The 144,179-nt window shown below is 43.2% G+C and overlaps 3 protein-coding genes across 3 annotated transcripts; all 3 read right to left on the bottom strand.

Annotated features, from left to right (window-relative positions):
* Nucleotides 1-27,392: 27,392 nt before the first annotated feature.
* LOC306789982 (potassium channel subfamily K member 17-like) lies at nt 27,393-32,975 on the bottom strand (the record flags this gene model as incomplete). Its single annotated transcript, XM_079286089.1, has 5 exons — nt 27,393-27,643; nt 27,781-27,949; nt 28,038-28,204; nt 28,892-29,006; nt 32,757-32,975. The coding sequence occupies 5 exons, from the start codon at nt 32,973-32,975 to the stop codon at nt 27,393-27,395; spliced, it is 921 nt and encodes a 306-aa protein (XP_079142215.1).
* Nucleotides 32,976-37,562: 4,587 nt separating this feature from the next.
* LOC306790709 (potassium channel, subfamily K, member 16-like) lies at nt 37,563-39,914 on the bottom strand (the record flags this gene model as incomplete). Its single annotated transcript, XM_079287160.1, has 5 exons — nt 37,563-37,777; nt 37,956-38,124; nt 39,100-39,266; nt 39,347-39,461; nt 39,702-39,914. The coding sequence occupies 5 exons, from the start codon at nt 39,912-39,914 to the stop codon at nt 37,563-37,565; spliced, it is 879 nt and encodes a 292-aa protein (XP_079143286.1).
* A 2,805-nt stretch (nt 39,915-42,719) lies between these two features.
* Nucleotides 42,720-141,258, bottom strand: kif6 (kinesin family member 6; the record flags this gene model as incomplete). The annotated part of the gene is made up of 21 exons (XM_079286088.1): nt 42,720-42,727; nt 44,766-44,881; nt 48,828-48,910; nt 51,697-51,832; nt 51,981-52,068; nt 52,784-52,834; nt 64,478-64,533; nt 83,051-83,153; nt 93,921-94,118; nt 100,755-100,902; nt 106,756-106,861; nt 108,623-108,726; nt 114,112-114,198; nt 114,751-114,894; nt 115,242-115,448; nt 123,679-123,808; nt 125,928-126,037; nt 126,568-126,715; nt 136,593-136,667; nt 139,351-139,460; nt 141,199-141,258. The coding sequence occupies 21 exons, from the start codon at nt 141,256-141,258 to the stop codon at nt 42,720-42,722; spliced, it is 2,268 nt and encodes a 755-aa protein (XP_079142214.1).
* Nucleotides 141,259-144,179: the final 2,921 nt, after the last annotated feature.

Here is a 144,179-nt window from a genome sequence, read left to right as displayed (position 1 = left end):
CTTAATTTAGCAGGAAGACAGCAACAAGGGGAAATCGTTAGCATGGGTCCGTCCAGAGGAAACAAAATCCACAGACCAGCACCTCTAAAGAAGCAGTGCTGTCTCGCTCTGTTGATAGACCTCTCTAGCCTTTGATACCGTTGATCACAATACTTTAATTAGATGTCTTAAAGCTGTTGTTTTTTTAAGAACGTGTAGTTGGCTGGTTTGCAAACTATCTCATCGACAAAACCCAGGCTATTTGAGTATCTTCACTTTGCATTTGATAGAGGGTAAGATCAGCTTTGTCACTTGTCCTTTAAGGCACACATCCGGTGGATTTCATACCTGCCATTGGTTTTATAAGTGAATTATTATGCTGAATGTACACACCGGCTCAGTCACTGGTATGTTTTTATTGACAAAGGTATTTTAGATTTTCTGTAACTGCCGCATGGAAAAAATATACAGACTGATCTTATGCTTAGAAAAAAATAACCCTGAACCAATTAAAAGCTATCGTCAAATCTTTTGAGTCCAGGATGTCTGTGCACAAATATTTCATGTGACAAGTTTTAATACTCAACTATATGTGCTTTAATTGTCTCTGTGTCTTCCTTGTAAAAGAGCTGTTGGGTCTCAATGGGACAAACCCAGTTAAATAAAGGCTAAATAAAATAATTAACATGTTATATCGTGTTGGTTTTATCTAAACAAAAAACTAATTGTAAAAATAATAATTCACTGGCATTATGTGCCACGAACATGGCTAGAACCTTCGTACAGAGCCAGTTCTGTTTCCATTTTTTGTTTTGCTAAGCTAACCAGTTGCTGGTTACAAACACATCTTCAGTCACATCAATCTTACCATCTCACTCTTGGCAAGAGAGCAAATAAGCCTTTTTTTCCAAAACTGCACATTATATAAATTTGACATGCCTTTTCAACACCAATGTGCAATGTAGCGTAAAATGCTGAAAAATGCCCTCATGGAGTTGTGCAAAAGCATGCACTTTTAAATCAGCTGACTCAGCTATGTGCAGGTCTGCTGGTATTACAGAGGTCATGTTAAACAAGGTCCTGCCATACCCAAGTTGTTACATAACACTCATTCATCCTTTGTACACCCAACAGAATACTTGAATTTCTTACCTATGGTGAAATCCCAACATATTAGCCTCTTTAAAATGCAACATGGGAAAGACATTAAATATATATCCTCCTCTACTACTTCACTTTATGGTCATATTTTATTCTTCTTTCCAAACAGTCCATTGTGGTATGGAGTTTTAGTAATGTGAATCAGATTAACATTACTTAACCATCTTGGCGAGTATAAATGTCACGTTTTCATGTGACTAAAAGGTGAAGTGAAAGAATGCAGCCCACTGATTTTGACGTCACAATTTTTTTATCCGTCTATCTTAAGAGATGTATCTTTTCCAAATGTTGTAACATTGATCCCTTTGGGCTGTCAATATACGCAAGTCAATATATGCAAGTAAAAAAAAAAATGCAAGTCTAAGGTCAAACGTGCAAATGTTTAGAGGTACGAAATACTGAGCTACAGAGCTGGTGATGGCCGTCATGGTGGCCTGGTGAAAAGTCCTTTGAGATTCATGGCGACTTCCGGAGTTTAAGGCAGGCCAGATAAGACAACCGGAAGAGCCAAATCAGATAACACAGTATCCACTGTGGATGCATTAACACATGTTTCATTTGGTGACCAAAAGTCTCAAGAGGACAGAATCTTTGTAGGGATCTTGAAAAGCCCAGAGCTTCTGCTGCACACTCAGACTATAATCTTGACATTCTGCAACCCGCATTAACAGACAAGAATGATTAAATGTTTAGATGTTGCGATGCTTGTTCGCTTCATGTACAAAAACCAAAGTCATCCCCAAAGTTTCTCATGGTCATTAAGTGTATCTCAACAAAAATAGCATGATCTAGTTCACAGTGCATTGAAGAGGCCTCAGTGAATTTAATTGGGACATTTGGAGAGCTGTGCATTTCACCTTAAAAAACAGATCTGCGCATTTCTAGGTCAGTGAGATGTGAAGTTTGTTTAACAGACCATTACTCAATGATGTTACTCACGTTCTACATGAAGAGCATCTGGCCTGCTGAAGTTTTCCTTCGATAAAGAGCCAATGCTGCATTTCCACTAAATGGTACGGCAAAGCTCTACTCAACTCAACTCCCTCTTTTTGGTTTTCCGTTAGCAAAAGTTGTCACTCTTTTTGGTACCACCTCAGTCGAGGTTGCAAGTGAGCTGAGCTGATACTAGAAGGTGGATTTAAAACAACCATGTTGAACTTTTACTGAAATAACATTTTGTGACTCCTCCATCTGTGCTTTTTCAAATAATAGAATAAAGCAAATTGCAATCACTTTCAAGGAAACCAGATTGCTCCATCAGACAAAAACAAATAAAATGTCCGATCACTTTGTTAGAACAATGCACATAAAGTTCAATCTGTGCAAAAAATAACTACTATTTGGCAAAAAAATAGCTTATTGTGGCTGCAATTCACCCGTTTTGCACTGAATATCTTTTCAAGATAATAACAGTAAAGTGCAACCTGTGCAAAACGAAACAAAACAAGTTCAAATATTTGGCAATAAAGAGTTTTACTGAGTTTTACACCACATATCTTTTCAAAACAACAATAACGTGCAACCTGTGCAAAACAAAACAGAATGAGTGCAGATATGTGTGAGCCATCAAGTATCAGTATTAGTGGCTGCAATGAGCCTGCTTTCCACTCCAACTCTTTTTAAAACGGGGTTGCAGACTTGATACGGCCACTCTCAATTCATGCTCAATGTTGAGCTTAGATCTGTATTTTGTTTTGAGAGAGGCAACAGCAGAAAAGTCGATCTCACAGAGGTAGGATGTGGCGAAGGGAAGCACACAAAGCTACACATGTGAGTTGCCAAGAATCTTTGCCATCGCGCAAGCGTAACATGTTAACGGCGTAACGTAAACATTTACACGAAAGTACAGGCATTTCCCCATGTATTTATTGACGACTTAGTTGTATGTCTGTGTACTTTGTACTTTTGTAATATGTGAAGTTCTCAATAAAGTTCTTGAAATAAAAAAGATTCTGCATTTCCCCCTGCTCCCCACCTGTAATACTACTGCGCCCCACAGTTTGAGAAATACTGCCTTAACCCTAACCAATTTCACTCCTCATGACTAAACCCAAACAACTAAGACAACAAGTACGAACAAATCATAGGCAGAGTAGGGCCGGTGCTGTTCAGTAGCTCGTGCTGCACCTCTGACCTCATAGGTAGCAATACAAATTCACAATCTCATTATTATTAAGGCGATGAATAATTTTAACTGAAGTACATTGCACTTAAAATGAAAGTCCGTTTCCATTGATAACACCCAGTATTTAAATAGCCATTTAGTTTTCCTCTCAATCCATGAAAAGTGTTTATAGTACGAGCTTCCTGTTTGGTAAGTAATATTGTATGCCATCCCTTTGTAAAGGATTATATTTAGCGTGTGTACAGTGATTTGACCATGTGGAATGACTGAAGAACTGCTTCCTAATTCCATTGTTTTATGTTTATGTTGTGATTTTTTTCACGAGCTTCTCGGCGGGAAGGAAACCTGCACAATCAGCCAGCTAATTTGCTTCTTGTCGGTGTGTGTTTCTTTTTAGCATGCAACAGTGTGTTCCCAAACGGCCAAAATCAGAGGACCAAAAGACAGAATCAGACTCATAATAAGTACTTTTCGAGTCTATGCTCTCTGTCAAAAATACATTTTCATAGGTTGGTTTATTTGAACACACACTAATATCATTTTCATGCTTTGAATCATAATGAATAACAGTTTATTTTGTGTCTCTCTTCAAAGTTAATTATTCACCAAGAATAGTAAAACAGAAACTAAGTTGTTTGAATACTTCATTGCCTCATATTCACCTTCAGGTTATTCAAACATCTACTAACTTAGGACAGTTATCTTTTCAATTTTTTTCACTGGTTTTAAAATGTCTATATTCCAATTCAAAATGAACCTAAACCTTTAAAAACCTGTGTTAGCAGGTGAATATGCATATTTCTGAAAATGCTAGAGGGCAGGTTACCATACCGTCAGGCATAAGTTACGGATAGCCTCAAAGCAAGGTGCCGCACTGCTGAGGATTCTGTAATTTATTAAACTATGTATATGTATCAACCTGTGCTCACCGAGCAAATTCTGAATCCTGAGAAAGATCCCACTCTGACTGAGACTTTATCAGCTCACGTGTGTTAAGCTCGTGGAGGACTGCGATTGTCGCAAGGAATTCATTTCATGCTGCAGGAATAGTGAAAATATTTGAATTCTGTGCAGTTAGAAATCGTTATCCTCGGTCCTGCAGAACAAGCGAGCTCTTTGCCAACTTGTTTTGTCTCTTGGCTCTGCTTTTGTGCAACCATGCAACACAATCCCTCTGCCATGTATTGAGGGCTTTTAATGTGACAATGGTGACGTATCAGGTTCACTTTCCATTAAACACCAACCAAAATGTCCCTTTTTAGGGAGAACTAACCATAGCGCTGTCTACAACTATAATACAGAATTCATGTTCAGTTATAGTTAAATGTGGTACGGCAATCTTATACATTATTGAGACAAACTAGTGCTGCTCACTAAAGCAAACACTGATGTCTGAAAACAACAGCATAATCAGGATGAAAGTGCTCGGTGGTAACACAAGAAAGGATGCCTATAGATATTCATGACCTTCTAGTCTACCAGAATTACATGCTGTTTAACAGATCTGAAAGCGGCACTCCACCGATTTTACACCTCAAGATCCATTTGTCATGGGGGTTACTACTAAGCATGTGAAAAAAGTTCTTCGGAGGTGTTGGGGTCATTTGGACCGAATTAAATGATTGGACGGACTTATTACAGCCCTGCAACAGGCGCAGATACGTGATTTTAATAAAGCAGCATATTGGTGCATGTGGGCGTGCCCCACTGGCTAGCCCGCGGATGCCGCTCTGCACTGCGCTCACACAGCGGTTACAGCTGGTAACGCCGTCCTGACCCACGTTGTTGCCCACCCTTTGGTTCCAACCCAGGTAAAAATACTGTGTCGGCACTGTTGCGGCTGTTTGCACCGTTAGCTGCTAGCACCTTCATTTCACAAAAGTGCGGAGAATTGGATATGGATAAGGCGCTGCTCTTGAGTATGCTTTACAAACATCAATATATTTAAAAAATATATATATTAATATCTAGGGGTGTAACAACACGCATATTCGTATTGAACCGTTCGGTATGAGGCTCACGGTTCGGGTTTTTTTTTTTAAGCCTTTATTGTCGGGATCCAGGATCCCTGTCTGACCCGTTGTGTGTTTCCCCTGATCTCCTCTACTCAGGTGTCCTGTCATTCCCCTGTTTGTTATGAATGAATGAATGAATTTTATTGATATAGCGCTTTTCACAGACAGTAGTATCACAAAGTGCTTAACAGAGCAGACATTTAAAAGCATAAAAAACAAAATGTGACCCAAGGGTCAATAAATTATCTACACAGAGAAAATAAAAAAATTAAATAAAAAATAATAAAAAATAAAATAAAAATGTAAAACATATTTTAAGAGCAGGTCTAGGACATGTGTTTACTTTTTACACAAACGCCAGCCTAAACAGGTGGGTTTTGAGCTGGTTTTTAAAAGTATTCACAGTATCTGCGAGGCGCAGAGTTGCAGGCAGAGCATTCCAGAGCCTCGGGGCCACTGCCTCAAAGGCTCGGTCACCACGGGTCTTAAAATCGTGTGCGTGGGACTGACAGAAGACCTAGAGCGTTTGACCTGAGAGTGCGGGCGGGTGAATAGGGGCGAAGTAGATCAGCTACATAAGCCGGAGCCTGACCGTGAAGTGCTCTGTAAGTGATGGTGAAAATTTTAAAGTGTATCCTAAATGCTACAGGAAGCCAGTGGAGAGATCGGAGTACGGGGGTGATGTGAGACCGTCGATTTGTCCTGGTGAGTAATCTGGCGGCAGCGTTTTGGATGACCTGCAGACGGTTAAGAGCAGATACACTGAGTGATGTGAAAAGTGAGTTGCAGTAGTCAATGCGTGAAGAGATAAATGTGTGTATGATCATCTCTAATTCAGGTGTTGATACCACAGATCTCAGTTTACTGATATTTCTTAGATGGAAGAAACATGACCTGGACAGCTGCTTTGTCAGGATCCAGGATCCCTGTCTGACCCGGTGTGTGTGTCCCCTGATCTCCTCTCCTCATGTGCTCTGTCATTCCCCTGTCTGTTATTGTGTGCCATGTGCTCTGTGTTTGTCCTCTGCCTCCAGACACCTCCCATGGCCGCACCCTTAATCGTGCACGGCTGAGGACACTCAAGCTGATCACCTCCTGCAGCCTGACACACCAGACTCAGGGCCCCTTAATGAGTATCCTGCCACTATATAAGCTCTGGCCCTGCAGTCTGGGAGTGTCAGGTCGTACCGTCTTTAACCGGCTGAAACCCCGTGGCATCCTCTGCCCTCCTTGTGTCTGTGGATTACACTCCGCCGCTCTGCCCTCCTTGTGTCTGTGGATTACACTCCGCCGCTCTGCCCTCCTTGTGTTTGTGGATGCGCTCCGCCGCTCTGCTCTCGTTGTGGTCTACGGATTACACTCTGTCGACTCCAGTATCGAGCCACGGGACTTCACGCCGTCAACTCACCAGCCCTCCAGTGTCGAGCCACGGGACTCACACCGTCGATCTGTCGCTCTACCCGCCTGGGGTTAAACGGACTACAATCGCCGTCAAGCTGCCAGGCCTCCGGTGTCGAGCCACGGGACTCACACCGTCGATCTGCCACTCGGGTGTCGGACCACGGGCTCCACACCTGCACCCACCTGTCTATAAATAAAACCTGTTGAACATTCACTTCTGTCTCCTGTGGTCTTGCTTTTGGGTCCTATCTGTGAACTCCCGTGACAGAACGACCTGACCATAATGGACCCAGCAACCACAGGAGCAGCTACGCTGGCCGGATATAGCACGCAGCTGGAGGCACACCAGCAGAGGCTCATGGAGATGCGTCAAGCCCTGCAATCCATGGAAGCTGAGGTCTCTGAGGGGGACCCAGCAACCACAGGAGCAGCTACGCTGTACAGCACTACCAGGCTGCTGGAGGAGACGAGACGTTCCCTGGAGGAGATGAGACGTTTCGCTGCTGAGGTTTCTCGGGTTGGCTGGTGCGGGCAGGAACTAGCCCGGACAGTCAAGTCTCCACCAGTTCCAGCACCCGCACTATTCCCGCCTGTCCTCGCTCCGCCGGTCTGGGAATCCCCCGTGCCGGCTCCGAGTCCCTATGATGGAACACTGGGGAAGTGTCAAGGCTTCCTGTTGCTATGCCAACGGGTGTTTGACCGACAGCCCCTGACTTTCACCTCAGACAGGTCCAAGGTGTCTTACGTGGTCTGCTTACTGCGGGGAAGGGCTTTGGACTGGGCCATGTACACAGTGAGCAGCGACCAGCCTAATACTGTGGGGTATGTGGACTTTGTGACTGCTCTGATGAGAGTTTTTGACCCTCTGGGGAACTCTGAGTATATGGTCAAGCGCCTTCTCAGCCGGAGACTGAGCCATGCAAGGGTAGCGGAACACTCAGTGGCCCGGTCGACTCCGGCTCCCCGTAGTCAGACTGCATTGCAGCCGGCTCCTGTTCCTGTCACCTCTTCGCCGCAGCTAGTTCCGGTTCCTACCGCCTCTGCGGCACAGCTTTCGCCAGTCCCGGCCGCCGCCGTCTCCGTACCGCGGCGACCTCCAGTCCCGGCCGCCGCTGTCTCCATACCGTGGCGACCTCCAGTCCCGGCCGCCGCAGTCGCAGTGCAGCAGCGACCTCCAGTTCCCGCCGCGGCCGTCCCGGAGCAGCAGCAACCTCCAGGTCCCGCCGCTGCCGTCGCAGTGCAGCAGCGACCTCCAGCTCCCGCGGCTGCCGTCCCAGAGCAGCAGCGACCTCCAGTTCCCGCCGCTGCCGTCCCAGATCAGCAGCGACCTCCAGCTCCCGCCGCTGCCGTCCCAGAGCAGCGACCGCCAGTTCCCGCCGCTGCCGTCCCGGAGCAGCAGCGACCTCCAGTTCCCGCCGCTGTCATCCCGGAGCAGCAGCGACCTCCAGTTCCCGCCGCTGCCGTCCCAGATCAGCAGCGACCTCCAGCTCCCGCCGCTGCCGTCCCAGAGCAGCGACCGCCAGTTCCCGCCGCTGCCGTCCCGGAGCAGCAGCGACCTCCAGTTCCCGCCGCTGTCATCCCGGAGCAGCAGCGACCTCCAGTTCCCGCCGCTGTCATCCCGGAGCAGCAGCAACCTCCAGTTCCCGCCGCTGTCGTCCCGGAGCAGCAGCGACCTCCAGGTCCCGCCGCTGCCGTCCCGGAGCAGCAGCGACCTCCAGTCCCAGCTGTGGTCTCGGAGCCGCAGCTATCCCCGGACCTCGCGGCCGCGGAGCCAGAGCCGCTCTCTGGTCCTGCCGCCGCAGGGCCAGCTCCAGTTCCTGCCGCCGCAGGGCCAGCTCCAGTTCCTGCCGCCGCAGGGCCAGCTCCAGTTCCTGCCGCTGCAGCTCCAGTTCCTGCCGCCGCAGCTCCAGTTCCTGCCGCCGCAGGGCCAGCTCCAGTTCCTGCCGCCGCAGCTCCAGTTCCTGCCGCCGCAGGGCCAGCGCCAGTTCCTGCCGCCGCAGCTCCAGTTCCTGCCGCCGCAGCTCCAGTTCCTGCCGCCGCAGCTCCAGTTCCTGCCGCCGCAGGGCCAGCTCCAGTTCCTGCCGCCGCAGCTCCAGTTCCTGCCGCCGCAGCTCCAGTTCCTGCCGCCGCAGCTCCAGTTCCTACCGCCGCAGCTCCAGTTCCTGCCGCCGCAGCTCCAGTTCCTACCGCCGCAGCTCCAGTTCCTACCGCCGCAGCTCCAGTTCCTGCCGCCGCAGCGCCAGTTCCTGCCGCCGCAGCTCCAGTTCCTACCGCCGCAGCTCCAGTTCCTGCCGCCGCAGCTCCAGTTCCTGCCGCCGCAGTCCCAGTTCCCGCCGCAGCGCCAGCTCCAGTTCCTGCCGCGGCCGCCTCTACGCCAGTTCCTGCCGCCGCAGCGCCAGCTCCAGTTGCTGCCGCCTCTACGCCACAGCCCGCTCCAGTTCCTGCCGCCGCAGCGCCAGCTCCAGTTCCTGCCGCTGCCACCTCTACGCCAGTTCCTGCCGCTGCCGCCTCTACGCCGCAGCCCGCTTCAGTTCCTGCCGCCTCAGCGCCGCAGCCCGCTCCAGTTCCTGCCGCCTCAGCGCCGCAGTCCGCTCCAGTTCCTGTCGCCGCCTCCGTGCCGCAGCCTCTCCCACACCCGGCCGCCGTCCCAGAGGCGCAACGACCTCCAGTTGCCGTCTCTGAGCGGCAGCGACCTCCAGTGCCCGCTGCCGTCTCTGAGCAGCAGCGACCTCCAGTGCCCGCTGCCGTCTCTGAGCAGCAGCGACCTCCAGTGCCCGCTGCCGTCGCGGAGCAGCAGAGACCTCCAGTACCTGCCACTGCGGCACCAGCATCCTATTCTCCAGAGCCCTTCCGCCCGCCCGGCCGTCCGCCGGAGCACCCGTGTCCGGAGCCCTTCCGCCCGCCCGGCCGTCCGCCGGAGCACCCGTGTCCGGAGCCCTTCCGCCCGCCCGGCCGTCCGCCGGAGCACCCGTGTCCGGAGCCCTTCTGCCCTCCCGGCCGTCCGCCGGAGCACCGGTGGCCGACGCTCTTCGGCGGCCCCGTGGCGGGTCAGATCCTGTCACCCCTCCTCCGGACCCCCGCCGCCCACCCTAGTCGGCCTTGTAGCTGTGGGGACATCCCTCCTCCGGACCCCCTCCACCCGCCCTGTGTTGTGTCTTGTGTTACGTCTGGAATCCGTTCCTTAAGGGGGGGGTACTGTCAGGATCCAGGATCCCTGTCTGACCCGGTGTGTGTGTCCCCTGATCTCCTCTCCTCATGTGCTCTGTCATTCCCCTGTCTGTTATTGTGTGCCATGTGCTCTGTGTTTGTCCTCTGCCTCCAGACACCTCCCATGGCCGCACCCTTAATCGTGCACGGCTGAGGACACTCAAGCTGATCACCTCCTGCAGCCTGACACACCAGACTCAGGGCCCCTTAATGAGTATCCTGCCACCTCTGGCCCTGCAGTCTGGGAGTGTCAGGTCGTACCGTCTTTAACCGGCTGAAACCCCGTGGCATCCTCTGCCCTCCTTGTGTCTGTGGATTACACTCCGCCGCTCTGCCCTCCTTGTGTCTGTGGATTACACTCCGCCGCTCTGCCCTCCTTGTGTTTGTGGATGCGCTCCGCCGCTCTGCTCTCGTTGTGGTCTACGGATTACACTCTGTCGACTCCAGTATCGAGCCACGGGACTTCACGCCGTCAACTCACCAGCCCTCCAGTGTCGAGCCACGGGACTCACACCGTCGATCTGTCGCTCTACCCGCCTGGGGTTAAACGGACTACAATCGCCGTCAAGCTGCCAGGCCTCCGGTGTCGAGCCACGGGACTCACACCGTCGATCTGCCACTCGGGTGTCGGACCACGGGCTCCACACCTGCACCCACCTGTCTATAAATAAAACCTGTTGAACATTCACTTCTGTCTCCTGTGGTCTTGCTTTTGGGTCCTATCTGTGAACTCCCGTGACATGCTTAACATGAGGGTCAAACGACATGGATCGATCAAAGAAAATCACAAGATTGCGCAGGTTGCAATGGGAAGCAGAGGAGAGTGGACTAATAATCTGCCTGATCATGGGGACAAACTCATCTGGAGCAATAACTAGGACCTCCGTCTTAGAGTCGTTGAGTTGTAAGCAGTTTTCTGCCGTCCAGTCTCTGATGGCATTGACACAATAACTGATGGTTATTGTGTGCCATGTGCTCTGTGTTTGTCCTCTGCCTCCAGACACCTCCCATGGCCACGCCCTTGATTGTGCACAGCTGAGGACACTCCAGCCGATCACCTCCTGCGGCCTGACACACCAGACTCAGGTCCCACTAATGATTCCCATGTCTCTATATAAACCCTGGTCCTGCAGTCTGGGGTTGTCAGGTCGTACCGTCTTTCACCCGCTTCAACCCCGTGGCATCTTCTGCCCTCCTTGTGTTCTACGGATTACACTCCGCCGCTCTGCCCTCCTTGTGTGACACGGACTACACACGCCGTCAAGCTGCCAGCCCTCCGGTGTCGAGCCACGGGACTCACACCGTCGATCTGCCACTCGGGTGTCGGACCACGGGCTCCACACCTTCCTGTCTTAGTCAGGCTAAATAAAACCTGTTTCCATTGACTTCTGTCTCCTGTGGTCTTGCGTTTGGGTCCTACCTGTGAACTCCCGTGACATTTATTTAACCAGGTAGTCCCATTGAGATGAAAAATCTCTTTTGCAAGATGTAAGTAACAATACAAGATGTAAGTAACAATACTACATAACATTAAGGAGCAGTTTTTGTTTTTTATGCTGATGTGTTGCTAAGAAGACACCCCAGAAGATGGGTCACTCAGGTATAGTTCCATCATTGTTCAAAGTCAAAGAATAACTTCATGATGTTAGTTGTAATGAATAAATATATTTAAAAATCAAGTACATTTCTCTGGCATTTATAGTTTTCTACTGTACTGGACCGTGGCTCCACTGTATCGTACCGTACCCAACCGTGAGTTTTGTGAACCGTTACACTCCTATTAATATCACAAGGTGATGAGTCTTGCCAAGTTCCTTTTGCATAGCTATTCTTAGATTGGGTCATTCAAGAATTTGTTGCCCCAGTTATGAGCATTCCAACGAAAAGGTTGAGACAGGCAAGCAGAACTGCTGAGTAAACGCTACAGGTTGTTTATGTTGCCACTCTCCTCTCGTGTGCCGGCTTGTCTGAGCTGCAGAGCGGGTTTAAGCCAGAGAGGAAATGCTGTGGGATGAGCGAGGGCATGCCATTGGCTGCTGGTTCAATCTCTGACTTCCTGGTGCATCAGTGACTTAAACACAACAGCGCTTCTCGAAACAAAGATTAGTGTCCCGGAACACTCTCGCAGAACCAAAACACACTTCACGTCATATCAGCGTTCAAAGTTTACCCCCACTGTCAGGATCATGTGCATCATTTGATAGAAAGATTACCACACTAATCATTTTAAGGTTTATCATCTTCGCTGTAGAGCAAGCAAAGTCTCTGAGCTCTTCTCATTGTACAATGCTAAAATGTTAATGTGACGGTAATTTAACACAGCAACTGTTTTATTACAGCATTATATGACAACAGTCACAAGTTTACAATCTTAGGAACAGTTACTGTAATCCAGCGTGTAGACGTGTCTTTGCCCTTTACTCTGTAATAGGCTTCACATGTAAGACAGCGGCCTCAGGAACACACCCTTTTATACCATATCTTGTATTTATATCTTAGTATTTTAGGCCTTGGTCTTTTGATTGGAGTGGTTTTGATGAAAATTTAAATTCGACATCATGTAAGGACATATCTGAGTTGTGACATGAGTTCAGTGAGAAGAGAGAAATGAGCTGCAGTTTTTGCATTGTATTGTAACACAACAGGACAAAACACTGTATCTTCTGTCACCCATTAGCGGCTCTTGTTGATTCAGTCGCTTTAACTTTTACCAGCAGGCCCAGTAAAACAGTTTGCAAGTGTTAAAACTATAAACTCTCACTCATAAAAAACCCCTTTAATCAATCGTATGGTGTTTTTGATTGTTTCTGGTAGCCAGGGTGGGGGTGGGTCCTCAATTTTGCTAGGGTTTACAACATTGTTTGACAATTGCATAAGGTTTTTGTCAGCTGGTGTGAAGTGGCTTTATGGTGCACACTGCAAGACGCCTGTACACAGAGTTCACACCATCCCAAGGTCATGTTTTCCTTGTGTTGTTTTGACCTTTCAAATGCATTCCCACTGAAGGGGCTTGTACTGTATCGTGTATTTTGCACCCTGGTGACCGACTTGTGTTTATAGCAGTTTTAGTGTAATACAGAGCAGCCCTGTCTTCTAAAAACGATACTACCGTACAACAAAACTGTCTGTCTGTTGGGCAATGTTGGCCCAATGGTCCGTCGATCCACTTTGGTCCTGACTAAAATATTGTTATGAGTTTTTGTACAGACATTGATGGTGCCCAGAGGATTCATTCTAATGACTTTGGTGATCCCTCGACATTTCTTCTAGCGCCATCATGAGGTTATCATTTGTGATTTTGAGTGCAATGTCTCAACAAGTATTGGATGTATTGACATGAAATTTGGTACACACGTTCCTGTCTCCCTCAAGAAGAATTGTAATAATATGGATCTGATCAGTGACTTTTCATCTTGCGCCATCATCATTTCATTCATTGTGAATTCCATTTTAAGGGAAACATATTTTGTTTTTGTGGATTACGTTTGCTTTTTCACAAGTAAGTTTCAAATGAGTCTGCGGAAGTCCGCGTCGGGAGGAGGTCGGAGTGGCGGATGGGTTAAAAAACCACAGGGATTTCATCCAGGAGCTTGCCCTTCGTGTCCCATGTCCTAAATATAACCAAGCAATAGTTTAACCATGCGTTTCAAACTGTTTCAAACTGTTTTAAACTGTTTAAAACTGAAACCGTAATCTGGGGAAAAATGTGTTTCCCTCTACACGTAATTGACAGTGCAGTTAAGTTGTATGGGAGGGTAATTTTGTAGGAGACACAGGGTTGATGTACAAACTCTATTTGAATACCTAACACCCTCCTCTTGAGCAACTTTCGGGTTTCAGGGGATTTCATCAAAAGATGAATCTCTTAATGTTCAACAGGAAAGAGGGCCCGGAAGTCAACGAATAGTTTGGACTCCACATCTATGCAGAGTGACAGATACCTCAGCTGTGTCGAACCTCAACAAGAAGACACACACTTGCGTGCACTCAGGATTGGTTAGTATCAGTTCATGGCCGCCCAGTTAACAGTTACATTGAAGCAAGTTAAGTATGTTTCAATTGAAAATGTTGACACTTCAAATTGTAATTGACTTAAATTATATTAACTCTATATTAATTACATAGGCTGCAGGTCCAACCAGATAACATTGCTATGTTTTTGTGTCTCTTATTGTGTTTATACTGTGGATTGCACTTCAGGTTATCACTAATCTGTCATCTGTTGTGCTCTATCGTCAAACACAGATATGCAAACATGCTCACATGTTCACTTAGACAAACTCAGACAGATGCACTAAAAACACAGGCTGAGACAAAAGTCATATTTTTGTGGCCACGGCGATATGTTGAAATGTATGGTGGTTGCCCAATAGGTTGGTCAAGGTCAACCTTTAAGTTCTGTAATCAACAAGTCATATTCTGTTGTGTGTCACACACACGTCTCTGCTCTGGAGTGTTCTGTTATAGGTGGGATTACTTGCAGTAGAACAAATGTTTCATCCACTACAAGACTTACAACTAGAAATGAAAACCAATGCAATTTTAACAAAGTTAAACTATGAGCACGCTGTGAGCACATAAAATAACTACAGCTCCCATAAACAGATGAAATAATGAATATAATTTAAGGGTAAATGATTGTTTTGTTTTGATCAATTATTAATTCACTCATCTGTTGTGTTAATCTGTGATTCATTTCTTGATTGATTGATGAGTTGCTGAAAAAAGTAAAATATAACCTGCCACATTAAGCCCAAGGTGGCTAACTGAAAATGTCAGATATTTAGTTTACAATAATATAACACAGAGAAAAGCCAAAATCCTAACAACTGATTTCATTACTTGATTGATGACTGATAAATTGTTTCAGCTTTAGTCCAATACTTTATGACCAAATATCTGCAAAACTACTTGACTTTCTTATCAGCCTCATCTGTTTTGTGCTAATGTTAGCATGCTAACACACATAGGCAGATTATGAGAGAAAGGGCCCCTGGGCCTCATCACCTCGCATACATAGTAGCAAGACACACAGACTTAATAGTTGTTTAGACTCTTTTTGTTGTTGTTTTGTGTCTCTTTGTAGTCGTTATACATCTCCCTATAGTCATGTGTCTTTTTGTGGTCATTTTGTGTCACTTCAAAATTGTTTTGGTGTTTTTGTGGCAATTTTTTGTCTTTTTGAGGTCATTTTAAGTCTCTCTGTAGTTGTTTTGTGTTTCTTTGTAGTCTTTTAGTGTCTCGATGTGGTCATTTTTATGTCTTTCTGTAGTTGTTTTGTGTACTCTATAGTTGTTTTATGTTTCTTTGTGGTCATTTAAATTGTCTCCCTGCTTGGTACGTGTCTCTTTGCGGGACATTTTGTTGATGAAGGCCAGGGGGGACCCTCACACCTTTGGCCCCTGGTCCTGTGCCAGGTAGACCCATTTAGTTATCTATCCATGCTAACACACTGAACTTAGATGGTGAATCTTGTAAACATTAGCATTAGCATTGTGAACATTAGCATGCTGATGTTAGAATTTAGCCCAAATATAGCCTCTCTGAGCCGCTAGCAGGGCTGGAGACTCTTCTTGTCAACATTCGGAAAACTTTGATTCATGCTCAGGTATTAAAGGCCTTCGAAGGTATCCTCGTGCTAAAAAGTTCCCTTACATTATACCACATATTTCCTACACAAAATACATGTAAACATCCAGACATGGCATGAGTGTGCCGTTAATGAGTACTTAGGGGTCGGCAACCTGCGCTCTTCAGCCCCTCTGTTGCGGCTCCCTGAGTCTACATCAGGGGTCCCCAACTGGCGGACCGGATCCGGACCCAGGACCTAAATCTGATAGATAATTCGGAATTATACATATTATGCACTGAGTTTATACTTTAAACGGCGCCTCTTATAAAGCCGTTACGGCACTTGTTCTGCGGTGCAGGAAACACACCGACCAATGCAGTGCAAATCACATCACGTGATGCAGCTCAGCCAATCAAATATGGGTATTCTGACAAGTTTCCTGACTCGAGCGAGGTTTACACACACGTGACACACGGGGCTGACACGAGGAAATAGAAAGAAGAGCAGGGATATTGCGCTGATCGAAGAAGTTATCTCGCATGACGTTCTCCAAAAAGAGAAACATGTTCAGAGAGAATATAATTTATAAGCCAGAATGAACAGAACCTTATATGTTAATTATTCTCACACAGGCAGTTAAATCCTCTACCCCTGTCAAGCGCTTTTCCCTGCGAACATGAATGGCTAATCATGATTTTCAGAACCCCGCCCTCGGTAAACTATCAATGGATAAATCCAAATAAATAAAAGTCACGGAGGAAAATAGAGTTTGACTCTGCGTGGACGTCTTCACTTGCTTTCACTGCCAACGATGCTGGCTTACCTGTATGCTTCCAGAACAAGCACACAGCATGTGCTGAAAAGTGTCACGCTGGAGATGAGCGACAAAGAGCGATTTCTCAGCTGCTGCAGCAAACTGAGCTCTTCATAAGAGTTTGATATTGTTATAACAGGTACAATTGCAGTAAAATGTCAAGAATTGTCTTTATTCTTGTTCTATATTTTCATAAAAACAACAAACTATAGTTTTTGTACATATAATATAACTATAACACTTTATAGGCTGTGATATCAAATAGCTTTTGCGGGCGGCTCCAGACGAATTTCATTTGGTGGAAAATAGAGCAAAATGGCTCTTTGGATAGTAAAGGTTGCCGATCCCCTGACTTAGGGAAAGGTGAACTCTCACAGTGTTTTGGGCAGGTCACGGTGGCCTGGGGTCATTATCTGTTTGCTCTGCCTTGTTGTTAGTGAAACCGTTTGAGGGTGGCCTTGCTGACAGACATTCTGCTCTTCAATGTTCAACATGAAACATTTTGCACATAGCCTTGTTTAGGCATTCTGACGTAAGGGTAAGGACAAGAATAAGGTGAACAAGGAGGGGGGGGCATCCGTCACCAGACAAACACATGCTGGTGGACGCACGTCGATCTTTTCAGTGACTCAGCAGACAGACGGTGTTTAGTCTGCCTCTTCTCAACCTCTCTAGATATGCACTCACGTGTCATAGTGTATCATAGCTATAGGTGACTTAACACTGGATGGTGGAGAAGGCTGGAAATTGTGTGGTGGAATAGTTCGGGATGATGCAAGTGGAAGAAATGTTCAACTTTATCTTTTAATTGTTCAGCTCATGAAAAGCCATCTGGTCGGTCTGGCCATCAGTTTATCTGCCTTAATGCTCTCCTCTCCAGCGACATCTTTCCAGATGTTTGTGGCAGCACTTGCCTACTGTTGTCAACTCAGCACAAGCCTATCTGTCCACTCTGTCCGATGACAGTGATGGCAGGGATTTGCGTGAAGTGCAGTTGATGCCTCCTAAGGGAAAGTAAACAAGGGCGGTCAATGAGTCAGGTTCAAAAATGTGCAAAAACACGGAGGTTAAGCAGAGTCATAGATGTGGGAGTTCAAGGAGGGTTAACTGTGTCACACAGAGACAGAGCCATGTTACGGAGGACTAAAACAAAATACACACAGAAGTGTGGAGGCAGGATGTGTATGTTGTCCTCCCATTGGCTCAGAATGGGGTGATCAGGTCCAATGAGTTGGATGGAGAGGGACACGCATAAGGCAAACATATCAGTTGGATAATACTGGAACCAAATGTTAAAGACAAATTTATATGGTAAAAATGGAGTAAAAATAGCAAGAAGTAGTGCAGTAAGCACCCCCTATTTGTTCTATATGGCTGTCGTATAAGAATTTGATTATAGATTATTTTTGCCCTCAAAAGATTTGGACACTGTATCTGGATATGCCTTTAATTATTAGATCAGTAACTTTTCTCTGGGCCATGTCAATAATGTATTTTCTGTCCTGGGTGATAAAAAAATGTATCACTCAGGACTTATTGCGAAAGATTTTACAGCAGTAATATTTTTGAATTGCCGTCCCAATTTAGCTTTATCATCCACAGCTATCTCAGTGTAGCTGGTTCTCTTTTGCCAGCACGATGAGAGCTGATGTTTTTCTGGTCAATGATTAATAACCACCGAAATGTGTTTATGAAACTGGGGGCTGCTGACGAGGCACATATGGGTCCAACTGAATATTTACAATATGCAGCATGGTAGAAAATAGTTCCGACATGAAACCATTTTATTCACTAGTAGGCAGATTGTTTACAGCAGATATCTGCAACACAAAACAATCTAGATCGATAAATAGCACTACAGCTAAGAGGAAATATACATATTTTTCATTTCAGTGTAGAGTGTCAGCAGTGCTGTTTTGCCATTCAAAACGGTCAGAAGCTCCAGAGCTACGTATAGCTTTAGCTTCCCTGCACTGTAAAACATGTCACTTCCTATCTGCCAGGAGACACATTCAGTGTACATTGTAGCCCAGATTAGAGAAACAAATTGTATCACTCGTTTTTCTTTTTATATCACGAACAACTTAATCCATGTCATGTTAATCCCATATGGTTGTAGTTTATAGTAACATGCGGCCTTGATGTCGCCAGTAGTGATTATGCATTGTCATTTACATTCTGTGGGGAACAATGGAGAGCAAATGAAGTGACTTATAAGTAAAGAAAGACTTGAGTCACTCATGCTTAAGCACACAGTATGATGTTTGTACAACATTAAAATGTCAATCAAATGTGAAACTGCATAATGTTTTAGCTGTCTGACAGGTTGCCTGTATAAACAAAGAAGTTATGCTGAAAGACTTTCTGGAAAGTTCACCGATCTTAAAATAAAGCAACAATTGAGAACGCTGCAGACGGCAGGCGCTAAAAGCGCTGCAATGTAATCGCTTGGGGAAACTCCTCATCATCATTGTACATCCACAAAAAGAGCCGACAGAGAAATAAAATGTCTTTCCTTGCCTTACACTTGAGCCGGTCTGTTTGTTATTGTGTCTTGCTCGGAGAAGTCTTGTTCTGAAATGTTGTCAGTGGCAAAAACAAGCACATCCGCATGTCGAAAAGGTCAGTTGAGATGCATTTCATGTGACATGCCTGCTACTCCCACATGTGCAGATGAGATAAAGAACATAGGCAGACCTTTGTGTATATGTGCATGTAGGGATTTGTGTTTCCTGTGTGCCCGCCGAACACGTGTTTGACATTAACATTAACAAAAGTGAATTGTTAGTGTGATAAATCGGGTTGAGCATCTTTTTGCTAAAAACGTGATCAGGAAATTTTGTGAGTGTGAGTGTATGTGTTTATGTGTATCCGCATGACTTAGCACTTAAGAGGTGTTCTTACTGTAGTTCTGTCTGGGTGAACCCAAGAAGAAACAATATATATTCATGTATATATTGATATACACACACACTCAGTTGCAGCTGTTGAGAGTGACAGCTGCACAGTTACGTAAAACCCGCACAGACAGCACGCAAGCAGACACACCTATATATTTCAAATATTTTCCATAGATTTTGCAATGTGTTTTAGATATGATTTATATATGAAAGTTGAAAATCACATTTAAAAAACTTTGTGGACAACAAATCGATGCTTTGCATCAACTTTTACTAAATGCCGCTGGTGTTGGAAAACAAAATCCCAGCAATGTACCTGAATTCACCTTGAGGATATAGAAGATCATCTACCATTCAGCAGTGGTGGGCCGTCAGGGCCAGCAAAGCCTTCTCTGCTGGCCCAAACAGAATCACAAAGTTATAGCTATTTTATAATTTAATATTTTTTTACAAATACACTACATGTATTCTAATTATTTCTCCCATTATCTTATTTTGTCATTGCACAGCTACTGTCTTCCTCAGTTGCTCTGCTTCCAGCACAGCTTGTTTTAAGTAGAGCTTTTATCCAATCAGATTTCACCCCTATGCTGTTTCTAGGTAAAGAAATCTGCCCGGAGGCCTTCAGAATTACAAGTGAATCCCTTTGCAGTTTAAGTGAATGGGGACGATTCGGTCTTTAACCAATCAGATCTTTAGTTTAACATGTTGGGCGTATTCTTTGACGTGCCAGATCCTGCTAGCTGGCCTACAAGTACGTCGTCATTAACGTGCAGCTCTGCAGTAACGTGCTCTGCAGTAACGACCTGTGATTGGTCAGTGGGTGAGCGCGTGACTATTGTGGTAGTTGTAAGAGTTCAAGTTGAAAGATATGGAAGAAATTATGCAATTTTTAGTGTTTTGCTTGGTGTAGATTATAATTTTTTTTTTTACCAAGCTTTGTTTTTTTTTAACACTCTATGGCTGAAGGAGGAGGAGAAACGGGATTTGTGAGTTACTGGCAACGCCTTTCTGGAGAAGGACAGTTCAGGAAAAAATGGACATCTTAAGAAAGGGTCGCCAACCCCACAGCTAGCAGCCCTGACTCAGCATGGAAGAGGATTTGTACTGTATTTCTTGCTGTCAGCGTCGGAGAAGCGTTGCACATTTTATGGCTTGGAATGCGTTTCATTTTTAACTGAGCGTCTTGTTGTTTGGAACTACGCTACGCTAACCTGAGGACACTATGCCACGGCAGGGTGCTTTACAAGCTACGGTGCTTTTGAAAACTTTTAGAGAGACCCGAGTGGATCTACAGATCAACGAATACATTCGCAGGAGGACCTCTGGCTGGAACTGAACCGATGTTCTGTACAACCGCGTCATTAAACTCTTTGTTCACAAAGAAAGGAGGATATACTTTGTCTTTAAGTGAACAGCAGCTTTAGTCCCAGTTTGAATCAGTAGGGAACAGCTAAACGCTGCAGTTCGTAGCTTGTTTGCTGCTGTTGGATTTCCTGCTAAGATAGTTTAGCTTAGCCTCCCAGAACACACGTGCGGTGCCTCAGCTATTTTTTGTTATTGTTCTGGGTTCAAAAGGTCACACAGCCCGTTGTTTGTTACGTGAGCGCAGTCCACCGAAAACATTATATTTCCCACAATTTAAGCGTCTGCATTTTCCAAATGCACTAGTATTATTCATATAACGTATTGTTCGGTTCGTAAGCCTCGTACCGAACGGTTTAATATGAATACGTGTATTGTTACACCCCTAGAAACAAGTAATAACCCGTAGCTGTGGCGTCATAATGAGGTTATTAGGAGGTGGTTCAACTGTAGTAGGACAGCACAGAAGGTCCAGGTATAAAATGCACGGCCCTCCACTGCCATTCAGTAATACCTTCCTCCTTTGTAACACGTGAAAGAGCATCTGTTATGAGTTTTTTTTTTACTTATTATCAACAAAGACTATGGGAAGACATTGATGAGACCATTAACAATGCTTGTTGGTAGAATCAGTTCACTGTTGGTTTTGATTTCATAAGGACTTTCATGGGACTTGTTCACAAGACAATATAGAATTTTGCTTAACATATCTTTTAAGATTAGGCAGGGCAGCTAAAACCATGTGGTCAAGGTTAGGGAAAAGGTTGAATGATGAAAATGTCAATAATGTCTAGAAACTGCAGGTAAATCCAGGGAGCTGCTCATGCACCCAAATGTAGCTCAAGCGCAAGTTCAGTCAGGAAGACACTCACTAGTAATCTCTGTCTTTCCTCTCCTTGTAATTACTCTGTCAGCTGATTGGGGGCGTGCACTTTTAAGTAACCAACCAGATTCGGCACACCGGTTCCTCAAGCCAATCATATCGTTGCTGTCAATTTTTAAATAGTGTTCTCCTCTCTGCTGCTGTCAGTTGTCATTTCAGCGAAGCAGATGCAACCCTCCTCCACCTCAGTCGCCTCCAGTCAGCATCACAGTCATGCTCCTGAGTCATCATCAGATTGCAGCGACTCCTTTCATCACCACCACCAGTGTCTGGACTCCAGGGGGGATTAGGCCTGTTGGACCTCAGTACCCCTACCCTCGGTGATAGTACTTCAGGATGGAGTCCAATCGCCAAAGACTTTGCACTTTTCATATTTGACGCTTGTATAATAAATCATTGTTAACTTATGAAACAAGTCTCTCCTGATTGAACTACCACTACAGCTTTGAGCTGGTGATATACTTGCTTTTATCGATGAGTTCCCGTGAGCATGATGGTGCCTCTTGTATCCTGCGACTGTTTGGACTGTTGGTTGTGTACTGATCTTGGAACCTATTGGCTATCAGACTGGCGACGGATAAGCTTTTGGAGGCAAGGAGATATATTGTACTTCTGGGGCTCTGATATAGGCGAATACCCGGGGCCAAATAATTGTTAGACATTAGCAGGTGGGTTCCCAGATTGCATTTCGGCCAATGGGTTCTGCCTCTTTTTCTCTCCACATGGACAGTTTATCTGTGGACCGTGTGCAGGCTAAACCACTGGTCGATTGGACAGAATAAGTACGAGGCACCAGTCTTCTCACACATGCTGAGTCCTCATTGAACCGTGGCCAAACAGGTATGTGGCGTTTTGTTGTAAAGCGATCACATTGCTGTCACTCTCACTCCATTTCCCCCTTCATACCTCCCACTATCCATACAGAGAAAAAGGAAAGCACAAATCCTGTTTAACATTTTTGCGCTTTCTTCATTAATTTAATTTTCCTTGTCTTGTTGTCCATCTCCCCAGCACTCTTTTCCACTCTCTGGGCCCTGCTGCTCACCGTCTGTCTTCATCATTCACTCCTCGTCAGTGTTGCCTGACTTGCTGTGTGATGTATATGCCCCGAGAGACTTTCGCTCCTCTATGTCCTACATTCTTCTATTCTAGTGTGTACCAAGAGAGGTATGCAGCAAAAAAACAACAACCACATAATGGAATCACAACTGTGCACTTTTATTTAATCATGCAATCAGGACAAGAAATTACATTTGATGGACATTGCTCTATAGATTGCATTTAGGTTAGTACATCCTTTATACTGGACTTGATATTATGAGGTGTAGGAATATATTGACTGTGAGCATGTGATTAATATGGCCAGTTTATGTGATTACAACATTATTCAATATACAGCGAGTACTTGCTGCTTTGCCTCTGGTTTGAATGGTTGATTTTAAATCCAGTGTTAGTACAGTACCACCATCTAGTGGATACAAAGCTAATTACTGCTTTCCTAAAGCAGTGGTTCTCAACTGGTGGGTCGCAGACCCTTTTTCAGTGGGTTGCGGGCCTTTGCATAAAAAAAAAATATATACATATATATATCTTTAAGCAGCGGAGTTATTCACACTCCTTAACAGTATTTGGCGTTAATGCCTTGAAATGCTATTAGACACCTGCCATTTCACAGTATAGAACAGGGGTCACTAACTGGCAGACCGTGGTTGTTTCCGGACCCAGGACCCAGGATTCGTCCTTTTGGAAGAAGAGAAAAATATGATATCGTGGCTTATTTATTGACATCACTTCACACCTGAATGAACTGAATTTAAAGCTGCAGGACAATTCAGAGAATGCAAGCTCCGAGAATTTCTATTTTAAATATGAGCTTTAAAATGTAGCATTCTGGTGTACTCTGAGAAGAACATTAAGTGATAAGACATTTACTTTAATTAAGCAAAAAACTAATTTATTATTCAGTTATTAATCAGTATTTCAGCTCTATTATTAATATTAACCTTTATTTAGACAAAATCCATTGAGACCGAGGTCTCATTTTCATAAGTTTTGGTCAAATAAAAACACAGATAGCAAGAGTAGCGAGAAGCATCGCCTGTACAAATAAAGTGATTAGTTTTCATTGAACCCTGTTACTGTATGGCTTCATATTAACTTCTACTGTTACTGTAAAGCTGTTAGAATTGTGGCCTATCTTCTTTTTGCAATTAATATGCATTCAATCCAGTTCAATTATTTAAATGAAAATGATAATCTACTCTGACTAAGGTAGTTTATCAAGAGTAAAATAATAGCTGTGATCTATACACACCTCTGCATTAGCAGCCTGCTGGAATGAAGGTACAGGCACCTTAACCCTCTCATTACTTCAGGGTTCTTGGGAGCAACGTGGGACTGTTGGGACTGTTAGTACACTGGCTGTGGTCATTACCAGTGGTGTATAGTAACAAAGTAGAAATACTTCGTTACTGTACTTAAGTCGTTTTTTTGGATATCTGTACTTTACTTTACTATTTATATTCCTGTTGACTTTTACTTTTACTTCGCTACATTTTGCAAAGAAAACTGATACTTTTACTCCGATACATTTCCCCTGAAACCTTCGTTACTCGCTACAAAATCAAATCTATCTTCAGAAAAAAATTAATCATGAGAGCAGCGTCGGGGACTGTGGTGGAACACAGACTGCACGCAAGCAGGTTTGGTGAATCAGTGGTCCTAGCAGCAAGTTAAATCATTGGTTCATCACGTTAATGCACAATTGCAAACAAGTGCTCTCAAAGCCGCGGCGTTTTGATTCCCAGGATGCTACATGCTATAAGCTAGCGGGCGACTACCTGAGTAGAATTCCACTCTACGATGACTGATTTCATGATGGAAGCAGAAATGGAAGCACCTGCTACTCCCGCAACAAACGACGGTGGTGACGAAGACCAACACCAGTGGATCGTTCACGAGTTAGTGAGCTGAGGAAGTGTTGACAGTTAGATTTTGTTGATTTGTCTGTGAAGCTGAACACACCTCTACCTGCCTCAGCAGCCTGTGAAAGGCTATTTAGCATCGCAGGACGAGTCTTCAAACTTATAAACGCACTGTTACAACTCCTTCATAGTGTCATATTGCTTTTCGGAGAATTATGATGATAAGTTCATAGTAGATGCAAAAGTATACTTATGTACAATATATTATGTTGAACATTGTTGCTCCTGGATGGATCACAGCCAACCCAATTATGTTCAACACAGCTCCATGTCCTTGGTCATGGTGCCACAGCACTTAAAAGAATAAATTTGATAATTCTCAAAATTCTGACCCTTTGCTTTTTTTATTAACAGCATTTACTTGTACTTTTACTTTCAATACTTAAGTACCTTTAATATCAGAAAATTACTTTTGAGACTTAAGTACAATAAATGTCAGATACTTTAAGACTTTTACTCAAGTAGTATTCTAATAGGTGACTTTTTACTTTTACTGGAGTCATTTTCCAGTAAGGTATCTTTACTTTTACTCAAGTATGGCTTTTGGGTACTTTATACACCACTGGTCATTACAGTGAACAGTGTGTACAGTGCTGCAGGACACGTGAGCCCTTGTTGCTGTAGTTCATGTCCTTGGAGCAGAGGCTGCATTTAGCATACCTTGCCTTATCAATGTATTTAAAACACTGTGACAGCAGGAAGCTGTACTCACGTCTGTTTAGACCTACACCTTTATCCAGACCCAGCTCCACTCACACCTCAGCCCTGCGTCTCGACGGATCTACACGATTCATGTGGATGATATATTTTTGATTCAAAACGGTGAATTTCACCAAAAAGTGACAAGTTTGCAGGTATGTTATGTATGTATGTATGTATGTATGTATGTATGTATATATATATATATATATATATATATATATATATATATATATGTATGTATGTATGTATGTGTGTGTGTGTGTGTGTGTGTGTGTGTGTGTGTGTGTGTGTATATGTATGTATATATATATATATATACATACATATATATACATATATATAAAACCAGGTTCTGGCACAAGAAAAGCATGAAGCTGTCAAAACTGAAGCAGCATTTGTTGGATCAATCCACAGCGAATAAACTGAAAACTATACCTCCGTCAATAAGTAAGCGAACTGAAGACATGTCGGATGACATCAAACAACAGACCACAGCTCGAATTTAGGCAAGTGGTCATTTTGCATTACAAATGGACAAATCTACAGACATGGCAAACAAAGCAGTTTTACTCGTTTACGTGAAACATGTGTGGGACGGGGAATTACAGGAACAATTTCAATCAAACTACACCATCTTTTCATGAAATACATTTGAGAAGTTGAAAATGTGGGTCGCGGCTTGTCATTAAGGGGTGATGGTGGGTCCCGCAGTAAGACCAGTTGAGAACCACCATCCTAAAGGATCCACATAGGACATAAATAAGTAAGTAAACATTTAAGAGAATAACTAAATATTACGGAATTTCTCTGGTATTAATATGCTAGTATAATAGTATTTGGTAGTTTTAGATATTACTTGTTTGCATTATAGAATTGTGTTTAGTGTGGTCAACAAATCATTTTTATAAAATAGAATGTATAGCATAAATACATTTGCCTCACCTAAAATTATTTGTATTATTTTGCCATTTAGGTTTCATTTAAATAAGCTGATCATAAATCTCTGATTCTCGTATTTTTTACCATTTGTTTCATAAAGTCACAGTAAACCAGAGAGACTTTTAGCAATAAAATGGGTCATTTAATGCTACTACGAGGAACTTTATTTTTGGGTTGATTGTGGCTGCCCCTGAGGACAAAAGCGATAGTGTTTCCAAGCATCAGAGTCTGCAGTGCCTCCCTTCTCTCCAGCAGGCCCAGCAATACGGCCTGGGTCTCCAGCATGGTGTTGTCGGTGTTGGCTCCCATCAGGGACCAACGGAGCAGCGAGGAGAAGCTCAGCTCATGGCTGCAAGAGGAGACACTGCCGCTGGGCGCGGAGCTCTCCTCCTCCCAATCGGAGCTTCAACTGCAGGTCAAAGGCTGCAGCGAAGCTGGATCTGGGTCCGTCTGTGGTGTGCTGGTCGCTGCCTGAGGCCCCGTCGGAGTCTGAGCTGAAGGAGGTTCTTGTGAACCTGCACGCTGTAAATTGTTCCGTCTGATCAGGGAATCAGACCCGATGATGGGTATAAAAATAACTATGCAGATACAGCCAAACCTCTAGCTGATGGTCTCGTTCACTTATGTAGGTCATATAGAGGCATCAGTATTAGATTGAGACGGGTTCACAACCAGTTAAAAGTTCCTCATAGTAGCTTTAAGTACTTCTATTATGCAAAAAGGAATCTCACTATTTACATGTATTTACATGTGTCAAGTGACTGTGGTTTTCATTGTGGACATCAACCATGTTTCAAAATTACCACAATGCATGGGCCATTCTGTTGCACAGACAGTCAAATGAATCACTATGTGTGAGGTGATCCTCACACATAGAGGCCAAAGAGCAACGGACAGACTGACTGCAGCTTTCTACTGACCACTAACCAGACAGATACACGGGGCAAAGGAAGTATTGACCCAGTATCCTTCCTATAGACTTTAATCAGTTATTTTCAACCAATTAGACCAACAAGCACTGGAGTGGAGGGTCACATGTTTTACAGTTACAGTAAGTGCTAACAGAACGAAACAGCATGTTGCATGCCGCCGAACAAACAATCCTGACTCAACAAAATTTGTCAATGTTCGAGTTAAGGAGAAAGGGATCAAAACTGACAAACCATTGCTCGGCCGCACATTGAATCATTGCAGACTCTCAACATTTTACATTCTCATAACGCACACATACATCCTACCGGGGCTCAGCCATACCCCGTACTTTACGCCTGTTTCCCATGTCCCGATCTACAGACAGATAATTCTATAACTTCAGCTCGCTGAAATCTTCACCTCGTTTTGCAGTCTACTGAGTTATCGGAGGCTTCTTGATCTCGTCTTCCTCCTCCACCTGTGTGTCTGGGTTGTTGACGTCTGCACCGCCAGACTCGCCCTCCTGCTTCTGTCCAACCCACCACTGTTTGAAGTGGGTGTTGAGCCGCTCCAGGATGTCGATGGAGTGGTTGATGAGGAGGGACAGCCAGGCCAGGCCGAAGAAGATCCACGAGGCCATGAAGACGCTGTACCACTCTGGGTTTACTTTGTCCGGATTGCTGTCTGGAAAGGAAAGACTCCGTTAATACAAAGCTGAGTACAGCGCGTTACCAAATACCTTTTTTTTAAATGCAGCTCAGAGGAACGTGAATGGTCCTGCCACTCGGGATCACAATGTGGCTGCGATCCGTTGGCCGTACCTGCCACGAAGTCTCCAAAGCCAATGGTGCTGAGGGTGATGAAGCAGTAGTAGATGGCCTGGGAGAAGGTCCAGCCCTCATGCAGTTGGAACACAATCATGGGCACGACAAAGAAGAGCACCGCTCCGGACAGGAAAGACACCAGGTGGACGAAAAAGCGGGTACACCTCTGTCGAGAGAAGTGTTCCAAAGAGTAACTCCTAGCGCAGTCTGAAACAGACTTAACCAATAGATTAGGTGATTAAAGACCTCCTCACCCTCCGCCCGGTCTTCCCCTCGAGGAAGTCAGAGATGTTCCTCTCTATGGCGAGCATGTACTTGCCCACCCTGTTGAGCACCACCAAGTTGAGCGGGATGCCAAAAAGCGCAAAGAACACGCAGAAGATCTGGCCAGCGGTGGAGCTGGGACTCATGTTCCCATAACCTGCAAAAAACTGAAAGCTGTTAGTGTGTTATCTCGCTGTGGTGGAGGTAGAATAACCGTGAGAGCCTTTCTTTTTATTGCTCAGTAAGAGGTTTACAAACTCAACTCTTTTTACCTACAGTCAGAAGGGCTCAGGCGGGAGCCTCTCAGGGGGCTCTTGGGCCAACGAAGTATCTCATCTTCACCGAGCTTCACCGACCAATTTATTGTTTTTGTTGATGATATTCAAAAGTATTATTATATCCAATGTGCTTATTGTTTATGGTTCGCTTCGTCCTCATTCAGGGTTCATGATTTATCATAATATATCCTGCCCCCTAACAAAAGTGGAGCCAAATGCAGGTCAATAGTTTTGATCATTTGAAAAAGAATTTCAACCTGAAAGTTCAAGTTGTGGTCTTGAACATTGAAAAATACAGCAATGTATTATATGAAACAGTCATTTTCCAAATTATTATTATTATTCCAATGGCTTAATTCGAAATTGCGGTCTAAAATGGGTCAATGGGTTGAACATTTAAACACAAGTGTAAAATCTAGTTTCAGTTATTCTAACATCAAATGAAAACTGGTTGACCAAGTGAAAAGCCTGACATCAAATCACAGGTATTTTTGCTGCATCAACAATTCTACTGTTTTGGGGGCCTGATTAAAAGAGCTCTTGGGTTTCATCCCGTGACGACTAACCTATAGTTGTGACCACGGTGGCAGCGAACACAGCCGAGCTGGTGAATTTCCAGAAGCCGTCCGACGTGTAGTTGCCTTTCAAACTTAGGCCCGCTTTGGACGCCTCTTGAACAACCTGAAACAGACAGAAAATTATAAACTCAAATGGTCAAACTCAATGTTAACAATGGCGTATTTCATGAACTTTATGACTCACAGTTATGCAACTCGTGTATGTATTGATCCAAAACCTTTAGGGTATTTTAGGTCAATATAGTACAGCTGTCTGCATGAGAAGACCCCTCTCAGCACTGTGTCAGGGAGAGCAGATATGTTGACACAGTCTGTTACGTAACAGTCTTGAGTTCATCACCAGTGTGGGAAATATTTCCAAAAGAAATAACAGTCTGAGATCTGTGTACTCACTGGGGATATATATTTTTTATTTTGGTTGTGTTAATGCATATGGTATACACAGTGGCGGCTGGTGGAACATGTTCTAGGTTGGGCCATCCTATCAATTTCAGCAAACATCCCAGTATGATTTAATGCAAACAAAATGTAAGTGTCAAACACGCATTATTACTTGGCAGTTAAATATTTAACATGTATTCCAACGCGAAAACAATCAGTAAATAACACTTATATAATATAATATAACATGTTTATTTATTGAGATGCCCCTATGGACCTTGTTATAGGAGGTAAAGATCAGGTGTGATGGGAAAATATGTCAGTCTACTGTTTTAGGGTTAAGAAATGTGAGTTTTAGAAGAGCAGGCACTAAACCTTGTGTCTTCTAAATGAGTCTTGTAAATTTCGGATCCAGGGGTCTTGTGATCTGTTATCTTGGTATCTGTTTTCCTGTGCATTATTTGTCTTCAAAGCATGACCCTCTTTAGGTATTTATGATGGGTGATGGTTCACCGGAGAAGTAAACATGAAGTGTAATTATGAATACTGATGTTAAATGAAGCTATGATGAGTTTTGACTGTTAATTTAACATCTCTATTACATGTTGATGCCTCCATGACCAAGTTAAGCAGATGAGACTGAGGACAACTATGTAGAAGAAAAGATGTTCACTTTGTCTAATATGTAGCTTGACAGAGTTCTCATGTGTGTCCTGGTGTTCTCATGTTTCCTTACCTCCTCATCCCTCACTCCCTACCCTGGTGTTCTCATGTTTCCTTACCTCCTCATCCCTCACTCCCTACCCTGGTGTTCTCATGTTTCCTTACCTCCTCATCCCTCACTCCCTAACTGTCCGTGCTGGATCTGTCCCCGTTGTTTTAAAAAGCTAAATAAGTTATTAGCATGACGTCATCCAGCTAGCCAAACCTGTCTGGTGTACAACTAGTACAGAAGCTTCATGTACTGCTTCCCTTTCCCGAGTCTGCTGTCTGATTGTGAGGTCAGGCTGATCTGATATCAGCTCTTTGGCTGCAGAATCTCCGCCAAAGTTCTCCTCTCAAACGGGGGTTGGAGGAGGAGTGCTCGCGCGGGCGCCTGTAGAGACTTCTCCTGACGAGAACGCGCAGCGAGAGGGCCTGATCGTTCTGGCCCCAAGCTGAATCTATTTGAGGGCGCTGATTGGCTAAATTGTATGTCACTCATTTATATCTTGAATCAGCAATTGGCTAAACTGCTTCATAGACCCGTCTCTTTTGGGCCAAAACGATCAGGCCCCCCAAGCTGCGCGTTCTCAGAGTGTCGTGCACACAGACAGAGAGCACGAGCAGAGAGCACACAGACAGAGAGGACGAGCAGAGAGCACACAGGCAGAGAGCACGAGCAGAGAGCACACAGGCAGAGAGCACGAGCAGACGAGCACACAGGCGGAGAGGACGAGCAGGAAAAGCATATATTTTGCGCAGATATCATATTTTACACACATTACTGGGTAAATTCCATAGTTCAAAAAGTCTATAATAAGCTGGGTAGCCAAAATACAGAGTTATACGTACTCTGAGATATGCTCAGACCCTTGAGGACCAAAATGTCCTGTCTTCTAAATCAGTGGTCCCCAACCACCGGGCCACGGACCGGTAACGGGCGTGGATCATTTGGTACCGGGCCGCACAGAAAGAATAAATATTATATTATTTCCGTATTATTGATTATCAGAGTCTGAAAGAAGTTTTATTTTGAAAAATGACCGGATTCTCTTGCAATTTCATCTGTCTGTGCCTCTTGACACACGTCAAGACACTTGTCTTGGTCACGTGATACGTCACATTAAAAATTAAGCCCGCAAACTTGCGGAAATGAGTAAATAACTTTCGGAGAGCTTCTTTGCAAAGGGGAAAGGCCACTAAGGAGACAGAAGAAGAGCCTACAAATTCCATGAAAATGAAAGCTTAATTTAACAGACAATATCAGGAGTCTGATAAAATATCAGGAGTAATTCTGATGCACCAAGCCCGCTCTGCAGAATATGTGGTGACAGGAAGATCAGATGCTGGGAGATTGTAAATGACGGTGGCCTTAAAAGTATGTTTGAGAGAACAACTCTGCTGGTGTTTGGATTAAAATCAAGGCTGAATATCCTGAGATCGCCACTAAAGCACTGAAAACCCTGCTTCCATTTCACACATCCTCTTTGTGAAGCGGGATATTCTGCTGTGACGGCAATCAAAACAAAATGACAGAGTAGACTGGACATGAGGAACAGACTTCGGGTGTCATTGTCTCCCATTACCCCCAGATGGGACCGTCTCGTTGCAGAGAAACAAGCTCAGGGCTGCCACTGATTCAGCGTTATTGTGAGTTGTATTTTTTATGCATTTTATATTTGTTTTCATGCCGATCGTATCATTTAATTTCTTCATGTTTTTCCACCACACCTTGAAGGCCGGTCCGTGAAAATATTGTCTTACATGAAACCGGTCCGTGGTGCAAGAAAGGTTGGGGACCTCTGTTCTAAATTGTAGTTTTCATAATTTTCCAGAAGGCTGAGTCATTTTCTAAAAGCCTATTTCCCTGGTGTCCGAAATCAATGGTGTTGCTATTCATTGACATATCCCAGACTGTAAAAAAATAAAAATGAAATGTCCCACTAGTATTATTTTGTTTTGTTTAGTCTTTTAGTGGCATTCTGTAAGCAAAGGCATTTAAAGGGTTAAAATCAGTACATAAGTTCATTAACTTTGATGCAACACTTCCTAATCGCAAAGAGATCTATCTCTGTAAGGATTGTCTTATGTCACTAAACAGTCTTTATTGGATTTAAAGTGGCTCTTCATGCCTTAATGTACAATGAGGATGCACTCATATGAATCTACAATGCAAATCGAATGGCTTTCTCTCATCGACTGGCAGAATTATCAACAATCTGTTGTTTTACTTCCTCTACGAACAGTGTGTGCACATGCTTTTTTTTCTTCTTCCAGAAACAGATATCAAGGTCTAAAGGCAATCTCATCAGTTTCCAAGGAAAAGCTTGCATAACTTTGCTGCTGTGTAAATCAAGTCAGCGGCGCTGGGAGGCTGGAGAAGCTGGTATTTGCATGGAGGAATTTGCCTCTTTGCTCATAATGGACCTCTAAGTGACTGCAAATAACCCTTCATTGCTTGGAACTAATTTGCTGGCAGATTAGTTTGTTGCTCTTGTACACTGTACTGCTGAATTGTCCCACTACTGTTGTATATCACCTGAATGATTTATTAGAAGGGAAAGTAAAAAAACATAGAAAACATGTGATCGGTCAATATGAGTTTTACATGTATTTTAGATCAGTAAAAGTGATTGTTTTGGTATCAACTGGCTGCTGCAAAGAGTAATGAAAAACATTTAAAACTACATTCTTCATGTCTCGTCCTCACCCTGGGAGAATAGGCTGAGGATTCATTAACCTGCCATCGTTTTGACGTCCCGTGCCTCACCTGAGCCACCGCCTCCAGGCCTTCTTGGTTCAGACAGCTGTACCTCGTGAGCAGCGTCTTTTTGTTCAACAGCAGGAGACCGATGTCCTTTTGATGACCGATGTCCCCCTCCAGCTTCCAGAAAACCACCCCGCCGATCAGCACGTAGATCACGTAGACCACCCCGAGCATGAGGATGGAGGGCACCCACACCAAATTGAACATTTCCTTGATCCTCATCGCGGAAGCCCTGGTAGAACTCGTGGGATCCAGGCAAGCTCGGTGTCTCGACCTCTGCAGCCGGGAACAGTGAGGAGTGAGGGTGTACCTACTTGGCTTCCCGTCTTTCCGTGCATTGCAGGCAAATGAACCTCCAACCGCGCTACTGTCTCAACCACTCCAGTGGCCTGTCATGCAAATCTAGCGGGGCGAAATGAGAAGAGGGAGAGACACCTGCACAATGTCGGGCTGTAGGTAGGGTTGGGTATCGTTTGGGTTTTTTTCGATACCGGTGTTTAAAACCGACTTTTAAAACGATACTGGTGCCAAAACGGTGCCTGAACCGATACTTAAAAAAAAAAAAAAAAGCACAAAACGACGATTGACGACATTAAAGAAAGGCTTTTTTTTTTATTGCCACGGCAAATTTTTTTCTTCAAGCTATGAACAATATATTAACTGTTAACAGTTTACAATATACTTAAATAAATACAAAACACACACACGCACTCTGTACACACACACACACACACACACACACACACACACACACTACAGCTTCAAACTTCAGCAATTCTTTTGCAGAAATATCAGCATATTTGCCTTCTCTGGCAAAATACGACACCTCTCCTGACTAATTGCGTGACCTGCACAGGAGAAAACCCTATCAGATGGTGTCGATGAGGCCTGTACACACAGGTATGTGTCTGAAAGTACAAACAATATGGGGAGGCTGTCCCGCTTTATCCACCACCAGGCTACAGGGTCTTGTCCTGATGGGATTGAAGGCAGACTTTTGTAGATCTCAATCTCTTTCTGGACCTGTTCAGCGATGGAGAGGGTACTGCCTTTCGTGATTGTTGCCTGAAGAAGCTCTCGGTCCTCATCCACGAACAGCTCCTCCAGGGCTGACTTCTCGGCACGCTTGGCACGAAAAATACATAAAAGTAGTGTTTAGACAAACATGCTTCCAACGAAATGCATTAATTTGAGATGTTTCATGATTAAGGACTTACATGTTTCTCTGCCTTGTCCTCCTCATGGTCATCCGATCCATCTTCCTCAATGTCCTGAAGGCCCTCCATTGGAAGCTGTAGACACAGTTTTGCACATATAAATAGCAATACTTCATCATATAAACTGTATGGCACACATGGGAAACAAGGATGAGCTTAAAATACCTGTTCTGTTGCACTGCCAACTGCTGCTTTCTCCAACCTGTCCCAGGCATCAGCAACAGCACACACAAGTCTGCCCTTGAAGCGAGGGTCCATCAAAGTGGCCTCCTGGAGGAAGTTCTGAATGTCTTCATCCTGTAATGAAAACAACTATTTATTGTCTAACTGTAAAAATGATATGGTTTGCCCTCTTTCTTTCTAAGCATAGGCTCTGAATGGAAATGGAAAATACCTGGTATCGTTTTTTCAGATCTCCCCAGACCTTCTCTTTCACAGCACTGGTAAACGGAGTGTCCTCTTCAGCCAACTTGAAATGCACCTCCAGCTTAGTCAGGATGGGGAGAATTTGGCCACATGTGGGGGACCTCACTGGATACACAGAGGGTTGAGGTGTACAACAACTTCATGATGTTGACAAACTCCTCTGCTTTCTGGAAGTCGTCATCAGTGAGCCTTTCCAGTCTGGGGTTAAAAAGAAGATATGAAGATAAGAATTAAATATCAACTATTATTATGTTGTTACTCATTGTTTAACAACTGATCTTCTTATCCATCAACTCACCTGTCTTTCTCCATTGGCTTCCTGATTGGTCAAGTGATGCTGCCTGGATGGCCGGTTGTGTCCTGGCAGATCTGAAACGCAAAGACACATTTTGATTTATAATCTACACTGCTGAATATGTTTGAAACAAACATATATATTTTTTGATTTATAAGGCTACGCTACTTAACTTACCGAGACGTCGCTGCTTCTCCTGTAGGACGGTTTTGGCCATGGTGGACTTCTTCAGCCACACCACGACATTATGGAGATTCCACAGCAGAAAAAGAATGCAGTCCTTTGACCACAAATTTGGTCACAGACCTGTGGAGTTCCTCCACCTTCTCTTTTGTAAAGGGAGCCTTCTTTGCCATGGTGAATGGGGTGAGCCAAAAATATAAACATAAATAATGTTAAATATTTTACAGGCAACAGAAGCATTACTCCACATGCCATCGCAAGTTTCATTAACATTACACTGACTTGCTGTGATGGCGGTAGGTAGCCTACCGTTTGCTAGTAGCTAGCTAGCTAATTTAAACATGGTTAATGCTAATTTATCATTTGTTATTCGGCCTACTTTTATAAATGCAAGATTTGCAATCAACGTTACATTACTAACCTGAGGTAAGGCTGCTGTTGTCATCATCATCATTGGTGTCCACTTTTTCAAAGGTGGGACCAGTCTCCCCATCGCCGGGGCCAGGGAGGCCCACACTGCCCGCTGATGTGCTTGGCTTGGGCTCACGCTCACGCAGGCAGTCGAATACGGTGCATGCCTCCGCTTTCAAGTGTATGTTATGCGTTGCCAGATGTTCCATGAGGTTTGATGTGTTCCCCGCTTTACACGCAATTGTTTTGTTGCATTTGCTGCATGTCGCATTGTTTACATCTTTTTTTGCAAAATACAGCCACACTTTTGACCGTTTACCTTTCGGCATTTTCTCTGTTAAAAGGTTGACTGCTAGCTACAGATAGCAGTCGACTCCGGGGCGGATCCGAGGGGGGCGGATCCGGAGTAGTGTAAACAAAGTATTTCAATCGGTTGAGGCACCGAAAGGAGGCACCGAAATCTGCGTTACGTTTCGGTCCGGTAGGTACCGGACGTATAGGAACCGGTTCCATACCGGCACCGTTTTTTCAGGCCCCAACCCTAGCTGTAGGTGACGACTAATATGGGTAAGGTCAAATTTTCTTGACAGTTTCTTGACAAAATGAGCTATAGTCTATGAGATCATGGAGTCATGGCAGGGGTCCATTCAAGACCGGTCACAGTAGTTGGCTTGTTGACCGGTCTTGTTGAGCAAAAAAATAACTACTGCACATTATATACGACGCTATATTGCAGTTGCGTTACATTCTTCAGGACGACAGTCGTCTTACTGACCGGTTTCAAGACAGAAAGGGACAGTTCTCGCTCTGCTAACAGATTTTTGAGTGAACATAATGACAAAGCATGACGGGCAAAAGGCCTCCTCCCGGCTTCCAGCTGCCTTTCTGGGATCAGTCCTGTGTGCTTTCAGGTCACCCTGACACCAACATCCTGATTAATGTGTTTGTTTTAGATAGCCCTCCGTGCTCGATTCACCAGAGTTTACCAACAGCACACAAATGCAGATGTGGACTGACGTGATCACACACAAAACATACATATACACATGGGCGCTCTGTAATTCTAATTGCTGTTGGGTAGCATACAAAAAAACCAGATTCCTAGCTCAGCAGAAATTCACAAGTCAAGATTTCTACCTGAAACAAAACACATGTTTTCATATTTCAAAACATTCATATTTCATAAATAAATGTATAATGAACAAAAAAATCTAACAAAAAAGGAAAATCTTATTATTAATCCCTGTTTATGTATTAGATGTATTTTAAGCTGTTATTTTGTTATAATTATACAATATTACAATATATATAATATGTATATATTGTATGTTATTTTCGAATACAAAAAATTTAAAGCACATTTTTGCAGAATTACATCTTCGTAAAAATCTGAGGATGTTTTACAGAATGAGCAATTAGGCAGACGTAGGTTAAATCCTTGTTTCTAATTGGCTAATCCTATTCTTGATCACCTGATCACTTGTGAGTTGTTCTCAAAGGTTACTCCCAGGTGCAGAGCCAGGCATTGTAAACATTCAGGGCTCAATCCAAACTTAGTAGGGGGGTCCCTTCAGCAGCCATATGCACTATTTTTCAGGCCATTTAATATTATAATGCTTTTAAATCTGTACATCATTTGGGGAAAACATGATAATCAACAAAGAAAAGAAAAAACATCTCGAGCCTCCATCCTATTTTGTATATAATTGTTCTTCAACTGTAATAAATTAAGAAATAAAGAAAATAAGAATAAAGACAATGAAAAGATTGAGAATAATAAGATAAAAATTAACAAAGTATTACTAATCTTGAAGCTTGAAATCTTGAAATTGTTGTTGTATGTAGAGTGAATACATACCATACTAGTCTGGGCTACTCTAAATGCAAAGCAAGGATCCCCAACAATGCCAAGTAGTCTTCAATATATACTTCAATACGAATTAAATATTAGGCCAACAGACGAAGATTTACACCTTTATGTTTGACTTCTTTAGAGAAAATCATCGTAGTAGTAGCAGTAGCAGTAGCAGTAGTAGTAGTAGCAGGAGTAGTAGTAGTAGTAGTAGTAGTAGCAGCAGGAGCAGTAGTAGTAGTAGTCGTAGTAGTAGTAGTAGTAGTAGTAGTAGTAGTAGCAGCATGACAATGTTAGGGCGGACACAGATAGCTATAGCAAATATCTTACAAAAGCAGTTTCTTCTAATAACTGCTACATCTGCTTTCTCACTGTACATGAAGAAGACAATATAGACAGGTAGATTTCCCATCTACAGTCCACCCTCAGATCTTTGATGCATCTTCTAGTTTACTGGATGACACCTCCTCCTCCTCCTCCTCCTCTTGTTTCTTGAAGCCTGGATGAGTCAGGCCAATCACATGCTCCATTATTCTGGCTCCCATGTTGAGGATAAGAGCAAGCCAAGCCAAGGCAAATATAATCCATATGCCTGCAAGGCTCCGGTACAGAGAGATGTACTCCTTGCCCGGGTCGGTCCCTACAGGAATTAACATTGTTAGAACATGTTAGATCATCCCAGATAAAAACAGCAGGTCAGAGTGTCGATTTTCTTCCTTTATACATTGAAATTACAACACAGTTAATGTCTCAAAGCATTAAAGGGCATCGACGTGATCTTTCCACCACATTAGTGTTTGTTTGCTCTCTCTACTCACCCACTACATAATCTCCAAAACCAATGGTGCTGAGGGTAATGAAGGAGAAATAGAAGCCCTCGCCGAACGTCCAGCCTTCCACAAAACTGAATAGCAGAGGAGGAATGACCAAAAACAGCAGGCTGCCTGCGATCAAGAACAAGCTCACGGCCAGGGCCTCAACCGTTTGCTAGGAAAGAAACAGGTGAGATCCAGAGGCATCAGTCAGGCATGACAAAGAGGACTTTTCTGGGCATATTGTATAGGTTTGATCTCCGCAGTGATGGCTAGCAAATGCAAAGCAAAAACTAGATAGGATGGGCTGACCAGGGGGGTAAAGTGGGGAGGGGGCAATCACTTCGGTCCAACTTCCTGCCCCCGTTTTCAGAGCCCTTGCTCGGACCACACCCATCTTGAAACTCAACCTTTATTATGATCTCAACTACACAAGTGACAGAAATATAAACGCCTGGAAAAGTATTCAAAACCAGCTCTGTAGTTAACCCGTTCTCACTTCAAACTTGTCAAACACAGACGCTTGGTCAGTGTCCCTCAGCGTCTGATATCAACGCACGGATGCACCCGTTATCGTCTGTATGAGACGCACAGGGCTTTCAGCCAACGTAAACCCAACCACGACATTATTTGACGGTCAGAGCAACCGACATAAAATTAAGACTGCTCAAGTCCGCTAGGTGGGAGGGGTGGTGTACCAAGAAGGCCCTTGAGTTGTCCCTTGTGAAACTCAAAATTAACGTATTTATCCGTGAGATGTTAGTGAGTCAAGTTAACGTCGTCCATGATCCTTTTCTCCCCTAACTGAGTGGGTTTGTTGCCTAAAACTTACTTCCTGTGAAGACGGAAGTTTATTTTGAAAATACACTATGCATGTAATGAATGGAAACTGACATGCCGTCCCTGGGTCCAAAACTGACGCTGGAGGGTAACCTAGAGCGTTGATGCCGAGAGGCACTGACCAAGCGTCGGGATCTGTCGAGTTGGGAGTAAGAATGTTGCTGTGGTAGTTCCCGCTACAGTAGGTGTCTCCAGGACCGCAGACTTAAAAGGCAAAAACAATACCAATATAGCTGGTAACGACTATAAAGATGTCTAGAAACCATATCCCAGATGTTTTAGTAGTGGCTAGTGGCTAATGCGTCCGTACCTTGTGTGGAACAACTGAGACCATTCCCCTCTCCAGTCGACCTAGGTGGATGGTGAGACACTTGCCCAGCTGTTTAAGGAAGGCCAGGTTCAGTGGGATTCCACACAGGGCGTAAAACACACAAAACACTTGCCCAGTTACAGTGCTGGGGGAGAGGTTTCCGTAGCCTGCGGACAAGGCAACGGTTTGTCATTACTTTTTCATCAAATCGGACCGTTAAAATGCTGAATAATGTAAAGCTGCTTACCTATAGTGGTGACCACTGTGCCTGCAAAAAAGAAGGAGCTACTGAAATCCCAGTTGCTGGGGTTTGTTGAGTTGCCTGAGGGATTCACTCCTTTTTCCCAGGCATCTAAAATTACCTGCGAACAAAGAAGTGTATAAGATCACACTAACCTCGTGCTGACGATATACTCTATTAATGCCTTCCGTAAATATCTTGGATCATGACCCACTTATTGATTTATCAGGTCAGGTTACTGTAACACCATTTATTGCTATGCACCTAATTATAAAATTGATCTCTCAATTTCGCTGTCACAACAACTCCCCATTGCAGTTATGTCACATGAATTCCTTGAAAAACTGCAAAGAAAGTCAACCTGAACAAACTTCTCCAAGGCCGGTCCGTCCAGGCAGGTGTAATTAGCCAAGAAGTTCAACTTCTCCACTTGGAAGTAGTTCCGGTTGTTGCTCTCAGCCTCCCGCTCTAGTATCTGGAAGATGATGGCCCCAACCAGCAGGTATGTAAAGTGGGCCACAATCAAAGATACTGTCCAGTTCACTCTGACCCGCACCAACTGGAACCTCGCCATCAACCTCCTCGAGCACCGGAATGGACCCAAACGATGCACGATCTCAAAGAGGTCAATCACTTCAGAAAGGACTAACAATCAAAGTCTTGATGAAATACACAGATCTCATGGGTAGCTCCCTAAAGATTGCTTCCTCTACTGCAGTGTGGCATTCTTCTCCAAAAGAGTGAGTAGGAAATAGTCAAAAATGGAAACAAAAATGTATTCAAATTGCTTTTACAGCCAGATTTAAATCACAGCAACAGCGAGAAAAAGTTGATGTTCGGCATCTTTGGGTGACGGCTCTAACTGGATAATCCTCGAAAGGTAAAAGATCTCGACTCAATGCTCTTACTCTGATTGGTCTGAGTATCATAGATGTCTGGGCTTTGATTTATGGGTTACTCGGGTAACGATCACACCCCTCTTCACCATTAGCACGACATCTGGACTCACACACATACACTTTCAACCGTTTCCACTAATAAAGAAGCGGTGGCAGCATCTTGTCAGCGGAACAAAAGTTAATATTTTACCCGGCTGCTGTTGGTTGTCTGAGCACCCACAGCGCTGATACCAGAGCCTTTCAATACAATACAACATTGCAGGGGAGTCATTTGATCGGGGGACTATTTCAACCACGAACTACTGGATTCCTGAATTTACTTTGCAGAAATTGCTTTTGAATTGTGGACTGTGGGCCATAAACCAAAGAGTTGAAAGATGTGTCACAAGAGAACCTAACGGAGTTTTATGGCTGCAGTGTTTAAGAAGCTGGCATATTAAAATAGCTTGAGAAGATGTAAGAAAATAATCGACTTCAGAGAAGATGCCAATAATGACAGCTATAACAACTTCCAGTCCTGCTGTTGGTGTCCCAAAGTCACTGCTTGTCTTCCTGAAAATAACTTTGCAAAGACAAAGATGCTACATTCATATCATGAGATTATCTCGCCTAATATGTTATCCCAATGTTACAACAGTTATTAAACACACCCTCTGGAGGCTGTATGTTCATTGGTCAACACACTGAGCATGTTTTCTTCATAGGAACATAACTTTGATTTGAATAAAAATCTTTTTCGTGGAGACGGACCTTCAGTTAGCTTCAGTAGCAACTCAAAATCAGCCAGTGCAAGACCAAGCCTCGGAGGTCTGATCCTGGACCGCCCCGGCTCCCAGCGGGATCAGCAAACTTTCTGTTGCCGCCCTTACACAGATGAGACCCACCAGCCCGCTGTGACCCCTGACGCTGGGGTTTTAATGAAGGTCCGTCTCAACAAAAGATGACAGACACAGTAGCTTAGAAAATAGCAATACAGCCACTGAATTTGATGAATTTACCGTTTATCAGAGCACATATGAAGACGTAGAAGAATTAGCAGGCCAGCGCACTCTGAGGTTCCTCAGCCACACCCCCTACCGCTAGAAGACTATACTTCACTGGGTGGAGAGCCGATGGCAGCTCTGTATACCTTCAGTTAGCGGCAACTCAAAATCAGCTAGCACAAACCCCAGCGCCGGCATCACAGCCGGTTTGGTGGCAGTGGAAACTTTTTTCATAATTCTGAGATAATCTTGTCAATTCAGAAAAACTGTGAAAACATTTTTTCAGGGTAAATGCATTTTTTGAGAGAATGTATGTATATTCCTGGCAGCTTCATACTTCAGACTTATAGCTGCATTTGTGCTGAGAAACAGAAACCATGCATGTGGTGTTTAAAAGATGCAAAACAAAGATGGAAAAAGAAATTAATGCATAGAAAGTCTGCAGAAATGAGCCAAAATCAACCAGAACTCCAGAGGGTTAAAAACAACTTTTACACTTGAAATGGAACAGCAGCCTGTGGGCTGGTGGAATTGGTGTAAAACCAAAACGCATTAATTAGCTAGCCCTGCTATTTAGTCTGAGGTGGAAATATTTCTTTAGAAAGTCACTGAAATCTGTGGCTCAGAGGTAAAGCGAATGGGTGAATGTTAACATGTAGTGTACAGCACTTTAAGTGGTCAGATATATAAAGTCTAAATCCATTACTGAAAGAAATAACAGATGACTTTATTAAAGAGGGCTCCTCCAGGCAACTGGATGCAAATTGTGCAGCTGCTTGTCATCTGCCAAACAAATCAAGGCAAAGCCATGCAAACAGGTTGCCTCCAATCTTCACAGGTTGTTTTCTGTCCGGGTAGGTGTGTCTGAACCCACGGGATGGGCCGATTTTGATTACCGCCGACGTTTACGGATACAGTGAATGTCAGGAGCTCCGGGGTGGTCGGATAGTTTGACTGCTATTTATCTGCACTGAACTATTCGATGAAATGTTGCCAAAATTGAATATAAGCATCTATTCAGCTCAATACATAACAATCAATACTCCATGCTACGAAATGTTCTGAACCTTATTTGAATTTCAAATACTGCATCTTAAGGAAGCCCTGCACAGATGCCTTTCTAGGGTGTTGCCCTGCGTTCTGCCCAGTGCATGCTGGGATAGGCGCCACCTCCCCACGTCCCTCAATAGAAGTGAGCACAGACAGATTTATTTTAAGGAACAGATTACCCATTAAATAACAGCTACACAAGAATTGATTATGCTCATATAATTTGCTTTTATCATCTCATGTACAGGCTTGTGTTTTAAGGAGAACTCTTGAATACTGCATTTGTAATGTATCTAAGGGGGGATTTCTATATACCAGTGTAATGTGGAATCAATTTTAGTATTTGAACTAAAGACTAATGAAACTAAACATCTATATCCTTCATGGCTGTAGTTTGTGAAGAAAATTTTAAGGGAGTCCATTCTGCTATTTCATCGATCAGAACGTTCACAAAACTGAACAGAACAGTCAGAAAGGCTGTCGTGGGGGAGCAAACAGCTGACATCATGCGTCAGTGCCAAGTCCACATGCTGAATAATCTCATAAACAGTGGAGGCTAGTAAAAGTATACTCTACTGCGTTGTAGCTTTATTTTTTTATTTTTTTATCTTTTCTGCAGATTTATATTTATCCGTAAACATTTGACATACCTCTGTTTACATTTTACACAAAATGTGTTACATGTGGAATAAAATGAAAGCAGACAGAAATGAAAAATGCATTTGTCATTGTGCATGTGGAAACTTCCTGTGACGATTTTCTTCTTTAAACAAATATTGGAGCCAACTGGCTTCCAGTTGCCCACTCCTTCCTCTGATATCTTGAGACAACATTTGTTCAGATCAAATGGCCGGCGCAGGCTGTGATTTATTCTGCTGCACATTATGCCAATGGCATACTCTCCAGTGTGTGTATGCAAATAAAGTCAGACAGGATGTGAGGCTTGTGCTGAATCTCTTACTTTAGGTGAAAGCTAGTATGTTTTGGATCCAGATGAGATGATTTGTTCACACATCTTGAGTCCATCTTTTCTCGATAGTGTTTTATACACGTTTTTAGGACAGATGTGGAGGTGGTACGAGCAGTCAGATGACGATAAATTCATGTCAGAACTTGTTATTACTGATGTTGACCTGAAATACATAAATAAAAATAAAAAAACACAAGACAGATTAGACATTCAGTTGAAATCAGGCGGTCACCTGTTCTGAAAAGTGAAGCCAACGCAGAAGTGCCTTAAAGTCAAATTCTCTCTACTGACCAGCAGGGGGCGACTCCTCTGGTTGTATAGAAGTCTATGAGAAAATGACTCTACTTCTCTCTTGATTTATTACCTCAGTAAACATTGTAAACATGAGTTTATGGTCTCAATCGTTAGTTTCAAGTCTTCTCCACTGGGGCTGCAAAAAACAAAGATGGCGACGGCCAAAACCCACAAGTTGCGAAAATTTGAAAAACACACTCGCAAGACTTGTCTCTTGCCGACCGAATATAACTCTCGCCAGAGTTTTGCAACTTGTGGACACAACCCTTCAAAACCGTGGGCCCGAGCCAACAGATGACGTCACAGCGACACTTCTTACATACAGTCTATGGTTGTAAGATGTACGAGAGAAATAAGCAAGAAAATGACCCAAAAGCCTTTCCTTTAGCCATCAAGAAATATGACAAGACAATGTGCTTTGCTTGGTCTTACAAACTCAAACGTTTTTGTATTGTGTTTGTTTTCTGTCTTTATTTTCAGAGTAACAATCCCTGAATGAAACACCCTTAAACTATGACTTACAGGAACAGCCAATCTGAACTTGTGCTGTCTGTTTTATTAATGCCAAGTTCCCTACACATCCCAGCATGCTCTAGTGCCTTTTAAAGCTGTTTTGATAGGAGGGATAGCGCCACACAGGGGTTACCAAACAATCAAAGAGAGGGGCTTTCCTGTCAAAGCACAGTCGCTGTCCAGCTTAGTAGTGGCAGGTTAAAGAGGCGTGAAATGAGTCGTCCTTGCCGCCAGAGGACTGTTTTTCTGTCTGGCCATCGCTCGGTCTGTTCACATGACCTCAGCCGTTCTGAATATCTAGTGGCAAACCACAAGACTGCTAAGTCCACTTTCCTGTGTGCCAAAGTAAGCAGCTACACCAGGGTCAAAGGAGAGACGAACCACGTCAGAGCTAAAGAGGAGTCGTCGTAGAGCTAGAAAGGGTGAGGCTGCTTGGTGGGTGAGGGAGTTCTGTGAGACCTGTTTGTGTCAAAATATGGGGTCTTCACCAAAAAAGGAATTCCCTACAGTCCAGCGCAGTATGGAACATATAGAATGTGATGTGTATTAATAAAAAAAACAACTTTCAAAAGCTCAAAAGTGTTGTGAGGCATCACGCCACCAGAGGGCAGCGTTGATTGCAGAATGCTTATTGTTTGAACGCTTAGTGAGTAGATTACTCTTGTGTGTGTGTGTGTGTGTGTGTGTGTGTGTGTGTGTGTGTGTGTGTGTATTACCTGTCCTGTTCAGGAGGTTTTGCCTGGCTTTGATAAAGGCCAGGATGTCAGCATCAGTCTGCTGGTCTCCAGTCAGGGGAATAGAGGAGGATGAGAGTTTGGTGGTGGAGAGGGCTCTGAAAATGTACATGCGTGTAATGTAGTATGATAACATCAGCAGAAGTTCTTCAGTTTTGTATCACAAATCAGGGCTTAGTATTCTCTAACTTGTAGCAAATCCTTTCTTTTGTAGTAAAATGTTTGTTAACTGTTCTTGTGTGAGACGCTTTAACCCTTGTGCCTCACTGGGAGTGTTTTCAAGTGTTTTCATTTCGAAAGTTTTGATCATGTTGGCATTACAGTATAATATCATGCATTCTATTACATGAGGCGTTCAATCCAGAGCCCTGGCTTCAGAAATTTAGTTTGTACTAGTTTCCAGCAGGTAGAGCCATTTTCTCACGTTTACACTGGTGGCATTGCTGTCGATACAACGGTAAATGGACTGTACTTGTACAGCGCTTTTCTAGTCTTTCCGAACACTCAAAGCGCTTTCACACTACCGGTACTTGTCATCATTCACCCATTCACACACTGATGACAGGGGCTAGGTACCACCTGCCTATCACACTATCTCATTCATACACCGTAGGCACAGCTACGGGAGCAATTTTGCGGTCTTGCTCAAGGACACATCGACATGGAGCCGGGGATCGAACCGCCGATCCTCTGAATGAAGGACGACCCTGCTCTCCACTTATCCACAGTCGCATCAGAATCAGTGTTGCTGCTAAAAACTAGATATATCCCAGACTGTGAAATAAAAGCATTTAGTGTACAGAAAATAATTACATTAAACAACAACAATAGTATCTCTGCGCTACAAGTGGTTGTTGGAGTGACGGACAAAGTGAGAGCGTTTTACTGTGGTTGTTCCAGCAGCAGTGCTCAAGCGAGACCCCTGGTCTTCGATTGGTTGGTAGCGTTTGGAGACATTACTTCACAAATGAATAAAAAGTTATGGCTATGTTCGTAAGTGCAGAGAAAACACACCGCGCGGCTATAAAACCTCCAGGTCCAGGCTGTATGTATAGACTTAAGAGCTAATTCAAACATGTGGGATATGCTAGTGCATTGACTGTGCATACACTATGTAAATATACACATAGTGGTGAACATACACGGTTCTATTTTTACTGTCTGTCATCTTTTCAGATGCCTTATCTAATGATGAGAGGCCCAATGAAGTCATCGATCTCTGAACAGCAAACCTCAATCACAAGCGTTTCCTTTAGTATGTTGAATGAGCTGGTTAGAAAAAGGCCCGGAGAGCCACAATTTTGGACAATATAGGTGCTAAAAACGAATATTTTCAAAGCCGTCATTTTCCAACACGCCCCTCCATGTACCTCCACTCAGAAGAAGGAGTGAAGTCAGTCGTCCTCCCATCCGGGGACTCGTCATGTCCTGCTGGGGCCGCAGAAGGAGGTATACTTTTGGGGACGAACCTTCTGAAATCCACGGAAACGCAACAACTTGCAATTTTATGATGACGAGGACAAAGTGTGACATGTTGTATTGATGTGTACAAGTGAAGCTAGGCTCACCTGAGGCCTTGAACGGCAGTAAAACAGTCCGGATTTGGTTCTGGGTCGGCTTGAGACTGTCTCTCAGTACTGCTCAGACCAGGTGCACTGTATATAACAAGTAAGGAGAGCAAATGAACCTCATCTAGTGGGTCTACAGTAGGAACTGACTGCGTCTCGCTGGTCTCTCTTCGTTTCTCAGTATCACCACATACATGTGCTCGTCTTAACCACAAGAGGGAGCAACAGTGCAACGTAACTGTCACTGTAACATTGTTTGCACACTGGGTTTATTCAGGTTCAAGTTCAATTTAGGACCTCTAGGACCTTTTAAAAATCAAACAGTAAACCTGTTGTAGTAGGAACAATATGGCCTAGGTGATTTATCATTAATACATCACATTTACTTATACGTATATTTACGTTTATAACAGTAATTTCAGATAATATAATTAACAGTATTAATGCAAGTTGGACCCGTATACTTGGAAGAAAATGGATCGATTAACTCATTTAAGATCAGTTAATCGACAACGAGCTTCCTAGCTACTGTAGCGACAGTGCTGACTGAATACCCAACAAAAAGGATGAAACGGCCTCCTTCATGAACATGCCACTATCACAACAATTTCACTGAGAGGTTTGTAACGTCTCCTCACAGCCCACAATGCTAAATGCTCTGGTTCAAAATGAGACCAAACTTATCTATTCATGTCAGTTTTTGAGCAACGACATGGGTCTGCAACAGACTATAATGCCGTGTTCACACCAAACGCACACATATTCGCGTCAATCGTGCCGCAGGTCTCGCCGGGGACCATTTGTGTACATTCGCGCGAATCAGCCGGTCATATCTGGTTCATAATATTGTTCAGAGGAGCTCCGTGGATTTTGTCGAGCTGTATTCACTGTGTCTAGCAAGCCACCGGTCGCTGTTTACTACAGCTGTAGGAACACAAAATAAACTGATTTGGCTGTGATTCAACGGCAATAAACCGACAAATCGGGACTCCGAAATAACTACGTAATGATGCCGATTTGTACTTGTCTTCTCCGACAAAAAGGGACTCCGAAATAACTACGTAATGATGCCGATTTGTACTTGTCTTCTCCGACAAAAAGGGACTCCGAAATAACTACGTAATGATGCCGATTTGTAGGCTTCTTGTCTTCTCAATGGAGCGGATGGAGCGGTGCTAGGCTATGCTAACATCGTAGCAGCTCCACCAACACTCAGACTAACGTCATCTCGACGTAAATACGGCAACGTCTATTTATTGTTTGTACCGTATGGTTTATACACACATTTATACACATAGTTTGGTCCGGTCTCTGTTGATATGAGGTATCGTAGAGCTCTACAGTATTTATTTCCTGATTCAACAACGGCAGGAAGTCAGTGATGACGGGGGGAGCAACTCAACGCTGATAGGCTATCGCGCCACAGCGTCACGCGAATATTACGCTGAAGTTGAAAAATTTCAACTCACGCGTTTGGGCCGATGGACGCGAATTCGCTTCCATCGCGCCATCGCAAATTCGCGGCGCGCCAGTCTCATCGCATCTGTGCATAGATTTTGTGTGTAATCTACTCGTTTGGTGTGAACGCAGCATAAGGCTGGTGTTTAGACTAGCTCATTGCTGGAAGTGCATTTTTGCTACGGAAAATATTAATAGTCGCTTTTAACCTGTCGGTTAAGAGCAGTGAGGAGTCAATGGGGGTATAAAACAGTCAATAAAATATGCTTTACAAAAGTGTGAATCACAGCAACCACGAGAGGTCCTTGAGCATACAGTTATTAATGAGCACAGAAAATATCAGGCTGATCAGCAGTATATGAGGTTAGCTGTGGACAGACAGACAGATACAACACGCACACATACACGACGAACCGTTACGCCTGGAAGAGATAACTAACTATAGCGGGATGTATAACCTTCTCAGGTTAAGGTTTTTGAAGAAACTGAATTCAGTGCTCTGCAGACAACCTGCTGCAGTGCGAGTACTGCAAATGGTCAACGTCTGGACAAATATTTTGGTCATTGTTTCTGGGAATGTGAAACAATATCTACGTCATAATGTTGTCATGGTAGACTTGTGGCAGACATGGGATGTCAAATAGCACATGAGTCTTGGCCAATCACCCCCTGGTAGGTGAAGCGAAATAAACACAATGACATTATCTTTCAACATTTGTTCAATATTTGTTCCATGGAAACAAGCAGTGAGGAGCAGCAGGTTGTTGGCCATTAATCAAGTGTTATTCAAGCACAGATGGGGAAAGAGTAAAAATAGCATGAAGGAATTGAGTGGAAATAAGTGAGCGAGGGGGAAGAGGTTTCTCCTTGTTACACTTTGCGTGTAATCAATCGGCTCAGCAGACACTCAAAATGAATGCTAGGTGAAACGACCACTACATCTATATTTACATCTGTTAAGGGCGGAGTCAAAGGACAGACAAAAAGACAAAGTCATCATCATCAAAATGTGTCTCACCGAAATCCTGGAGTGCTAGGCGAAGGCGGCTGCAAGGTTCCATGTGGCGACCCTGTGTGACATCTTGCTGTGGCCTCTGGCTCCTAGTCACAACCATTGAGAAACCATTGAACTATTTCAAAAACATCATTCCATACTGGTGACAGTTCAACACAATGGGGCCACATGTGACTTAGAGCTGGGGGGAACAGAAGACCTCCAGGTATTTTGTGTTGTCTTGCTCCATCTCTGACTCAAAGTTTGATCAATTGCATGTGTACTGGTTTCCAAAAACAGACCAATAAATGTACAAACACAGCTGTAAAAAGGGCCTGCTTCCTGCTTGGAAGATCCAAAACTGCACATGTGAAAGTCTGTCAAACTTCCTCTTCTTTCCAGTGAAAAATTGCCAAAACCTGGCGATATTGCTCTCCATTCATAAGAGAAGTGTAAAACGCCAGCAGTGTCTGCAGGTCATATGTTGCTGCTTAAAGGGCCAGTTTGGATTTTTAGAAGTGGGGTTGTATGAGGTACTTATCCATAGCTGGTGTATTACCTACAGTAGACGGCCGTTGGTACGCCCTCAGTTTGGAGAAACAAGACAGGAGCACCAGCACATGAGCAAAGCGATGTACTGCTGTGGACGGGGGCAGCAGCAACATGCATTTTAGACACCTAAAGCAATCAACATCAGTTTAAGCGTACGCTATTTTTAGAATATTTACCTTTCCCAGTCAGATAGCCCTTTCCTACGAGGAACTGAAGCCGTATCGATGCTCTCTTCAAAGCCACAAAATCGTCTCACAAAAACAGATATTTCATTTTACCTCGCAGAACACAGGAGTGTCTGGTCTACCGCTGCATCCATCAGTTAGGTAGTTTGTGTTGTGTGACTTAAATGAATCAGAATCATAGACTGTATATAATAAGTGGACGTAGTCATCGTGACAAAGCCTCAAGTTTGGCGTTTTGGCCGTTGCCATCTTGGCGTTTTTGCAACCAGTGAACATAAGTGACAATATTTGGATGGCGGAGGAGTGACGTAAAGACGTTGTATACGGCTCTGGTTGGGTAGCGACCTGTCAATCAGAAGGTAGCCCCGCCCTAAAGCATCCCCTGCTTTATGGTCTATTTCAGTGGTCCCCAACCCCCGGGCCGCGGACCGGTACCGGGTCGCGGGTCATTTGGTACCGGGCCGCACAGAAAGAATAAATAACTTTTTTTCATTTCATTGATTATCAGAGTCGGAAAGATATTTTATTTTGAAAAATGACCGGATTCTCTCCCAATTACATGCGCCTGTCTCTCTTGACACATGTCAACACGCTTGTCACGAGCGTTACTTCCCAACCACAAAAGACCCACGAACTGCGAAGGAATGGATCCGCGACCCATTTGTGAACAAACCAGGTGAATCGAGCTTATCCGTGCCAGAGGGAGATCAGCTGCTGGAGCTTGAAAAGGACGGCGGCCTTAAAAGTATGTTTGGGACAACAACTCTGCCGGTGTTAAATGTTAAATTACCAAGTACAAGTGGGAGTTTTGCTGGACAGAGTTCGAATCCAGGTTGTTGCGATCTTTCCATAAATGTATTTTCTTCCATGTATTTCTTCATACGTGGCTGTGATGCAGTGCTCACTCATACAATCATAATCCCTGCAATTGATATGAGATGTGTCTTTTAGATCTCCAGCAATATGTTTGTGAAAGTGTGACGAATCAGGCGACAGAGGCAGAAAACCGCTGCAGCTGTTAAGCGAACACAACACGCGCACAGAAGGAAAACCAGTAGGTCCAGAAACCAGTAGGGACGTAACACCGGTCCGTGGAAATATTTTATAACATGAAACCGGTCCGTGACGCAAAAAAGGTTGGGGACCCCTGGTCTATCTGACTCTAAATGGACCATAATTGACCGGAAACTAGTGATTGAGACCAAAAATACACGTTTTTAATGTTTACTGAGGTTGCCAGCTGATCAGATCTAACTGAAGTCACCCAATAACACAAACTAACTAACCGATAGAGGCAGCTGTAGACCAGCAACTCCCGTGTTCTGCGAGGTAAAATGACTTGTATGTTTTTGGCAAAGGAGTCTAGTGGCTTTGAAGAGCGCATAGATAGCAACTTCAGTTCCTGGACGAAACGGGACAAGGTAAAGCAGTGAAAATATTAGAAATATAGCGTACACTTACTGATTTTTGTCTAAAATACGTCCATAGCAGTACACACCTTTGCTCCCGTGCTGGTACTTCTTGTCTGTTGCTCCATCTTCAGTAGGTAATACACTGACCATGGAGAAGTACCTCATTCAACCCCACTTTAAAACGTCAGGACCATCCCAAGCATTTAAGCACAAACACTAAATTGTTATTTAGGACTGAAATAAACACTGACTCACTCCTTATCCCCCGCTGTGTTGCTGAGAAACCTGATGAACATGTTGTCCTTGTTAGAACTCTGCTGAGACTGTATTGATGCTGTTACTGTGTTGCCTTTCTAAACTGCGCTCCAGGCCCTTGTTTGGGGCCACATGGAATTCTGTAAAAAACAAATTCCCATGTATTTTTGCTCCTACACATCTTCCCACCAGGGCCCATTCAGCGTGATGCTCAACAGAGGCTGCAAGGGTCACACTGGTGCCGTAAAAGCCTCCGGAGTCAGAGAGACATGCAGATCAGCTTACACGCACACGCTAGCGTGTCCTCGGAGGCCAATATTGAGACAACGCACAAAAGAAAACAGTCATAGATACAGAGAGAAAGATGAACGGACACTGCCTTCCTGGCTAATTTCAGAAAACATATCTTTGGCACTCCAGCCGTCATGCTTACAGAAGCTTTATGTGGTGTTGTCACATAGATAGGTGGGGAAAAGTAAGGTCAGTCACCTGCATGCTGGACGCCTCCTGGCTCCACCACTTATGGAAGTCTCTCTGGAGCTTGACCTTCGCCCTCTCCAACAACAGCTGCAGGTGCTCAATCTCGGTCCTCAGCACTTTTAGACGGTCAATGGTGCTCTTGTAACTGACGGGGGGGTATTAGCAGCACCAGATTCATCTCGCGTCCACGTTACACAGCATCTGTTGTGTCTAATCAATCTGAGTAGTGTCTTGGGAGAAACTGTATAATGTTTGGTATGTAATACATTGAAATGCCCTTTCACTACACTCACGCCTTTTTCTCCTGCTCGATGTGTTTGCACAGGTTTTCTTCAACCGGGTCGACCTCCTCTTTGACCTTTGGGCGATTCTCCGTTACACCTATGGAAGAATTGGACACAAGACACGGCAAATGTTTTAAAGGCAGATAGAAATGTGGACATACTGTAGATCAAATAAAAAATACAGTCATAATGTTTTCTTCTCCTGTGGCAGTCCAGAAGCTAGTAAGCGTGCGTTTCCTTCAAAGACGATGCTTTAAGTACTTGGTCCTGGATAACAGAGGCCAAGTGTTCTCTGATGCGGGACTGGAAATAACAACAAAAGCCTGAACTGGAAGGGAGATGTTTGTGTGCTTTGCAAGCAGATTTCCTCATCAAAGCATTTATGTCACTGATCAAAATGGTCAGAAAAGAGCAACATGAGGGAGACTTAGAGCTGTGACGCCCAGTCTTTGGTCACTAAGCTTTCAGTCAGCGAGGACTACTGCAAAGGCTTTGAAGTGGGCACCACTGCACACACAGTGCAGGAGCACCCACGATGCCTTGGCAGTGTTTACAGCCCCACTCTGAAGGGAGCTCAATATCAAAAAGATGATAAACAGAGCTATTATTTGTGACAAACTTGTCTAAAAGAGATCTGTAAGAGTGCAGATGTGTGGAGATTGTTTGTATTACGATGCGTTTAATTGCTTCAAGCGTCCATGCATTGTTTAGCTGTCGATGTGGGTAGATGGAGTGGGGTAATGTGCTGCTCTTCTACAGACACATGGTTACATTTGTTGCCGTGGGAATATCCATTGTTGATTTGATCTTACCAAGAGCTGCCCTCTGCCCCCTCTGCAACGCTAACTGCTTCTTCAGCTCATCTGAGAAAGAGAGAGAGGAAAAACAACTTTGATTTTTGCAAACACTTTTTTTGACACACATCAGAGGACATGATTAAATGATTAATTGCAAAAAAACGAGTGTTCCTGACCAAATCGTAGTTCAGGACTCTGATCTCATACAGATCCCATATCACTAAGCTACTGAATATGTAAAAGCTCAGTGCAATAGGTGCCATTAAGAGTGTTATAATAAGAGATGGGCAATGTTGATTTCTGTGTCAATGGGGAATTGTTTGAACGTGGGAAATGAACTTCAATGTGCTGAAAGGGCAGTGTGACAGCAGTTCCTCTTTGAGTTCACAACAGACGATTGTCCTCTGATGGTACTGACTGCAACAATACTGACCTGTAAATATAACAGCCCTTCTCTTCACGCTGGTTTAATGTTGCGACTTAAGACTTGGGAAGTGAGTTCCACCAAAGAACAACCATCTTTGTTCCTGTTCATCAACATGTTGTATTTGACCCAAGATGTACAAGCAGTAAAAATGTGTTCTGTCAACTGATATTTCTAATTGTTGAAGGTAGGGTTGGTAATCTTCTTCTAGAACATTTTATTTGTTTTATCTGTTGAAATTGTCATTACATCCCGACGGCAATCAATAAATGAAATGGTCTGACCAAAAATAAATAAATAATTCATCCAAAAGCTGCTTACTTGACAGGGACTTGAGACAGCTTCTCAGTGTTCTCGACGTTCTCGCTTGATGTAGCGGCTTTTGAGCTCGTGCTGCTAGCTACTGTCATTGGAAAAGAGTTGGCGAAAGTGGCCTGGCTCTTCACATTATTAACTTTTTTTTGTTTTTACATAGGTTGTCTTGCCCAATAAAGTCCCTCCAACCTGATCAATATGAGGCCGGCGGCATTACCGATAATTGGGAGTCTAAAAAATCTGATAACCATCTATAACTGCCAATAGTTACCACTTTGAAAACAAACAAATCTTGATACAGATCCCTTAGATTTGTTTTGTAAAGAATTGTGATCAAGACACATTCATGGAAGCAGGATTTAGTATTGTACTTCCATAAAGGCAGCGAACTGACAAGAGATACTTTTAGTGTCTCGCATGGGTTAAGCTTCAAACACACTGGATCCGACAATCTTCTGAAAGCTCCCTTTAGAGCAGGGGTTCTTAACCTTTTTGACCTCGGGGCCCAACTTTTCAAGTACAAAGTGTCCCGGGGCCCACTCTGACTATATGCATCAAAAGTGTCAGACAACCTGTAGGTCATACAGCAACAGAGCAGTGGGCCTTTGGAGTCAGTAAAAATTTAAGATTTTTGTGCGCATAAAATAAAAAAGTATCTTTCAGTATAAATAACTGCCGGTGGCTGTATCTGTACAGGTAAAGGACAGTATAGGGCTGTAACTACACTATCAGTGAACAACTGCCTCAAATCTGAAGAAGATTGGACAAAGTATGACCATTCTACAGTGTTTCTTCCATGAAGAGATCCAGGCGGAGCTCTAAAAGGACATTTGGAGACCCAAATGGACACATGGTAACCACATGATATTCTGACACACTAAAGGTGTTTCTCCTTTTATATTTTGATATTATATTATTTTCCTTTTATTTTTAGCCTTTGCAAATTGCAAAAACTATGTATATATGGTGGAAGACGTGGTGTGTGAGTAGCGGACTTGCTGTGCTTAATGGCTGCGTCCGAGCGCACGAACGAGAATGAGAATAGCTCAGTTACGCAAACGTTGGTTGACGGCTTATGGAAGAGGAGGATAAGGTTTGTACTATAAGTACTAGCGTTTTCTGAAGCCAGTAGCTCCATGGTAACATCCGTTAGCACGTTGTCGGGTCTGTAATGTGTCTTTTTCAGTCGAAATGCTGCAAGATACGACTTGCAGCGGTTATGGCGACTTTGGACAGTGTGTGTGTGGGCTCCTTTTGTGGAGAAACCATAAGAAATGAAAGAAAATCGATGATTTCTTTGCAAAGATGAGGATTTTGGGCATGCTGGGATACCAAACACGGACATGTTTTGTGACGTATTTGCGCAAACAAGCCGTAGGAACGGAAGGGGAGGGGATCGAGGATGCCGGTGTTGAACAGGCAAAACCCTTGTTAAATAAATGAGATGATACAATGTGATGATCACAAAGACATTTATTATCATGTGTATGTAAACCTGCATACACAACAAGAAGCCCAACAGACTTTCCCACGAGCGTTGGATGTTTCGTTGCTACGTGTCGCTTTATTTTTGAAGGCTTCAGTGCTTCGTTTGATAGCATTAGCCCACATTCCACACACTGAGCCCTCGGCTCTGCCTCGTTGCCTCCGTTCACAAAGCCGTACTTAAGAAAGTCAGGATTGTACTTGCACACACACATTTAGACTTTTGGGGGGTATGGCACCACTGTCGTCTTCATTTTTTCTTTTTAATAACTTATCCATAACTTTCGCTACAGGCTAGCTGCTAGCTGAGTGTCTTCTTCTGCTTATTGCAGCTTGTTAAACAACTGACTGACGTATTACCGCCACCAGGTGGTGGGAAGCTATATTGTAACTGAGCGTCTCATGGATAACAGTAATATCTCTGGTGTCTTCAATTGATAACCTATGCGGTCCCGCGGCCCTCGCGGCCCACAGGTGCAAAACTGAAAGTTTTTCGCGGCCCTCTAGGTGGCGCTCGCATTTTTTTTTATTTTTGGAAAAATAATAAAAAGTTAGACTTGAAAATAAAAGTATCCCCAAGGTCGAAATTATGAGATAGAAAGTTGAAATTATGAGATAGCATGTTGTCTGTGTACCGACATTAAAACTATCACAACAGGTGGACAGGAGAGGCAACAGCCCGAAAAGAGGTTTTCCAACGATTGAAAAAGATCGACAAATAATCCCAAAATGTCCACGAAGAGAAAGATTGATGCAGAGGGAAGAAAATGTAATGAAAGATGGGAAAGCGAATACATGTTCGTGCTTCAAGGAGAACAACGGGTCTGTCTGCTGTGTTATGAGGCGTGTCGGTGATGAAGGATACAATTCACGTCGGCATTTTGACACCAAACACGGAGCTAAATTTAGCCTCCAAGAAAAACATCAAACTGTCCAAGAATTAAAAGGCAGACTGCAATCACAGCAGAATATATTTACACAGCTACAGCCCAGTGCATGCTGAAGGTATGTGAGCAGAGCTCCGACCAGATACAGACTTTTACAAATGTCAGTTTGTGAAGAAACACCATCGCAGACCGAGTTGATGAACTAGCAGCAATCTAACAACACAGCTAGCTAAGAGACGAGCAGGTACTTGTGTTTGTAATGAACTGTTGATGAAAGCACAGACAACACGGATACATCATCTATCATGTTCATCAGACCTGACTCTCAGTGAGCAGCTCTTGGATGTAGCTGCCATGCACAGGACGACGACAGGGAGGAACATTAGTGATGCAGAGAGGTGAACAAACAGCTTTGAACAAAGTTAATGTCATAACTTGTGTTTGATATTTGTCTTTGTTATTTTCTTTAATAGTTTGATCTTTGATAGAGTAATGTGGGTTTCTTAACCCTCAATTAAAATGATTTATGTTACAATAACAGAAATGTGTTTAAATATCATTTTTCATTTATATAACTGCATGTACAATATTTGTACACTTGAATAAACAATAATCAAATGCAGAGAGAGTTATTTAACAATATGTTAGGATAAGTTAGTTATACAGTCTTACAGTTACAACCGGCCCTTTGAGGGCGACCGTGATGCTGATGTGGCCCAGAGTGGAAATGAGTTTGACACCCCTGCTGTAGAGCCACAGAACACATCATACAACACAATGCAGTGATGGAACAGCTCACAGGCTTAGCTGTGATCTTTGTCTACAAGGGTGATGTTACGGCAAACACGTCCGCTGTCTTCGAGTCGTCTTTAAACAAACATTATTAACTCACACTTCTTGCATTGATGAACTTGTCGTTGAGTTGTTTGAGTAACACACTTCCACAGTCAAGAGTTGGGTTGGGTACCGAAAAGCGGTGCCAACATGGCATTCCTTTTCGTCCGGTATCTACCGGACCGAAACGCAACGCAGATTTCGGTGCTTCCTTTCGGTGCCTGAGCCGATTGAAATACTTTTTTGGCAGCAGGACTCGGTCCTCCGCTCCTCTCATAGTATTATTAAAACATACTTAGCGCTGTCGCTCATAAGCACAACACAGAATGACGAATTGGCGCATTACCGCCACCAACTGGTAAAATAAAATAAGTCATGAGACGTGTCGTATTTTGCCAGAGAAGGCAAATATGCTCATATTTCTGCTAAATAATTGCTGAAGTTTGAAGCTGTTGTGTGTGTACAGTGTGTGTGTGTTTTGTATTTATTTATATTTATTTAAGTATACTGTAAACTGTTAACAGTTAACATATTGTTCATAGTTTAAAAGTTTGAAGCTGTAGTTTGAAGCCAAGTGTTTTGTATTTATTTATATTTATAGTGTACTTTAAACAGTTAATATATTGTTCAATTTGAAGAAAAAAGTATTGGTTCAGGCACCGTTTAGGCACCGGTATCATTTTAAAAGTATCGTTTTAGCACCGGTATCGGAAAAAACCCAAACGATACCCAACTCTCGTCAAGAGTGAACTCTTGTGACTCCGGTGAGACAGAAAGCAACATGAGGGAGGCGTACCGGGTCAACATATGGCTAAGTCATTTGTGTCTGCTCTTCTGTTTTTGCTGCGTCTCTTCCCTCTAATAGATGTAGTTAATTGCCCCATTGACGATGTTGAATTTGTGAGGCGACGCTTCAGTGGCAAAGGACAACTGTAAAGTAAATGGATGGGAGATTATTGTACAGGTCATATTTGAGGCCAATTTTATCCACACTAAATCATACATTTACTGTAAGACAAAAAAGAATTCCTCATTGATAGTGTGTCAGATAGCGAGTTAAGTGAATGCCCAGGATAGCTATATGTGGCAGACTGAAAGATAAAAGAGACATTGAATGGCAGTTCGGCATGTGGTGAGTTTCCATTACAACCCCTCAGGTCTTATATACACACACATAGACGGTGCGGTGCCGTAGCTCCGTCTGAAACACGATCCTGTCGCCAATCTAAGAACTCGAGGTCCAAGCTCCGAAAACGAGAAATCCAGATGAAGCATCGTTTGGCAAAAAAAAAAGAAAAGAAAAGAAAGGGGGAGGGGGGGGTGGCTACCTTTTCATGCAACACCTCTCATAGTGCCATAAAACAGTTGGATGAGAGTTCTTGCTTTGACAAAGGGAAGATGAAGGCACAGAGCATTTCAGACTAACATCTGTCCTGCTGAAGAGACCTTGAGTAAAGCGCAGTCTCTTGGGATGAGTAAAGCGTAACGATGGAGTTGAGTTGAGTTTTACATCAACTCTCAGCAGTTCATTGATTCTGTAAATGGTTTGCAATCTGCCCATGCAGCACACAGACCGGCTCATCTTTGAAAACCTCTTGACACACTCTTTAAAAGTAGACTGGGGGGTTTCAGCAGACCAGAGATGTGAATGGATGATGTGAAATGTTACAAATGACGCGCAGGGACATATTGTGCCCACGATGACACCGCTTTTCCTTCTGGAGCATGAACCAGGGTTTGGGAACCCCTCACAAAGCCATGTGTTTTCACCCAAAGTCTGCAGTTGGTAGCAGGGAATGAGCTGAGACGCCCTGTGGCTTTTACGTTGTGGTCAGATGCCCCAGACACTACTTTCTCAAACATGGCCCATAACTAACGGATGCACAGGCCCATTCTTTCACAATATACAGTGCATAGAAGGATTAAGAAATATTCATGCCATGCTGACAGGGTGAAGGAGTGCAGGGAGCACACAACAGCATAGACTGTTCTCATTCACTGTTCTATAACACACCAGCGAATGCTACTGCGCCCGGGAGGCGTTTTCACATGTTTCAGGCAGGAAGAAATTATTTGTAACACAGGTTCACTATGTCACAGCAGTTACAGGACTACTGATTGAATGTGGGTACTCTCTGGCCGCACTTCGTCGGCAAAAGTTCAATCCATCAACAACTTTTAGTTTGGCCCCACACACACGGCGGTCAAGCAGGCTGTACTTCGCTGCTGTGTTTGTCGGCGTTATACCTACAAAAAGTAATGCACTGCAACATAAAAGAGCACATGGGCCTGGCTCTAACCATGTGGCTTCAACAAGTCTTGGCATGAACTGAAGCTTTTTCGAAAAGTCTTGGCCAAGCAATCACATCTATATTTGTTAGGTTCATTGTCACGGCTCCGCTGTGACCTCAGCTCGTGTCGGTGTCTCCTCTCTGTTCTCTCTGTCAGTGTGTGTGTGTGTGTGTGTGTGTATGGCATGGGCGCGGCTTCAATCATCCGGCACCTGGGCTCATCTCCAGACCTGCCAACAATCAGATCATCATCACAGACCCAGCTTCCTTCAGTCTCATCGCCAGATTGTTTCTTCAGCTCAGTGGTAGCTACAGCCTCGGCCCCTCTGAGTTTTACCTCGTCTCACCAGTTAGTTCGCTTTGTTTTCCCGATCTGGCAACTAACTTGTGTTTTTCTTGTGCTCTAAGATTCCTGTGCCACGTCACCGCCCAGCCGCCGCCACTCACACCGCCTCACCTTCCTACCTGCATGTTCCACCGGCTCCACGAACAAACGAAATAAAACCTTTTATTTCACCTACCCTGTTGTCCCGGTGTCTGCGCATGGGTCCAGAACAACTGACCGTAACATTCATGACACAATTAGATGTGCTAACAACGCAGGTATATAATATTCTGCTCAGGCAATCCTAAGTATGGTGTGAGAATAAACTCCTATTGGCCATACTATTCAAATATTGTAACTGAAGAGTCAAACATTACAGATTGTCACAGAACATCCTGTCGGAGCTCAAAGGTTTCAACAGTATTTCTGACCTCTATTCATTAAAAGATCAATTTGCATATGTGTCAAGTAAGGCAAGGCAAGGCAAGGCAAGTTTATTTGTATAGCACATTTCAACAACAAGGTAATTCAAATTCAAGTAATAGCAGTATGTAGTGTGCTGACTGCAATACGTCATTACATTTGAGTGCTCCTATCCCCCTTCCAGGACAAGACTGGCTCAACACCACAACCTCTTCCAAACCATGCAGGGTTTCCTCCCACACCGTTAGGAGACGTGCCGTCGTCTTTAAGGACCGGTGTCGAGCTACAAGCCTCAATAAATATTTGGTGATGTTTGTGGTCTGGAGGTTAAATGTGATATGCCGCACACTACCACAGCGAGCTCAAGATCCAAAGATCATACACACTATCCAGCTTCTCAATTTCTGGGTGGGCGTCGATTCAAGTCTGTACGAAGAACGAATGCACAAGGTAATTGCTGTCATTTTCGTTCATGCAGTTAGCAACCAGTCGTCGCCATGTTGAGAGCCACGTGGAGGCAATTCCTCAGTCATCGATTTCCTGTGAGTTTGGTATTCGGATATTTTAGTGCACGAATATAATTGGACTAATAAACGACCACAACAAGAGTTGCATATACAAAAGGAAACATAAAAATGTTTGTACTGAAACAGAACGATTGCATAAAGCACTTTGATGAGCAGCTGATCATTAGCACTGCAAGTAGTCAGGTAAAACCCCGTGGCCGCTGGTGGTTAAAGACCACATGCAATGCAGAAATCAAGTTGCATTCGTTCTGCTATATTCCTTCTCTAGTGCTTCGGTGGAACAATCTTCTTGGCAATGACGTTTCAAGCTCCAATAGATCTTCCTTGAACTCTATTGGAAAAGCCTTTAGGTGAGCAGAGCATGAAAGTGGGATTCCCAAAGCAGTTATCAGATGCTTCATCTTGGACTCTACTGCATAAATCCCCCCCCCCCCACACCACACACACACATCTGGCAGAGAAATCCAAAGATGTATGCTCATTTCCAGCTGCCCTACACCGTTCATGAAGTAGAAGATGTGCATGGCTGATCCCTCTGAATAAATATAGATCCTTGCACTTTTTGGACCTAAGGGCTTGGAACGCATATGCTCCTCCAAGTGTGATCGGATTCCAGAGTCATTTGCTGTGGCCAAGAACAATACTGTAAACCAGGGTAATGTTTAGACACTGATGTATCCATGGGCTCCCGCCTCTCTCCTTCTCCCCTGCTACTGACCCTCATGCCAGGTACATCCATCACAAGAACGCCGCACAAAGCTTTTGTCTATATTATGCTGAATGTTTCCATGTTTTGCATTAACCACGAGACGCAGGTAGTGTAAAATTTCCAAGAAGGGCTTCCAAGATGGCAAGGAAGCACACTGAGCTGAACATTATGGTACTACTTTCCATCCAGAAGATGCAACCACCTTCCACTATAAACACTGTCTCTCATCTAGGAAGAATGCAGCCCGTGCACCTAACAATGTAATAATATCTGACAGTGTCAAGATGTTTTTGTGGTATCTTTCAAAATGTGAATAGTTTGAAGGATTCAAATGTTAAATCCTATCCTAAAAACACACATTCATTCAGTAAATCCAATTTCTAAATACTACACCCACACAGCGATAATGTCTGCAGAACACATTTGAAGAGTTAATATGCAACATGATGTCTTAGCGTGATGTATGACATGTCTGATATATGGCTGTGTCAGCACCTCACAGACTGAATGATCAAAAATAATTTTTACTTCCAAGGATGATAAGTGTATGCTGGCATGAATGAGGGTAACAGCCGAATGCTACCAAACCACCAAGCGTGATCTGAGGCAGCAATGATGCCAGGCACTGGTGTGAAGCAAACCTATCCATTTCAATGGCATGTGAACTGGGCCACAAACACACACAGTCCGGGGAAATTCATAAATGTAGCTTGCAATAGTAAATGCGAACCAGATTGAGCCCTAACGGCACATTTTTAACTGCATTGACTTTACTGGAAAATTCAACCAAAGTGCAGAGAGATAATTTAAACGTATTGAAACCAGTGGCGACAGGAGTTGTCTTTAAGTAGCCCTGTGTAACTTTATGATACATTACTGAATAAAGTTATTTGTACTGTGACTTCATGTCCAACTATGATGAGGCATTTTCTTTTATCTTTTAAAAATTACTTAAGAATCAACAAAACAATAAACGGACACATACATTAGGGGTGGACGTAACGAATTGCATTTATTCTTGATACTTTAACAGCATATTATTTGTGTACTCAGTAATTCTTATTTTTTACAACATATGTATTTAGTAGGGGTGTAACGGTACGCGTATTCGTATTGAACCGTTCGGTACGAGGCTCACAGTTCGGTACGCATGACGAAAGTCAAAGAATAACTTCATGATGTTAGTTGTAATGAATAAATATATTTTAAAATCAAGTACATTTCTCTGGCATTTATAGTTTTCTACTGTACCGAAACGTACCGAACCGTGGCTCCACTGTATCGTACCCAACCCCACCGTGAGTTTTGTGAACCGTTACACCCCGAGTATTTATGTAGCCCAATATCACAAATTTGCCTTAAGGGGCTTTAAACCTACAGTGCAGAACTTTTTTCTCGCCCCTCTGGCAGTGAGAGTAAGTACACAAACTATTGACGCTTAAGGCTGACAACTTAAGGTAACCTGACAACAGTGTCTGCCCTTAGTCCCTTCACTTCCTTAAGCGCTATCCATCGCTCTCTTGTTTTTGCTCTAATTCTCCCACTGACTGAGTTTCATTTTTTACTGGACACTCCACTCCAGAAACTTTTCTTGAATGCTTTTAAGCTTCCGCCACACTCCAAGCGGCTGCTGCGTTACTATGGTCTGTCCCCCCTTCCCGTCCCCTTTAGCTTTTGCTGGTTGACGTTAAACCAGGGGTCACCAACCTTTTTGAAACGGAGAGCTACTTCAAGGGTTCTGAGTGGTACGAAGGGCTACTTGTTTGATACAAACTTCCTGAATAACAAAGTTGCACGGATCATCTTTTATTAATAATAATAATAATAATAATATATGTGAAGAGACTCTGATCACATGTTTCTCACAATATTTATTAACAATGATTGTGAATTTTGTTCAAAATCACACCTGTTATATTTTTGTACAAATGATCACTTCTAAAAATTTTAGGAAATCATTAATCATATCTTCAGTATCTTAAGTGTCAAAAAGAAAAATTACTGGCGAGTGGGCAGGTGAAAGTTTCGCGAGCAGAAGAGCAGTGAGCTGCCCCTGGTTTTTCCCTCTGCCAACCCCACACATATATACTCCCCTGCTTTCCCTGTTCTAGTTGCCAGATTGTCTTTGTTCTACCCCGTGTGTTCATCGCCTTCCAGCATTATTCCCTCGCGTTAGTTTCTATGGTTTGTGACTTTGCCTTGTTTTCGGTTTTTGGATTTTTGCCTGCTCCCTGTTGGATTTGTTTGCCTTTACAGACTTCCTGTGTATGATTGCTTTGTGCCTAGTAAAATAAATTGCCTTCTACCTCGCCTGGTCTCCTGTGTCTATCTCTGCTCTTGAGTATCTGCTCTGCCCCAGAATCGTTACACTGCAGGGGGGGAAGAGTTCCACAGAGCTCCATGTCTAGATCAGCAAGTACAAAAACACCAACGTTTTTTCGTGGCCCTCGGTGTCTGATACCGACACACAACTTTAGCGCCTGTATGAGACAAAACAAAGGTACTTATTTTAACCCAAACCACAATCTTTAACGAAACCTAACCAAGTACCGGTAGTTTAGTTGCCTAAACCTAATTGATGCCAAGGGATCTGACCATGATTTAGTGTGTGACGAGTTGGGAATGAGAGAGGTTCGTCTAGAAACGTGAAACTCTGCGAATACAAAATATACATCTTTCATTTTGTAATCGTTCTCTGGTGTTGTGCAAGGAGTTGCGAAGGGTGCAGTTGGTCCTGGGCCAGGCCTAACAGTTTGTGAACAGTATAAAATATGCACAACAATGCAAAAAAAGTATGAGCATGGGTTATGGTTAGCATTATTGTGCCTTGGGATAGGCAAACAAAAGTCACATCTACCTTAATTAATCAAAACTTTAATGCACCACCCGACATGCAAGCTATATGACCAAATAAAACATATCCACAATGTTATGTGACGAACGGTTGCATGCTGGGTCTCAACTTAGCCAGGTGTGTACAACAACACAGTATTTTTACTTGAGTCAAATATTCTAGTACTTTCCGTCCTTGCTGATGGGACTATCCATGGTGTCAAAGTGTTGACACACAGTAGTACATACATGTATGCATGTTTCACAACAGAAACTTAAACTCCATAATCACTCAGCATTGACAGAAGCTGGGGTTTAAGCCAGGTCTCATTGTGGCACGGTAAAGCTGCCTGTCAAAGACATTGCTGAGAAGAACCCAGGGGTGTGCTTACCAAGTCGTCATAAAACAGCCAGGCTAGTAAAGAGCACAGGTTGGAAGACTACAGTAGGTGGGTGGAAATCAGAACCCGGTCCTGGAAAAGTTCAGGAATGTGCTGAGCGAAATTTCTGATAAATGATTAGCGTTCTTTAGGACTTGCACCATAGCCTCAGTTTGCCATTTGGACAATGATAATGATGAAATGTAGAGTTTAATGTTTTCACAAGTCATAAATGTAATGTGATTTCCGGAGGGCGACATCTGTTGAGACGACTTACTTATTCGGTTTCTGGCCTCATTTAGTTTCTCCCCAAATCTTTTGGCCTCAGCTGACCTGTTCAAAAGAATGCAGGTGTTAATTGCCAATGGTAGCAAAAAAGTAATTTGATGAATTCAATGTGGTAAAGAAACTATAAGCATACCCAATGCAAAACTATTTATTTTCAATTTGCAGGCAATAAAGAATTCAGGAGCATTGGTAATAAAGTATTGTACATAACATATATTATATCTCTTTTGGCATGTCACTCAAAACACTTAAAACAGCCGCTCACTCGATTGAGGTCGTCAAAGGTTTGTCTCTGATTCCAGACAAAAGCAACACATTTTTAAAATGCACCTCTGGAGGTGCCAGTGCCAAAGTATGCTGCGTTGACGCATGTACAGTATGCTGCGTTGACGCATGTACAGTATGCTGCGTTGACGCATGTACAGTATGTTGCGTTGACGCATGTACAGTGTGCTGCGTTGACGCATGTACAGTATGTTGCGTTGACGCATGTACAGTATGTTGCGTTGACGCATGTACAGTATGTTGCGTTGACGCATGTACAGTATGTTGTGATGAATCATGTACAGTATGTTGCATTGACGCATGTACAGTATGCTGCGTTGACGCATGTACAGTATGCTGCGTTGACGCATGTACAGTATGCTGCGTTGACGCATGTACAGTATGTTGCATTGACGCATGTACAGTATGTTGTGATGAATCATGTACAGTATGTTGCATTGACGCATGTACAGTATGCTGCGTTGACGCATGTACAGTATGCTGCATTGACGCATGTACAGTATGTTGCGTTGACGCATGTACAGTATGCTGCGTTGACGCATGTACAGTATGCTGCGTTGACGCATGTATAGTATGCTGCATTAACGCATGTACAGTATGCTGTGTTGACGCATGTACAGTATGTTGCGTTGACGCATGTACAGTATGCTGCGTTGACGCATGTACAGTATGTTGCGTTGACGCATGTACAGTATTCTGCGTTGACGCATGTACAGTATTCTGCGTTGACGCATGTAGGAGTGGTCGGTCGATTAACGCGCATTCTCTCGTAGTGTCACTTCAAAACTTTCTTTTATTCCAGAACAGCATCAGAAGCATACATGGAAATAATCTTAAACAGAAAAGCCCGCTTTGTCTCCTAATGCGGTTTCGTAATGCGTAATGCTTAATGCGGTTGAAAATAGTTAGCCCTTCCGCTCTCTAGTCGAACGAACACACCTGCACGTCCTCAGGTGAGGTCTACATAAAGAGTTAACGCCCCCTGACGTCATCATTGTGTCATAATCAGTTCGGCAGTAACGTCTTAACAGGTTCAACAGTAAATCATAATTAGCATGGTCTGATGTACAATCAGTAGCATGACTATAATTTCCTTAAAAGTATAGAATGTACAGGTAAAACACAAATCAGAGTAATGGCTTCTACACTCCGGCCCCTAATTGACCGGTATAGGGCAATTCATACATTTATACATAGGAAGCCTATTCTTAAGAGTCCTTTGTTACAATATTCAAGACTATCACGTGTCCATGGAATTTCAAAAATAAGCCAAAAAATGTAATCCATTTAGTTTCCGCGAGTCCATTTCGCAAAACAAGTTCATAAGATTTCGGCAAAAGGTTCAACGAAAAAAAACAGTTCTTGAGAAAAGGATAAGACAAAAGAGAGAAAAGGTTCAACTAAAGTCTCTTCAGGTGTCAAAGACGAAAAAGGGCAAAGGGACTTGTCTCATCAGGTCATGTTCTGTAGAAGGCACAGCTTTGTGATGGGCCTTTCCAAGGTGCCATTTTGTGTCCTGATCTTAACGTACATGTCCTTTTTTGTCGGGGAAGATTTCCGTGATTCTGCCCATGGGCCAGGAGTGATGAGTGGTGAGCTCTCATCAATGATCAGCACTATGTCTCCATGCTTTAGATTCCTTTTAGTTTCATTCCATTTCTGCCTCTCCTGTAGCAATGGGAGGTACTCTCGTGTCCAGCGTTTCCAGAAGAGATCAGCTATATATTGGGTCTGTTTCCATCTTCTTCTGGAATAGGTGTCACTTTTGTCAAAGAGTCCAGGTGGAAGAGTCGGCCTTCGCTTCATTTGAAGCAGGTGGTTGTGTGTCAGGGGTTCTGGATCTTTCACATCCTGAGATAGGACTGTGATGGGCCGGTCATTCATGATTGCCTCTACTTCGCATAGAGCTGTTTGGAGACTTTCGTCATCCAGGGTCTGTTCCCTCGTGATGGAGTAGAGAATCTTTCTGATTATCCGGATGAGCCGCTCCCATACACCTCCATGATGAGGACCATAGGGTGGATTGAATGTCCATTTGATACCTACAGCGTGCATCGAATGCTGGATTTTGCTGAGGTCAAGGTGGGTAAATGCTTCGCGAAGCTCTCGTTCTGTCCCAACGAAATTTGTGCCGTTGTCAGAAACAATCTCCTTCACTTGGCCTCGTCTGCAGATAAAACGTCGGAGTGCAGAAATGCAGGAGTCTGTATCCATTGAGTAGGCCATCTCCAGGTGTACGGCTCTTGAGAGGCACGTAAACAAGGCTCCATATCTTTTTACTTTGCTGCGGCCACGCTTGACGTCTATGGGGCCAAAGTAGTCCAGTCCCGTATGGGTAAAGGGTGGCAAGTCAGGTGTTATCCTGTGAAGAGGTAGGTCAGACATCTTTTGTGTCATTGCGGTGCCATGCCATCTCCTGCAGAGTACACAATCCCGTGTTATCCTTCTCGCAGCGGAATTTGGTCTAAGGATCCAGTATTTTGTTCTGAGTTTTGCGATCATTTGATTTCTTCCACAATGACCCATTGAGGCGTGTGTGTGGTGTAGCAGTATCTTTGACAGGTGATTGTCCTTGGGCAAAATGGCAGCATGTTTGGTTTCCTCTGGCATTGCCAGCTTGCTTAGTCTGCTGCCAACTCTCAGGATTCCCTGTTGGAGGATGGGATCTAGTCTGTAGATCCTACTGTTTTTCTTTACGGGTAAGCCCTTTTGTAGAGAGGTCACCTCATCCTGGAAGGATTGTTGTTGAACGTAGGACACAAGTGCTTGTTCGGCCTTGCCTAAATCCTCCACAGACAGCCGTGACCTAGGTGGGTCCGAGTCACTCGTTTTTTTCTTTTTTAGGTTCAATTGTCTCAGACGTTCTTTGAATTTTAAGAGCCAGGCTGATGATCGAATCAATTTGTCCCATGATGAGAAGTGCTCAATAAGACGAGTCAGTGGACTTTCAATCTGCAGTGCACTTGTAGTGAAAGCTCCAGCCACCTTCCTGACCTCCGGGTCACCGTCGGACAGTGTGGGTGGTACCCGGATCACTGGCCCATCTGTTTCCGGTTGCATCAGAAAATTTGGACCCCTCAGCCAGTGTCCTTCTTGAAGGAACTTCTCAGCTTTCATGCCTCTTGATGCATTGTCTGCAGGGTTGAGTCCAGTCTTTATGTGGCGCCATTGGCCTTTGTGTGTCAGATCCCGAATAGTGGTCACTCTGTTAGCCACGTAGGTCTGAAACCTTCTGGCGTCATTTTGGATATATTTTAATACGGCGGTGCTGTCGGTCCAGAAAACTGAGTCTCCGAGGGTTGACTCGAGCTCTCTCCTTAACATCCTGTCCATCCTAGCAGCGAGGACTGCACTGGCAAGCTCCAGTCTTGGGATTGTCACCACCTTTAAAGGTGCAACTCTTGCCTTCCCGATCACAAACACCATGTGAGGTAGTCCGTTGTTACTGGTCAGCTTCAAATAGCTGACTGTCCCGTAACCTCTTTCACTTGCATCGCAGAAGTGGTGCATCTGTGCTCTAGTAACTTCAAAATCTGGTGGCTTAAAGCATCTCTTGATTCTTAGACTGGAAATCAGGTTAAGATCTTTAAGCCACTCCTTCCATCTCTCTGTGTAAGCAGTTGGTATCGATTCATCCCATCCACAATTCAGCTTGCACAGGTCCTGCAGTATTCCTTTCCCTGTCAGCATGACTGGTGCTATGAACCCAAGAGGATCGTATACTGAGTTCAACACAGACAAAATGCTTCTGCGGGTGACCGATTGTTGTTTCGGGGTGATCGAGAAGAAGAACGTGTCTGACTCAATGTCCCATCGCATGCCAAGAGCCCTTTCTATGGGCAGTTTGTCTTTGTCGAGGTCTAGATCTTTGACCTCTTTTGCCCTCTCTTCAGCTGCTACAGAGGCAAGGACTGCTCGACTGTTACTGGTCCATTTGGTGAGTCTAAATCCACCTGTGGTGCATACTGATCTGAGCTCTTTCACCAGACAGATTGCCTGGCTCTCGCTTCGGACCGATTTGAGGCAGTCGTCTACATAGAAGTTGTGACGAATGGTGTTGAGAACTTCAGCACTACACTTTCCTTCATTATCATCGGCTGTCCGCTTCAGTGCGAAATTGGTGCAGCTCGGGGATGAGACCGCTCCAAAGAGATGCACCGTCATCCGGTACTCTGCTAGCGGTTGGTTGGTGTCGCCGTCTGGCCACCACAGGAATCTGAGGAAGTCACTTGATGGAACATTCCTTCGATGTCCCCCATCACTGCTACTGGCTCCTGTCGGAATCTGAGGAGTACACCCAGCAAGGTGTTCGTAAGGTCAGGACCCTGTAGCAGCTCATGATTCAGCGAAGTTCCTTGGAATGAGGAGGTACAATCGAGCACCACCCAGATTGTCTTTTTCCTTTTGTGGTAGACACCATGGTGAGGGATGTACCACAGTCTTCCATCTTTCCGAGGGAGCTGTTCCTCTGGCACTCTTTCTGCGTGTCCTTTCCTCAAGACATCACTCATGAAGCCATTATAGTCTTTCCGAAAGGCTTCATCTTTCTGGAATCTGCGGGCAAGATTTAATACTCTTTGTTCCGCCATTTTCCTGTTGTTTGGCAGGCTGATGTTATCCTGGCGGAACGGAAGTCGTATTTCGTAGTGGCCTTCTTTCCTTTTGACCGAGTTGTTCATCACTTGTAGGAATTTCTTATCTTCAAATGAGTGTTCTTGTTTTTCATTGTAGGCCAATTCTGAGAAGTCCTGGTTATATTGGTGTATCAGGAGCTCTTCCAGCTTGGCCACTGATATTCTATTGGACGTTATCTGTGGTCGACCATGCTCATCCATAGGTGCAGTACTGCAGAGTGGTCCATTTATAGTCCAACCTAGGCTTGTTAGGACTGCGTAGGGCCCCTCCCCTTGGCTATTGATCACTCTCAGTGGCTCCATAGCCTTTGGGACATTTGCACCGATCAATAGGCCTACCTCAGCCTTGATGGTTCTTAGTTGGACCCCCTTTAGATAAGAGCATCCTTTTATGTCCATTTCTGTAGGAATGTTCTCTTGACTGACAGGAATGGCATCTTGTGTGAAGACTTCAGGAAGCTCTATGAAGCTGTTGCCATCCAGGCTGCATACTTCCAGTCCTCTTATTGCTTGGGTTTTCACAGGCTTTTCATGACCCATTGTTCGGAGTAAGATCTCTGTTTTCTTTCCTCGGACGGACAACTGTTCCATCAGGTTTTCCGTGACAAAGGTAGAAGTGCTTCCAGGGTCTAGAAATGCATAGGTTTCTATCAAACAGCTGCCTTTATGTGCCTTTATCTTTACAGGTACCACTGCTAACTTGTAGTCTGCATCAATCTCTGTAATGGTGTTTTAGGTATGGTTCCCATCCGTGCATACTCAAGCTGTGCTAGGCTTTCTTCCGTTTTGTCAGATGCATCTATCCGTTCTTGCCTTTCTTTTCCGGGTTCTGATGCTTCATCATTTTCAAATTCCTCCAGAGCCTTTAGCCTCGCATCAGCTGCAGCAATGTTTGCTTCCAAGTCGAGAGATTCCATTCTTAAACTTAGTTGATGCTTCTCCGTTTCCATTTTTAAACCCAGCTGGTGCATCTCCGTTTCCAGCTCATGTTTCTTTTTAAGAGCTTCAGCTCTGGCCTGCAGAACAGCTTTGTCTGCAGCTACCTTCATGCGTGCTGAAACCACAGATGAAGATTTGGAACTTTTGGAACCTTTAGAACTCCTTGAGCCAATCTGTGAGACACTGTCCCCAGCCTGCACAAGAGTCTGTGGGTCCGGCTGAGGTGTTAACCATTGATCCACTTTAGCCATAGAAGCTTGTAATCAGCCATTTTTGGCTCATACCAGTCCAAAGTTTCATTCATTCTCACATCCTCAGGCAGCAATAACTGAACAGATTCATGAGACACTTTAAATTCAACCAGCAGTCTTAGAAATTAATTTGCAGCTTCGTTAACATTCATCATTGTTTTTATCTCATTCATTTTCCGTGTACAGTGTGAGAGTTTCCCTCTACGTGTTGCGCTGAGTGATTTAAACGCTTTCCTTTGTTGTGCGGCGTCCATCTCAGTAACACCGGCTTCAGTGACTGCCCGTTCACTTCCTTCTGCCATCAGTTCGTTCTTAGCCTTTAATATTCGTTTGTAGGGTTTTTTTCCAAGTAATTCCGACACCTTTTGTTGGAATATTCGTTAGTTTTTCGGTTACTTCTTTATTTATTTATTTTCATGCGCACGGCCGTGCTTTGTTTCCGTTTCCGTGCAGCGCTATTGATCAGCGTCCTGCCATTTATAGTTTCAGTGGTTTCGTAATTTAAAGGCAGTTTGTGGATTTATTTGTCTGCTCATCAAACATTTCCTTCGTTTCCTTTGTCACTTTAATGTTTGATCGTAACCAGGTTCGGAAAACAGCGCATCCACTCGTTTACTCATGGTACCGGTGAAATGGCATCCTGGCCGCAGTCCAGATCAATCCAAGCGACCGTGACTCCGGGCCTCCTTCTCTCATGCCCACGTTGACTGGCGTTCTGATGGGTATTTTCAACTTATTGTAGGAGCGGTCGGTCGATTAACGCGCATTCTCTCGTAGTGTCACTTCAAAACTTTCTTTTATTCCAGAACAGCATCAGAAGCATACATGGAAATAATCTTAAACAGAAAAGCCCGCTTTGTCTCCTAATTAGTGATGTTACGAGATGTGCCGACGCTCCGAAGCGTGTGTCGAGTAATGGAGGGGGCGTTTCCTCGAAGCGCGTATCGAGGCTTGCTTCATTTAGGGGAGGAGCCAAAAATGATGACGTCCGAAGCCTCGCTGCCCGGCTGTACCACGTGACTGCTTCGGAAAGTGGTTCAGATTTTGCCTCTGGAGTACTGGGAGAGGCAAAAATTCCTGTATGAAAATTGATATAGACTTGCTCTTGCGTTTTTGTGCACGCCAGCATCTTCTGTACCCTGTGAAAGGGTGTTTTCATAGGCCGGAGAGGTCGTGTCAAAAAAAAGGAATCGTTTAAAACCAAAAACTGTTGAGAAACAGTTATTTCTGAATAAAAATGAATAAAATGTCCCCTGTCCTGTACATCACTGTCCAAGTTACACAAGCATATTCAGTCCCCTCTTCCTAGTTCCACAAGCACTTTCACTGTCCTCTGCCTGCTTAAGCCCATGCCATTTTCCTAAAGTGACATAATAACATTATTACACAACCTGCCATATCATATGATACTACCATTTTGGGAAAATTTACACACACAGAATACATTCAAAAAATATTTTATTATGCACATATGTGATAATTTATGTACAGAAATTATTTGGTCATACATTTTTGTAATTCATAGTCATTCCTAACAGCCATGACAGACACACCAATTCAATGCATCACATTATGTGGTTCAGATACAGCTGCCTGTGATTATACACTTGGCCAGTAGGTGGTTTCGTGTGCACATGAAGCTTCGAGAAATTAACCCTTTCTCGAACCAATTGGCTGAAGTGGTTCGATGCCTCATGAGGCTTCATCTCGCCATCACTACTCCTAATGCGGTTTCGTAATGCGTAATGCTTAATGCGGTTGAAAATAGTTAGCCCTTCCGCTCTCTAGTCGAACGAACACACCTGCACGTCCTCAGGTGAGGTCTACATAAAGAGTTAACGCCCCCTGACATCATCATTGTGTCATAATCAGTTCGGCAGTAACGTCTTAACAGGTTCAACAGTAAATCATAATTAGCATGGTCTGATGTACAATCAGTAGCATGACTATAATTTCCTTAAAAGTATAGAATGTACAGGTAAAACACAAATCAGAGTAATGGCTTCTACAACGCATGTACAGTATGCTGCGTTAACGCATGTACAGTATGCTGCGTTGACGCTAGGGTTGCACGGTGTATCGACACTAAAAAGGTACCGCGGTACCTGTACGTTAAAAACGATACGATTTTGCATATTTTTAGTATCGATACTTGATTAAAATAGAGCGCGATCAGAGCGCACTCGCTGCTCCGCTCCCTGTCATGCTGCCTGCAGCCATGCAAGGGGGCGGGGCTGCCCAGCGCTCACACAGCAACAGGCAGCGCGCACTCACAGCGAGTGCTGCAGGGGAGACATGGCAGGAGCTTTTACCGACCGTCCTCGGCTTGTTGGAAAAAAAGATGCCAGAAGTATCATCTGGAAGTACTTTGGCTATATTGCAGACAGTGAAGGAAAGCCCACTGACATACAGAGACCTGTTTGCAAAACGTGTTTCAAAGCCACACAGACAAAGGGAGGCAACACGTCTAACACGGCAAAGCACCTTTCAGACAGAGACCCCGAACTTTTTAAAGAGTTCAAAGAACGACGGGTAAGCAAATGTGATTATAAACATGAACACCCCCAAGCTCACCCATAGACAGCTAACACGAGGAGCCTTAGCCTAGTTTGACAACAAGCCGATGTGATCATGAGGTCACAATGCACACAAACGTGTACTAAATGAAACACAATTGATGCAAAATGGCTCCATGCTGGTGGAGCCTGAGGGTGGATCTTCAGCTATTCTTTTTATTTTTAGTTGAGGAAAAATAATTATTCCATGAATTAAGATAAAATATGAAGTGAAAATATCAAACTCACCATGCAAGTAAATTAAGCATTGTTTACCCCCCCCCCCCACTCCCACTCCCACAAACAGATGCCAGCAGAGTCAGCAGCAATCATGGCACCATATAGTTTTCATTAATATCTTGCTGTAGGCTAATACTAATATTCATGCCATTTGTTAAGTGTTGAAAAAGCTGGGCAGGAACAAGCTGGTAAAAAAAGGGAACCGTACAGATGTTTTATTTATTACTATTACAGATAAATATACCCGTATCGTATTTGTGGTATTGTATCGAATTCTGGTATCGTATCGTAAGTATCGGGTATCGTGATACCTATTGCAGGTATCGTATCGAAGTCATCATTTTGGTATCGTGACAACCCTAGTTGAATCATGTACAGTATGTTGTGTTGGTGCATGTACAGTATGTTGTGATGAATCATGTACAGTATGTTATGTTGGTGCATGTACAGTATGTTGTGATGAATCATGTACAGTATGTTGTGATGTCTCATGTACAGTATGTTGTGATGAATCATGTACAGTATGTTGTGATGAATCATGTACAGTATGTTGCGATGAATCATGTACAGTATGTTGCGATGAATCATGTACAGTATGTTGTGATGAATCATGTACAGTGTGTTGCGATGAATCATGTACAGTATGTTGTGATGAATCATGTACAGTATGTTGTGTTGGTGCATGTACAGTATGTTGTGATGAATCATGTACAGTGTGTTACGTTGAATCATGAACAGTATGTTATGATGAATCATGTACAGTATGTTGTGTTGGTGCATGTACAGTATGTTGCGATGAATCATGTACAGTATGTTGCGATGAATCATGTACAGTATGTTGCGATGAATCATGTACAGTGTGTTGTGTGAATCATGCACAGTATGTTGTGTTGAATCATGTACAGTATGTTGCGATGAATCATGTACAGTATGTTGTGTTGAATCATGAACAGTATGTTGTGATGAATCATGTACAGTATGTTGTGTTGAATCATGAACAGTGTGTTGTGATGACTCATGTACAGTATGTTGCGATGAATCATGTATAGTGTGTTGCGATGAATCATGTACAGTATGTTGTGATGAATCATGTACAGTATGTTGTGTTGAATCATGAACAGTATGTTGTGATGAATCATGTACAGTATGTTGTGTTGAATCATGTACAGTATGTTGTGTTGGTGCATGTACAGTATGTTGTGATGAATCATGTACAGTATGTTGTGATGAATCATGTACAGTATGTTATGTTGGTGCATGTACAGTATGTTGTGATGTCTCATGTACAGTATGTTGTGATGAATCATGTACAGTATGTTGTGATGAATCATGTACAGTATGTTGCGATGAATCATGTACAGTATGTTGTGATGAATCATGTACAGTATGTTGTGTTGAATCATGTACAGTATGTTGTGTTGGTGCATGTACAGTATGTTGTGATGAATCATGTACAGTATGTTGTGATGAATCATGTACAGTATGTTATGTTGGTGCATGTACAGTATGTTGTGATGAATCATGTACAGTATGTTGTGATGTCTCATGTACAGTATGTTGTGATGAATCATGTACAGTATGTTGTGATGAATCATGTACAGTATGTTGCGATGAATCATGTACAGTATGTTGTGTTGGTGCATGTACAGTATGTTGCGATGAATCATGTACAGTATGTTGTGATGAATCATGTACAGTGTGTTGCGATGAATCATGTACAGTATGTTGTGATGAATCATGTACAGTATGTTGTGTTAGTGCATGTACAGTATGTTGTGATGAATCATGTACAGTATGTTGTGTTAGTGCATGTACAGTATGTTGTGATGAATCATGTACAGTGTGTTGTGATGACTCATGTACAGTGTGTTGCGATGAATCATGTACAGTATGTTGTGATGAATCATGTACAGTATGTTATGTTGGTGCATGTACAGTATGTTGTGATGTCTCATGTACAGTATGTTGTGATGAATCATGTACAGTATGTTGTGATGAATCATGTACAGTATGTTGCGATGAATCATGTACAGTATGTTGTGATGAATCATGTACAGTATGTTGTGTTGAATCATGTACAGTATGTTGTGTTGGTGCATGTACAGTATGTTGTGATGAATCATGTACAGTATGTTGTGATGAATCATGTACAGTATGTTATGTTGGTGCATGTACAGTATGTTGTGATGAATCATGTACAGTATGTTGTGATGTCTCATGTACAGTATGTTGTGATGAATCATGTACAGTATGTTGTGATGAATCATGTACAGTATGTTGCGATGAATCATGTACAGTATGTTGTGTTGGTGCATGTACAGTATGTTGCGATGAATCATGTACAGTATGTTGTGATGAATCATGTACAGTGTGTTGCGATGAATCATGTACAGTATGTTGTGATGAATCATGTACAGTATGTTGTGTTGGTGCATGTACAGTATGTTGCGATGAATCATGTACAGTATGTTGCGATGAATCATGTACAGTATGTTGCGATGAATCATGTACAGTGTGTTGTGTGAATCATGCACAGTATGTTGTGTTGAATCATGTACAGTATGTTGTGTGAATCATGTACAGTATGTTATGTTGGTGCATGTACAGTATGTTGCGATGAATCATGTACAGTATGTTGTGTTGAATCATGAACAGTATGTTGTGATGAATCATGTACAGTGTGTTGTGATGTCTCATGTACAGTATGTTGTGTTGAATCATGAACAGTGTGTTGTGATGACTCATGTACAGTATGTTGCGATGAATCATGTATAGTGTGTTGCGATGAATCATGTACAGTATGTTGTGATGAATCATGTACAGTATGTTGTGTTGAATCATGAACAGTATGTTGTGATGAATCATGTACAGTGTGTTGTGATGACTCATGTACAGTATGTTGCGATGAATCATGTACAGTGTGTTGCGATGAATGATGTACAGTATGTTGTGATGAATCATGTACAGTATGTTGTGTTAGTGCATGTACAGTATGTTGTGATGAATCATGTACAGTGTGTTGTGATGACTCATGTACAGTGTGTTGCGATGAATCATGTACAGTGTGTTGTGTGAATCATGTACAGTATGTTGCGTTGAATCATGAACAGTATGTTGTGATGAATCATGTACAGTATGTTGTGTTGGTGCATGTACAGTATGTTGTGATGAATCATGTACAGTATGTTGCGATGAATCATGTACAGTATGTTGCGATGAATCATGTACAGTATGTTATGTTGGTGCATGTACAGTATGTTGCAATGAATCATGTACAGTATGTAGCGATGAATCATGTACAGTATGTTGCGATGAATCATGTACAGTGTGTTGTGTGAATCATGTACAGTATGTTGTGTTGAATCATGTACAGTATGTTGTGATGTCTCATGTACAGTATGTTGTGATGAATCATGTACAGTATGTTGTGTTGAATCATGTACAGTATGTTGTGATGAATCATGTACAGTATGTTGTGTTGAATCATGTACAGTATGTTGTGATGAATCATGTACAGTATGTTGTGTTGAATCATGTACAGTGTGTTGTGATGAATCATGTACAGTATGTTGTGTTGGTGCATGTACAGTATGTTGTGATGAATCATGTACAGTATGTTGTGATGAATCATGTACAGTATGTTGTGTTGGTGCATGTACAGTATGTTGTGATGAATCATGTACAGTATGGTGTGTTGGTGCATGTACAGTATGTTGCGATGAATCATGTACAGTATGTTGCGATGAATCATGTACAGTATGTTGTGTTGGTGCATGTACAGTATGTTGCGATGAATCATGTACAGTATGTTGCAATGAATCATGTACAGTATGTTGCGATGAATCATGTACAGTGTGTTGTGTGAATCATGTACAGTATGTTGTGTTGAATCATGTACAGTATGTTGTGTGAATCATGTACAGTATGTTATGTTGGTGCATGTACAGTATGTTGCAATGAATCATGTACAGTATGTTGCGATGAATCATGTACAGTATGTTGTGATGAATCATGTACAGTATGGTGTGTTGGTGCATGTACAGTATGTTGCGATGCATCATGTACAGGGTGTTGCGATGAATCATGTACAGTATGTTGTGATGAATCATGTACAGTATGTTGTGTTGGTGCATGTACAGTATGTTGCGATGAATCATGTACAGTATGTTGTGATGAATCATGTACAGTGTGTTGCGATGAATCATGTACAGTATGTTGTGATGAATCATGTACAGTATGTTGTGTTGGTGCATGTACAGTATGTTGCGATGAATCATGTACAGTATGTTGTGATGAATCATGTACAGTGTGTTGCGATGAATCATGTACAGTATGTTGTGATGAATCATGTACAGTATGTTGTGTTGGTGCATGTACAGTATGTTGTGATGAATCATGTACAGTGTGTTACGTTGAATCATGAACAGTATGTTGTGATGAATCATGTACAGTATGTTGTGTTGGTGCATGTACAGTATGTTGCGATGAATCATGTACAGTATGTTGCGATGAATCATGTACAGTATGTTGCGATGAATCATGTACAGTGTGTTGTGTGAATCATGCACAGTATGTTGTGTTGAATCATGTACAGTATGTTGTGTGAATCATGTTCAGTATGTTATGTTGGTGCATGTACAGTATGTTGCGATGAATCATGTACAGTATGTTGTGTTGAATCATGAACAGTATGTTGTGATGAATCATGTACAGTATGTTGTGTTGAATCATGAACAGTGTGTTGTGATGACTCATGTACAGTATGTTGCGATGAATCATGTACAGTATGTTGCGATGAATCATGTACAGTATGTTGTGATGAATCATGTACAGTATGTTGTGTTGAATCATGAACAGTATGTTGTGATGAATCATGTACAGTGTGTTGTGATGACTCATGTACAGTATGTTGCGATGAATCATGTACAGTGTGTTGCGATGAATGATGTACAGTATGTTGTGTTAGTGCATGTACAGTATGTTGTGATGAATCATGTACAGTGTGTTGTGATGACTCATGTACAGTGTGTTGCGATGAATCATGTACAGTGTGTTGTGTGAATCATGTACAGTATGTTGCGTTGAATCATGAACAGTATATTGTGATGAATCATGTACAGTATGTTGTGTTGGTGCATGTACAGTATGTTGTGATGAATCATGTACAGTATGTTGCGATGAATCATGTACAGTATGTTGCGATGAATCATGTACAGTATGTTATGTTGGTGCATGTACAGTATGTTGCAATGAATCATGTACAGTATGTTGCCATGAATCATGTACAGTATGTAGCGATGAATCATGTACAGTATGTTGCGATGAATCATGTACAGTGTGTTGTGTGAATCATGTACAGTATGTTGTGTTGAATCATGTACAGTATGTTGTGATGTCTCATGTACAGTATGTTGTGATGAATCATGTACAGTATGTTGTGTTGAATCATGTACAGTATGTTGTGATGAATCATGTACAGTATGTTGTGTTGAATCATGTACAGTATGTTGTGATGAATCATGTACAGTATGTTGTGTTGAATCATGTACAGTGTGTTGTGATGAATCATGTACAGTATGTAGCGATGAATCATGTACAGTATGTTGCGATGAATCATGTACAGTATGTTGCAATGAATCATGTACAGTGTGTTGTGTGAATCATGTACAGTATGTTGTGTTGAATCATGTACAGTATGTTGTGTTGAATCATGTACAGTATGTTGTGATGAATCATGTACAGTATGTTGTGTTGAATCATGTACAGTATGTTGTGATGCATCATGTACAGTGTGTTGTGATGAATCATGTACAGTATGTAGCAATGAATCATGTACAGTATGTTGCGATGAATCATGTACAGTATGTTGCGATGAATCATGTACAGTGTGTTGTGTGAATCATGTACAGTATGTTGTGTTGAATCATGTACAGTATGTTATGATGTCTCATGTACAGTATGTTGTGATGAATCATGTACAGTATGTTGTGTTGAATCATGTACAGTATGTTGTGATGAATCATGTACAGTATGTTGTGTTGAATCATGCACAGTATGTTGTGATGAATCATGTACAGTATGTTGTGATGAATCATGTACAGTATGTTGTGATGAATCATGTACAGTATGTTGCGATGAATCATGTACAGTATGTTGTGTTGGTGCATGTACAGTATGTTGCGATGAATCATGTACAGTATGTTGCGATGAATCATGTACAGTATGTTGTGTTGGTGCATGTACAGTATGTTGCGATGAATCATGTACAGTATGTTGTGTTGGTGCATGTACAGTGTGTTGCGATGAATCATGTACAGTATGCTGCGATGAATCATGTACAGTATGTTGTGATGAATCATGTACAGTATGTTGCGTTGGTGCATGTACAGTATGTTGCGATGAATCATGTACAGTATGTTGTGATGAATCATGTACAGTATGTTGTGTTGGTGCATGTACAGTATGTTGCGATGAATCATGTACAGTATGTTGCATTGGTGCATGTACAGTATGTTGTGATGAATCATGTACAGTATATTGCGATGAATCATGTACAGTATGCTGTGTTGGTGCATGTATAGTATGTTGTGTTGGTGCATGTGCAGTATGCTGTGTTGATGCATGTACAGTATGCTGTGTTGATGCATGTACAGTATGCATCAGTGGCAGCTGGTGGATTTTTTTTGGGTAGGGCCATCCAATCAATTTCAGCAAATAGTATAATTCAATGCAAAAAAAAAAAGGTATAAAAAATGCATTAGTAATTTGCAGTTACATTGTTATCATTTATTCCAACACTGACATAATAAGGACATCTTATTCATACAATTCAGTGTATTAATAGATATATATGTACATAGCATATAATAATAACATTCAGTATAATATGATATATAAATACCATATAATCATAAATATACAATATAAATATCATGAATATATTATAATAAAATATAAATATCATATATAATCTAATAGAACAAGTATATTTTAAGATGCCCCTATGAACCTTGTTTGTTGGAGAAACACCCAATCAGTGCGGTGAGGAAACCTGCATGTTTTTATGACAGTTATTTGTAAAGGAACTTTGCTCTTCTGAGTGGCAAACCTCTCAATGACCTTCTTATTGAAGTCAGGCATGTCCCTGACAAGCTCCTTCTCCATGGAGAGCATAGCCAGAGCATTAAAACGCTCTTGTACGTCACCGTTAGCATCGAGTGGGTGGAAATGTCCGTCGTCTCGTCTGCTTGAATGGCGATAAAATCAGCGTTCTTTACTTCCTCCAGAATGTAATCCCTTACAACTGACAGCATGCAGTCCAACAGCTCATTGTTGGAATGCTGTTCAGCTACAGACACCATTTCAACTTTCAAATGTTGAGAAAACCCTGAACTCAATTATTGTTGGAATGCTGTTAAGCATTTCTTCCGTCTCCCCCATTTTTCGTTGCAACTCTTCTTCTTCTTCATTTTTTAAGCTACAGAAACCGTTCAACTTTCAAATCCTTCAACTTCCTCATACTTTCAGCTGAAGACACCATTTCAACTTTCAAATATTGAGAAAACCCTGAACTGCTGCCGCATAATTCAGCTTTCCAATATCTTTTAAACTTTTTGAACTGCAGCAATTTAACTTTTATGATTTTTCAGCCCTTTTCTGACTTTATAATGGGTGTGTATTGCACAGCTTAGAGTGCGTGATGTCACCGCTAGAGTGAAGAGCAGCTTGAGATTCTTGTGAAAAAAACATTTGTGTTTTGCCACTGTGTCCACAATCTTCACTCTTCATGCATAATTTCTGGATGTAAAAGTAGCTCATCTTGTCCTTGTCGTAGAAAAATTACTGTGGAATCCCACAGATTTCCACATTTGACACAGAAGCCGTTAATTGAGAGGAAAACCAACTTTCTGCTCCATAGAGACCAATGTTAAATTTTGCTTCAAAAACATCTTCCACAGAACACGGTACCCCATTTCTAGATCGCCAGTTAAGCCACATTTTTTACACTACAGACACAATTCTTACAGGATCTGTTTCTCAAGTCATCCTTCCTCTCAATTATTAATATCGGAGCAATAGGAGCTACGGTTATGGGAGTTTTGATGATTTGTTTGAGAGGTGTTTCCCTGTTTTATCTCCATGAAATGGCTTCAGGCACACAGGTGTTTGCGATTGAGCCAATTAGTGATGTTGATAAACACACAGATTCACAGACACACATGCACATACACTCTTCTCCCTCTATCTCTCATACAGTCATTCAGGTCTTAGGGATCTTTAGAGGTCTTTCCACCCTCCTCCAACCACCACACACACACCATTTTAAAATAAAATCCTAACTGAAATGCTTGTGATGAGCCTGTCATTTAATAACCGGTTTGTGTTTCTCGAACATTATGATTCTGTCTCCTCTCCCCTTCTCCCCCACACCCCACACCCCATTTCAAAATAAAAGCCCCAGAATGTGAATTCTAACTGAACTGCTTGTGATGAAGCCTGTCATTTAATAACCTCTGTTTATGTGTCAAACATGATGATTATGTCTCCTCTCCCCCTCCCTCCCCCACCCAGTCCCACCCTTTCAAAATAAAAGCCTCATGGATTAACTGTATTTAAACGTTTAGCTCAAAATTTGGCTTTTTTGTTGAAATAATGAATGCTCTTACTAATACTGCGACAACTACTACTACTGCTGCTTATATTTCTAGTATTACTGCTACTATTACTACTACTGCTCCCATGAATATTATTACTACCACTACTGCTATTACTACCACTACCACTACTATTGTTACTTATACCAAAACTGCTACTACTGCTACTACCAGTACTAATACTACTACAGCTGCTGACTGCTACTAGTACTACTACTACTACTGCTACTGCAAAAACTGACTTTACTATTACTACTACTACTACTACTTATTCTACTACTACTGTTATATTAAATACTACGACCACTACTACAGCTATTACTACGACTACTGATACTACTACTTCTACTAATTCTTCTTCTAATTACTAATACTTCGACTACAACTTCTACTACTACTGCTACAACAAATATCACTACTGCTACAACTGGTACTTATTCAAATGCTACCAATACTTATACTGCTAATAATACTACTACTACAACTATACAACGTCTACTACTACTACAACAAATATCACTCCCGCTGGAATTCTTTTAAGCTACAGAAACCATTCGAATATCAAAATGTTCAGCTCTTTCAGGAGAGGTGTGATATGACTTCATATTTGTAATCTTTCAACTTTTTGAATGATTAAGCTTTTTGCAATTTTTTAAAAATTGGATATCTATATTCAGCAATGTTTTTGAGATTCATTTCAGCTTTCAGCATTCCAACGCATTTTCAGCAGGAAATGCATTTTCTAGTTTATTAATATTTAAAAAAAAAACAAATTAATAATATTATATATATCTATATATATCTATATTTTTTTTGGTGGCTCAAGGTGGGTGGGGCCAGGCCCCGTGGCCCTCTATTGGCCGGCCGCCACTGGTATGCAGATAAAAATAGCATTGAATGAGCTAAAAATAAAGTACCACTGCTCACATTACTCATAATTTCGGGCAACATAAGGAAGGGAATGTCTCAAAACTTTTGAACAACTTGTGTTATTGGTCACTAACCTCTGTTTGAGTAGCTCCTTGTTGTCCTCAATAGTCAGATGGTCCTCATGGTCCCTTATGAAGGTCTCAAAGGCCTCTTGCTTTCCCGTAGACAGCTGTGGACCTGAGAGAAAAAGATCCAGCACAAAGACATGAGCTGTATTTTGACAATCAGCAGCTGCTGTTTATATCACCAGGTCGATCCTAAAAATCTAAACCTACCGTAGATAGTACCATCCTAACAAGACTGCATGCTTGTCGTACTACTGAAATAAATGTACTAAGTAGGGGAAGTTGTGTCAGGTCCCGCTGTGTAGATTTGAACAGTCAGACCTGAGCTGTATGCTCAGTTCCCACATCCACAGGTACTCAACTCCAGTCTGGCAGCCAGATGCGAGCTAGAGCCCCACTGATACAGTTGACCTCCCACCTAGCACTAATCACACAACTGAAGGCCTATTAGCCAGTCAGTCACTGTTTAAAGAGAATATAAACACAAATATAAACAGCATACTCTAAGCATGTCAGCATTACAAGGCAGATGGCCCCCACATAACTTTGGCCACTTGCCACATGTAAGGAAACTACATAATTTTGGACGTAACATCCTGCTGATTGTTTATTATTTTTATAGGCTTGTAATATTATGTAATGAGCATTTTTCTTGAAGGGCCATACATCTGCTGGCAGGTGATTATTAAGAGATGCTACATATAGCGTAGCGTAATCAGTCTGTGTTGTCGTTTGTCACTTTTCACATTCTCGAAAACATGAAGTTGCTTTTGTGGTGATACACAAAGTGAATGACTCCAAGAAGTTTGGTTGTTCATTCTAGATCAAGCTATCAAAGTTCTCTCTCTCTTTCAACCCAACAAATCAAATTTACAGCAACGAGGACTGTTTCCAACAAACCAACATTTTTCCCTGTATCTAAGCCTGCACTGGATTGTGTATGGCCTAAAATGATAATAGAAAACATATAAACCAGCATTATTTAGCAAGATTACAGTGGAAAACCCAAAGCTTCACAATGATTTCCAAATTCCCCCCCTTGTTAAATTGTGTGGATCTTTGTGACGAAGCTGTTCTAACCAAAGAACGTACACAGGACAGTAACTCATGCAAGATTAATTGCAGGACAGTCAGGAATTTCTGTTTCTTTATTTTTGGAAAGTCCTGATTAAAACCAGCAGGCATCTCACGGTCATACAGTGTGCTGAAAGAGCCAAGCTCAACAAATCGGTTTAAGGGGTTTCTTGAGGGAAATGCACTCCAGTCGACTCTTGTAAAAAAAAAAGCAACATTCCAGGGATATCTATGAGTGATATGACATCATATTATGTTGTACTAACATCATCTGTGGGGTAATGAGATCTCACAGACCAAGGGCCAACTTTCCTGATTCCTCTTTTCCGTGCTTTGACTGCTGAAAAGCCGCAGAGGTTTTACAGGGAGGAATGTGTTGACTGTTGTTGCTGTTTCAACAATTTCTTTTAAATGAAATACCAGATGAATGACTGCACTGTTCCATCAGCTTATAAGAAAAATGTCTGACAGCAACTGTTATGCATTTGTAGAAAGTAGTAAACTTGACAGTAAAGTAACAATAGATCTGGTACATTGCGTGTTCCTACCGTGGCCTCCTTAGCGGGGACAACGGTGTTTGACTTGTTGAGGTGTCCTATGTCTTAGGCTTCTGCTCAGATCACAGAAACGTGTGGAGGGCCTGGTAGAACCATCAGCGTCTCATTACATGCTCGAAGGATTTACAGTAAGATCGAAATCTTCCTGTAAGTCTCAGGTCTCCTTCCTGAGTTTAAATACAAGTCCACACCAACCTGAACTAGAAAATGCATTTCCTGCTGAAAATGCGTTGGAATGCTGAAAGCTGAAATTATTAGTGAAAAAATTGCTGAAAATTAAGAAATGGGAGACTATCTGTTTAAGAGGATTTGAAAATATTCTCCATAGACATCCCATTCAAAAATAAAGTTGCTAAAAGCTTAATAATTCAAAAAGTTTAAAGGTTAGAAATAGAAAAAGTCATAGCAGAGATGAGCTGAAGGAGCTGAACATTTTGATAGTTGAACGGTTTCTGTAGCTTAAAAAATTAAGAAGAAGAGTTGCAACGAAAAATGGGGGGGACGGAAGAAATAGTGGAATAAAGAAACAGGATAACAATAGTTGGAAAGCTAAAGACATCATTTCAACTTTCAAATGTTGAGAAAACCCTGAAGTATTGCCGCATGATTCAGCTTTCCGATATCTTTTAAACTTTTTGAACTGCAGCAATTTAACTTTTATGATTTTTCAGCCCTTTTCTGACTTTATAATGGGTGTGTATTGCGCAGCTTAGAGTGCGTGATGTCACCGCTAGAGTGAAGAGCAGCTTGAGATTCTTGTGAAAAAAACATTTGTATTTTGCCACGGTGTCCACAATCTTCACTCTTCATGCATAATTTCTGGATGTAGGAGTAGCTAATCTTGTCCTTGTCGTAGAAACATTACTGTGGAATCCCACAGATTTCCACATTTGACACAGAAGCCGTTAACTGAGAGGAAAACCAACTTTCTGCTCCATAGAGACCAATGTTAAATTTTGCTTAAAAACATCTTCCACAGAACACGGTACCCCATTTCTAGATCGCCAATTAAGCCACATTTTTTATACTACAGACACAATTTTTATAGGATCTGTTCTTCAACTCATCCTTCCTCACACTTATTAATATCGGAGCAATAGGAGCTACGGTTATGGGAGTTTTGAGGATTTGTTTGAGAGGTGTTTCCCTGTTTTATCTTCAGGCACACAGGTGTTTGCGATTGAGCCAATTAGTGATGTTGATAAACACACAGACTCACATGCATCTCTCTCTCGCGCTCTCTCTCTCTCTCTCTCGCTCTCTCTCATACAGTCATTTCAGGTATTGGAGACTTTTAGAGGACCCCCCCACACACCCACCCCATTTTAAAATAAAAGCCGCACACACATGATTTGTTGCAGCTGTTACGTGTTGCAGCTTGGCCAATCAGATATGAGTATTCTGATAAGCTTCCTGATTCAAGTGACATTTACACACACCGCGACACAAGAGGGAGAGATGAGGAAAGACATGGTAGAGCAGGACAATCGTCATGTAAGCTGTAAAAGATAAAACATCGGACAATCTCCAAATGAGAAAGTTTGCCAGAGATATCAGAGTCTCTCTCTCTCACTAATTCTTTCCTCTCTCTCTTTATTCCTGTCTGTGTCTCTCTCATACAGTCATTCAGGTCTTAGAGACTTTTAGAGGACCCCCCCCCCACACACACACACACACACCCCATTTCAAAATAAAAGCCCCAAAGAGTGAATTCTAATTGAAATGCTTGTGATGAAGCCAGGCATTTAATAACCTCTGTTTATGTGTGTCAGACATTATGATTATGTCACTTCTCCCCCTCCCCCCCCCCCACCCAGCACCACCCTTTCAAAATAAAAGCCCCATGGATTAACTGTATTTAAACAAGCTCAAAATTAGGCTTTTTTGTTAAAATGCTCTTTATTAATGCTCTTACCAATGTTCCCTCTAAGCTGCGCGCTTGAGCAATCGCGCACTGCTCGCACATTCTCAGCGCACAAGAAAATCTATGCAGCGCATAAAATAAAATTCAACATAAACGTATTAATTAATATCTAATATTAGTCCTAATCTTATCTAATCAATTAAACCAATAATAATAATAATAATAATAATAATTTTGTTTTCTGTACTATTTTGCAACGTAACTCAGTGAGTGACAGGTGTCCAGCCAATGATACGATTCGGTTCACTTACGCTACGCAGCCAATCATAGCATTGACACTATTGCCCTGCCCATTCGCGCCGTGCAGGTTAGCTAGCTATCAACAGTGCGGCGGAGTTACGAGACGCAAATGCTAACCCCTTATCATGGCGAAACGAACGGGCAGCGACATAAAGTCAAAGCAAGAAGCAGACGAAGCCATCAACCTGGACAAAGTGTACAACCATTGGAGAAGTGAGAAGGACAGACGTGAAAAATAAGGTAAAATTTAAGTCAGATTTGTGCATATTCTAGTGACATTTATTAAGATTTTTTACTTATGGATATTAATCATTAAATTATGTTACTACTAGATAATTTATGGGTAGTAGAAATGATAATAAAAAACTGAGTAATTACATATTTTACAGACAGAGTTACAGGAATTTACACTGTATCACACAAGCTACAGCACACGTCATTGTGCAAAATGTGAATGTTTTAATGTGAACAAAATGTTATGTCTGAAAGGTGTATATGTATCATTTCTTCCAGAACAGGACCCTCACACAGGCCACAACAGGACCTCACACAGGCCAAAGCAAGACTCTTCCCATGGCCAAGCAGGACTCTCACATAAAACATACTACACATCTCATGAACAACAAGATTTTTGTCTTTTTCCTTTAAAGTTTGTCAAATCACTTATATTAAAAGTAAACTAGTGAAAATTGCTACTGTAATTTGATTATTTTAATAAGCCATGTAACTTGCTATGATCCAAGGTTTTGAACAGGTGTGATACTGGTGTGTGGCCACAGCGTGCACATCTGATGTTGCTCACAGTGGTCCTCAGTGTGCTCAGGGAGCTTGTGTGTATGCCCAGACACATGAAAAATTAGAGGGAACATTGGCTCTTACTAATACTGCGACAACTACTACTGCTGCTGCTAATATAGTATTACTACTACTGCTACTACTACTTCTACTATAACTTTTGCTGTTGCTACTATTACTACTACTGCTACTGCTATTACTGCTACCATCAATATTATTACTACCACTACTGCTATTCCTACCACTATTACTTATACGACAACTGCTACTACTGCTATTCATGCTACTAAAAGTAGTAATACTACTACAGCTATTAGTACGACTGCTGCTAGTACAACTACTACTGCTACATCTTCTACTGCCATTACTATTACTACTACTACTGTGATATTAAATACTACGACCAATACTACAGCTATTACCATGACTACTGATACTACGTCTTCTACTACTTCTTCTAATTACTAATACTTCTACTACTAATAATACTTCTACTACAACTACAACTTCTACTACAAATATCACTACTAATACTAGTAGTAGTTATTCTAATGCTACTAATACTTCTACTGATAATACTTCTACCACAACTTATACTACTACAAATATCACCACTGATGAATTTTTTTAAGCCACAGAAACTGTTCAAACATCAAAATGTTCAGCTCTTTCAGGAGAGGTGTGATATGACTTTTCAGATTTGTAATCTTTAAACTTTTTGAATTAGTAATTAATTATTAGTTTTCAGCATTCCAACGCATTTTCAGCAGGAAATGCTTTTTCTAGTTTGTCAATGTTTTCTTGTTCTCTTTTACTGAACCCCACTTGGGTCATTTTCCATTGATAAGTAATGTTTGTACTGTAAATGGTTCTGGATGAACAATTATTATGTCTTCAAAAATAAAATTATTCTATTGACCACAAAACATTTGTGTTTGAAATATTCCCAACCTAAGGCATGTTATGAGTTAAGATTAAGCAATAAGGTTGAGGAAATATGATACAACCTTGCAAACAAAATACTGTGGTCACAACCGAAACACTGCAGTCACTACCGAAACACTGGATGTTTTGTAAAAAATAAAGTATATTGAGTTGTCAACTAAAATGTTATGATACTGATTGGTTTAATGTATGTTCAATTGTATCAATCATCAACTCTGGAATCAATATGATCAGTATTATGCATTTTACAAAGAAATATTGCATTTACATTTTGACGAATTGTATAAATTGAACTTAGAAATTTTGTAAAAATCTCATTTTTATTGATTTAATTGTGAAAACCTTCAAGAAATATTTCTAAAAATACTCTTCAGAGAAGGGAAGGAAACACAATCTTAACAGGTTAATAATAATACCTTTTTACTATAGTGTATTACTATGTTTCGGTAGTGACAATTTTTGGGAAAGGAAAAACATTCCAACACAGTCTGAAAATACAACATAAAAATTGACAGTTATTTTACTAGACATGTGTACTTTAGATATGGTACAATATATATACGGACAAAGTTTTGGGAATAAAACTTACAAAATTTTAAAATATTTCCAACCTGACTTTGAACCAATTCGGTAGAATGGCCCATATATATTCAGGTCTTAAAGATTTTAAGAGGACCCCACCCCATTTTAAAATAAAAGCCCCAGAAAATGAAATATAACTGAAATGCTTGTGATGAAGCCTGTAATTTAATAACCTCTGTTTGTGTCAAACATTAAGATTATGTCTCCTCTCCCCCACTCGGTCCCACCCTTTCAAAATAAAAGCCTCATGGATTGACTGTATTTAAACGTTAAACTCAAAATTCGGCTTTTTTGTTGAAATAATGAATGCTCTTACTAATACTGCGACAACTACTACTACTACTGCTAATATTTCTCGTATTACCGCTACATCAATATCATTACTACTGCTATTACTACCTCTACTACTATTACTTATACTACAACTGCTACTACTACTGCTATTCCTGCTACTACCAGTACTACTACAGCTATTAGTATGACTGCTACTAGTACTACTACTACTGCTACTTCAAAAACTGACTTTACTACTACTACTACTACTACTACTACTACTAGTGTTATATTAAATACTACGACCACTACTACAGCTATTACTACGACTACTGATACTACTTCTTATTACTAATACTTCTCCTACTAATACTTCTACTACAACTTCTACTGCTACTACAAATATCACTACTGCTACAACTAGTACTTATTCTAATGCTACTAATACTTCTACTGCTAATAATACTTCTACTACAACTACAACTTCTACGACTACAAATATCACCACTGATGAAATTTTTTAAGCCACAGAAACCGTTCGAATATCAAAATGTTCAGCTCTTTCAGGAGAGGGGTGATATGACTTTTCATATTTGTAATCTTTAAACTTTTTGAATAATTAAGCTTTTAGCAAAAAAAAATTTAATTGGATATCTATTTTCAGCAATGTTTTTGCAATTAATTTAAACTTTCAGTATTCCAAGGCATTTTCAGCAGGAAATGCATTTTCTGGTTACATTCACAGTTAATCTTCAGGGGACAGTAATTGCAACGTAACCATAGAGGCTGTTGGCTATGGCGCCAGAGCTCTCTGATTAAACTTCAATTTAACCATGCATAACCATTCAGTGACTCATCGAGCACAAGGAAAGGAGAAGTATAGGGCATTTGTTTTGAATTAGGACAGTATAAAGAGCAATGATCTAATGCGCGCATATAGTTTGGTTAGGAGTCTCCAAGTGGGTCATAGAATATAGGCTCTCCAGATGTGAAGCACGTGATAAATAACACGGTCTACTGCTTAAAACAACTGTATCAATTGTGTGTTTCTAATGTTTTGTACTTTCTGTGTTAGTAAGGGGAATTCACTATGTAACAATGTAACGGCCTCTCAATCGTGGACGCTGTAGCATTACCTGGTGCTTTAAGAAATCCCTGAAACTACATCGACGAAGTCAGAAGCACTAAAGTGTGAGCGGTGTCCTCTCTGATGCTCCTGGATCCGCTCAGCGTGTTCTCAAAGCTTCTACTTCCCAATGTGCCCAAGGTCCTTTCTGGACCACATCAAGCCCTCCCTACTGGGTAACGGCTGATGGAGTTGGGAGTGTGTCCCGCTCGCAGCGTTGGCTGCACACAGAGCGGAAAGAGACGGACATTTCTCATTAAGTGTAAGAAAAGTGGACGGACAAAAAACAATGTAAAGACATACAGTGTACAAAAGCAACATTCCTTCTCAATCATCACTTTTGACCAACTGGAAGCGTGTGGCAGTGTCTGTATCTGCAGAGACTCGGTCCTCTGCCTGGATTTTTTATTTTGCCTTGTTCAGGGTGTTTCTGTGCGTCAACCTCTTTATAAACGTAGCGACCAGGTGCCAAATCGTAATCCAAGAGGGAGCTACGAAAGCAGCGTAGACAGTGCCGAAACAAACAAACAAATGTAGCGAGGTGAAGCACCGAGTGGACAAAGCTCGTTCCAAAAGGAGAGTGAATCTGGGATTGGCCGCTGGCGAGGACGGGCCAACTATGAATGTTGTGTTTACAAACCACAACTGACAAATCCTACTCATTGTGCCTTTAGAGCAGCCATGGCAAATGTGAGCACCCTCGGGTGATTCTCACTTTGCGGGTCAATGAGTCAGAATGAGTTTCCAAGATTTCAATTGTAAATTTATGGGAAAACAAATCTGATATTCTCTGATGTTAAACTCACAAATTTCGGAGAAAAACAAATCTGAAAAATAGTTATTATTTTTCAAGCAAACACATTGTTTCACTTTCCAAGGTTGGATCAACCTCATCCCACCACAGACTCTACCGTTACACATTGCTGTATCATGAGGCGCTGAGTGCTAAATTATTGTAGCGGACTCTCCATCCATCCATTCATTCTCTTCAGCTTATCCGGGGCCGGGTCGTGGGGGCAGCGGGTATTCCAGACGTCCCTCTCCCCAGCAAACTCTAAGGACATAATTCACTATAGTCTGTGATTCAACACAAGCAGTTATGTTGTGCTTGTCTGTGTTGTTTTCTCTTCACAATGACACAGTGACAGTTGGGAAAGTGTCAGCACTGCCAATGCTGTTAGTGGTTCATAAATGAAAGTGTGACAATGAATGCAAAGTCAAAATGAGGCTAAGTTGGTAGTGACAGAATTGCTTGAGAGCAGCACTACCTGGGTCTGTGGATCATGACAAGGACTTAGCAGTTACCTATAACAAGATCATCAAAAGCAGGGGTATTCAATTAATATTCAACGAGGTCAGTTGTATTAACGTCTGTATGTAGTCAAAAACTGACATTTAAAATATAGAAAGTTCAATTGAATAATATCTCAACAATATTCATTGTCAGTTTTCAAATTCAACTGGATGAATTATAAATAACAAATACTCTAATAATGAAGAAATTATCTCTTATTTCAAGTAAAATAAGGACTGCATTAAATAAATAAAATACATAACAGAAAGCTTTTTAAAAAATGCGCATCTTAAAATAAAGTACTTCCTTTTCGAAAAATTAACTGACCTGAATTGTCCTGCAGCTTTAAATTCAGTTCATTCAGGTGTGAAGTGATGTCACTCAAAAAAGCCACGATATTATATTCTCATCTTCATGCAGCATCACGTGAGATGATTTACAGCGCATGTAATTGGTCGATGTGTTTCCTGCACCGCTGAACAAGTACCGCAAAGGCTAGAAAAGCTGCGCCGGTTAAAATAGAGGCGCTCCGTCAAAATTCAACAATTCTCAATTATCTTTCGGTTTTAGGTCACGGTCCGGATACAACAGCGTCTGGGTCCGGCCGCGGTCCGCCTATTAGTGACCCCTGATCGAAAGGCATATTTTCCTCAAGGTCAGAGGTTTTTTTTATCTGTAGGCTTTGACATGTAACAACCTATCACTCAACATAAGAGGAACCAGCCATGAAAATGTCTTTTGAGGGCGGTATTGTTGAGTTTTTGGGGGTCCTGGATAAAAGTAACAACATTTATTTCGGAAAATCCAGAATTATGATGAGAGCCAGGATGATTCTTCACCATGTCTGAAATGAGCTGTGTCCTCTTTCATTTGATCATGAAACAGCTGGATTCTTTACATGTGATATTTTAATGCTTGGATCCAGTATGACTCTTGACTGACTGGCATTTATATTTCTGTTCATTATAGCCACCAGATGCTCATCGTAACAATCCAAACACTAAATCTGCAGTTAATATGAAGCGCACTTTTCTTTCAAGATCAAATACTACTCTACAATTATAGATGGATTACTGATACCTTCACCCACAAGATGTCACTCAAAGCGACACGTACCAACCAGGAAGAGACTCAAAATGGCCACAAAAAAAGACAAAGAGACACAAAACGACTAAGAAAAAAGGGGCAAAAGACCAACAACAACTACAAAACGTTCAAAACAATTACAGTGAGATAAAAGAACAACAAAAAGAGCCTATATAACCATCTCTCTCTCTCTGTGTCTTGCTTCTATGTAGGAGGGGTGGTGAGGCACTTTGCATGTCTGTGCCCAGGGGCCCATCGTCTCGTAATCTGCCCATGAAGTGTCTGCTACTTTACTCTGCCCTCTCGGAGTCTTTGTTACACTTTCAACCCTCTGAAGGCACACGCTGTGGCAAAGCTACATGGAGATAACCGTAATCAACTGCAACACTGTGATGACACTCAATTCAAGACCACATGTAGGAGTAATCTGCCTGTCACTGAGACAAACCTGCTTCTGTTTAATTCGATCACATTTGCGAGAGCTTAATATACCGTGCTGTCTAATGCTGCTCTGCAGACGCGATCACACTCGGCCACTTTAATGGCTTCTGAAGGCAAACTCCTAAATGCATGCAATCCCACTGATGACATTGTTTAGATAAAAGACAACGTAGGGAGACTCTTCAATTCACACAGTAAACTCCAGAAATCATGGGCACACAGAAAATCAGCATGACCACACAGAGCTGCCCACATTCCTATCAAGAGAGATCACCTGTCACCGCCTAGCGCCTCCTAGCGCCTAATTCATTACAAAGTCCTCGCTTCTTCCAGGTCACAAAGACTGACTGTCTCCTACAAGAATCCTATTTTGTTCCGGATTATGGTCGCAGTTTTAAACACATGGCTCAAAACAAAACTACTTGATTAAGTTTAGCAAACGACTTAAAATAAGTATGTTTGTTCTTGTATTTAAGTCATAGGCGTATATGTTTCTAAATTTTGCCTTGTAAAGAAGAGCAAAAAAAAGCTTCTTAAAGTACCTCTTCTCATGTACTGTATAGCTCGTCCTCCATAGTCGGCTGAGATAGTGGCCGTGCTTCCTTCCCTCGACAGTGGCGCTGCTGTCAGCCTCGAGGAACTCTGGGAAGCCGGGCTCTCGCCATTGGGGATGTTAGCAAGCTGAGCAGCAGCATCCAGGGCCTTTTTTTTCTCCTTCTTCAGCATCTTCACGAGAATACCTTGAGGCACCGAGTTAAGGATTCTACTGGATGGAAAGAAATGAATCTTTCACTTAGTAGCACCTCTTTCAACTGATGTAAAAAGAAAGAAACCATTTTTATTGTCATATACATTTACACGAAATTTGACTACTGCATTTGACCCATCCCTGTATATAGGGAGCAGTGGGCTGCCATTGATCGGCCCCCAGGGAGCCGGGGGTTCAGTGTATTGCTCAGGTACACTTCGACACGTCCCAGTCGGGGATTGAACCGTTGACCTTCCGGTTCCCAGACGACCCTCTTAATCCAGTGAGCCACGGTCGCCCCAAAAATAAACATGGAGACCAATTTCAGGATATGAGGATGGCAGTTGATTGACTGAATCGACAATATACAGTCAACCCGGGAGCATAAATTGTGATTTCCTGAAGGCTGTGAGCTTTTAATGATGGCGGAGGGCTGACATGCGCCCAGCGTCTGGCCCATAGAGTGTAATTCAAGGTCTTGCTCGCCCCCTGGTGGCTGGCTGCAGTATACGTCATATCAGTGTCAGCGCACACGCAGATGACGTTTCTAAAACACGAATCACACAGAGCAGGTGTCAATTTGATCATAAATGTATGGATGGAGATATTGTTTTTAGTTGTGTCTTTCCAACGACCACAATACTAACGTAGCAAAGAAGCTGTGGCCGCGCTCACTACTGCGCAGATTCTGGCTCCAAATGATGTCGCCAGCGCAACATGGCAGCGCTCGTATCCAGGATATTTTGGCTTCACTTTTGCACAGCGAGAGGAAGTGGAGACGTGTCGTCCATCTCCGGTCTGACCTTACAGCCTCGGGAAGATGTCATGGTCTGGGATGAATCAACGGAGAGGAGAGGAGCCAGAGAGGCAGCAGATACTCTACCAAGATTCCACTCAATCCTCTCCTACTGATGAGGTTGCACATGCGTTTGTCTGCTTGGATCCCAGTGTAGCTGTGTCCGCCTGGGTGCGCAGAGAGTAATTGAGTGGTTAAATGAGGAGGCTGAAAAAGGCAAGAATCGCCGCATAGATCCTGTTCACATTTTTATTGTCATGAGACGTTTCACTTCTCTGTGTGCACCGTCTCCATGCGTTAGGACCATTTACTGTAATCGTTTCCTCTGTTCCATGTACTGTCCTTTGCTTCTAACTCGACAGCGCTATTTTGCATTTGATCAACTGCCTCCTGCTCAGGCTCACAGACTTTTTTTAAATAATGCATACAGCAGAGCACAGATTCGTTCAGCACTTTCAAATCTGATTATCAAATTGACGCCTGCTTCACGACATGCAGCGCTGCTTTTACTGTATAACAGAAATCCACTATCGGTGAGAAAGAAGAAGACGGTGCCAGCAGAGGCTATTTTTTTTTTTTGCAATCAGAAGCGCTGATGGAGGGGAAGTTGTAATTGTGTGAACTAGAATTGCATTGGAAAAAAAAACATGATTAAGTCAATTTTACAGAACGTTGCCAAGATTGCTTTTTAAAATGTCAACAGAAAGCAAGAAATCAAAGCTTGTCACTGGCTAGCAGGTAAAAAAGCTTAGCTTGACTTAAACAAGAAGAAGTATTCCTTTACATTACCTGCATGAATAAAACTTTACAGTCTTATAAAATATGCATTCAGCTCCCTGTGTGCCTGTTTTTCCACTATAAATGGAAGTGTGCTTGATGGCCTAATCACAACCCATAATTTAGAGACAACACATTAGTCCATTCTTCAAGCACGGGCCTATCATGAGATTAGCAGACATCTACTTGTGGTCGGGCCGAAACCGTGGTGGTCAGCAGATACTTCGGGAAGTTCAAAGAAAAAAACAGAAAGAGTCAGAATGTCATTATTTTGGATGATGAATGGACGTAGTTTTGAAGGGGCTGGAGACGTTAATTCATACTCCTGTCAGCCAATACAAAGGGGATGTCAGGGGGAACAATAACACAAAGGAACAAAGTCTCCAATTGCACTTTCCAATGAAATGAACCATGCAGTATTCTCAAAACTGCCAAGATCTAAACCCCGGCACCATTCCAACTGACCTACAGAGGCCAAGTTTTACAGAGAAATATGACTGTTTCTGCACCTATGTCATTGTTTCATACAAGTCATTACTTCAGACTGCTGTTCACCAGGTTTTCCTATTATTTAGATCTCTGGCGTCGGATATCTTCATCTATGCTGAACACCACCAGGGACTTCTAGTATGGGATGAACATTTCTTTTCGGGGTTGCGCATTGGACCTGTGAGCGGCTTTACATGCCACGCACTCGAAATGTGGTCAAACTCAGCTCACGATGTGCATTCTCATCTTCCCTGTCATTCTCTATTTTGCCGTCCCATAAAGCAGACATCACAGGAAATAGAGAAAATGCTGTGCCGTGCCAATCTTGCGTGGTGCCACAAATTATTAAGTATGATAAATCTTTTAAGTAGCTAGATTACGATTACAGTATTGGAGGAAGGTTCGTGCAGTATGGGGGACTCAAAAATAAATACTATTAGTTATTGTAAAGAATTGGAACCAATTGAATTTAGATGAAGGAACATTTCACATCACAAAATTATATTTTCTCTGCACTAAAAGATCCACAATACACTTTAAATAATCATTGCATCCAATTCTCAAACTATGACACTCTAGGTTCACCTCTAGTGTTTATTTTCAAAATAAACTTCCCACGTAGGTTTACTTCATTTTTAGAAACAAAACTACGTTGTTAGGTTTAAGAAAAGGGTGTGGTTTGGGATCAAATAAGTATGTTTGTTGCGTACCAAGGTGAAAGAAGTCACGGTTGACATTTGATTTTACACGGGATACAAACAGCGGTCTGCTGGGTAAAAGTCCTGTGTTTGTTTGACCCGTCCAACCTCTCCTCTCGCCCGCCCTACGCCAACTTCGTTTTGTTCTCTTTATACTCAGTTGCTCTGATTGTCTAATGACGTGGATGGGTTTACATTGGAAGTTAGTTGAAAGCCCGGTGTGTCTCATGCAGACAGTGAAGGGTGCCTCGGTTGGCGTTACGCGTGAGCAACGGTACTTGAGGAGTTGAGAGTGAAAACTGGCTGGCTAAGGAGCCTTCAAAACCCTTGGTCCATAAAATAATACTCAGATATGTATATGTGACATATCTTATAGTCCTCAACTCTAGCACTCTAGCTCACGTGGTGAGCATCAATATGGTGATTATGAAATGTAACTAGAATACAGAACGCATTGACATCTGAACTGAATGAAAACTGAGGGATGAGTGGTCGATGAAGCTCAAATAAACTGCTTTTGTAAATCTTTCAAATGTGTATGTTTTATATTGCGTCCAAGACAAATCACCATGATTGCTGGAATATAAAACAGATCAGAGTTTGCGTGTCAGTTACTTATACAATGTGCAGTACACAGAGATTAACAAAAGAACCCACTAGACTGAAGCCAGTTGTCCAAACGACACCAAAGACTCGCCAATGCTGATGTAAACATCTGCGTGAACAGAGCACTGAGTGGTGAGTAGGTTTACAACTAAAGCAGTATCCTGTTCTACTGAGCCCTACCCTGCTTCAAACAATTCAAATAAAAGCTCATGTAGCTATAATCAGTTTAATCCAAGACCGGGCAAACATTTCCAATCTGCAAAAGGACTGATTGAGGTCACTTCATTCAATCAGCCCTCATTTGCATGTATGCTAAAACAGCACGCAGCTGGCAGCAAACCTAAACTCTTGGCTGCATTTCTGTTTGACAACTTTAAATTCTGTTCTTTTTGGGTACAGTGTTTGGGATGAGCTACACGGCTGACTCACAAAGGCACAATCAAACGACAACAAGTAATGATGATTACATATACACAGTAAGCATTAAAGAACAATTTAAAGCAATGTTCTTATCCCTGCTATCCCTTGTCTCCCCAGAATTGTTTTCCACTAATAACGCAGAAAAAGTCAAACTGCTGGTGGCACTGAATGTAAAGTCGGGGATCACCAAAGTCCTTTGGATGCATTGTCTGTCTGGGGACAAATGTCTGTGCCAATCCCTCAGGCAGTCCACATATTTCACTGGCTGACCAAAAGTCCCTAGAGCCATGCTACTTGTGTGGCTAAAAATAAGGAGCCAAACATCTCCAGGCCAGTTCATAAACTACTGCAGTTTTGATTTAGTATTAGCCAAATCTCTATTGAATACATGTGAGCCGAGAGAAAATCAAAACGGAATAATCTGATAATTGGGATTATTACCATTCATTCTTTTACTTGAAAACGTTGTCATTGCCAGAAGATAATATTTAGACCAGTAGACTCAAGAGACCAAGAGTTCAGAGTTTGCTTCTAATTTTTTTATTTTTTTATTTTTTTAATTCAACCTTTTTAAAGAATGTTACTAGCAAACTAATGACATTATTTTGACAACATGCGTGCCTATTAGTTGCCCTCCAGGTTCTATTTAAATGAAGATATCTAGTGAATGGGATACCGTTGGGGTGAGAGACTCTTTGAGCAGTGTGTAGGATTTAGGCAGCTAGTGGGTGAGGTTGCAGATTGCAACCAACTCAACACTCCTCCGCTCCCCCGTCCCTTTCCAGGCGTGTTGGAGAACGTTGGAGGCATTTGGACATTAAAACATAAGTACTTCAAAAAAAAATGAATGTTCTGCTTTGAATAATAAAGGAAAACCACTGTGAAGCTACAAAATGACATACATTGTCAAAAATGAAGTTACCTCATTCCATTCATAGAAAAGAGGTCATCAGTGATGTAATGAAAGTCATCTGTGGTATCTGTAGTAAAATAAAGATTTGTATTTGGGCAGATTTAGTATGGGTAGTATTTTGTAAGTCTAATTTTGAAGGTATGGATGTGTCTCTCCATTGCAGCTCCACTTTGGCATTTTCAGTAGAATGCTAGCACAGGTGTACAAGTACAGTTTCAAGACACACTGACTGTACAACAACATTTTACCACAGTGACAAAAATTTGGGAAATTCTGAGTGCTAGTTGGCATTTTTACGTGCAAATGCAGCGTTGCTCTTTAAAGTCAGCAGTGTCTGTTGGTTCTCCTTGTTGCTCTCTCATCATGTTAGCGGTGGATGTGTCATAACTCTAGCAGAGTCGACTAAGCACTACCAGGTGCCCCATTCCCATGCATGGGAACACGCAGGGCCAGCGGGTAGAGATACATTTTTGTTTTACAGGGAAATTGGCATAATTAACCCTGCGAGGACTCTGCCTCATTCTGGGAACAGTAAGCCTTTAGCAACAGGAACCTTTTGGCTCCTAGGAACGGTTTTAACAGAGTAGGGGGGTGGAACAGTTCTACAGACATGGAAAGCATGGTGATTAGCTAGCGGATGCACGCTGAAGTTGTAGAAATGGTCTGAATCTAGTTAGTTATTAGGACTCTGGCTGGAAATGATGTCACCCCTGCAGGGTCGGTCAACCCAGACTATGGCGATACTTGCTGCAGACAGACCACCCTGACTGAGGGATTGACAGTTTAGGCTACTGTAGCTTTATATACAAACTTCACACAGAAAGAATGTGGAATATGGTTGGTAGCGCATGTGCATTACTGGCCGAACTATGTGCTTTCAAACACGCACAATGGCAATTATGTTTGCATCATGTCAAAACCAGCGTATGGCATTTTGAGAGAGAAAAATCCACAAAGACGAGAGGATTTCACATTACACACGCTCGGTCCAAGAAATACTGCGGTGAAATATCTACATGACAATATTCTATTTAGTTTGGAGGGCTGAGGTTTTTGTGGCGAAACAATCAAGCAGACGTCTCAATTTTCCGACTAATGCGCTGTGATCTAATGACAAGCCGCAGCGAGCGGGGTTGAGGGGGAATAATCCCATAAAGCTATTAGAAATATCACATTCAAAATGCAAATACCATAATTATGATTAACAGACATTATGATGAACTGCAGGCGTTAGATGAGGATCTATCGGAACGTACAGATTAAAGCAACATTTGTGTGTGTTTTGGGGGCGCCGGTCATGAATGCAAGACTACTTGCATTTCTGAATTTTGTAGAAGCGCTGTAATCCAACCTTGCAATAACAAGAGGCAGATTTACTTCAGGATGAATACCTTTCTGCTAACGAGGATTTGACTTACAACAGTAGGTGTGATTAAACTGTGAGGCTGGACGCAGACAAAAATTTGGACTTAAAATCCGACTCTACTTCATTTATTTTTTGCAGATCTTTCCCCATTTTCTATCAATTTGGAATGCAAATTCCCGATATGCACTGGGGAGGGTGCAGACTGCAGCGCGCTTCCCTTCTGATACATGGTGTTGCCGGCTGCTCCTATTAACCTTTACCTTTTTACTTCCACGCCATCTGCTTCAGTTCCGCCTTACAACGTTCCACAGTCACAGGGGAAGTAAAAAGGGCGAGAAGTAACAGAGTCTTCAATTCGCACAAACAAGCCTGAGATGTTGCGACAGGGAATCGAACCTTGGGTCCCTCCAGGAGCGGTCAGGAACTTTACACTTGCATCTCTGCAAAATACTAGACACTTTTATAGGCCGGTGATCAATAACATACTTATTGTTTTTGTTAAACAAGTTATCTGAAAAAAACACAATAAATAAGCCATCAGCTGCATCACGTCAAAAGGATACTGATCTCTTCATCACGTTGCGTCATCATCTCCTTTAGTTTGGTCACTTCTGCTGCAGAGTGGGGGCTCTCTTGAATTATTGTTGCTGCTGGTGACGCTTGCCCATCACCATGTCTATGGCCTCCACTTTGCTTGTCCATGATCATTATCTGTAAGAAAAAACATAAAAGAAAGATTGTTGACGTTTAACGGAAGTGAAGAGAATGGCTTCGTTTTTGGGATATGGACATGGATAATGGACTGTACTTGTACAGCACTTTTCTAGTCTTTCCGGCCACTCAAAGTGCTTTCACACTACTTGTCATCATTCACCCATTCACACACCGATGGGAGGGGCTAAGTGACACCTGCCTATCAGACTAGGCCATGGCCATACTAGTCCAGTTTTGCTACGTTTACACTGAGCAGCCACACCACGCCGGAGTTTTGGAGCACCCTAAACAGAGGAACCTGAAAACTCCGCCGAGGTTGGAGGTATTTGAAAACTGGTTGAGTGTAGACGTCGGATACGGATGTGTGTTAGAAAAAATGAGCCCACACCCGTGTTCGCTACTGGATTGGTTATTACCAGCCATGATGTCTCCGTCCCTGATTCGTCACACTCGCTATCACGTGACCCGTACCCGGAAGAAAACAAACAGCCGGGCGACCAGCAGCGATTCATTTCAACATGGATAACGAATGGCAATCCTTGCTTGCTGTGTTGTCTGTACTAGCAGCTATTGTGGAGTTAAATTCGTCATTTTACAATGCTGCTATTGCCTACAGGCGGAGGAGGTGAGCTATTCTTCGAGCGATGAGCGACAATTCCCGAGTCCAGAGACGCTATCCGCCGTACATGGAGCGCCGGTTTTGTGCACGCTGTATTACTGTATTGCGTACTAGCAGCTGTTTTGCAGTAAAAAGTCTGCATTTATGTTGAGGAAGCAGCTGTTATTCTAGTGATTAGCGAGCTGCTTGACCATCGGTGATCAGCCCCCACGGAGCGGCTGTCTGAAGCTACAGTTAAAATTAGCTTAGAAGCTAGCTAGTCGGACCTCTGTTACATGATGTTCAGAGCGAGAGTTGTGCCCTAAAAGATGGAGCAATCCCCTCATGCCCTAAAGAATTGATAGAGGGCGAAGATGATGCCCCTGTTTTTCTGCTGGGTGACCCAGCTTATCCCCTGATGCCGTATCTCATGAAGGAATACCCCAATGGAGCTAACGTTACATTCATCAGCCCCCACGACAACAACAGACAACAACACAGAGGAAGCGAGTGATCGACGTGTGTTGACCACATTTATGGACCATAATCTAGTAAACGTTTACGTGTAAGTGTTGATTTTAAAGTAAATTTGATGTGAGAGAGAGAGAGACCCGCAGCGCTGTAACTACGTCTGAAAAATAAAACTTCTAAAACTTTCCACGAACTGTGTCTGTTTGAATTTATAGAGGAAGATTTTAGAGGAAGATCAAATACAACCTTTCAAATTCAACCTTTCATTATTAAAGACAACTTTGGTATTTTTTTTAACTAAGCGAGCAATCCACTTCCTGTTTACACCGTCACGCGCATGCCCAGTGCACGTTAATGGTCACGTGCTGTCCGCCTTCGAAGGCTGCCGTGTGGATGCAGATCAACTTGAGAATAATGCTGAAACTCCCGTGTGGACGGAGATCGTTTCTATTTGACAACTCTGCATCCAAGTAGACACGGAGTAGTGAGGACATGGCCTAACTCATTCAGACACCGTAGGCACAGCTACGGGAGCAATTTTGGGGTAAAGTTAAGTGTCTTGCTCAAGGACACATCGACGTGCGACCAGTGGAGCCGGGGATCAAACCGCCGATCCTCTGATTGAAGGACGACCCTGCTCTCCACTTAGCCACAGTCGCCCATATATATAAATATAGATGTAAAACTAATATTTTTAAGAATAAAATAATCTGGTTGATGAATTGCATCCCATCAAATGGTATTTTGAAGTGACAGCTTGAGTAAAAGATATGTAATGTTATGCCTTTAAACTGATATATTGTGCATTTTTATACTTTATATTTGTATTTTTTTACTCTGTTACTTTGATTGCTTAACTATATTTTTGCTGCTGTAGCAAACAAATGTCCCCTTGTGGGATAAATAAAGTGTCGACCTATCTATCTATCTAAAAATGCCATACCATGATTACAATGCAAGTCAGTGGGTTTCCATGGCACAACAATATTTTGTAGCTTAATAAACATCTACAAGTAAATGCAGCCTACTATCTACTACGCTTCGGTTTGCTGTCGAGAAAAAAGACAACCATCTAATGAATGTTAACGAGCTGGAAAACACATTTTAATATCATCCTGGAAAGTGGTGCTCTTCTTAGTCCTGTGATATTCCCAAACATGAATTAAATTCGCCCTCTTTTTCCTGTCTGTATTATAACTCATATTTCAATGATACACCAGGCTTAAAGACAGGTGGAAAACATGTTCAAGGATTAGAGTTTTTCCCACATGGGGAGAGACACAGTAGAAGAGAATGATACGGAGGACGGACGTACACAGGCCCACAGAAGAAGACAGTGGATTGCATCTATGCTCGCAGCGCTGCACGAGCAGAGTGTTGAGCATGAAAGAGCGTTGACAGCGTTGAGAACAAAAAAAAAAAAGACAGGAATAAAATTCAAACCAGATCCAAATTCCTTCAGAACCTCTGGGTGCTGCGCAGAGGAATGTAAACTGAACAGGAGATAGAGTTTGCGGATCATAACAAACTGAAGGAGAGATAAACAGACATTCGAGTGGGATCTGGAAGTGCTTCTGGTGGCCCGATCTGCTCCGACTCCAACCAAAGCGGAGCGCAGGAACAGTGTTTTCCCATACGCTCATTTAGCAGCAGTGAGCCTGCGGCTGCTGTTTGACTAATATTGAATGCGCTCTGTGACCGATCGGACTTTCTCCAAAATAAAAAGCTTCAAGAGTTTATGTTTTCTATCAACATTTGGCAAACAGCACGCAATTGTAAATTTCTTCCACAGCATGACAAATTGTCAGTAGATTGGGCATAGAGCCAAAAACAGAAAAATGCCCAGACTGTACTTCTATAAAACAACATGACATTAAATGACAGTCATCCAGGTGGTTTCAAATATTAGCGATTATTACAACACATACAGGGGTCAGGAAATATGTTTCCTGACCCCTTCATTAACGGGTCACGACATGAGTTTACCTTCAGCAACTGTGAGCACTTTCATTATTAAATGAATCACTGAATTAGTCTTTGCTACAGAATAATAACACCATAGATTGGTTCCCTATAAGCCTCGCTTTCATAATGCAGTGCTGTCTGCCACCGGGTACGATCTCCTGGTGTAAATTTACGGCACAAGTTTAGTGCGTTTCGAAACAGAGGAGGATAACGCTTTTGTTTTCCCGGTAGCTATCGGCAGGTAGGGGACATGGCGGACGGTGGGTGAACCGGAGTAACTGTGGAAAAAGAAAAGACCCCCGTTATCGCAGGAGGCAAAGACAAGGAAGAGTGATAAAAACAAGGGAGAACTTTGTAGGGGCATTCTCTCCATGGAGAGAGCTCCGGAACTAACCAACATCCAGTTCGCGTTTTTTCTCCCACATCAGTAAGTGACAAAACCTGTCCACTGATCAATACCACCAGGTGTTGCTTCTTGCTTTGCAAAATGACGATGAGGTAGAGGTTTAATTGTTGCTCAGTCTAGTGTTTTATATATAAAATATCAGAAAGTAGTTTTTTGAAAAAGTCCAGAAGAGAACCCAAAGGAGAGCTTCAAATGTTAAATTTTCATCCATCCATCCATTTTCTTCCGCTTATCTGGAATCGGGTCGCGGTGGCAGCAGGCCAAGCAGACTGACCCAGACTTCCCTCTCCCCCGCAACATTTTCCAGCTCATTCTGGGGAATCCCGAGGATTTCCCAGGTCAGCTGGGAGATGTAATCCCTCCAGCTTGTTCTGGGTTCTGTTCTGGGTCTCCTACCAGTGCCTGGAAAACCTCCAGTGGGAGGCGCCCAGGAGGCTTCTTGATTAGATGCCCGAACCACCTCAGTTGACTCCTTTCGACGCGAAGGGTAACGCCTCAACTCCAAGTTCCCTCCTGATGTCCGAGCTCCTTACCCTATCGCTAAGGCTGAGTCCGGCCACCCTACGGAGGAAACTAATTTCGGCCGCTTGAAGGCTTGTGGATCGACCTGTGGATCACCCTTGTCCTTTCGGTCATGACCCAGAGTTCGTGACCATATGTGAGGGTCGGAACGTAGTAAATTGAGAGCTTTGCCTTCCTGCTCAGCTCCCTCTTCACAAAGACGGTCCGGTGCAGCGCCTCCTTTACTGCTACAGCCGCACCGATCTGCCTGTCGATCTCCTGCTCCATCTTACCCTCACTCGTGGACAAGACCCCGAGATACTTGAACTCCTTCGCTTGCAGTAGGCACTCCGTCCCCACCTGGAGGGAGCAATCCACCGGTTTCCGGCAGAGCACCATGGCCTCAGATTTGGAGGTGCTAACTCTCATCCCCGCCGCTTCACACTCGGCTGCAAACCACCCCAGTGAATGCTGGAGGTCACGATCCGAGGAGGCCAACGGGACCACATAATCTGCAAACAGCAGACAGGCGATCCCGAGACCCCCAAACCTGACGTTCTCCACCCGCGGGCTGCGCCTAGATATCCTGTCCATGACAGTCACAATCAGGACCGGTGACAAAGAGGAACCCGGGACCCAGTCGAAAGCCTTCTCCAAGTCCACAATGCACATGTAGACTGGTTAGGCAAACTCCCAGGACCCCTACAGTAGTGAGGGTAAAGAGCTGGTCCACTGTTCCACGGCCGGGATGGAATCCGCACTGCTCCTCTTGAATCCGAGGTTCGACAAACGGTCGGAGCCTGCTTTCCAGCACCCTGGCATAAGCCTTCCCTGGGAGGCTGAGTAGTGTGATACCCCGATAGTTAAAGCACACTCTCTGGTCCCCCTTTTTGAAAATGGGAACCACCACCCCAGTCTGCCAGTCGATGGGCACTGATCCCACACCCCATGCGACATCGAAGAAACGTGTCAGCCAAGACAGCCCAACAGTGTCCAGCGCCTTCAGCATCTCAGGGCTGATCTCATCCACCCCCGGTGCCTTGCCACCAAGGAGCTTTTTGACTACCTTAGCGGCCTCAGCCAGGGATATGGGTGCGGTACTCAACACTCATTTATATTACTATTTCATAACAAAATACTGCACTGACATATATAGCATAACAAATTTGTTCAGACCAATGTTTTGTTCGTATGTCTTGGCTAAGTTTTTTAAGATGGCCTGCCAATTCTGAAGACATGGCATTGACGATTGCATGTCCCACACCTTGCCTCTAATTAGATGGCAAATAGCTGCTAAACAACAAAGCGTCTAGGCTTAAGGCAAGCTGTGGGAAAATCAACAGCACTGGATGAAATTGGGCATCAAAGAATCTTCAAATATTTTCACTTTCTAGCCTTAAGAATGAAGCATATGATTTACAGTTACAGGTTATGGTTAAGCCTAAGGATAAGAGCATGTTAATCACCAACTTTTTCTGGGAAGATAAAGTGAAACAATTCTAGCTGCTATTTGATGATACAGCAACCATCTGCAGTAGTATTAACTACGTTAAAAAAGGGAAGGACATTTTAGTTCATTGAAAAGTGAGGCAGTAGAGGGAGCTGTACATAGGAGGTGATTGGTCAGCTGGTTGCTGCTGAGCTGATGGATGTGCAGAGTTCTGACACCTCACTGATCAGATGTGCTCTATATCTTCCAGCCACTCACTGCTACAGTGAAGATAAACATCCAGCACCAACACTAACCAACAGAATACAAACGTCCGTTTCAATGACAAACTGGACAGAAGATATCTCCTGCTGCCATGCTGCATGGTGATGTTCCGTGGATCTATTCATGGACAGGGGGAGGAAAACAAACACCAGGTCACACAGGGAGACGTGCATGCAGATAGTGTAAATATATTACCTTCAGCAGGGAGAAACAGAGCTGGATCTTTCTCATGTCTGGTCCCAAAGACAGTGTCACGTCTGGATCAGGTTCCTCCAGGAAGGCCTTGACTAGCTCTTCCACCCTAAACACACAGACATACGCAGATGCTCTCTAATGATCCATCTACGCTTAAACCAGTGCCACATTCCAAGTTACAATCCCTCTCCATCACACTCAGCACACGCTCAGCAGCCACTCAAACAGTTAATATTTATACCCGATGTTTAAAATGTGGCTCTGGTCAAAAGAAAACTATTTACTTAAACGTGTGTTCCAGCTCCACTGGGCCAGACCATTGATAAACTATCACTGGATGATAGTCCAAACATTGGTTCTTGGAGCTCTGGAACGGGCCACTGGAAAAGGCCGACAGACGGCAGCTGTCCAGACGGATCCGGTGTAGGCACGACAATGTGCTGTTTTTATTTTCCACTGCAAACTTGTTCGGCGCAAAAACACACCGGGTTTACATGACGAAGGACTTAAAACAAACGTAGCGGCCATTCTTTCAGGAACCCACGAGACACCGGTGGTTTTGTGATACAAAGCTGGCTTCTGGAGAATGCCCTTCAGTGCCATGTACAATATTTTGGATGAGAAAAAGCTTCATCTTTCAAACGCCAGAATTTGACAATTTCCAAATAGTTTTTTTCCGAAGGGGTGAGGTGATATGTTAAGTAGAAAAAAAAGCAAACTAATAGAATATTTGGAAGGAAAAAATTGATGACAGCGCTTATGGGAATGGAACAAAAACACTGAACCTCCTGTGAAGGTAAAAAATCTGTATGCCTGAGGACAACAAATAAGCCAAGATGTGTGCAATCACTCAGTGCTGGGGATGACTCGATGCATAAACCTGAGAGGAAACGGCATCAACAAAGTCAGCATGATCAGTGAATGTGGTCACAACAGACATCATCAAAGGCTCCCTGTGTGAGTTTGACCTCAAACAGTGGCAAATCAAGGATAACCACTTGGGAGGAGAGAGAGGACATTTTAAAAAGGCGGACTGATGGGATTATGGTGCGGTAAATACATCAGCATGGGGGGAGTGATGTTGCAAGTGGTCCATAGAACCTCTGGCCTGAACTCTGGCCCTGACTGACTGGGTCCCTCTGCTATTTGAGTATAGGTGCAGAAATAAAGCCGTCCTGGCTGAAGCGGAGCCCTGGGGAACTCCATTAGATATGGTTAAGCTTCAGTGAATGAGGTTTCAACTTGAGCATCGGTGCATGGCCAACAGCATAAATTATGTATGCACTTGAGGCAAACCATGGCACATATTTGCTCAGGAATCTCAGGGTTTTGAGCATTACAAATACAAATTAGAGATCTAAAAAAGACCATCTGCTCTCGTCCCCGGGTCTGAGGCACACTGTAAACATCCTAGAAGGCTGACGGGGCCAACGCAGCACTATACACGTCTGCACTGTCCTGAGATGACTGGCTCAGAGGTACACACACACAGACACACACACGGAGAGAGAGAGCTGCAAGCCACAAACAGATGTTTGCTCAAAATATATTTAGTGCTCTGATAGTGGTAGGTTCTCTGATTAATAAATGTGTTCTTTGATTTTGAACCAGTAGCCTTATGTTGTTGCTGCTGTTTTGCCTGTCCAAGATTATTGCATGGTTAAATCAATACATTTTATTTTATGAAAAAAAGTTGCCCCTCCGGATTTTTAGCAGCCCCCTCAGTCACTTCATTATTGTGCCTAGCCTAGGTGTGTATAATCATACATCAGTAATATAGGCCACGTCTGTTTCAATGCTAGGTTATGCAGAGAGACTGACTGGATTGAAGGGATGAGGAATCAGGGAGCAAGAGGAGGTGACATACCTCTGGATCTCCTCCACAGTTAGCTGCTCATCTCTCTGTTCTCCTGTCTTCATGGCCAGCTCGTCCTTCAGAGACTGGATCTCCCTCTTCAAACTGGCTATTAGCTGAAATACACACACAAAAAAGGCAGGGTTAAAGATGGTGACTACATGTGCTCTCAATAACACACACACACACAGACACACATAATATGAAGCACATTTGGCACACACACTACATGCAAAGACATGCGCTCATGCACGAGCAGACAGAGGCTGTTTCACCGCTGCCAACTGATGAGACAATCCTTCTGAAAATGATCTTGCGGCTTATCTTGCCGATGTATTTTGAGGACAAACTTAAGTGATTCCAGACAACTGGATGCTCCAATGGAGGAAGAAAAACATAAATTAGCATTAAAAAGCTACGGTAGCGAAAGAAAAAATTGTACACTTAAAACCCTCTTCTGCTGTCTGTCTGCACGTGTTCGGTTAAAGACTTGCACACTGAGCCAACCGGGTGGTTGCTGTTAGTAACCGCTGTCCGGGTCTGGTTACGGTATATACCCTATGTGCATAAGAGAAAAATATCTCACCGAGAACAGACATAGCTTCGTAAATAAGTACTAAGATAGCAATCTTTGTTTAAAAAAAAAGGGAAAAAAAGAAGCAAGAATGTCTATTGATGTTAAAGAACCATGACCAGGATATTGTTTTCATTAACAGCCTAAAGCATAATTCCACTGATTGATACTGACAGCAACATGTTTTGTAATCTGTGTAACCCAGATCGTGTTCTCCACCTGCAGAGGCCGCCATTTAATTTAAACACTATAAAACAAAGAAATCTATTTGAGGCATGAAATAGAGAATCCTCCAAATACAGATGAGTCCTGGCCCCGGCCCTGTTGACATTATAATCTTTAATCTTTGGAGATAAGCCTGTGGCGCTCTGCTTCTCCTTGCTGAAAGGGTCCATGTCTACAGAGGTCAGTTGAAGATTCCTCGTGTCAGTCTAGGCAGGGATTAGCAGGCGTCTAGCTACCTAGCACCTAGAGGATCAGTGAGTTCAGATCTGAAGTTAAGTTACATGTAAGTACGAGTAGCCAAAAATAATTGATTCTGACAAGCTGTTCTGATGAGACAACCATTTCAGGTTGGTGTATCAGCTGTCCTGTGTGTTTTAATGCCCAAATGGGTGTTTTTTAGCTCCTTTTTCAGAGTAGGTATACAGCACAAGAGCACTCAGGTCTCTGCATTTAGTGCTTTTCATATTGAATTCTTTGTCGTTCGTGCAACAGAGCTGTTAAATGGGATTAGATCCTAAATCTCCTGGTCCACAACAGGAGCAAGAGGTTAGAGGTGAGCCCACTTGACATGTGCCCCTATTCTGAAGCTGAGTATGTTATAACTTATTAGCAGTGTGCCGTTACTTGAACTTGAGGCGCTATGATTAAATGTGAAAGGGGCCACATCCACAACAAACGACACATGAGGACTGATTAGCCTGATAAAACCTATAGCTCCTTTTCTCTCTAGCTAATAGTACGAGATGTTAACTGGCCATTTATTCATTTGGTAAGTCTCCTGAAAAAAGGAGGAATCAGTGCAATAAGCAGATGACCTTTCTACATTACATTTAAACACAGACGTGTAATTACATGCTAATGGCGTGAAGATAGGCCAACACCAGAATCAATGGATGGTGTAGTTATTGAAACGAAGCCAGACCAGTTGTAATAAAAATTCTGCACGAATCCCACCACAAAACAACACAGTGAAACACCTAAAAATACAAGTGGCGATTGTGCTTTTTCTCACATGACCCACTTATCTCTTTAGTATAAATCCCACTTAACTATCACCGCTGAATTTCACCACACTGCGAAATACTAAAGCAGACTGAAAGGATGGAATGGTCTCGGTGAAAGAGAGCAAATACAACAGAAAGTGGTGACTCCTGTCACAAAGTTGCTAGGGAGCTTGGAAGTTCAGTGAACACTTAAATCAAGGTCAATAGGTCAGACTGAGTCATCCATTTCAGCAAAGCGTCGCCACTCCTAGCAAACACATCTTTTGGCTGTAAAGACAGTCAGACATTGACAATTCAAGATGCTCTTGACAAGAAACAGACTTGCAAGTGTGGTTCTGGGTAGGTGCCACTTAGTGAAACAAAGATGTCACCCCAAATCCACTCCATTTCATATTTTTTAACATCAGAGCTGACCAGCCCTCATCAGAGCCGCTCCCTGCATCTCTTTTTTGGAGCCCTTGGTCTGATGTAATTCTCCCAGCTGCATCCTGAAATGCTGACCGCCAGTTCTTGGTCAGCAGAATCGCGCAGTCTATTTCAGAGTGCCGAGCCCACACTGGTACCACAGCACCATGGCAGGCTTCCATACACTCAGAATAAAAACTGACTCAGGCCATGTAACTGATGATGCCAGCATGTCCTATGGAAACCCATGTCATTGCAATATGCAACATGCAACACTACATGTTTATCTGCATTACTTTCTATGTGCTGAGACAAACCTGCCACATAATTGACCTTTGTCAAGCCCCGCCTCACGCTGCTACTCCGTCAAGCTGACAGAGCTACCATGGAGCCCACACTAACTACACAACCTCAAGAAATGTGTTCTAACAAAAATCGATTTCAGACTGAAGAAGACAGAAAGGTCTACAATATGCGTTGAAGGATATATCCAGGATGTCAAGATGATTGAGCAGTGAAAACAGGTTGAAAAGATAAAGATAGACGCTAAAGCTACAGATCACAGTGTGAAAGTGAACCAACACATCACTTGGAGATCCAGACAGAAGACAATGAAATTAAGGAACGAAACAGTTCCTGTGAAGTTCTGTATGTCTTTTTTCACTGTTACGATCATTAAAAAGCAAAAGCAGCATGTGTACATTCAGTATACCTTCTCTAGCTAGCATAGCATAGACGTTCTAACGCTAGTTGACGTAACGCACTCTGCTATTGTTAGCCCCACCGTTTTTACGTAGAAATGTTTGAGACGTATATCGCCTTCCAACCCCTCCAGGTAACTAGTATCACTATTACACAACGTTTAACCATGACAAGCTACAAATCCACTAAACCAGTCTGACAATGAGGGACATCTTAAATGATTGCTTGGAAGTCTATGGAGCAGAGCCAAAGGGTCAATTCAGTTTGAAACATTAAACTAACTTCTATAAATAGACCTAACTTTAAATCGTAAATCCTCTCTTTGAATATATACTATCCATCCTCTGCAAAAACCCACTCACAGTAAACAGCACTACATTATTATTGGCTCCATTATGGGGGCCTCTTTCATGAAGGAAGAGGTGTCAGAGCCCACTACACCTTAATATGGATATTACATCCGCCACAACAAAATGATAACACATGGGCTGTGTTCCATGCATGGCACCATTCATTTTAGGCATTTTGGACTAAGGTGTGGAGCACAGGACTGAACAGCACACCACTACACTTACAAACTCTTCTGTCCTAACAAAGGCCAGGCTCTGAGACTAGACGAATGAGGGATCCAGGGGGAGCAACCCCTCAGGAATTTCCACACCCGCTTCTCAAACATGTCTCTCTGGTGGGCTATGGGCAGGGTTCTGTTTGACTCACAGGTATGCGCTAATCAGAGCTGTCTGCTCAAGCAACATGTTGTGTGTCTCTTTAAGTAAATGGAGAGTCCAGGTATGGGGGAGTCACCCGGCCTCCTATTACCCTACGCTGAGCTGCATAACAACACCTTAAGATCAACTTTTTTGACCCTTTAGGAATTACCTAGAAGTTTGATGGCGATTCAGCTCAACTCAAACAGCCCCTGCACACAATGCTCAAGTGTCCCTTAAGTACACACCAAAAAGATGGTGGAAGCATCTTGGAAGATCCGATAACTGTTGACAATTTCCTCTTCCTGTAGACCAGGATCAGCCTGGCCTAAATGGAGGCTTAAGACAGACTTTAGTGCTCTTAGAGAGACCAACAGAGCCAACCTTATGGGGAGCTCCTGTGGCTGACTTCATTATGATCACGGGTCACTTTCAACACCTCATTCTTACCCTGTCCATAAGAGACGTGTTAAATGTTTTGTCTGGTCTGGCAGGTTTCCTGCTGTTCAGGCTTTGAAGAAGTGCATTCTGGAGCCTGTCAGTATAAGACCATTGAGGCAGCGCGTTGCCTAAGCGATGAACCAAACACTCACTGCAAGATTGGGAAAAAGCAACCTACATGTTTCAAATCAATTATTATTAGCCAGCATGTCCAATAGACAGTGCGCCTTCAGATGGGGGCAGGCCAAAAATGGGAGTCTGAGTGTCACCCCAAACCACAATAAATTACATAATTTTAATCTGCAAACTCCACTGCTGGCTCAACTTTTTTTTTCCCATGCAGAGAGATAGAGGGAGAGACAGAGAGACTGGAGCAACGGACAAAATGAGAAACATACTAAAAAGACATAAACGGAGACAAGAAATTTGCCCGCGGAGGTTTGGGTTTGCCTGGAGCTGAAACTGTGCCGGAGCCAAATGGGAGCAGCCAGACACTGTCACAATTACTGCGCCCAGCCGCAGACTCTCTTAAAAATACCTCTGTAGGGTTTGCAAGTGGCCAGCCAAGTCTCACCAGCAGTAATACAGTAGCAGTTGATCCTCGGGCAGATCTGGGTGGGAGGGGAGGAAGCGAAAGTAGCTGTGAAGACTTACTACTACTGTATTATCCCCTTGAGTGGCCTTCATAACAGCTACCAGGTCTGCTTCCTGGCATACTACAATACAGGAAGGTGTGAGTGTTGTGAAAGGAGCGAGTGGAGGAGGGAAACCATCGTCAAGGGTTAACTTAGCAAAGCTGCTCAGGCCACCTCTCATTATATAACGTAAAACAATAATAAAAAGGCAGATATGGACATTTGTGTGTAAAAAATGCAGAGGCCTGTTACAAATATATGTTGTAACAATCCAATGATATATTCTCACCAAAACCTTCTCTGCTTTCCAGCTCACTCTGGCCTCTTCCTCAACTTACCAAAATATAGCATGCATTCACAATATATATAGGTACTAAACAAAATGACTGAAAGCAAATAGGCTCTCATTGCTGCATTACGTCCTCAGATTGACAACATTGTGCGATTTTTGCTTGCTTGCATTTAAAGACATTTATACACACCAGTCTCCAGCTGGATGCTTTCTCAAGAGGCTGTAAGTTATTGGGATAAAAATATGCCTGAACAGAATTGGAGGCATGTAAACGAGACTGAGAAAGAATGCAAATAGGAGCCTGTGATCAGTCTAAATAACGCGAAGACGGACAGGCGTCCACATGTTGACGCTGGAAAACTGCTGCTTTCACAATGACATGTGACACTGGAAGAAATTATTTGGTATTGGAAACCGAAAGCATGATGAAGCAGCGCATTAAGTCGTGCTTCCGTGATGCGATTGTGTGGCTAAACTATGGTATTTGTAGTTGCTGCGAGTGTCTGGCTGGCTCACCAGGGCAGGATCCAGTTCTTCGTTCAGTATCGCCTCATTCTTGATGAGAGCCACGCGCTGAGCAAAGTGACATGTAGAGATGGACTCCTGTAGAACAGTTTCAAAAATATATGTTTAAATGTTTGCTTTCGTGCCTGAGGAAGAATATCACTCCTGATAAAAGCATCTGGTACATTTACTTAAAGTGAATGCATGCAAGGACTAAAACAAAGAGGACAAAATGTAATAGTGTTGAGCTATACTTTTAATACTTTGTTTTGTTTTAAAAATGTCACAAAATATTCAACTTGGTTTTTAACACCCAGAGAATCCTACATATTTTTGAAGGTGAAAAATAATGATGTAGCCGGGAGAGGGGGGATATGTTCCCAGAAAAACAAATTTAATTTCTGATATTACACCAGTAAAGTTACATCAGATAACTCAGATATCCTCTGAGATTTAAGTATTACATTTATTTTCTTTTTAAATTCATAAGGCATGTCTTCTTGTGAATATAATCCAATTAATTGTATTTCCACATACTGTATGTATATACGTATGTTAACACCTTATTTTGAAAACCGGACGTAGTCACAAGTGTATCCTTCTGCTTAATTTGGCAATCTACCAGAATAGTCTGTCTGAACATGTCCTTACATCAAGGTTCCTCTTGTCCACTGCTATTGTGGCAATCATAGTAGTCATGCAGTTGCCCCTAAGGCTGTCTCTCAGCACCGAAGTCAACATGGAGTTCCTGTAGGGGATATGGGAGCGGTTCTTCTCTGACAAAGCTATGATCACCTGAAGAAAACAGCAGTTGAAAGGGCTACATTGTAAATCAATACAGAGATAGAGGGTTACTCCATCCATTGCTGTTGTGTGTTTATACAGTAGCTGCAAGATGCCAGTTGTCAAATCAATCAATGTCAAATGTCTCAAATAAAATAAATTAAAATGAAACGTATAGCAATCCAAATGAAGTCGCCTTAATCAGCAAAATATTGTTTTTACTCATGCGGAAAGCTTTAAACTTCACACACAGGGTAAATTAAGCAAAGTTATTATTGATACAAAACATATTTTGAATACTAAATTGTTTGCACAATATATTATTCCAAGTGAAAAAACAATGTCTCAGAAACGGCTACCTGCTCCAAGTAGTGGAGGGAGAGGTTGATGTACTTGGCCTCAGTGAGCAGCTGCCCATTCAAGCCAGTCTTGCTAACTCTATCCGATCCAGCCAGGTCCACCAGATGGAGCTTGGAGCGTCGCAGGGTGGCCGAGCCCGGCTCACGACTGCACACGTGCACGGTGAAAATACAGTGGGACCGCGTGGATGCCTGGTTCATCGGAGTCTGCAGAAGAGAGAAGACAGACCATTTTGAATATGCTGTAATATTCCAAGGTCTGCGTGAGAGTATTCTCAATCCTCTCACCAAAATTGGTACACATGGTGGACACCAAAAAGAAAAAGGGAATTTCATTCACCATCTGCCCTACTTTCCATATTGAAACAACAAAAAATCCTTTGATTCTTATTTCGTCTCGCTCCCCGCTGGTTTGAAGATCAAAGCCACACCATGTGTAACCCAAGAGCAGTAAACACATGGTGGTAGCTTTACAAAAGTTGAGGTTGCTTTTCAGATGGTCACTGGAACAGCAGAAGTCAGGTTGAGACCGAAATAGAGTGGGAGTCACTCCGCACAAACAAACTTTATTAACTAGAGGAGGATGGTTACTCATGGGGTCCTTGATGAGAGGATAAATAGAGGAAATTGATATTCACTGACATAGTGCTGTTCATTGACTTCTTTCTGTCTTCTTGTCGGCAGCTTGGACATATGATGGTGGATTAAAATAACGTATTTTAATTAGAACAAAGGGTTCTACGATACAAAGATTATCCCTTATGTCCGGCTGATACAGCACATCTCTTTGCCTTTTGTGAATTGGTCATTGACTGAAGACATGGACATGACTTTCTTTTACTCTCTGCTCGACAAATCATCATCATAGACATACCAGGTCATTCATTCTAAAAAGGTGCTCTGATGCCGACTTGTTGTTGGCATACATGTGCCAACATCTCCCTGTTAGGGTCGTGACGGCTCACGACAGATCTTTCACCATCTTAACCCACCGCTGTCAGCACTTTCCACAGTCCAAAAGTCCCTTCACTCTGTACACGTCCAAGTGTGCTCCTCAGGGTATCCCTTAAAGAAATATCAAACAGCCCTTCAATGTTGACAAGGGATCACATACATAATAGGATTGAATAAAAGGACATGGATAAGGACAGCTAACCAACCAAATGCTGGTGAAACTTGATAGTCAACCTGACCAGCCAGATGTTTTTGTAGTCATTGGTCATTGGAAACTGTTCAGAAAAGTGCAGGCACTCTAAAAAAATGCACGTCAGGTAATTGGATGATCTATCAATCAAACAGGGTCACCATGCACCAACCTCAAACATCATCAAGAGTCCGCTAATCCTTCTGCCTTGGAGTCTACAAACGAGGCAGAAAGTGAGAACCAGCTCCGGGTGTTTACTACCCTGCTGACGGTGAGAGTGATGAACAAGCACCCTCCAGAACCTGAACCAGGAGTGGGTCTACCACATTAAGAGACTGGTAAACCAGACGATGGAGGGGCTCCCTATCACTGAGGACTTCTGCCCGGACGTGAAGAGTGCCAAGAAAGTGTGCAAGGCTGTAGTGAAAGTACAAATCAAAGATTTATCTGCTAGGCTTGCAAAGGATGCCGCCTCCCACTGTTGGTGCAGAGATGTGCTCCAAGTCGTGGCTTTTTCCACAGGTACATCGGCTGCCTTCATTCGAATCGTTCTCATCCCATAAAGCACCACACCAACAGCTGCAGGTCGACAAAGTGTGCAGCAATGCCACTGAGAGAAGTCTATAGGGCCTCATGGTGGCTCAGTGGTTGACACTGTGGCTAGGGGTGGGGGAAAAAATCGATACAGCATAGTACCGCAATATTTTGCGTGACGATATTGTATCGATACACAAGGATCGATCTTTTATTATATAAACTATTTAAAAAATTCAAAAAATTCAAAAAGAAATTACTAGAAAAATCAAATCAATTGCTTTTTCAGTCCACTAGATGGTGCTGAGTTGTTTTCTGGTGAGGTCAGGAAAGGTCCCGGGTCAGCATGATTGGTAGGAAGTTGGTCAAAACAACGGTGTTAAATCTGCCAACAGTAGCCGGCTAATGGGGAGAGTGCAGCGCATAACTGTCTCTCTGCCCTTGACGCATCGCAAGTTATACTGAGTTATATAACTCTTATATCCTACTCATATAAGTTATAGTTCATGTACTGAATCCACACGTTTGCATTTAGTTCAGTTGGACTATGTAGTAATACAAACAGTTCAGTTTGTCAGGTTCATGCAACATTTATGACATTGCTGGTCAGTCTGTCTGCTTGACAATCCTATTTTGGTGCAATAAAAATGATTGAAGTGAGATGAACAGACTGAAAGCTTAATTTTATTGGATAAAATGTTGACACAGTTTTCCTTTGGGGAAACAATTTAAAGTTGAAAAAAGTAATAAATCGCAATATAGGGCTATGTTGTCGCAATACTCAGAATATCGCAGTATCGTGATAATATCGCAGTTTCGTGATAATATCGTATCCTAAGTATCGTGACAATATCGTATCGCGGGATCTCTGGTGATTCCCACCCCTAACTGTGGCCTAAGGGCAACAAGGTCAAAGTCACACCAACCTTGACTCTTGTTTCTATGAGGAGTTTCTCTGTGTCGGCATGGGTTTAGTCCGGGTGCTCCAGTTTCCTCCCACGCTCCGAATTTAGACAATAAAATTGTTGAATTGTATTTTTGATGTCTGAAGCACCTCTTAAATTAGAAAATGCATTATGCATTTCCTGCTTAAAATGCATTGGAATGCTGAAAGCTCAAATGAATCGCAAATAAATTGTTGAAAATACAGAAATGGGTGAAATGAATGGGAGAAATGACTACATGTCTGAAAAATGTTGAAGCCCGAAAGCATTAAACTGCACCGTTGAAAACCCTTTGAAGAAAGAAGCTGAATTACAATGCAGGAAAAGCTTGAAGCTAAATGATTTTACTGTCAAAGTAATAGTAGTAAAAGTAGTAGGAGTAGTAATAGGAATAGAACTAATAGGAGTAGTAGTAATAGCAGTCGAAATAGTAGTAGAAGCAGAAGAACTATTTGTAGGAGTAGCAGTAATAGTAGTAATAGCAGTAGTAGTGATCATAGTAGTAGTTGAAATAACAGTAGTATTAGTAGAAGTATTAGTAGTAGCAGTAATAACAGCAGTAGCAGTAGTAGTAGTAGTTATGGTAGTAATAGCTGTAGTAATGGTCGTAGTAGTAGTTGGTATAGAATTAGTATTTGTAGAAGTATTATTAATAATAGCATTTGTAGTAGTAGTATTGTAGTAGTTGCAGTAATAGTAGTTGCAATGCAGTTGTAGTAGAAGTGGTAGTTGTACTATAAATATTAGTAGTAGTAAAAGTATTAGTAACATTAGAGATATTTATAGTAGTAGTTGTAGTAGTAGAAGTGGTAGTCATAGTAGAAGTAATATTAGTAGTAGCAGTATTAGTAATTAGAAGTAGTAGAAGTAGTAGTATCAGTAGTCGTAGTAATAGCTGTAGTAGTGGTTGTAGTTAAAATAACAGTAGTAGTAGTAGAAGAAGAAGTAGTAGGTGTAATAGCAGTAGTACTAGTAGTAGTCATACTAATAGCTATAGTAGTATTAGTATTGGTAGTAGCATGAATAGCTATAGTAGTAGTAGTATAAGTAATAGTAGTATTGGTAGTAATAGCAGTAGTGATAATATTGGTGGTAGCAGTATTTCATTTTGAGCTTAATGTTTAAATACAGTTAATCCATGGGGCTTTTATTTTGAAAGGGTGGGGCTGGGTGGGGGAGGGAGGAGGAGAGGAGACAGAATCAGAATGTTTGAAACACACAAACAGAGGTTATTAAATGACAGGCTTCATCACAAGCATTTCAGTTAGAATTCACTCTGTAGGGCTTTTATTTTGAAAGGGTGGGCTGAGTGGGGGAGAGGAGACAGAATCATAATGTTTGACACACATATACTGAGGTTGTTAAATGACAGGCTTAATCGCAAGCATTCCAGTTAGAATTCACTCTGTGGGGCTTTTATTTTGAAATGCGGGGTGGGTGGTGAAAGGGGAAAAGTCCTCTAAAAATCTCTAAGACCTGAGTGACTGTATGAGAGAGACACAGAGAGAGAGAGAGAGAGAGAGAGAGAGCGAGAGAGAGAGAGAGAGAGAGAGAGAGAGAGACACAGACAGAAAGAGAGAGCGAGAGAGAGAGGAGAGAGAGACATAGTGAGTAAGAGAGAGGGAGGGAGAGGGAGAAGGAGAAAGAGAGACACGCAGACAGATATAGACAGAAAGAAAGAAAAAGAGAGAGAGAAAGAGAGCCTGAGACAGACAGAGAGAGAAAGATTGAGTGAGTGTGCGAGAGGGAGAAAGACAGACAGGCAGACAGAGAGTTAGATGGACTGAGTGAGTGAGTGGGAGAGAGAGACAGGCAGACAGACAGTTATGTGGACTGAGTGAGTGAGTGGGAGAGAGAGACAGGCAGACAGACAGTTAGATGGACTGAGTGAGTGGGAGAGAGACAGACAGGTAGACAGAGTTAGATGGACTTAGTGAGTGACTGGGAGAGAGAGGGAGGCAGACAGTTAGATGGAGTGAGTGAGTGGGAGAGAGACAGACAGGTAGACAGAGTTAGATGGACTTAGTGAGTGACTGGGAGAGAGAGGGAGGCAGACAGTTAGATGGAGTGAGTGAGACAGAGACAGGAGGTCTCATGATCTTTCCCTGAATATCTCCAAGTCATGTGTGTCTGTGCGTGTGTCAGTGTGTGCGTGTGTGTCAATGTGTTGATCAACTTCACTAATTAGCTCAATCAAAAACACCTGTGTGCCTGCAGCCTTTACATGGAGATAAAACTGTGAAACACCTGTCAAACAAATCCTCAAAACCCCCATAACCGTAGCTCCTATTGCTCCGATATTAGAACTGGAGAGGAAGGATGACTTGACGAACAGACCATGTGAAAATTGTGTCTGTAGTCTAAAAAATGTGGCTTCACTGGCGATCTAGAAATGTTGTACGGTTGTCTGAGCAAGATTCTTTTGAAGTAAGAATTAACATTGGTCTCTATGGAGCAGATAGTTGGTTTTCCTCTCAATTAGAGACTCTTGTGCCAAATGTGTAAATCTGTTGGATTCCACAGTCATTTGTCTACGACAAGGACACGATTAGCTACTTTTCTACCAAAAATGATGCATGAAGAGTGAAAATTGTGGAGTCTGTGCCAATATAGAAATTTTTTTCACAAGATTCTGAAGCTCCTCTTCCTTCTAGCGATGACACTCTGAACTGCGCAATACACACCCATCATAAAAGCAGAAAATTACGGGAAAAATCATGAAAGTTCAAATGTAACAGTTCAAAAAGTGTAAAAGATATCAAAACGCTTATAACATACAATAATAGCTCAGGGATTTCTCAACATTTTAAAGTAGAAATGGTGTCTGTAGCTGAAAGTATGAGGAAGAAGAAGGATTTGAAAGTTGAAGATGTTTAAGAGGATTTAAAGAATCTCTCCATAGAGATCGAATTCAGAAAAGAATGTGCAAAAAGCTTAATAATTCAAAAATGTTTACAGGTTAGAAACATGAAAAGTCATAACAGGCATGTCCTTAAACAGCTGAACATTTTAAAATTCAAACTGTTTCTGTAGCTTAAAAAATGTGGAAGGAGGTGCATGCCAAAAAACGTACGGAAGAAGTTGAATAAAGATTCGAAGAACAATACTTGGAATGCTGAATCCGCATTCCGACAATAAAGATTCAAAGAACAATACTTGGAATGCTGAACCAGCAATTTCTAAAATGTCCATTTAAAAAACATCAGTCGTAGTGTGACATATGCAGTAAGTGACTGTTATTGCAAGTCCTACAGTGGAAATTGATAGCAGCATTTATGGATGACAGTTAAAAGTATTCAAATATACAGGCAGCAGTCCATTGATAAGAAGTGACTGTTGGCTCTCATCTCTGAGCGGTATTGTGTCCATACTGAGAGACAGTTTGGGTAAGCTTTGACGTGTGTGAATTGTGCGTGATAATAACTTAATTTTGATATCACCAGATATAATATAAACATTTCTTTAGGAGTCCTATACAAACTCAAAAGTATAAAATAGTACGGACGAGAGCACACTGAGCACAGCATGTCTATTGAAATGGTTACAAAATGTGTGTATCATGTCTACAGAGGAAATAGTGTCCACACAGGGACATTTAGGTATGCCTTAGCTGTGAAAATATACCAGCAGGACAGTTCAAGCTCTTTGAAGTCACTTCCTGTATTCTCCTGTGTTCTCAATTAACCGCATGTCGATCTTACATGCACCACATGCTAACCACACACATAAAGGTTCACTGTGGTGCTACAAACCCTGAAACACTAAGAGATTGCTGAGTCAAAAGATTAAAAGTGAAGTTTCATTCAGACCACCTGCTATGGACTGTACAAGTTCAGCAGGCAGTTAGGATGTAGAAAGAGGAAAAGATCCAGGCCTACATGTGAAACGGGGACGGAGAGAGAAAAACAGAGCAGATGAGAGGAAACGTTTCCTGGTGAGGTTGAAGGAAGGGTGAGGAGTTTAGAAGGTGTACTTTATTTCCTGTCCAATAAAAGTGGAGAGGGGATTGCCAAGTCTCAAAGCGAGTGAGTTCATGATCTGTCGAGTGCAGCTTCAACGGATGTGTCATCTTTTATCCACATGGCTGGGAGCAAGAGAAGAAAGAAAGCACAAGTGTTAACTTCATTCGACGTCTATGTGGAGCAAGGACTTCTGGGATGACTCTGGCGGTGACAAATTGAGTTTGTTGATGGTTCTTTGTTTGCTTGTGACTCAAGAGTATCCTTCTGGTGAAGAAGTCCCAGAGAGGATGAGTTCACCGTGTGGGTGGACTGTAGTGAACTGTGAGACGCCTCGATTGTCTGATCAACAGAATGTGTTTCCACTGAAATATCCCCCCAGGTTTTACAACAGTGTGTCCTCAAGGTGAACGAAAAACAAATTAGTTATTGTTTTGGCAAAACCTTACGTGACTGTACTACCTCCAAAACCCATTTCCATGTTCTGGAGAAATTCCATCTTGGAGCCCACAACGATGTCCTCTGGATTGGTTTTGCTCCATGCACGACTCCCAGCCACATCAAAAACTGACATTGGAATACTCGTCAGAAATGCAAAAGCAAGTATCTGATTGAAACCCGACCATGCAGTTCACTTTTACTGTCTGTTATTTACTTACAAACTAGCAACAAGAGTAAACAAGGTGAGATCAGCCCTTTGCTCCAAACCTCAGGTTGCAAAGCAAAAGCTGACCCACCACATGTCTCATCAGCCTGGGGAGTCTGGGTGTCTGTGTGAAGAAAAGAACCACCGCAACATAAACAGAAATTACAGAGAGAATGCTTAGTTTTACTGGGGGGGGGGGGGGGGGACCACAGGGGACCAAAACACTATTTCAGAAGGGTCTTAAGGTAGCCTTTAGAGTGCATATTGAATTTGTGGACAAAAAATAACATTCATGTCACTTATCCTGGAAGTGGTCAGGGATTTTTGCATACTGACTACAATCCTTACTACTGTATGGTGTGTGAATTGTGTAAGGTCATTGGAAAAACAAGAGCCTCAAATCCAAATCATATTTTTAGCTATAACATGTGATGGTAGTTATTTTCTGTAAAATAGATAGAATTAAATACTTGGGCCTATGGCTCAACTCAGATATTGGACTTGGTGTTCTATAAAGATGTTAGATATTGTTTTATACTGTTTGTACACAACTTATATCACCAATTTTGGATTACACTGATGTTGTTTGTCAAAATGCTTCTAAAACGAATCTTTGCCGTCAAGTTACTGTGAGGACCTTTTAACTGCTTATGATATAGTCTCATTTTAAAACGGATGCCTCTATATGACCTACACCTGAGTAAACGAGACCATCAACGAGAATATTGGCGCAGAAGCAGAGCTTTGACATACAGACACCACGCTGCTGGAGGCCCAGGCCGTATTGCTGGGCCCGCTGGAGGGAAGGGAGGCGGGTAGGAGATCTAGAACCCGGACTGCAGTAAAATTAGAAGTTTTCGAAAGGGACTTTGGTGCTCTGAAACATCAGCCCTTTTGTCCACAGGGACCGACAAAATCAACACAAATTTAGCAGCTTAATTGTACATGTTTAAGTAATGTCAATTGATGAATATGTCCTTGGCTACTTTGTAGCTAGTTAACTGTTGTATTTTTTTTGTGTAGTCCGTTTGTGTTGTTTGTATGTGCAACAGTTTTCATCTGTTGCTTTGATTGTTAGTATTTTGTGTATGACCCACTCGAAAAATGAGATGACCCATCTCAAGGGGCTTATCCTGAATATATACAGTCTGTGTGCATTAATACATAGAATTAAAAAGTGGATGTCCCATCATACATTCCTCTTTCTCACCTCTGCAATCATGCGATTGGTGTCACCCAGGAAGAGCAGGTTCAGAGCTTCCTCCTCATTGGCTGACTGCTGCAGGGACAGGTTCCTCAGATGGATCTTCTGGTCTGGATCTTCCATGATCAGTACCTTACTGCAAAAGAAAAAGAAATGTTTTAAGGACATTTCATGTATAATAAATCTACTTGAAAACATGAATTAAAAAAATGACAAAGCAGGACAAATCTGAGCCAAACCCAAATAATCCCAACACTAAAGCAATTATGAAAAAGCAATTATGTCAGTTATGTCATCCACTTCCCTTCCATCGCCTTGCTCTGCTCTAAATCCAAACAAACCACATCTGCGAGTCAGTGTGGGCTGCGACCCAGTTTGACACGTGTGCTTTATCTTTCCGGGGGTTCATAACTTGATAACTGCCAGGCCCTGCAGCTCAAAACAAACAGGTGATTGGTTCTTGGCCACATCAAGCCTTCTAAAACACAGTGTGCTTGGACAGATGGGGCTGAAAGGTGTCACGGCTCCGCTGTGACCTCAGCTCGTGTCGGTGTCTCCCCTCTGTACTCTCTGTCAGTGTGTGTGTGTGTGTGTGCGTGCGTGTGTATGGCATGGGCGCGGCTTCAATCATCGGCACCTGGGCTCATCTCCACACCTGCCAACAATCAGATCATCATCACAGACCCAGCTTCCTTCAGTCTCATCGCCAGATTGTTTCTTCAGCTCAGTGGTAGCTACAGCCTCGGCCCCTCTGAGTTTTACCTCGTCTCACCAGTTAGTTCGCTTTGTTTTCCCGATCTGGCAACTAACTTGTGTTTTTCTTGTGCTCTAAGATTCCTGTGCCACGTCACCGCCCAGCCGCCGCCACTCACACCGCCTCACCTTCCGACCTGCATGTTCCACCGGCTCCACGAACAAACGAAATAAAACCTTTTATTTCACCTACCCTGTTGTCCCGGTGTCTGCGCATGGGTCCAGAACAACTGACCGTAACAGAAAGGACTCCTATGATCTCACCATATCATTTCCTTCATGCCACCAGGGTTTTGACAGTATGGCTACTGGATTGAGATGTCAAAGAGGGTGGAATGACTGGCGAACACATGTGGACAATTATGTTATGATGGAAATAATGCATAGATGAGACGAGAATAAGTAAAACAGGAACAAAAATGAGTCCAAGAATGTAAGAAAAAAGAGAAGGGGAATGTAGGGAAAGGCAAGAAGATTGAAATTTGTCAGTGCCACAGCTTCTTCTTGAATCAGCAAGTGTGGCCACAGCATGGTTAACATGGGGCACTGTCTATTTCCAGAAGACTGTGATTTGTGGGTATCTAAACCTTGAGCTGGATCCTCTGCTTCAACTTAAATGGAACTGGTACAAGAAAATACAAGACAAACACCAAAATGATGTACTGAGACGATGTTGTGCCTGGAGGGCCAAAGTCTCGTTTGAAATAAGTAAGTATTGAGTTTGACAAAAAAAAAAGAAAGAATCATACACAGACAAACCTCCAGAGAGATGGAATTGATAATGACAAAGAAAGATGGACACAAACTAATTAAAAATGTAAAAAATAAAATCTGACCAGCGGCAGAGACTAGCTATGAAAAGCAATTTCTCCACATGACCCTCCTGCTCTCCACTCCAGTGGCAGAGTCTGCCACCAGGTCGACCGCATCCATTGCTGTCCCACAGTCTCATTATGTCAGTTGGCAGTTCGTAGTGAGGTGGTAAATACTTCAAGATTTCACCGCACCACGACTCTAGGCCAGGCTGACAAACGGCTGTTTAGGAGAATAATGGAGGGGGTGATTGCTCTTTTCTATCTATCACTCCACAAGGTTAGATATATGGCTCTAACGGTTTTGACTTTTTCAAATATAACTGGATGTCTGTACAGTAGCATCCACGTAGTAAAAGTTACAGTATTAAACAGTGGCGGGCCGTGCATTTTATACCTGGGCCTTCACTGCTGTCCTGCACAGACAGCAGAGGTGAGATCTGATTGGATAAAAGCTCTACTTAAAACAAGCTGCACTGGAAGCAGAGCAACTGAGGAAGACAGTAGCTGTGCAATGAGAAAATAAGATGATGGGAAAAATATTTTTATAAATTATAATACATGTATATACGTGTATTTAAGAAAAATTATTAAATTATAAAATCGATAACTTTGTGATTCTGTTTCGGCCAGCAGAGAAGGCCTTGCAGGCCCTGACGGCCCACCACTGGTATTAAAAAGAACACTAACGGTAGGTCCTCCAGTCGAGATGCTTCATGTCGGGAATCCAGAAGGTCATATCCCATCTCGTTGTAGATCTCCAAGTAGGAAATGTGTGTGGTGTAAACCATACTGCTGTCCTGTGGAGCATACAATACAGAATGTTAAACTGGACTGGGTGCATACAGAGGTTTTAAATTGAGATGCTTTGCAGCACAGGGAAAAGAAGGATGGCTGAGAGAGACAGTATAGTACTATTTTACATGTTGCTTGTATTCAGTAGCTGTGTTTCCATTCAATTGTCAAGTGAATTTTAAGCAAACTTTTGAAATGTCGGGAAAAAAACGTAATGCTAATTATAGGCGCGGTGCCATCAACTAGTTTGGAGCCGCTATACTTGGCTACAGAGTACCGTAGTTCGGTCAGAAGTTGGCGCTGTAGGCTACGCCTGGCTGTATACAAAGTAGAAGAAGTAGAGGATGGAACTGGAAATAAAACAAGGCAGCTTTGTCATCAATCTCATCGACTATAGAATACAGTCGATGAGATCGATGACAAGGTCTGCAGGAATATGTCTCCATTGGGCAAGTGTTGATTATTATTTCATGTCAGCTAGTATTGGCCATGGCCTTATTGTGCCAGTGAAACTTATCTTAAATGCCGTGCTGACCTGGGAGAAGCGTTCGAACAGGTAGGAGATGGTGCGGGGAATAATGCCACGGTCGCTGTAGCGCTCGGCCCCTCCTGAGATGGTGAAGGTCTTCCCACTTCCCGTCTGGCCATAGGCAAATATAGTGCCATTATACCCAGCCAACACACTGCATGCATACGCACACACACACACACACACACAGATAAAGAGATTTAATACACAATTTTATGAATATTGCTTTCTGCCATATCCATTTTTGGGTTTTAAAGATTTATGAGGGCATTTCGACCTTCAGTGGATAGTGATAGAGAAGCGGTGGGAGAGAGAGAAGGGTATGACATGCAAAAAAGGTCGCTGGCTGGAATTGAATCAGAAATTCTCTAGAAATACAGTCTCACTGAGGTGAACATGTAATGACTTGCAAAAAGCTTAGTCTGTAAATAATTTACACCGTGTGCCTCCAATATCGTCACTATGTTAATTTGTAAGAGTGCAAGGGACAGTCAAGTATATCCCCAAGCAGACGCCGAAAGTCTGAGTAAATTGAATCTGACACTTTAAATCCACAGGAAAGGATAGCAGTGACTGGAGAACGAAAGTTACGAACGTAACTACGGTTCTATGAATCCTGGATGACCGCCAGAGGCAGTGCTTAACACTGGATGTATTCCGTCTCGCGCATGCGCAGGTCGAATATTTATATCAACAAAGTCACTCGTGACCTCAGGTGACTCCCGTCGTCTATAAGTTCCGGTGTCATCCTGAGTTCAGTCCTATGGAATCTTCTCGCGAGTTCACGGGATTCCGAGTGACCAAGAACTCTGGCGGTCATCCAGGATTCATAGAACCGTAGTTACGTTCGTAACTTTCGTTCTATTTCATCCTTACTGACCGCCAGAGGCAGTGCTTAACACTGGATGACTTATACCAAAAGAGTCACGAGGAATCACAAGTACCCACCTTGTATAGTTCAGGCAGAGGAAGCTGGCCAAAGAACCCTCCCCAGTGGGTGAGGGGTGGCAACGTTCACTCTGTAGTGTCTGGTGAATGTGCTCGGTGAGGCCCATGAGGCCGCAGCACATATATCCTCCACTGGCACACCTCTCAGGGCTGCCCATGACGTGGAGACACTCCTGGTAGAGTGGCCCCTCACTCCGGATGGTAGCGGACGGTCGCTCGCCTTGTATGCCTGGGCAATGGCTTCCACTATCCAGTGGGACAGGCGCTGTTTCGAAAGAGCACAGCCCTTCTTAGGCCCACCATAACTGACAAAGAGCTGCTCCGACCGCCGTATGCAAGCGGTGGCCTCCACATAAGCTCGGAGGGCCCGCACCGGGCACAGCAGCCTTGACCTCTCCTCTCCCGATGGGGGGTCAAACTCCGCAAGCTGGATAGGCTGGTTGATATGAGAGCGTGTCAGCACCTTTGGGAGAAACGCTGCATTAGGCCACAAAGTAACCCCCGATCCATCTGAGTTCCACCTCAGACACGATTCACTCACCGACAGGGCATGCAGCTCGCCTACGCGTTTAGCCGAAGTGATGGCGAGGAGAAACACCGTTTTGGTTGCCAGCCATCTCGGCTCTGCCCGTGCCAGGGGTTCAAAAGGAGGCAAGCACAGGGTGTCCAATACCAAATGTAGGTCCCATGCCGGGGCCTTCGGGGCGTTTGGGGGACGCAACCGCCGAGCTCCCTTTAGGAAGAGGGACACCAGTCTGTGGCTCCCTACTGTGCCATTGTCGACCCTAGCATGGTGCCATGAAAGAGCGGCCACGTACACCCTCAGGGTAGCGGGAGACCGGCCCTTATCTAACAGGGACTGCAGAAACTCAAGTACAACAGGTACGGGGCACTGCACCGGGTCCTTGTTCCGAACCACACACCAGTCAGAAAACAGTCCCCACCTGTTTTCGTACTGCAGCCGGGTAGATGGTGCCCTGGCATTCAGGATAGTTCTTCTGACTGGCTCTATGCAGCCAGTCAGCAGCTGGTCGGGCCCTCCAGCGGCCAGACCCATAGTTGGAGGCGGCTGGGATTGGGATGCCAAATCTGACCCCCTAGTTGCGACAGGAGATCCCTCCTGTCGGGGAGGTGCCAGGGTGTCCTGCAGCAGAGTCTGTGCAGTAGGGAGAACCAGATCCTGGCTGGCCATAAGGGGGCCACTAACAAGAGTATGTGGCCCTCTTGAAGGACTCTGAGAAGTGTTGGCAAGATCAGAGGGACCGGTGGAAAGGCATAAAGAAGCCCCTGTGGCCACGTGTGAGCCAGGGCATCCTGACCCAGAGGACTGGTCCTCTCCGTCAGGGAGAACCAATGGGGACAGTGGGTCGACCTCTCCGAGGCAAAGAGATCCACCTCTGCTCTGCCGAAGAGACCCCAAATGCTCTGCACCACCTCTGGATGGAGCCGCCACTCCCCCGGTGGAGGCTTGTGACGGGACAGAAAATCTGCGACCTGGTTCCGTTCCCCTGGTAGGTACATTGCCCGAAGGCTGGTAAGACGAGGGGCAGCCCAGGTGAGAAGGGCACGGGCTACCCATAGCAATTCTGCAGATCTGGTGCCCCCTTGATGGTTGATGTGAAACACCGCCGAGGTGTTGTCCGACCGGACAAGCACATGCTTGCCCCTCAAGTATGGCAGAAAATGCTTGAGCGCTAGGTGCACAGCCCGTAGCTCTAGAACATTGACATGCTCTATGTGGTCTTGAGCAGACCACTGCCCCTGAGCAGTCCTGTTCTGCCACACTGCACCCCATCCTGAGAGGCAGGCATCTGTTGTGACCACCTCTCTGCGGAATGGGACCGAACCCATGGGGACACCCTTCGTCAGGTATGCCCTCTCCCTCCATGGGGATAGGGCGAGTAGGCACTGCTCCGATACTACTATTGCCCTGTGTTTGTGCCACCTGGCATCCAAGTGAAAGCTGTTCAGCCATCTCTGCAGGGGTCGCAGTGACAGTAACCCTAATGGAACGACCGCCGAGGCAGCTGTCAGTTTGCCCAATAGGCGGAGAAAAAGAATGTAGGGCACCCGCCTGCCCCCTTGGAAGGGAGAGAGGCTGTGGAGGATATCGTCCACCCTTCGGGGTGACGGACAGGCACTCATAGTGACTGTATCCAGAGCCACACCAATGAAGGTGATGCTCTGAGAAGGGCTCAGGGAGCTCTTCTCCATGTTTACCCTGAGGCCCGACCGGGCCGCGTGAGAAAGAAGGCGAGCAGTGTCCTGCGCCGCCTGAAGCTGGGATGGCGCACAGATCAGCCAATCGTCCAAGTACGGCAGTATTCTCATGCCCTGTGATTGCAGGGGGGAGAGGGCAGCAGCGACACACCTTGTGAACACCCGTGGGGAGAGGGAGAGCCCGAATGGGAGCACCCTGAACTGGAAGTGACCGCCTTGAAAGGCGAAGCGAAGAAACCGCCTGTGGTGAGGTACGATGGGAACATGGAAATAGGCATCCTCCAGGTCGACAGACGTGAACCAGTCTCCCCTGGAAACCGCCCGAAGGACGTCTGCTGTGGTCAGCATGTGAAATGGCAAGACCCTCAGGAACTTGTTTAGTCCCCTCAGGTCCAGGATTGGGCGCAGTCCACCGCCTCTCTTTTCCACCAGAAAGTAAGTTGAGTAGAACCCCCCGGGCTATGACCGGGGGTCCACCCTCTCGATTGCACCCTTGACCAGGAGCGTGGCTAACTCCTGGTTCAGGGCTAGGGATTTTACCGGATCGGAGATACTGGTCATTTTGACCCGGCTGGAGGTTGGTGGCCGGCGTCGGAACTGAAGCTTGTACCCCCGGGTTAGGGTGGACACCACCCAGGGGTCTAAAGCATGAGCTGCCCAGTAGCTGATGTGCTGCTGGGAGAAATAACCGACAGCCGGCCGGGAGACATCATCTCCTGTACCCCCTGCCTCTCGAGGCTCGGGGGGGGGGCCTGGTAGTCCCCAAGTCCGGAGGTTGTCTAGGGGCAACGTAGGTAGGGTTTTGTGGGTAGCGGTCCGGCCTCCCAGCGGTACGCTGAGGCCTGTGGCGACTACTGGGGTGAGCCGGGGGCTGAAAATGGCCCCGGGTGGATAGAGTAGGACCCCTACGTCTGCGGGGTGCGGGCATGTCCCTGCGAAGACCAGAAAACTGCCGCCTGGTCTGGCTAGCTTCAACAGTCTGCTGAAGCGCCTGTATAGCAGCTGACCCAAACAGCTCACCCGGTTCCACTGGGAGAGTACGGAGGGTCCTCCTACATGCCTCAGAGAGGGGTGACTGCGCCAGCCAAACCTGGCGGCGAGTCTGGACCAGGGTGGACATCAGCCGTCCAAGTTCCCTCGACATGAGCGCAAACGCCTGCAGTGAGGCATCACTGAGGCTGGTTGCGGAGGCATCGGAAGTAGACTGCTGCAGAGAAGCTGAGAGGGCAAGCATGAGGTGGGAGAGGGAGTTGCCAATACGACCCATGCGTGCTGCTGTGTCATAAGCCCTGGATAACATGTCATCCGTGACCCGACATTGGGGTCGAGGGCACCTGGCATCGGGCCTCAGGGTCTCCTCAGGGGAAACTATGAGGGACGCAATAGTCGGCTCAACAGCTGGCATACGGGTGAGGCCAAACTTTGCCGCGTCCTGCATGGCCGCCAGGGTTCGGCCCTCTGATGTAAGATGGGACAGAGCCCCGGTGTCCCTCCAGCATGCATGTAGCTCCCTCAGATATTCCTCGGAGGGCGGAACAGCAAAGGTGGTAGGGGCGAGAACACGCCTGAAGAAGGCACTCGCAGGCTGGGGTTCCGGCTGCTGCGTATCTAAATGCAGGCGTGCCAGTGCCATGCGAATGACAGACCCCATGGAGCTATCGACTGCACCCTCCGAAGAGCCCTGAGCTGAGGAACGGGAGGCAGGTCCAGAAGCCTGGGAGGGCTGCTCTTCACTGTACTCAGTAAAGAGCGTGGCTGACGCCGCCAGTGACATCACGTCCTCCTCTGAGCAAAGCTCAGCCGCGGGTGGATCTGGCGCTTCAGCCCCCCCTACACTGGGTTGGAGGGCCAGTAGAAGCGACTTCATCTGAGCTAGCTCGGAGGTCAGCAGATCCACTCTAGAAGACAGCCCGCTGGGTTTAGCCCTCTTGGAGGGAGCCCCTGCAGTTTCTGCGGCCCTGCGCTTGGAACGGGTAGGTAGGGCTGGATTCAACTGACCCGACAGGGGGAGGTCGACCATACCAGTCAGGTGCTCCGCCTCGGCGAGCCTAGCAGTCCTTACTGCTCGAGGCATGATGCCACAGTTCATGCATGGGTTCTCAGAGAGGCCCTCCCTCAGATGCTCGATGCCAAGGCAAGCGGGGCAGAGGCCATGGCCATCATCAGGCTGCAGAGGAGCCATACAGGTCCTACAGCCGGGAAAGTCAAACATGGCCGACTCTCTAGGCCAGTCTGAGCGGATGCTCTGCTGAATGTTTGAGAGCGGCCGGGGACAGTCAGTGAGAGGGGAGCGAGGACACTCTCTTAACTCAGATAGTTGCTGGCGATATTGGTGTCCCACCAGTTAGCCTGAGCGAGAGCACTCTGCCACTGTGAAAACAGGTCAGGAGAACAGTCCTTCTAGCGAGAGGGGAGCGAGGACACTCTTCACTTGGAGAATTGCTGTAGATATTGGTGTCCCACCAGTTAGCCTGAGCGAGAGCAGTCTGCCACTGTGAAAACAGGTCAGGAGAACAGTCCTTCTAGCAAGAGGGGAGCGAGGACACTCCTCACTTGGATAATTGCTGTAGATATCGGTGTCCCACCAGTTAGCCTGAGCGAGAGCACTCTGCCACTGTGAAAACAGGTCAGGAGAACAGTCCTTCTAGCAAGAGGGGAGCGAGGACACTCCTCACTTGGATAACTGCTGTAGATATTGGTGTCCCACCAGTTAGCATGAGCGAGAGCACCCTGCCACTGTGAAAATAGGTAAATAACACCGTCCTTCTAGTGAGAGGGGAGCGAGGACACTTTCTTCACTAGGATAGTTGCTGCAGATAATAGTAGATACGATAGATAGTTGCTGGAACTCCTGGTGTGCTACCAGTTAGCCTGAGCGAGGGCACTCCGCTAACTGTGATATCCGCTAACTGATATGGCCGTAATGTTCTCACAACAATTAATGGACACAATCAGAGTATTTAGCTTAGACACCCCCGAGTATCAGCTCAGTCTAATAAGCCGGTGAACGCTCCTGATCCGGCCGCTTATGTTTACTGTGACGGGCGGCCCGACAGCGTACCCCGCTCACGTTAGCCCGCCACTCGATTAGCTAGAGCGGAACGCTCTGCAAACCGAGGAACAACAACGAACAATGGTTTCAACAATGTCAGTCGATCTCACCGATTGCTGCCCATTTGGGTCCGCCAGACCCAGACTCGGGCTCGATGGTCCGTACGGCGCCGACGCCGCTCCCTCCCGAGAGGGACCGCTTGTCGCAGCCTTTGGAGGGCGAAGATCCGCAACCCCGACCGGTGGTCACAAGGCTACCGCGACAAACTTTAACATATCTTGCTCTTAGACAAAATATATATTTTTTCGACTACCATGGTAGTCAACCTGCGTAGCGAGAAGAAAAAAAGGACTGAACTCAGGATGACACCGGAACTTATAGACGACGGGAGTCACCTGAGGTCACGAGTGACTTTGTTGATATAAATATTCGACCTGCGCATGCGCGAGACGGAATACATCCAGTGTTAAGCACTGCCTCTGGCGGTCAGTAAGGATGAAATAGAACTGCAATGGCGACAGACATCTGCTGGTGAGGGAGGAATGTATCGAAGTATGAGCGAAGGAAAAAGGCCCAAAACACCACTCAACTAGGCAGGGCCTGGTAAATTTTAGTTTGGCACTGAACTGCCCCTTCTGCACGTGCACAGGGCCATGGAAACCAATGGTATCTAGCTTTGTTTGAATGAAAGAAAACCCAAAATAGTGGTGGTCAAATGAGGTAGGATAAATTTGCTAAAAAAAATGTCATTAAAAAAAACTTCTGTTCTATAGTCCTGGAAATAAACCAGGAAGAAAAAGCCAAATGACAGAGGGGCCTGACACACAAGCATGGATCAAATGTGAGGATAAATGGTGCTCAAGACTTGCCAATTGTAAGGAAAAGGATATTTTGACACTATATTTTTTTAGATGAATTATAAACAAATCTAAGCCTCTCGCTTATTCTAATGGAATTGCCAACCTAGTATTAGAGCAGTGTGTGGGTTTAGCAGTGTGTGGGTTTACCTTTCTATGTACTGTACAATTCCACACCCTGCATGAGACTGGTGAGGGGGAAAAACTGCATGTCAGTTTATATAAAACACCGCGTCCACTTATGAGAATGGTGGTTGGTTGGACGGTCATTGGGCGTCCATTTAATCTTAGGGTGAGTCATGGTCATTGATTGGCAGCGGGGAGAAAAGACACAGGCTTTGTGTTTAGTTTAATGTCAGTGCTAATGTTGCGGCCTCGACCCTGCCACTAAAGCTTGGGCGTTTCCCAATGCTTGTTCATGTTTACACCTCAGCTTTCCTGGAGATTGGCAACTCGCCTTCCAGAAGATCCTTTTTCTTCCTGTTATTTTTCTTATGAGAAGTCCAATCTTTTGAGGTAGCAGGGTTGAGGATAAAACTCAACAGAGCCCCGTTCTTCTTTGAACTTGGGCTACAGGTTTCACAGCCTTGTGAAATGGGATTACAACACAGACAGAGGGTTTGCCTTGCCAGCCCGACATCATTACGGTGGTTGTTCCTCTACTGGAGCTATTAATGCTGGTTTGTTTTTAAACTGGGGCTGAAATTACTGGTTTGGGCAAGTAAACGGGTTAGAGTTTTCGGCGAAACTTGATGTGCGCCGAGTATGACAAAGTACCGACCAAAACAACAACAACCTGACAGTTATTGCTCGTTGAGAGGATTGGCGCCTGCCTGCATGAGTTTTGGTGCGGTGATGGCCGAAACTCCTGACTAAACCTGAATAAATGTTTCAAGACTACGGGGGCTTTAGGAAAAACATTCAGTCAGTCAAAATTAGATTTCGTTTGTGATTACTGTAACCAGACGTGCTTCTGTAACTGGGACCATGTCAATATCAACATCAGCTTCACAAGTTATCAGCACACCAGCTGGGCTTCACATAACTTGGTCTACGTCAGTCCCAGATGAAGTTCCTTTCAGAATCTCTTTCAATACTTTTTGTGGCAAGGATACAAGTCTTGGCCTATTCCTGTGATTGTGTTTGAAGGCAACTTATTTCAATTCCAAATGGGGGCTGACCAGGCTGAATTACTCCTTCCATTCCCTTCTTTCTTTTAGTCACTGTGGTGAGACTGGATTTAAAAGGTTAAAACTCTGTGGAATTCAGAACATTCAGTGTATAAACAGACATCCTGCAGAAGAGGGCAAGGAACTGACAGTGGACTTATAAATTTCTGATTGGAGAGACAGATTGGTCATGGCTAGACAGGGTGACTAGTGTCCTCTAGGCTAGACGTTACAGTCATACCAACGGCGAAAAGACGCCAATCTCAAGTTGATATGGCAAGACAGACATGGTTGTGACTGAAACTTTTTAACCTGATGTTTACCATCTGCCACAACAAAGGGGGGACTGTTAAAGGGTTGGCTGGGGAGCGGAACCCAATACCCAAGTCTGTGAACCTGTGTGAGTCAGGTCAAATACATCCAAATCCTTAGTCAGCCAATCCAGACGTCTCGCCATGTTGTTTATGCGTCTTCTAATAGCAAAGATAACGCAAAGCACTTGTGGGGTTCCACAAATAGCCCCTATTATGACTAAGAAGCCTGGAGAGCAATGGAAGTGGTAGGGCTGAATTAAGACAAGACGACAGAGGAGGAACCTTGTTCACATAACAACAACAACAGCACAAGCAACATTTGATCACAGGAAATTCCAAGTGAAATTCCTCCAGGAGTAAAGCTCTGACAGACGCCTGTTTGTTGAGATGGAGTGAAAATTGTGTGGGGAGGAATCTTAGAGGTCAAGAAGCAAGGAAAGTTTGGGGAGTTTCATTTAGTTTTTGGCAAGATTGTATGAAATGTCTCATACAACAGCTTCGAGCCGATTGCCCGCATTCATTGCAGCTCGTTTTTGAGTTTGATTGAAGAGTGTTATAGGATCATCAATCCCGGATTAACTCTAGTTTTTGAACGCGCTGTCTCCGCCTGTTGGTTCGTCTCGCGATATCTGTGTTAGTTATTTTTGCAGCTTCCCCGTGGATGTGTGCTTGTGATCTGACACCTGGTCACTACATTTTTAAGGGCAGACGGCCAGAAACGTGCCGCACACGGTAAAATAAGGCAGGCAGAGGGCAGGGTCTCTCTGCAGATACACACACTTCTGGTGGGTCATAAGTGATGACGGAGAGGGATTAATTATCTTATTTGTTTTTAGCAAAAACTTTCTCATTCTGCCTTTTACAAATAAAGTCGTCCAGATATATTTGGCATATCAGTATCTAAAATATATTTTACATTTTTACATTTAAAAACAGGCCCAAGTGAACCCCTATTTCCCTAAATTGAACAGTACTAACAAAATACTTGTAGTGTTTATCTTGAGGGCCAGAGTTTTCTGCAGGTTACTCTAATGAATGTGATCCTCATGCATGACTGATGAAACAACAGCTCAAAATGAGTGAGCAGCTACAACATAGCATTGTGTTGTGGCTTGGAAATGTTCTCACACTCACGATGGCACAGTGTGCCATCTCGCCTGCCAGTTCGGTCCACTTAGTGGTTAAAGTATGCAAAGCAAGCCAAAAATCACAGACACCCTCCATTTCCATCTTAAAAGAAAGCTGAGCTTTACTGACTTCCTGTCAACAAGGACGCTTAAAGCCTGTGTGGCCCTGAGCTTAGCATGGAGAGCTGAGCGCTGCTGGCCACAGGTGGGTGAATGGGATAATCAAAGTAGGTCGTTTTAAGGGTTGACAAGGAGTTTAAAGACATCAACTTTCACAATGTACATGGCATTAATATAAACCTGTATTTACATTTGTCATTTTGAGAAGTACAATAAGATTGTACCTGTCGGCAACTGGTTTGGCAATGTTATTAAATATCTCTTCTTGTTGGACAGCTTGATCAAACACCTTTAGGAACCTGGACAAAAGTGAGAAGCACAGAAGAGGTCAGAACATCTATTATTGTTGGAATGCTGTTAAGCTCATCTCTGCTATGACTTTTTCTATTTCTAACCTTTCAACTTTTTGAATTATTAAGCTTTTAGCAACTTTATTTTTGAATGGGATCTCTATGGAGAAGGTTTTCAAATCCTCTTAAACTTCTTCAACTTTCAAATCCTTCAACTTCCTCATACTTTCAGCTAAAGACACCATTTCAACTTTAAAATGTTGCCGCGTAATTCAGCTTTCCGATATCTTTTAAACTTTTTGAACTGCAGCAATTTAACTTTTATGATTTTTCAGCCCTTTTCTGACTTTATAATGGGTGTGTATTGCACAGCTTAGAGTGCGTGATGTCACCGCTAGAGTGAAGAGCAGCTTGAGATTCTTGTGAAAAAAACATTTGTGTTTTGCCACTGTGTCCACAATCTTCACTCTTCATGCATAATTTCTGGATGTAAAAGTAGCTAATATTGTCCTTGTCGTAGAAAAATTACTGTGGAATCCCACAGATTTCCACATTTGACACGGAAGCCGTTAATTGAGAGGAAAACCAACTTTCTGCTCCATAGAGACCAATGTTAAATTTTGCTTAAAAAACATCTTCCACAGAACACGGTACCCCATTTCTATATCTTTCCCCCCTCCTCCACCCCCCCCCCCCCACACACACGCCATTTTAAAATAAAAGCCCCACAGAATGAATCCTAACTGAAATGCTTGTGATGAGCCTGTCATTTAATAACAGGTTTGTGTTTATCTAACATTATGATTCTGTCTCCTCTCCCCTTCTCCCCCACACCCCATTTCAAAATAAAAGCCCCAGAGAGTGAATTCTAACTGAACTGCTTGTGATGAAGCCTGTCATTTAATAACCTCTGTTTATGTGTGTCAAACATGATTATGTCTCCCCTCCCCCACCCCCCACCCTTTCAAAATAAAAGCCCCATGGATTAACTATGTAAACATTTAGCTCAAAATTAGGCTTTTTTGTTGAAATGAATGCTCTTACTAATACTGCGACAACTACTACTGCTGCTAATATTTCGAGTATTACTACTACTACTGCTGCTACTACTTATACTACAACTTTTTCTGTTGCTACTATTACTAGTGCTATTACTGCTACCATCAACATTATTACTACCACTACTACTATTACTTATACTACAACTGCTACTACTGCTATTCATGCTACTACCAGTACTAATACTACTACAGCTATTAGTACGACTGCTACTAGTACTACTGCTACTTCAAATACTGCCATTACTTTTACTACTACTACTACTACTGTTATATTAAATACTACGACCACTACTACAGATATTACTACTACTACTACTGATACTAGGCTACTACTTCTTCTAAATACTAATACTTCTTCTAAATACTAATACTTCTACTACTAATGATACTTCTACTCCAACTGCGACTTCTACTACTACTTATTCTTATACTTTCAAAGCCTTCTTCTTCCTCATACTTTCAGCTACAGACACCATAGTTAGACATTTCAACGAGAAGGTTTTTCAGCAGTGCAGTTTAAATGCTTTCGGGCTTTTTCAGACAGATAGTCTCCCATTTCTTAATTTTCAGCAATTTTTTCACAATTAATTTCAGCTTTCAGCATTCCAACGCATTTTCAGCAGGAAATGCTTTTTCTAGTAATTTACTACCATAACATACAGAACGTATACATTCATGGATTATCTCACACGTCTGCTTAATTTCCCATGTGGATGAGGAGGAATTTGATCATTCCGTCTTCTAAAGCTGTCTCAGCCCGTCATGTTTTTATCCCACAGAAAGATGAGAGCGATGTGAGAGGAGTCCGCCCAGGAAGATTGTTAAATGTGGACATTTTATTTCTATAAGGGCACAAGGGAACCTCCGCAGGCTATTATAAAACTGTGTGGTTTCCAACAGGCTCTTGGTGTCCGCTGCTGTCTGACTGTGGATTTAGGGCTTGGTAGCGTGGCATGGGCCCTGCCCGGAGGGTACAGTCTATAAGGCTGCAGCTTTCACTACCAGTGTTAAACATGTTGTATGATATCTTTATTCGTCATAAACTACACAGTTGCTCCACTCTTACTGATTTTATTGCTCATCTACAATATTCTTGTTTTGCCCAACTGGTGGCCGTTGCTGGTGTTCTGCACCCACTTAAGACTGAAGCTGATTATACTTATATTATAAAGACACTGCATGTTGACTGCATGCAGTTTTATTTATTATTTATCAAATTTATATTTCTATAAAGAAACTCCTGATTTTTTTTACGTAGAAGATGAAACTGATCAGCTTGGTCACAGGAAATGAGAGAACCTTTCTCAGGTATTTAAAGCTGCAAATATCAAAGCTTTCACTGGCTATCAGTCCAATAGTATTTCACTAACACTACGGTAAATACAGTGTTAGTGATACTGAGTATTACAGTACAGCCAGGCAGGTATTTTAGATTATTGTAGTGGACTTCAAAGACCGCTGCAATTGAATTTACTTTGACCAAATTAGGCGGCCAATTTCAGAAATTTAGCAAATGGAATCATGTCATACGATGAATCTTTATTGTTGCCAAGGTGGAAATTTGTCTTTTGCTCACCAGACACAACATCTCTATACAAACACAGGCTTTACAGACACAAATACAGCTCTACCTGAACTTGTAGCACTCCCTCTTGTTGTTAACAAAGCCCTCAGCCACATCCCTGGGCACCAGAAACTCCAAAGAAGCACCTGTTGGCTCCTCGTTGTCCACCGAGTACACCTGAGGGAGCCAGAGACAACAGCAGTCAGTCCTCTGGTGGGACAAGACTTACGGACTCCTGTTCATCATCGCAGGGCAAGGCAGGGCGCTAGTTTACCAGAATATTTGGACAGCACTTTAGAGTAGCCATAGGCATTCATTACCCTTTTAAAAGCGTTGTCTCCTATATGTTCTTTGACCGTTATGGTACGGGGTATCATGCAGTGCATGCAGCCCAACTTAAACACAAAAACTGTCGAAAATATAAGTTTGGCCACTTGTGGTTTGGATAATGCAAGCCTTCAAATGAAAAAGCTGGAGTTTATGAAGCATGCATCCTGTGGAAAGCAATAGAACGAAAACAAGCAATTATGATCGGTGTACAGTGTACCGGTCAAGCTCTGCAATATCACCTCCGCTCAGCGTCACCCCAGGGGAGAGGAGAAAAGCTGTGGAACATTAAACCGATATAGATTGAGCTCTAGCAGCGGAGCACATTCAAAGCGAGGGCCGGCTGGGTCAATCCAAACACCCGCAGCCCATATGTTTCGGACGGACACTGATGCAATTACAGGTCCCCAGGGGTTTCGAGAATAAAAAGATAAGACCTAAATGATTGGATTGTTTTCCACCCTTAAGTCTGGCAGCGTCACCTCCTCCTGACCACCACTGCTCTGCTCAGAAACCTTTAAAAAAAAGCCCCCAAGGAGGAAGCTGTGCTTATTTCATTTTTGCTGGATATTGTCAAGCTCACGCTGAAGTGCCACAGAAACCCTCAAAGTAATTTAATCATTTCGTCCATCAGCTGTTGCGCTCAGACAATAAACAGGGTTCCAGGGAGAATAGTGAGAGTGCTACCAGGGATGTTTGTCAATAATATTATTATTTATATTTTTTTACATCTGTATCCAATATAGAGGCCACTCATCTGATAGTAGGTGAACATTTATATGGATGTGTGGGGGAAAAAAAGAAAAAGAAAAACACCGGTAGGTTAGTCGATATTATTGTACAAGCTCGCCAGTTTGACACCTAAATTAAGAAATCTGACTCTGGCTCAGTAAGAGTATGATGCAGTTTAAAGAATACATATTTATTGTGTGTATAAAACCTGCATTGGTTGTCACTGGGAACATCTTTACCTGAACTGATTCAAATACAACAACTTGAATATCTAATGTGGTGGGGGGGAAAGGAGTCTCCATTAATCCAGAAATGAAATGAATGGAGCAACAAGGAAAACTTGTAAACATACTGAACATCAGCACAAAATACTAGCTGTTGGCATATTCTGCTCCAATAGACCGATTTAGCAGGAGGTTTACAATGTATGGTCACTTTACCTTCTGATTGTTTTTAGGCTGCTAGTCATATGCACTTTCACATATTTTGCCATGTCACAGCAAGAAAAGCACAGGTGTAATTAGAAAAAACATGAATTGCATTCCATGCAGCTGTGCCAGTTCCAGGGCCCTGGTGCTGTACAGTAGATGATTTAAAGGGTTAATTGATTTATTGGGAGACTTAACGTTAATGGAAGGGAGTGAGCCATCATTACAGGTGTGTTTTTAGCGGGTCAAACCTGTTGTTTTGTGATCAAATGCCGTTCTGAACTGGGAATATAAACCAACGTGCTTCATGACTTGAGAGCCCTCATTGATACGCCAGCTAGCTTAAATAAACATCCGGTCTAACCCAGCATTACCGCTATAGCGTTACACCACATTTTATGTATATGTTGTTTCAGTTGTCCACTTACCCCTGTAGTTTTCTTAGAGGGTTTAATGCGAACAAATATCTGTATCGTCTGTTTCACCATTTCCCCCCCCTTAAAAAAAAGAATAACCGGTCAAGTTTGGTTCCTGTTTCACGTCGCTGGTTAGCTCGCGGGCTAACGCGGACGTTGTGCTCTCTCTAGTTTGATGCAGCCGGTTGCTAGGCGACGGTGGTCTCCTCCGCTGACAAAGATCGTCTATATTTGTGAAGATGATTCTTCAGTGTGAAACAACCGTTCCATCTACCCTGCTCATTCTCTTTTATGCCTAATGACTGATGGCATAAGTCGGAGCCAGTTCAGAGAAGTCCAGATAGGAGTGTGTGTTGGGGGCACGTAAATAACATTGAAGACACTTAGAGGTAAAATAAAAAAAAAGAAAAAAGAAAAACAGGGATGCGTAACTGTTCTATTTTCTTGTGATGGTGGTTATTCTCTAAGTGGGTGTTTTGTGTATTCAAGACAAAAGGTCAGTGACTCATACAGTGATTGACAGGGGTATACAGCACGAGACTACCCACACATAAGATGCAAATAGGTTCAACCACAATTGACGGACTGGACAGTCATGGATATATCATAAAATAGGGCATTTAGCAACGATTACCACATACCTACTGTGTCTGAAGGTACTGTATGTTGCATTAAATAACATTTAAAATACATGTTAAAAAACATGACCAGCAGCAAACCATAGCATTTCACATGCATTTTTTTCTTTGATAAACCACAGGTGCAAACATTCTGTGTTGTGGATATGAAAAATTAGAGAAATCAGACTGCATAATTCTGCACATGTTTTGGGGGGGGGGGGGGGGGGGTGGAATGCAACAGGTACCTTTAAGGTACTTTAATCCTTCAAGGTACTAGCCGGTTTGCATTCACGCACAAGCACACACACACACACACACATGCATCACTTTGCATCTGTTGAATGCACAGACTTAGGGGTGAACTATCATTGCTGTGGTTGAAGTTGACTTTTGAATAATACTGGCAGATGTTATATAATAGCACGGGGATCCACCAGCAGAAAGCAAAACATGCCCTCTCATAGAAACCCGTGAGGAACAGAAATTCACACAGAGCCATATGTCTTGTATTTGGGAAGGTGGGGGGCGTGGTGGTGGTGGGTGCCTTCGACCCTGTCTCCAATGTCTGTTTCTGGTATTTCACCTGAACCCTGTATGCCCCCCCGCCGACAAATATAGCCTTCTCCCAAGCTGCATACCAGCCAGCATAGCGGGAAGGCTGCATGGGTTCATGGTGGCACTTCCTCGGTGCCACAGAAAAAACACTTCTTGAGTGCTGCATTGTTTTCGATATAGTCCTGTGTGTCTTGTTGCGCATGGCTATATCCTACATGCTGATGCTTTTAGTGGGCAGTTTGGTTTAATTGTGTAGATACTCATATGCCAAATTGCAGTACGGTTGCCTCTACAGCATTACTCTCGGACAAAATTGGTCAACCTGCTATAATACAATAAATTCTAAATGAAATACCAAACTACTGCAATAATGGTGCGTTCACACCAAACGCGGCGCAAATTACTCGCGCGAGTAGATTACATACAAAGTCTATGACACGATGCAACAGACACGATGCAACTGGAGTGACGCGAATTTGCGATGGTCCGGGTGAAGTCACGCAAATTCTCGTCAAACGCCCCAAACGCGTGAGTTGAAATTTTTCAACTTCGCCGAAAAAATGGCGTCACACTACGGCGCCTATCAGAGTTGAGATGTTTTTCCTGTCATCACTGGCTTCCTGCCGTTGTTGAATCAGGAAATAAATCCTGTAGCCGTCTGTGTTCACCCAGAGCTCTACGATACCTCATATCAACAGAGACCGGACCAAACTATGTGTATGCATGTGTGTGTGTGTGTGTAAACCTTGCGGAGAGAACTATCTCAACATGAACTCAGACTTTTTACAAATCGGCATCATTACATAGTTATTTCGTCCATTTTTGTCTGTTTATTGCCGTTAAATCACAGCCAAATCAGTTTATTTAGTGTTCATACAGCTGTGGTAAACAGCCGATGTGTGGCTCGCTAGACACGGACCTCCTCCGGATGATGTTATGAACCAGACATGACGGCATTTAGTTTCCCGGGATATCTGGGACTTCCACAACACGTAGTAAGCAGAAATTTAGGTTATCTTTTCCATGGTTGAAGGCGGCTTTCATGCCGATAAGCCACGCCCCCTCTCAGGCGCGTCCAGCGCGATTCACAGGAATTAAAAGAAATGGGCCCCGGCAAGACCGGATTAACGCGGCATAAGTACTACAATACTTGTCCCCTCCGTGTACCCTATACATACTTGTCCTTGTTCCCAAAGCAAACACCTTTATTTCTCATAAAATGAGGTAAAAAGACCACACATAACTTCTTAGAACAACATAAACAGTTTGTCCACTCGCACAGGGATGAGCATTCATGAGAGGATTGGCTCCGAATGGTGAAACACAGCCCCCCACAAGCATTCCTTCAGGTTAGACTGTGTGTGTTTGGGATGTTTTGTGTGTGCAGCCTTTCAGAAGATTGCTGCCGACATGTTGCCATTGCAACAGCAAAGCTCCCGGCCGTCAGGCTCATGCTCCTCACCACGCACGGCTAACCTATGGAAACGAAAGCTAACGAAAGCTAACCCTGGAGCAGTAAGACAACTTCAAACAGGTAGCGTTTTCACGGGGCCGCCGGGTGCAACACGCCCTCGTGGCACCCATGTTGGAGTATGAGCAACCGACTAAACCCTCTCAACGGACTCCGGATCAGTTTGGATGCAAGCCATGTTGATACACATAAGATTCACACTCTAGTTTTTACCAGATACATGTTAAGACAAATATACTGTAGGTCAATTTGCTCAATGAGCCCAGAGAATAGAACTGCAGTCGTAAAAGCTGTTTGTTCAGGTTATCTGACAGTTTCAAGCCACAACTGGCAACATCTTATAGCCA

The sequence above is a fragment of the Melanostigma gelatinosum genome (assembly GCF_949748355.1).
Source record: "Melanostigma gelatinosum genome assembly, chromosome: 16".
NCBI lineage: Eukaryota > Metazoa > Chordata > Actinopteri > Perciformes > Zoarcidae > Melanostigma > Melanostigma gelatinosum.
This window is presented reverse-complemented; position numbering and strand designations above follow the sequence as displayed.